Here is a 121,896-nt window from a genome sequence, read left to right as displayed (position 1 = left end):
CTGCTGGATCAGGCCCAAGGAAGCCCATCTAGTCCAGCATCCTGTTTTGCACAGTGGCCCACCAGATGCTGCTGGAAGCCACAAGCAGGAGTTGAGGGCATGCCCTCTCTCCTGCTGTTACTCCCCTGCAACTGGTACTCAGAGGCATCCTGCCTTTGAGGCTGGAGGTGGCCTATAGCCCTCTGACTAGTAGCTGATGATAGACCTCTCCTCCATGAAGTTATCCAAACCCTTCTTAAAGCCATCCAGGTTGTTGGTCCCTGAATAGCCACCAGATGAGCCGGTGGCAACTGCAGACGAACTTCCCCTGATGATGTCAAAGGGCGGTGTGGTTCATAGCGAAGAAGACATTATTTTAAATACCCAGGGCCTATGCTGTTCAGGGCTTTTTAGGTTATAACCAGCACCTTGTATTTTACCTGGAAACTTATTGGCCGCCAGCATAGCACTCTCAATACTGGAGCCATGGTATGAGTAATCATGGAGAGCCAGTGTGGTGTAGTGGTTAGAGTGCTGGACTAGGACTGGGGAGACCCGATTTCAAATCCCCATTCAGCCATGATACTAGCTGGGTGACTCTGGGCCAGTCACGTCTCTCTCAGCCTAACCTACTTCACAGGGTTGTTGTGAGGAGAAACTCAAGTATGTAGTACACCGCTCTGGGCTCCTTGGAGGAAAAGCGAGGTATAAATGTAATAATAATAATAATCTCTAGTTCATAAGCAATTGCCATAATAAGAGTGCATGTTTATACCGGCAATATTCATGAATCAGTATGTATATTACTTATTTATTACATTCATATCCCGCTCTTCCTCTGAGGAGCTCAGAGGTTATTTTTACCTTCACAACAGCCCTGTGAGGTAGGTTAGGCTGAGAGATACATGACTGGCCCAGTGTCACCCAGTGAGTTGAATAAGGATTTGAACTTGGGTCTTCCTGGTCCTAGTCCAACACTCTAACCACTATGCTACATGTCCTTTGTATTAAAGTGTTTATATAATGCACCACTGAGGGACTGTAAAGGCCAAGCTGAAGACAGATCACCCTGGAGAAGATCTATGTGGTCTCTAAGAGTTGATACCAACTTGATGGCACTTAATCAATCATACGTTATATGAAAGAATTACAATAGTGGATAAGTTTGTTTTAATATACTTTTTTGAGGGGGGGCTATTTTCCATACTCTGTTTGGAGATTAGACTTTCAGCAAGCTCCAGTTTTTACGAAGTTTTATACCATCATAATCTACATTGTTCCACTTGAGAAAGATCAGAATTCAGAATGGAGGTCACTGGAGTGGACAATACATGTGGACTTCCTATGGGTTTTGTAGCATATGTAGACAGTACTAATTAGATGATTTTGGTCAAGTTATTCATAAGAGTTATAACAATTATAATATTATTTAAATGTGTTTGGAGAATAGTTGGGATCTCCTGATTTTTGTATTCACCTCGTGTATAGATCTAAGTATGCATTGTGTTGTCTGATTTTCAACAGTGGAGTAGCCATTTTTGCAACACAAACACTGTATCTTGAATAAGGGTTTCTCAGTCAGGCCTGTAGCCTCTTGTGGAAATAATTGCAAACATCCTCACTCAGCAGGTTACCTAGGAAGCTGCCTTATACTGAGTCAGAGCCTTGGTCTGTCTAGCTCAGTATTGTCTTCACAGACTGGCAGCAGCTCTAGGATTTCAGGCAGGAGTCTTTCCCAGCCCTACCTGGAAATGCTGCTAGGGATTGAACCTGGGACCTTCTGCAGCCAAGCAGATTGCCAGGAAATTTAGGACCAGAAAACGGAGGTACTTTTTCACACAATGCATAATCTACTTGTGGAATTCTCTGCCACAAGATGTGGTGACAGCCAACAACTTGGATGGCTTTGAAATTATTCTTTGAAATATTAAAAACCAGCATTGGCTGCTGTAGACCTGCACACGTGCAATACAAACGGAGAGAGACTTCCTTTCAAGTGCAGCCAAAGAAAAGACGGTTTGAATTAAGGAGGCCACGCCCATCGCCGACAGCAGGCTTCGGAAGTTGTACATAGTTCGCCTCGGGACTAGGCATGCGCAATAGCCGTTCTTCAGCCCGCCTCCTAGGGAACGCTGCGCATGCGTCCGCCGGCCACCCCTCCGCTCTACGCACGCGTACTTCATCGGCTTGTCCCGGGTCTCCTCTCACGCAGCCGCCATTTTCTCTGTTGCGGTAGAGCTTCCGAGTAACCTTCGGGAAAAGAAACGAGCGAGTTTCTTATTATTATTATCCATGGCGGCGGAGAACCCGCCCGGGCTCGCTGGAGAGGCGGCAATTCCCCTCAGCGGCGGCGGCTCGGAGGGCCTTGGAAGCGGGGCGACGACGCGGCGCCTGAACGAACTGCGGGTGATTGACCTGCGAGCCGAGCTGAAACGCCGCAACTTGGACAGCAGCGGCAACAAGAGCGTCCTTCTCGAACGCCTCCGGAAGGTAGGGGGGGGAAAGAAAAGAAAAATAAGCTGTACTAAGGGGAAGAGAGGGAATTGAAAAGCAGCGGGAGAATACGGGGTTAATGCCGCACGCATGCGCTCTGCGTCGCCGCTGTCTGGCGGGGAAAAACGGCGCCCTGAGGGCCTGTTGGGTGCGTGACGACATCGCGCTCTTTACGCGCTGTTCCCATTGCCCTCTGGTGTGCTCTAGGGTGGGCGTGGCCACTTACGTTCTGTAGCCTGAACGTGGGGAGGGCGGAGCTTCTCGCCAGATAGCTAAAAGTGCCCCTGCTAACTGAACAATAAAGAGGCATCTTTTTAAGTGGTGATACTCTTTATTTATTAGGGCAGGAGCAACTGGCCCTATCCATCCCAGCATAGCATCTTTCCAGTTGCGGCTGTTGATATCTATCTTATGTTTCATTTTTAGATTGTGAGCCCTTTGGGGACAGGGAGCCATATATATATATATACATATATATATACATATACACATATATACATATATACATATATATATATATATACATATACACACACACACACACACACACGGAGCCATATATATACACACACACACATACACACACACACATATATACACACACACACACACATATATACACACACACACACACACACATATATATACACACACACACATATATACACACACACACACATACACACACACATACCCCGCTTTAGCAACACTTTGTTGAAAAGCAGTATATAAATACAGAATAAAAAATGGTATTCCTCCCTTTCTTTCCAGTTGGTTATTAAGCAGTAGTTTGTGGGGTTCACTTCTCTAATGTGTATAGCTCAGTGGTGTTGGTGGCTATGAAAAGGTGAGTCAGCTAGGCTTGATAACTTGATTGAGTCTTCATGTTCAGGGGAGAAGGTCCCAGATTAGGATGAAGGACAGTATTCATTTTAGGACAAAGGGCAGTATATAAATAAGTAAAGCCCCAGCATCTCCAGACAGGGTTGGGAAAGACTCCTGCCTGAAACCTTGGAGAGCTGCTGTGTAAGTGATCCTGAGCAAGGTATTTATTTCACTACATTTTTATACCGCCTTTCTGCCTTGACAAGGGCACCCAAAGCAGTTTACAATATTAAAAGAAGCAAATCACAGAATGTTAATAAAATATCATCTCAGACTCTTGGTCTTTTCAGGAGCTGAGGACAAGAGCTCCTTGGCCTGGGTGCATCTTGTCTTGCCTTCCTCTCGGGGCACACTGGTCTTTAAGTACTCCTGGGAAGGTGGGTGAGGGGCTTCCCCAACAGTCCTCACAGGCCAGAGCTGGTCTGTAATTAGTAAAAAGAAGCTGCATATAAGGAGGGACTACCCAGGTTTGTGGCAGAGCCCCTGCTTTGCATGTAGAAGGTCCCAGGTTCAATCCATGGCAGCATTTCTAGGTAGGGCTGGGATAGGGCCCTGTCTGAAGCCCTGGAGAGCTGTTGCCAATCTGGAGATTAGAGCAAGTTGGATCTGACAGAATAAAGCAGTTTCCTATGTTTCAGGGCTGGGAAAGACCCCATTCTGAAATGCTAAAATGGGCTGCTCAACTTTGGTCCCCTGTAGATGTTGGCTTATAACTCTCAGAATCACTGGCTATTGGCCACTATGGCTGAGAATCATGGGAGTTGTAGTCCAAAAACAACTGAGGGGCCTAAGCTGAGCAGGCCTGTGTTGAGCCAGATGGATCAAGGGTCGGGTTTGTTGGAAGGCAGCTACATATGTTTGAGGAGAAACTATAGATTTGTGGTAGAGTTCCTGCTTTGCATGCAGAAGTTCCCTGCTTTGCATGCAGAAGTTCCCAGGCGGAATCTCCAAATACGACTTGAAAGACATTTCTTTATTTGAAGCCCTGGAAACCTGCCGATTGGTTCAGTACTCGCCTAGATGTAGGGTGAAGTAGGTTGCCTTAGTTGTTGGTGTGAGAGGTGCTGGACCTCCACTACTGCAGGCACCACTTCATGGGCCTCCCTGCTGCTCTCTGTGACTGCCTGAGACGGTTTATTAATCTTCTGTAATTTACTTCTTTTAATATTGTAAACCGCTTTGCGTGCCTTTGTCAAGGCAGAAAGGCGGTACAAAAATGTAGCAAATAAATAAATAATTTCCCCCTTCCTGCCCCAATGGGGTGTATGCCTTCTTCCCACTTTCCTTGCTTTAGTAGAAGCTAGGAATGCTCCTACAGCCGCTGCCTGTCTTGGTGAGAGTACTTGTATATTGCTGTTGCTGTCTTGGCAGCATGCCCTGAGACTGCTGAGCACCCACCCGCAATATAGGAACATAGGAAACTGCCATATACTGAGTCAGACCATTGGTCTATCTAGCTCAGTATTGCCTTCACAGACTGGCAGCAGCTTCTCCAAGGTTGCAGGCAGGAATCTCTCTCAGCCCTATCTTGGAGATGCTGCCAGGGAGGGAACTTGAAACCTTCTGCTCTTCCCAGAGCAGCTTCATCCCCTGAGGGGAAGATCTTGCAGTGCTCACACATCAAGTCTCCCATTCAGATGCAACCAGGGCAGACCGACCAGGGAGAAGGCGACCTTGGACTTAATCCTGAGTGGCACCCAGGACCTGGTGTGGGATGTCAGTGTAATCGACCCTTTAGGGAACAGTGACCATAGTGTGATCAAATACATCATACATGTCAGGAGAGAATCACCAAGGAAGTCTAACTCAGACACTTTAAATTTCAGAAGAGGAAACTTCTCCAAAATGAGGAGTATGGTGAAAAGAAAGCTGAAAGGGAAAATTATGAGAGTCACTTTGCTCCTGAGTGCATGGAGTTTACTCAGAACCACAATTATTCAAACTAGAAGCCCAGTTAGATTGTATACCCAAAAAGAGGAAAGGTACCACTAAGTTCAGGAGGATGCCAGCATGGCTAACGGGTACCGTCAAGGAAGCCATAAAAGGGAAGAAGACTTCCTTCCGAAATTGGAAGGCCTGTCCAAATGTAGAGAACAGAAAGGAACACAGACTCCTGCAAAATAAATGCAAGGTGACAATAAGGAAGGCAAAAAGAGAGTTTGAGGAACATTTAGCTAAAAGTATCAAGGGGAATAACAAAAACTTCTTTAAATACATCAGAAGCAGGAAACCTGCCAGGGAGGCAGTTGGACCATTAGACAATGAGGGAGTGAAAGGGATTATTAAGGAGGATATGAAGGTTGCAGAGAAGCTCAATGAGTTCTTTGTGTCTGTATTCACGGCAGAGGATACTCAGTATATACCTGTTCCTGAAACAGGCTTTTGGGGGATGGAGGCTAAAGAACTAAGTCAAATAGAAGTGACAAGAGATGATGTTCTAAACTGTCCGGAAAATCTGAAAACTAGCAAATCGCCAGGGCTGGATGACATCCATCCAAGAGTCCTCAAAGAACTCAAATGTGAAATGGCCGACCTCCTTGCTAAAATATATAACTTATCCCTGCAATCGGGCTCTGTACCGAAGGACTGGAGCACTGATTTTCACATGCAACACCGATTTTCAAAAAGGGATCCGGGGGTGATCTGGGAAATTACAGGCCGGTTAGCTTAACGTCTGTTCCAGGCAAACTGATGGAAAGCATCCCCAAGGATAAAATTGTAAAGCACATAGAAGAGGCCCTTCTGGGAGAGAACCAGCAAGGCTTCCGCAAAGGTAAATCTTGCCTCACAAACATTTTGGAGTTCTTTGAGAGTGTCAACAAGTGTGTGGAACAAGGTGATCCAGTTGACATAGACTTCCAAATTTCTTTTGACAAAGTTCCTCATCAAAGACTCCTGAGGAAACTTAGCAGTCATGGGATAAGGGGACAAGTACATGTGTGGATTGGAAACTGGTTGAAGGACAGGAAACAGAGGGTAGGGATAAATGGAGAGTTTTCACAATGGAGGAAAGTAAGAAGTGAGGTCCCCCAGGGATCTGTATTGAGACCAGTGCTTTTTAATTTATTTATAAATGATCTAGAAGTAGGGGTAAGCAGTGAGGTGGCCAGATTTGCAGATGATACCAAACTCTTTTGGGTAGCGAAATCCAAAACAGATTGTGAGGAGCTCCAAAGGGTCCTCTCCAAACTGGGTGAATGGGTGACAAAATGGCAAATGAGCTTCAGTGTTGGCAAATGTAAAGTGATGCACATTGGGACAAAGAACCCCAACTTCAAGTATACGTTGATGGGATCTGAGCTGTCGGTGACTGACCAGGAGAGGGATCTTGGGGTTGTAGTGGACAGCTGGTTGAAAGTGTTGACTCAATGTGTGGCAGCTGTGAAAAAGGCCAATTCCATGCTAGGGATCATTAGGAAGGTGATTGAAAATAAAACTTCTAATATTATAATGCCCTTATACAAAACGATGGTGTGGACACACCTGGAGTAGTACGTACAATTCTGGTCTCCACATCTAAAAAAGGACATTGTAGAACTGGAAAAGGTGCAGAAGAGGGCAACCCAGATGATCTGGGGCCTAGAACAGCTTTCTTATGAGGCAAGGCTACAACACCTGGGGCTATTTAGTTTAGAAAAAAGATGACTGCGGAGAGACACAATAGAGGTCTATAAAATCATGCATGGTGTGGAGAAAGTGGATAGAGAGAAATTCTTCTCCCTCTCACATCACACTAAAACCAGAGGTCATTCCATGAAATTGATTGCTGGGAAATTTAGGACTAGCAAATGTAAGTATTTTTTCACAAAACACATAATCAGCTTGTGGAATTCTCTGCCACAGGATGTGGTGACGGCCAACAACCTGGATGGCTTTAAGAGGGGTTTGGATAACTTCATGGAGGAGAGGTCTATCATTGGCTACTAGTCAGAGGTCTGCTGTATAGGCCACCTCCAGCCTCAAAGGCAGGATGCTTCTGAGTACCAGTTGCATGGGAGTAACAGCAGGAGAGACGGCATGTCCTCAGCTCCTGCCTATAGGCTTCCAGTGGCATCTGGTGGGCCACTGTGTGAAACAGGATGCTGGACTAGATGGGCTTCCTTGGGCCTGATGCAGCAGGGCTGTTATGTTCTTATGGTGATGGGAATCATAGACCAACAACAGTTGAAGGGCCCAAGCTATGCAGCCCTGGATTAAACACTTGTAGCTGAGTTTTTCTTAAGGATGTTCCATGTAAAGCAAAGTGGTGCTCTGTTAATAAACAGTGACTTTGTCTCTCTTTACAGGTGATTGAGGAGGAAGGGGGAGACCCTGATGAAATTCCGGTAGTCTCAGAAATAACCCCTAAGAAAGTGCCCAAGAGAAGCAGCAAAGGTATGCACGATACTGTTGTTGAATATGGTGATGTTTTCTGTTTCATGTGTTTAACTGAGCAGCTTAACTTTGCTATGGAAGTCAAATTTCTGTGTCCTTCAAACTCTGAGATGTTTCTGGCTTAGGACCTGTATGATTACACTTTTTGTCTGAGAAATTGCAGCATAGCTTGACATAGTAGTTCACATATTAACTGAAAACTGTTTCTTGGGCACTCCTTACAACTTGGCATATTGGTGAAAAGCAATGTAGGTGTAAGAACAGCAGATGAGGTATTCAAACCTACATAGGAAGCTGCCTTTTACTGAGTCAGACTATCGGACATTCTAGTTCAGTATTGTCTACCCTGACTGGCAGGAGCTCTCCAGGGCTTCAGATGGGCATCTTGCCCAGGCCTACTTGGATATACTGGGAATTGAAGCTGGGACCTTTCACATGCCAAGCAGATGCTCTTCCACTTAGTTACAGTTGTTTGCCTGCTACACGACTGCTGCATTTCAGATTTCATTATGGAGTGTTGCATGATTCCTCTGTCAAAATGCATCTCAGGAAAAACCAGGATGTTGGGCAGAAGGGTTCTAGAATTAGGACTTGACAAATCCCAGGCACCAGGCAGCTGTGGCACCTAGAAATGTACCTGGTGCCTAGACTGGGATATTCAGAGGTAGAGTTATTTAATAAAATCTTTATTTGTCCCAGGCAGCTCTGATCCTGTTCCAAGAAAGTTACTTGTAAGGAGGATAAAGAGCAGCCCATTTACACTCACCCTTCACAATATCCATCACTAGGTTTGGTAATTTTGTCATGTGTCCATTGTCTGGCTCCTAAATTTTTGTGCTGGCCTCTCGTTAAGGCCTGTTCTAGACTAGCCTTTCCCCTACTTCTTGGCTTGACGTTCTTGTTTGTGGTGTGGAAGAACCATCATGTGGGACACCCCCCCCCCACAAGTATTACCGCCAAGAAAGATGTTACAATATCTGTTTAAGTTTCAGTGTGAGAACTGAGCCTGACCCTGTTCGTGCTTCTAATTTGCATCAATTTGTGTATTCATGCTTGTCTGGTTTTACCTACTGTCTTTGTCCTATTAGGGCGTAAACCAGAGGAAGATGGAGTTGAAGACAATGGTCTTGAGGAAGACTTTGGAGATGGGCAGGTATGGCTCACCAGGTCATGAAGCTGCCAGTTAACACTTCTGCCACTGAGCCCCAACTTCTATTACATATGCCTTTTCTCTCTCCGCAGGAGGATATTGAAGCAAGTTTGGATAATTTGCAGGATATTGACATGATGGATATTAGTGTGTTAGATGAAGCTGATGTAGATAACGGCAGTGTGGTAGGCTGCCGAGAGGAGGATGACAGTGCTGAGAGTAGACTTGACTTGCTCTCGGATAGTAACGGAAAGGCTGGTGCGGAAAGGAGAGGACTCCCAGAACAGCTTGCAGGATGTCCTGCAGGTCACATGGAGGCGCCTCCGCATTTGCCAGACATTACGGAAGAATCGAGAGAAATACCAGTAGCCATGGTATGCGTCTCTTAAAATGTGCGGCATCAGATTAACAATCACCATAACATTTGATTTGTTTTTATTCTCCTCACCCCCCCCAATTAAAAGAGCAGCAATAATTTGGGGGTCCAAAAGTAAACTCCAGTTGAACTCTCCCCCCTACACTTTTTTTTACTCCATAGTCATGACATTCGTGACTAAAACTTATAAGCATTACATGCATGCATCATAAATATTGCATTTAGTAGTAAGAACCGTGAGGGAATTTTTAATGGCTGAATGCTTTGTTTTTTCCCCTCCCATTTGCATTACCATTTGCTTATTTTTGTGGGTAGCTGTAGGCCAAGATTATTTGCAGCCCATCCCATAACTGAGGAGCTGAAATCTTTAATGCAAGCAAAATGTTGGTCTCATTTCTCATCGTCTTCTTTGATTTGAGCATCCTGATCCTATCAGGAACTCTGTGAGCATCTGCTTAGCTGTTATATGTTGTGTGATTAACAGATGATATGAAAGCCATTTTATAATCCTACTAAATAGAAGTACCTGGATTTAAGATAGTCTTGTGTGTGTTCCTCTTTTGTTGTGATCTGATTTCCCGGTGAAGTGTTGAGAAGTGGGGTGACAGTCTCATCAGATTCGGTGCTGTGATTCCCATTTCTAAAGTGACTTATGCTTACTGAGATCCTGGGAGAGGGAGGGGTGAGAGCCAGCCCCACCCAGTGGCTGATATCTAGACTAGGAGGCTCAGGGAGGGGTGATTTTCAGTAGTCTTCCCTTCCCTTTTCATTCACCTGTGACTCCTGAAAATATATCCCTGAGGATTGGGGGACCCTTGATAACATATTCTCAGGAGGCACAGGGAAGGAAAGTTCTCTGAAAATAGCCACTTCGTGTATGGGTGGAAGTGCTCCTCTTACACCATCTTAAGTCTGAATGTCGTCCACTGAATATAGAATTGGACTTGGATCTGGAAGAAATGTGCAAGTTATTTTTGTAATTAAAGGTGCTATAGAAATATCACTTGGAGCTGAATGGGAAGCTAAGGCTGTGCTCAGCTGCTCCATAATTGGAATTGTGTTATAAATAAAAAGGGATTGGTGGTTATGGCAAAATACACCACCTGGCTACTGGGTCAGTGTGTGGAGCAACAGTTTTCAGTCTGCATTCTGTGGCATCCACGGGTTCTTTGAAGAGAAGTGTGCAACTTAAATGTTGTGATGAAGTGTTTACTGGGTGAAGATAGGTCTTTAACAGCATAAAATAATATAATAAACAGACAAAACAGTTAGTTTAAAACAAGGTTTAGCAAACATTATAATAAAGCAATTATCTTGCTCTTTTGTAATACTTATACAGAAAACAAAGTTTGTGATTAGCCTCTATAAATATAATAGTTTGTAGTCCTTAATGATCTCCTTGACAACCAATATTTATTTATACATACATACATACATACATAACCTGCGCCTCTAGTACACTACTGCTCAGGGCAGCATACAGCAGTTGCAAAACTATAGGGAAGCTGTCACCTTGTTGATAATTGGCCATTATCTAAATTGAACAGGTCAGTTTTTGAGGCACATTTCCTCTCAAAAGGGGGTTAAATACCTAATACCTTTTGGTGATAAATTATACTAATCTTCAACAACCTAAGATACACTTATGGTTAGGAAAGAAAGCTCTTCCATCTGATTGACAGTGGCGCGAATATAGCAACATTAAACTTTTAACTTGGCATGCCAGAGTATCACGGAGTGTTCAAAGACAATTTCTTTTTCTTTTTCTCTAAATGTGTCTTCAACCCTTAAAGTCAGGTTTTTGCAGTATCTGCCAGGCAGCTTCTGAAATAGGCCAAAGAAAACCCAAATGGATTAATCAGCCAGAGAAACCATACCTATCCTTTTGCTCCTACATACTGATTTAACGAAAACTTAAAATGCCTGGAATGAGTAAACTTGCCTCCAGATTGTGTACCATTAGGTGTACATAAAATTGCTCTTAATGTTTTAGAGTGCACAGACTCCAAATCAGTGTATAATTGTGTCCCCATGTTTCAGCCATGTAATAATGGGGCGAGGGGGTGTACTTAAGCTTCTAATGATGTCTAGGTGGGAAATCCAATGGCTTCCACCTCCTCTCCAAAATTTCGGTATTCCCTGCAATATCCCATCTGTGTTCAGCTTCACTGAAGAAATGCAGTCTTTTCAGAAGAAGAAAGAGCCAGACCCAAATACCAAAAGGATTTGATTTGCTCGGAAGATTGTTCTTTAGTGCACCATTTTATGAAATTTGGTCTACACCAATGTTCGTTACTTTTATTTTGGTGTAATTAATCCAAGTGGTTCTGTTTGCATTAAAGGAATAGTGCCTTAAGCATCCTTAGAAATAGGACTCACGAGTCCTATTTCGGTCTGAGACATTAGAACCATATTATCTGTTGTAGAGTAAAATAGGAATTCTGTTTTCCATCCATTGATGGGGATGGGAAAATGCAATGGCAGAGGCCAACCTACATGTCACTTCCCCCAGCTTGTATAGAGAGGGCTTTTTAAAATTTTAATTGTTTTGGCGCAGACATGATGTGAACCATTTTTTTTGTTTAAGGGAGGGGATAAAAAGAAATGGAAGTTCAGACAAAGGAACTGCTTCTTAGAACCAACTCCTCTTTCAGGCTTTTGTTTTTTATTGGTTAATGGCATGTTGCATGCTCATGAGCCTCCTTTTCCTACCTAGCTAATGAAACACAGGTGAAAGGTGGGATAGAGAGAGGGAGTAGCAACCTTGGCTGCAAGTTAAGATGAACCCCTAGTCATAAAAGATATGAAGATAAACACTACCTTTTTGGGGCTGTAGCACAGGGTAGAACCCCTGCTTTGCTTGCAGAAGTTCCCACGTTCAGACCGTGGCAGCATCTCCAGGTAGGGCTGGGAAAGACTCCTGCCTGAAACCCTGGAGAGCCACTACCAGTCAGTGCAGACAATACTGAGCTAGAGAGACCAGCAGTCTGACTTGATAAGGCAGCTTCCTATGTTACTTAGGTTTCATTTGTAGCAACAATACTACTGAAGAACTACTGTCATCTTTCATCATTTCCCACCCCACCGCACAGACACCAGCTTGATTTTTTGCTGCTTTTTTGTGTTTGCAAGCGATATGTTTATTTCCAATTGTTTGCGGGGAAAGGGGACGAATAAAAGGGAATTAGTTTTGCCTTTCTTTCAGTTACTCATTCTGACTTCATTTTCAGTGACAACATTCTGCTTTTCTATAAGATTCAAGGTGTTTTTTCTTCTTTTAGATAGAAGGTGATGATGCCGGAAACACTTCGGAGGTGGCAGCCTCTGACTTTACGAATGTAAAGGTAAATAAAAATTCACAGAATAACTCTGAAGTTATGCTGTAAAATATGTAACAAAATATATAGGAAGAGGCTGTGTATTCTCCCTCAGAAGAGGATGGCATCCGAAAGGCATGATGGGTTGTCCAGTTCTGATCTCATTTAAAATAAAACAAGATCAGTCCTGACATCCAAACCCACCAACCTCGGTTTTATTCTAACCTTCAATTAAACCAAGATCTCTACCCAAGGAGGAGAGCTGCTCTTGTGGTAGCAAGCATGACTTGTCCCCTTAGCTAAGCAGGGTCCACCCTGGTTGCATATGAAAGGGAGACTAGAAGTGTGAGCACTGTAAGATATTCCCCTCAGGGGATGGAGCCACTCTGGGAAGAGCAAAAGGTTCCAGGTTCCCTCCCTGGCAGCATCTCCAAGATAGGGCTGAGAGAGATTCCTGCCTGCAACCTTGGAGAAGCCGCTACCAGTGTGAAGACAATACTGAGTGAGATAGACCGATGGTCTGACTCAGTATATGGCAGCTTCCTATGTTCCTGTGTAAGGACTGAAGTAAGTTTATCTCAGTTTATTTGAAGCAAGTCGACTGGAAGCTTGCGTAGACATGGGAGAAGGGAATGCATGCTCCTGGGGCTCAAAGATGCAGAGGTCTCATCATGCAGAGCCCGGCTTTAACTGAGGTTCTGCATGACTTCTGAACCAGCCCTATATGTTTAGAACTTCTTGCAGTTCACATCATCTCTTTTCTCCCGCCCCATCTGGAAAGCCGGTCACAGGCCATGGTAGACTTGCCAAAATGGCCTTGTTGTTAGCCAAGGGGGGTTGTGACCACACGGTGGCTACGCAGGAGCCATCAGAAGACCCTGGATTCTGTTCTTGGTAGAGCTGGGGATGTGTTGGAAGCTGTTTTCTACTGAGCCAGACCATTGGTCCACCTAGCTCAGTATAGGTGACACTGACTGGCAGCAGCTCTCCAGGGTTTTTCAGGCAGGAGTCTCTCCCAGGCCTACTTAGAATTGCTGTCTGGGATTGAATCTGGGACCTTCTGCATGCAAGGCAGATGCTCTGCCAATGAACTATGGCCCCATCCCCATGCGGGAGTTCCACAGTGCTCCAGAAGTATATTTGAAGTGGAACTTGATTGGCTGTTAGTGGCTTGTATGTCAGAAATGGAAGTTCAGCTGTAACTGAGCCTTGAAGAAGCTTTTGGAGGCATGATGGGTTAATCACCCAAATGAGTGATTTTGTGTAATTGCTGTGTAATTTTTGTAATTGCTGGGTCAGCTATCTATGTAGATGTATTTTGCTTTAAAGTGAACAGTAAAGAAAATTGCAGTCCGAACTGGGGAGAACTTCTGCCCGTATTTGATGAGTTGGCTGCTCTTCTTGGCTGCTGATAGAACACTGTGCTTCACCTAACTGCACGTAGGCGCTTGCAAGTACTTTGTACTCCCTGCCAGGGCCACTTTCTTCCAAACATTTAATGCAGGGATTCTCAACCTTGGGCTCCCCAGATGGTATTGGACTACAACTCCCACCGCAATGGTTCAAAGCCATTGTGGCAGGGGATGATGGGAGTTGTAGTCCTGTCTGCAGCCCTAGTCTGTAACTGCTGTTGGACAGTAGAACACTCGGCCTTGTGCAGTGCTGGGGCTCTCTTTCACTGGAGGAATAGAGGCTGGATGGCCACCTGTTAGGGATGCTGCAGCAGATTTCTGCACTGAGCAGAAATACAGGTTGGATACAGGTTCTTCTAGGTCCCTTCCTGGTCAAACAATTTAGAATTCTATAAGGGTATTCAGGATTGCAGCCGAAGTCTTCAAGAGGGTCATCTTGCCATTGTTATCTTTGACTTCATATTTGCGTCATATGATGGGGTTTCATGGCCATGTTGCTGTTTTCCCACTGCTCTTTTCTTTCTCTCTTAAATAGGAACTTGAAGAGTTTCCTTTGGACTCAGGTACTGTTCTTTAAAAACATGCTGCCTTCATTCCCAACCTTTCACATAAGTTTCACACACAAATCTTTTTAGTTACTCGGTATTTGGTTTTATTCCATTAGTATCTAATGGTACCTTATTCTAATGGGTGCACAGTCCAGATCTCACACACCCCCCCACAAGGAAAAAAAAAAAAGCCACAGAGATTGGAAATCTGGTCATATCACCAGATCTGCAGCAGCACCCTCTTTTGCATTTTGCAAGACCCATTTTTTTGAGAGCGATGAGTTGTTTGCTTAAAATTCTCTCGCTGCAAGCCAAAAGCCGGTCTGTGTGCAGAGCAGATCTTGTGATATTTCACCGTACCCTGATGCTTTAACTTTGACTAGAGAAGTACAGTTGAGTGTGAAGGAGAGAGGAGGGAACTAAAACTGGAGTGGAGACTGAAGACAGAAGATGGGCTGGTCATGGAAACTCCTTCTGCTTTGCATTAAGGACTACAAAATGTATTCCTATTCCATCCGAAGTGGTTCTGGTTTTCACAGTATGGACTAATCTCCTTAAAAGAATTTCAGTGAAATCTGGAAGCTGAACTATCAAAGAACTGACACGGTCTATATAAGCATCCTGGACTTTGGAAGCTAGTTTCTGGAAGAACGGGGGAAAAAACGTTGTGCAACTTTATGAAGAGAGCAAAGGACCACGCTGGGAATGTTGCGCTTAAAGGTTTCTAGGCCATTTCCTTCCTTCCTTTCTTTCAGGCAGTGCTCTGCTAGCCGTGTTAAGACTGCAGTTAGTTCAGGCATGTGAATGTGATAGGCGCAAGGGTTTTCCAATCTCTGTGTGGCGTTAGCCGTTCTCTCGGTGTTAGTCTGGCAGCCATGCCATTCCGCACTTGTCTTTGCTGTGTTTCCCTGGTGATTAAACCTTGTGCCATTCTATTCCTGTTAAATCCATAGAAAATGAGAAAGTGCTCGACATTTTGGGTGACACTTGTAAATCTGAGCCCCTTAAAGAAGACACTTCTGAAGCGGAGCAGGCACAGGAAGTGAATGACCCGTTGCCGGGCAAAAAGGCGGAAGAGGATGAGGAAGACGCGCTTGCCGATGCCGCTCGGGCGGAGGAAGACCTTTTAGATACGAACAGCCAATCAGGCCAGGCTGTGGCCAGGAAGCAAGAAGAGGAGGAGGAAGAGGAAGCGAAGCACTTAGTGGTAGCGAAAGGGGAGACGAGCGAGGAGACAGTAGAGGAAGCCAAACTGGACTGTGACTCTTTAGCGGTAGAGAGCAGGAATGGTGGAGGTGGTGAGAGTAGCAGAGCAGCCCAAACTCTGGAGGCCGGTAGTGAGGCAACTGCGGAGACGGACGCAGGTCCCCAGGTTGTTAGCCAAGATGCCGCGAAGACAGAAGAGAAGGCTAATGTTGAGGAAGACTCCTCTGCCACTAGAGAGGCCTCTGCCAAAGAGGGTGGTGATCAAAACATGAGGTTTGTTTTTTCTCCGTTTTAGACCAGATGCTCTTTTTTTCTTCCCCATTGGTCGTTTATGAATGCAAAATGCGTTGTGATTCCTCAGATGACCCTGTTGAGGGCCCTAACGGAATGATAGCTTGTTCTGAATAGAATTTCTTTTTAGTTCTCCTTACACAATTTTACTTTTGTAGAAGATGGCTTAATTTTTTTCCTTAAATGTTTCTTTTATTTCTCAATCTTCCATGGTGGTTATATTAACCTTTAATCCTATGTAAGCAGTTAGCTCTATTTTGGTCACCTCTGACCTCTTTGAGTTTTTAAAAGCTTTCCCCACCAAAGGGTTAATTCTCCTTTCCACAACTTGAGTTTTCTGGTAGGTATTTGATAATAGCACTTGCAGTCTTTCCTGCCCTTTTTCGTTCGCCTGTTTCTGGTTGGGTAACGTTCATGTTTCTTTTCCTGTCTTTAGCTCTAATGAGGATACAGAGGCTAAAAGTGCTTCCAAGGATGAGAAGGGTAAGCTGTAGAAATACGCTTTGTCCCAGGGACAGTAGCTTTAACCGCTTAACTTCATTGAACTTTGGGAGAAAATGACACACTCAGTCTTTGAGCTCAGGAATTCCCATGAAGCTGCTTTATATTGAGTCAGATCATTGGTCCATGTAGGTCAGTATTTACTCCCATTGGTCTTCAGTTGCTGTGTTCAGACCCACTTCATACCCCAGCCTAAAGTGGGTCACACCACTGGCATCACCCCTCACTTTTTTGGGGAAGGGGAGGGGGAAATTTTCAAACGAAGGAAGTCGGAGAGAAAGAGGCTAAGCCAATGGAAATTGTTCTTTTATTTTTAGTAGTGGTATAGAAAATTCCATCTTTTCCTCAGATTATTGTTTCTGTGTTCATTGAATGAGAGAAGCGGGCTGCACCAGCTGACCATGTTCCTCGACTGTGTGTTTGGCATTTTTGGGCAAGGGGCTGGACCCATGTTCACAGAAACAGTTTTCTTTGCAGAAGAACACTATTATAATGCTATTTACACACAGTCTACCAGATGTTATCGGCTGGATTTGGTACTTTAATTATTGGGCTCTTTCCAAGGATCTAGGATAACTAAAGAAAAATTAAAGATATCGTTGTAGTATTTTTGCTTTCCCGAGTAGTGTGGCCTTCTGTAGTTGATGGGTTGTAATTTTATTGATGCCCAAGGTGTCAAAATGGTGTTCAAGTTCTTTTGGTACTGCACCAACAACTATTGGCACCACTATAGTTTTCTTTTTCCAGAGCTGCTCAATTTCATTCTGAAGGTCCTTGTATTTTGTTATTTTCTCCAATTGTTTTTCATCGACTCGTCTATCCCCTGGGATTGCAATATCAGTTATCAGAACCCAGTTCTTCTCGATGACTGTCAGATAAGGCATATTGTGCGCTAAATGCCTATGAGTTTGTATTTGAAAATCCCAAAGGATTTTTGTCTCTTCATTTTGAGTGACCTTCTCATTCGGATGATTCCACCAATTCTTGCTTGCTGGCAATATGTAATTCTTGCAAAAGTTCCAGTGGATCATTGCGGCAACTTTATTGTGTGTCTTTCCTTATAATCAGTCTGTGTGCTGGTGATGATGACGATGATGATGATTACTATGCTTTTCAACAAAACATTTCTCAAAGTATCTTACTTAGCAAAAGAAATGGATTCCCAAACTGTGTATGCGAGGGGGCTTTCCTGCCCCAAAGGGGCTCCCAGTCTAAAAAGAGAGATTATGATGGTGATGAATATTTATATACTGCTGCTAGCAATAGCCACTGGAGGGATGCTATGCTGGGCTGATTAGAGACTATTGCTATTCCTCTGCTAAATATAAAAGAGCCACCATGTTTAAAAGTGCCCTTTGCCCAGTTACTATTAGAACACTTTAGTGTTTACTGTTCACTTTACTGTTAGAACACCAGTTACATTTAGAACACTTATATATGAAATTTCTATTCCCCCCCCCCCAAAGTCCCCAGATGAGTTTACAAGGTGCTTCTTTGCCCAGTTAACAGAAGTCATAGCCACTTGGCGGGGGGAGCTCTGGCATCAGGGTACTCCTCCCTCTCACTATGTTTAGTGAACACAAGGAGAATCACTTGAGAACTGAACTGATAACTTGCTCAGTGCATCATTTCTCAACCCTGCATGATAAGTGGAACCTGCAAAGATTCCTTCTTCTGTACAGCTATTAAAAAAACCTGAGCTGTACCGCCCTCTGTGGCACATGGTCACCCTAAAGAGGGGGAAGTTGTTGCTTCGAAGTAAGTCGCATATGTTGCAGTTTGAGAGTAATACTGGCTTCTCCGTTTGAAAGGGGGCCTGAACTGGCGGTGACTAGGTAGGCAGGAGATCCTGGGATCATAGTAGATGGCACAATGAAAATGTCAACTCAGTATGCAGAGCTGTAAAAAAAAAAAAGGGGGAGCAACTTCCATGTTAGGGACTGAAAAAAGATACTGATGGATTGATATTGCCATTATACAAATCTACGGGGCTCTGTTCCCTGTCATCTTTTCTCTTGGAGGTGCCAGGAATTGAACTTGCAGCCTTTTATATGCAACCTTTCCACTAAACTGTGTCCCCGAAAGAGCTCTGCAGAATTTACCTGCAAGGGAAGGACTGTTGCTCCGTGTTAGAGTGTCTGCCTTGATTGCAGAAGGTCCCAGGCTCAGTCCCCAAGATCTCCAGGCAGGCTGGGAAAGATGTCTCTTCCTCCCGCCCCCATATTTTTATACTGCTTGATATGTACATCTCTAGGCCTTGTACAAAGTTTAAGATACTAAAGAATCACAGATTAAAATACATGAAATACAAAACCATAGTATGAAACAGTTATTAAAACTAAGATTATATTAAAATTAAAATTCTAATTAAAATCTTGCGAGAACAACTCTGGAGAGCTGCTTGTCAGCAGAGATAATACTGAGCTACATGTACCAATGGTTTGACTCTGTGTAAGGCAGCTTCCTGTACTTGTATGTTCCTTTCTATAAAACAAGAATCTTAAACACTTCTTTAGGTTAGCATTAGAATAATATGCAGGGTTGGTTTGGAAATTTCCTTAGGAACCCACACATCCAGAAACGAATTCATTGCTGGTTGATTATTTGTAAACATTGGTGCAATAACAACTTTTGCACCATTCTGTTCTTTTTGGGTATAAACCTTTCTCTCCCCGCAACTCCCAAATACAGGTCGCACTGCTGCGAGTTCTGGCAGAAACCTGTGGGTTAGCGGACTTTCTTCTTCGACCAGAGCTACAGACCTGAAAAACCTCTTTAGCAAATATGGAAAGGTATGGATTTGGAAAAGAAACAGTTGCTGGTCAAAATGATTAAATGTGTCGATCTTTATTTTAGCTGCCCTTTATACATTTCAGGTGAAGTCTTCCCTTTATCTTGTCTTGAATTTATCCTTTTGCTGAGAGCCAGGTGTACTTTCCCCCTGCTACCATTAAGAGATTTCTCTCCTATAATCAGTTCGTCAAGTGCACTGTGTAGCTCAATAATTCACATATTAGCGTACTGTGAGAAATAAAGGCTTTTGGAGCCCAGAGTATCCACAGACAGAGGAATCATTTTGCTGTGTCTTTGTATGTATGAGTCACTGCTCTGGCCTTGCCTCTTCTGCATCGGGAACAGTAGCCAGCTCTCTTCCAGAGGGGTAGCCTTATTAGGTTGTAGCAGCAAAATCAGCAAGGCCTCTTGGGGCACTAGCACATTTTATAAATAATAAATGTTTTAATCTCTAAGGTGTCACAAGACTCTCTGTTATTTTTCCATCCAGATCAGGAGCTCATGCAGAAACGTGGTGGCTCCTCTTGAGAGTGGGTAGATCTCATGAATCAGGCTTTCTCATTTTAATTGAGACAACATGTGCCTTCTCTGTAAAGAGTTTGGGAGATATTGGCCTAGTCACTGAGTGCTGATTGACACTCGCCTGTAGTTTGAAATATATTTAAGCCCCCTGTTGGCAGCTCCTTTGGACTTTTGCAGACCATTGAACAATGCCAGAATGAGACACATTCCTTTTCTCTCTGCCCGTCTCCCACAGGTGGTGGGTGCAAAAGTGGTGACAAATGCCCGCAGCCCTGGCGCCCGCTGCTACGGCTTCGTCACCATGTCTTCGTCTGAAGAAGCGACAAAATGCATCAGCCACCTTCACAGAACGGAGCTGCACGGGAAAATGATCTCTGTGGAAAAAGTAAGTGATTCCCCTTTTTTCCAACAGCAGGCAGTTGTGATGGAGACCCAGGAATGGCTGACCAAAGTTAGGCCAAGGGCCTCGTCATCTAGTTGGCAGGATTTGGGTGGGGTCAAGCTTTTTTCCTGGGCTGTTCCACTGTGGGCTGCAGGTTGGTGATAAGGTGCACCGCAAGACTCTGGTAAATACAGTGCCTTGCACATCAGTCTACATCTGTCCTTAATGCACTGTGTGTGTTCTGCATTCAGCGCGCTTTCTTTTCATGGGGGGAACATTCAGACATGGAACCTGAAGTGGTGTAGTCCAAGACAAGCTCTACCAGAGGGCTGCACAACTTTGGTCCTCTAGTGGTTGTTGGACTGCAACTCCCATAATCCCAAGCTGTTGGCTGCTGTGGCTGGGGATGCTGGGAGTTGTAGTCCAGCAGTGGCTGGGGGGGCTGAAGTTGTGCAGCTCTGCTCTTCCCCTTGATTCTGCTGATTGCATAACCTGGCCCCAACTGAGCATCTCCTCAATGTAATTCCAGGCCAAAAATGAACCTGCTGGGAAAAAGGCATCTCTGGAAAAGAAAGAGAGTGAGGCGAATAAAGAGAAGGACAGGCACCACTCTACGGATTCCAGATCGGAAAAGTAAAGCTATTCTAATACTCTCTTGCATGCCTCGTGTGAAGGCAGAAATGATGGGAAATGCAAATAATTTCATTTCAGGCCTCTTCTTTTTTTAAACGCCTGCTCTATGCTTGTCTTGCAAAGGGTACTTCTGTTGTCACAAGCTCCTTGGCATTCCATGATCTAAATGGATTGTGGGTCTTGCCTGTTTGGGGTGTTAATAGTTGTGTTCTCTGGCTGCAGAGCTGCACTCGTGTGAGTGAGGAATAGGACTATGTGACCTATTAGATCTGATGTGATGCAGAATTTTTCACCAGAACAGGATACTGGTAGAAATTTTATCTGATAAATTATACAGTTTGCTAAACTCGCGTTGTACCAAGCTTCTTTGGAAGGAGTTGGACTGATTCGGATAGTGATGATTAGCTTTGTGCAGAGCCCTAGTGACGAATCCTTTGTCTTGCTGGGGTGGATAGGACTCCATCTAGCAATTCTGCTCTTCCTCTCCCACACCCTCATCCTGGTCTCTGCCTGCAATGGACTTGTCCAAAGGGCTTGCTGTGTTGGTGCCCCTGGCCTGGTAAAAGTTGCATTAGCCTAACCAATTCAGCCTAGTGCAGTGTCTTGATTGCGATGTGCCTCCCCTGTGATTAGGGGTGTGCACGAATCAGTTCGCAGGCCATGTTGGAGGCCCGTGAACCGGTTCGCTGGTCCGATGGACCATCGCCTGGGTGTGTGTGTTTGCTTTAAGGGTGGGGGAGTTGTACTTACCCCTCCCGCCGCTTTTCCCCTGCCGGCGCTCCAGTTTTAAGCAAAATCTTCAGGGCGGCAGCGGTCCTGCACGTCACTGATGTGCACACAATGGTGGCGGGTGCATGCGCGGGAGTTACTTCCGCATTTGGCAAACAACAAGGGGGCAGGGGCGGCAGGGAGGACCACTGCCACCCCGAAGATTTTGCTTAAAACTGGCGCGCCGGAGGGGGAAAAGCGGCGGGAGGTGCAAGTACAACACACACACACACCCCGGTGTCGGACCGCACCTCCGCGGTCCGTGCACATCCCTACCTGTGATTAGGAACATAGGGGGCTGTCTTTTACCGAATCAGACTGGCAGCATCTTTTCCAAGGTTGCAGGCAGGAGACTTGGAGATGCCAGGGAAGGAACTTGGAACTTTCATCATGCAGGTGCTCTTCCCAGAGCAGCCCCATCCCCTCAGGGGAATATCTTGAAGTGCTCACACATGTAGTCTCCCATTCAAATGGAAGCCAGGGTGGACCCTGCTTAGCAAACAGGACAATACATGCTTGCTACCAGAAGATGATTCTGCAGGAGTGCCGAGGTCTGTGCCTCTGATCAAAACGTTGCCAGTAGACTGTAGGACTGGATTGTTCTGGATTTTCTGTTGATAGTTGCATTAACACCTGAGAGGGGAAGGTTCTGTGGCTTTGCATGCTGCCGCTGCAAGGCAGGGCATGGGGACCAAGTCCATTTGAAGCCTTGCCAAAGCCCAGCTAGCTAATGCTGCTATGTTATCCTGCTGTACTCGGAGCACTGAGTGGGGTTGCAGTCTGGCAGTGTGCACATCCTCCAGTGGGTTCTGTGTTGGTTGGCGAAGCTGTATTGGGGGCTGTGGGAAGGAGGTACGTTGCTTTGCATGCAAACCAGATGCTTTGCCCTTGAGCCAGATGCCCAAGAGAGAAGAGATCAGGGCCTTTATGTATACAGGCAAGGCATTTGTGCTTTGTCTGTCCTGAGCCACGCAGTGTTTCTGAAGTTTGCAAACTTTTGAAAGAGTGGCAGGCACACTTCCCCAGAATCCCCCAACTGGATTCTGTGGATTTGACATTGCCATGTCTTTAGATTTCAGTGACATTGAGTTGAGTGAAGTGTGTGTAAGCGTAATCTGGCCATTTGGGGTCATGCTAAACCCATCCTGCTTGTAGGGGTCTTAGCCTTAAAAGAGAAGAAAAGGCAGACAAGAAGGATGACCCCAAGAAGCCAGAAGAAACAGATGACGGAGAAAAGAAAGAAGGAAAAGAAACGGATGAGCCCAGGACGGAACCCTCAGACTGTGCACCGTCTGATAAATCAGGTAACGAGATACTGTTTCAGCGGCATGTGGGTTGGACAGACATCCAACTGTGTAACAGAGGCCTTTCAAATACTGCTACACTACCCTGGGTTAAAAGTGTAGGTGTGATCTTTCAGCCTATATTGGAAAACAGTTTGTGTGCTTTTCATAGAGGATGAGCAGGAGAGCTCTCCTGATGGTTAAGCATATAATTCCCAAACTGTGTGCTGTGAAAAATAAATCAAATCATCAAAAACTTGTGGGAGCCCAGAGAAGTCTCCCTGCTGCTTCTCTGCATGATACGCTGTTCTGGCTGTGCCTCTTTCTGGTTGACCTCTGCCATGGACGATAATTCTGTCATGTCTGTATTACGTGCAGTTGGATCATTCAGTCACTCCTGATGCAACAGAATGCTTTGTCCTTGGAGGAGGCTGCCTGTTGTGTCCTGAAGAGACATGTTCAGTGCAGACACGCTTTAGGGGCGGGCCATTCTTGCACTGTATAAAATATAACTTTTCCACTATAAGAGTGTGTTCAATCTTTAAATCAGAAAGAAAAGTGGCTATTGCAACTTTGGGAAGCACTGTGCTACACATTTGAATCTTTCAGGGTGTCCTTAAAGTGCATTTTTTAAACAGATCCAGTGTGGTGTAGTGGCTAGAGTGCTGGACTAGGACTGGGGAGACCTGAGTTCAAATCTCCATTCAGCCTTGATACTTGCTGGGTGACTCTGGGCCAGTCACTTCTTTCTCAGCCCAACCTACTTCACAGGGTTGTTGTGAGGAGAAACCTAAGTATGTAGTACACTGCTCTGGGCTCCTTGGAGGAAAAGCAGGCTATAAAATGCTGCTGCTAACAACAACAACAACAATAATAATAATGGACACTGCAAGGTTACTGGAAGAAACGTCGCTTAACCGAAAAAAATATATGAAAAATGCCAAAAAGGAAATAATGATCTGCTATTACAAGTCTAGTCCAACTAGAAGAGGTTATTTAAAAAGAATGTACCAAATTTGGAAAGAGAAGCATCCAGATACAGAAATAACAGAACAAAGGCTAGCAGACCAGAGAAGATTCATAATAAGAAATAAAGTATTCACAGGAGTTGAGCTGGAAGAACTGCAGAGAGCAACACAGGCTCAAGATATGGAAGAAGAATTACCACCAACTGAAGAAGTTGCTCAGGCGCAGGTGGAAGAGGTGTTGGAAATAGAGGATGCCACTGTTGCTGAACTGTTTCAAAATCAAAACCAGGCAACCTCCCCTTTGCCTTCACCTCAAAAACCCGAATGCCCTTTAACAGAAAAGCAACAAGAACTAAAGCAAAAAATAACTGAGCACATGAACCAAACAACCACCAGGGTTAGACTTCCAGCTCTAAAAACAGTTGCCAAAAAACAACTTGCTCAGGCATTAAAAGATACAAATGCTGCACTTGCAGAAATAACAACCAAGAATTTGCAAGAAACAAACCAACTAATGTACAGTGCAGCAACAATAACAACACAAGAGCTCGGATATAAGATCAATGGACCTGTAAAAAAAGAAAGTAATACATCACCTAAATGGAAGATTATATTAGAAAATAAAATTGCCAGACTTAGATCAGATGCTAGTAAATTGAAAGATATGAAAGACAAGAAGCTGAAGAATGAAAACACCAAACAGTATCTGATCCAAAAATACCACCTAGATTCAAGGAAAATTAGAGAAGGCCTAGAAATAATAAAGCAGCAAATAACAGCAGTGTCAAAGATGATTAGCAGATACAAAGCCAGAATTGCACAACACAGGCAGAACCTCCAATTCCAGTCAAATCAGAGACGTTTCTACCAAAGCATAGAATGAGAAACTGCAAGAAACCTAGAAACACCAAATAAAGAAGAAACAGTGCAATTCTGGGGGAAATTATGAGACAATCCAATAGATTATAATAAAAAAGCAAGCTGGATGAAAGAGGTCGAAAAATGTAACCAACAAATGCAAGATCTAATAACACCAGAATTAATAAGTGAAAGAGCAAAGAAAATTAAAAATTGGACTGCGCCAGGCGACAATGAACTGCATGGCTTTTGGCTTAAACACCTAACAGGCCTTCATAAACAACTATCAAAAGAGTTCAATCACATTTTGCAAGGAGGTGATATTGAACAATGGCTAACAACTGGGAAAACTCATCTCATCATGAAAGACTCAGCAAAAGGTGCAGTTGCAAGTAATTATAGACCGATAACCTGCCTTCCAACCATGTTCAAATTATTAACTGGAATAATAGCAGATGAAGTGATGCAACACTTATTAACTAACAAACAGCTTCCAGTTGAACAGAAAGGAAATTGCCTGAACACCAGAGGCACAAAAGACCAGCTACTGATTGACAAAATGACTTTAGAAAATTGCAAGAAAAGAAAAACAAATCTAAGTGTTGCATGGATTGACTACAAGAAAGCCTTTGATTCATTGCCTTACACATGGATACTCAAATGTTTAGAAACAACTGTTGTCAGCAAAAACATTCAGATATTTATTAAAAAAGCAATGAGCATGTGGAGTGCACAGTTAACAATCAATGGCGAGACACTTGGACAGGTTAGCATTAGAAGAGGCATTTTCCAAGGGGACTCACTATCCCCTCTGTTGTTTGTAATTGCCATGACCCCACTTTCACAAATACTAAACAAAACAGGCCTCGGATACCAAACATCTAAAACATCAAGTAAAATCAACCATCTGCTGTACATGCAAGATCTGAAGTTGTATGGAAAGTCCCAGTCAGAAATCGAATCACTGCTAAACACTGCCCGTATATTCAGTAGCAATATAGCAATGGAGTTTGGACTAGAAAAGTGTGCTGCATTAATAATGAACAGAGGAAAACTAAGAAAAACAGGAGGAATAGAACTGCCCAATGGAAGCAACATTAAGAACCTGGAAGAGAAAGAACATTACAAATACTTGGGCATTCTCCAGGCTGATAACATTGCACATGCTGAAGTTAAAAGAAAAATTGGAAGTGAATACATCAGGAGAGTTAGAAAAATCCTCAAGTCCAAACTCAATAGCAGGAACACCATACACGCCATAAACACCTGGGCTATACCTGTTATCAGATACACTGCAGGGATAATAGACTGGACCCAGGCAGAGCTAGAGATGCTAGATCGTAAGACCAGGAAAATCATGACCATCAATCATGCTCTGCACCCCCGCAGTGATGTAGATAGGCTATACCTCCCTCGCAGCTCAGGTGGAAGAGGAATGCTGCAAATCCATCAAACAGTAGAGGAGGAGAAAAGAGGCCTTGCAGAATATATAAAGGACAGTGAAGAAGATGCACTTCAAATGGTCAATAACGAGAAACTATTCAACACCAATCAAACAAAGCAGGCCTACAAGAAAGAACAAGTCAAGAACCGAGCAGAAAAATTGAGAAATAAGTCCCTGCATGGTCAATTTTTGCACAATATAAGTGGAAAATCAGACATCACCAAGACCTGGCAATGGCTTAAGAATGGCAACTTGAAGAAAGAAACAGAGGGTTTAATACTGGCTGCACAAGAACAGGCACTAAGAACAAATGCAATAAGAGCAAAGTCGAAAAGTCAACAACAAACAGCAAGTGCCGCCTTTGTCAAGAAGCAGATGAAACAGTGGACCACCTAATCAGCTGTTGTAAAAAGATCGCACAGACTGACTACAAACAAAGGCATGACAAGGTAGCAGGGATGATACACTGGAACATCTGCAAAAAATACAAGCTACCTTTAGCCAAAAATTGGTGGGACCATAAAATTGAAAAAGTGGTAGAAAACGAAGATGTAAAAATATTATGGGACTTCCGACTACAAACAGACAAACATCTGCCACACAATACACGAGATATAACTGTAGTCGAGAAGAAAGAAAAACAAGTCAAAATAATCGACATAGCAATACTAGGGGATAGCAAAATAGAAGAAAAAGAAATAGAAAAAATCACAAAATACAAAGATCTACAAATTGAAATGGAAAGGCTGTGGCAGAAAAAGACCAAAATAATCCCAGTGGTAATTGGCACCCTAGGTGCCATTCCAAAACAACTTGAAGAGCACCTCAGCACGATAGGGGCCACAGAAATCACCACCAGCGACGATATCTATAACAACAGCAACAACATTGACAATAAAATTCAGCCATCCCAGGTCCTTGGGAAGGACTCGATGTCTGGATAAAACAAACCAGTCAATAACACCTGTCTGACTGTGCAAATAAATTAATAAATAAATAACAACAATAACAACAAGAAATAACAACCTATTTTGCATGCAAAAAACTATTGTTTGTCTTCAGATTCTTACCTAGCACAAGATAAAGGGGTGTGCATTCTCTTTTGGTACTCCCTCCCCCCTTTTTGTTGCTTCAAATATCATCTTGTTTGAGTTGTCTCCTTCCCACTACCCCTGGCCATCTCCGGACACACATTAGCACTGGTTAATGTGTGTCGCTTGTGTTGTGTCAGGGTGGTCAGTCTAAAATATTTAAAGGAATTTGGGCTTGAAAGCTTAATTGATCTTCTGTATTTGAAGAGAGGCTCTTACCTGATCCCTGCATTTGTGCTGAGAACGTTGTTTTTGTGCTGATGCAGCAAGTCAAGGAGCAGAGCGGACAGTTGTCATGGATAAGTCCAAAGGAGAGCCGGTCATTAGTGTGAAAACCACAACCACATCAAAAGAAAGAGTATGTATTTGTTTTAACTTCTATTTATTTAATTTATATTCCGCCTGACTCCAAAGGCTCTAGGCAGTTCACAAAACATCAGGGGTTTGAATGTGGCAAAAACTGGGGAAGCGCCCCGCCCCCCATTTGTGTGGCTCCAATGAATCCACAAGTTCCCCTTCCCTTTCTGAGCATGCCCAGAATCCACATGAATTTGTGCAGCAGAATGCTGTTGGGGAAATGTGTGAGATAACTGTGGAGATGGATCCCTGTGCTTGTCCTCACATTGGGAAAAGGGGACAGGATGGAACCATTTTTGCCTCTGCATGGAAACATATTTCCAGCCATTACTGGCATGTGGCTCATTTTCTTTTCTTCTGGCTAATCTCAGAGCACAAAGAGCCCTGACCGCAAGTCGGAGAGCAAAGAGAAACAAGACATTCTGTCATTTGATAAAATCAAAGAGCAACGTGAACGGGAGCGGCAGAGGCAGCGAGAGCGAGAAATCCGGGAGACGGAACGCCGGAGGTAGGCTGATCATCTTCTCTTTCCTCTTCACTGCTTTCCTGCAGAATTCTGTTCCTCCAAAATGGCAACTGGAATGGAGTCTTTCAGGAATAGTGACATTTTAAAAATGGCCTTGGCCCTTGAAGTACGATTCTTTTCTGGTCATCTGTTGTTAGCTTAGTAGAACTGGTGGCCTTGTGCTTGATCATAGCGATCTAGGAAGTTGTGGAGCTTGGAGGCAAGTTTAGGAAGGGCATACCATGCTTTCCTTGCTTGGTGGGGCTTTTAAAAGACAGATTCTGTTCCTAAAAGTATAGAATCCTAGGGTTGGGAAGAACCCAGTGGGCATCTCATCCCTCCTGCTGATGCTGCCCAGGAAGTATATGTCTCTGAACACTGAGGGAAACAACACCACCAATGCTGCACTCTTAAATCCAAGGATCACTGGGAAGGTTTGCAGTTGGGCCAACTGCCAGTAGGATGGCAACTAACAGGGATAGAGATAATTGGAGACACACATTCCCTGGTTGTTAACTTGTGGAAGGCTCGGCCCAGGCCTCATGGTAGTCCACTGGCAGACTCAATTCCTGTAGCTGTTGTGCCCTCCAAGCCCCATTGCCTCTGGACTAGGAAACTGGGAAGTGGAGGAGTGCGGTGCATCCCTTGAGGGACTGGATTTGGCTAGGGTGCGGGGGCATCCAGTCGTGGATCTCTACACAGGTTCTTCACTGTTCCTTTCTGGAAAGTGGATATAGAGAAATTCTTTTCCCTCTCCCATAACACTAGAACCAGGGGTCATCCCATGAAATTGATTGCCGGGAAATTTAGGACCAACAAACAAAAGTACTTTTGCACACAACACATAATCAACTTGTGGAATTCTCTCCCACAAGATGTGGTGACAGCTAACAACCTGGATGGCTTTAAGAGGGGTTTGGATAACTTCATGGAGGAGAGGTCTATCAATGGCTACTAGTCAGAGGGCTGTAGGCCACCTCCAGCCTCAAAGGCAGGATGCCTCTGAGTAGCAGTTGTGGGGGAGTAACAGCAGGAGAGAGGGCATGCCCTCAACTCCTGCCTGTGGCTTCCAGCAGCATCTGGTGGGCCACTGTGCGAAACAGGATGCTGGACTAGATGGGGCTTGGGCCTGATCCAGCAGGGCTGTTCTTATGTTCTTATGAACACCATGGAGGGCATTGGCTCTGCTCTTTTGTAGCAGGGATTTGAACTGTGGATTTCGGATGTCCTTGGACTACAACGCCCATTGTCCCCAGCCACAATGGCCTTGGCCATTGGGATAATGGAAGTTGTAATTCTCAGCTGCTGGGTGAGGACATCTCTGTGGGTTATCCTTCCCAGCATGCTCCAGGGCAGGACGTACTCAAAGTAGTAACAGCCTTTAAAAGGCTCAGGAGGATAACCCCTCCCAGTTTAGTTCGTCCTGCTCTGCTCCAGCGCGGTCAACTCAGCTGAGCTTCTCTCTCTCTCTCTCTCTCTCTCTCTCTCTCTCTCTCTCTCTCTCTCTCTCTCATTTTTTACTCTGATACTGGCCACTGGACTCTTCTCACCTCTCCTTTCTCCTGCTCCGTCCTCTCTCCAACTCTAATTGGGGGGGACCAACTCCTTTTTTCCTGCTTGCTCTCCTTCCCACCCGTTCTCTCTGCCTCCTACTCTGCCTCCCTCTCTCCGGTGGAGCCTCTCGGAGCCGGCCCGCTCCAAATGCTGCTCCCGCGGAGCAGGAGAACAGCAGACTCCGCAAAGACGGTCAGGCCCCAGCTCTGCTGCGGACCACTGTGGCAGTGTTGGGAGTGGCGGTAGTGGGCCGGAAGGCCCAGGATGGGGACAACAGGCCAAGACTACCCGGAGAGCTCTGAAGACCTGAAAAGAAAGGTGGCCGAACCCGGCCTGCCACAACTTTCCCCGCCTGCCCAGATGGCCGCCTGGGCTACGGCAGAGGCCGTGCAGTGCGTGGTTCAACAAAGAAGGCCTCAGGCCCCGAAAACATCGGGCACTACCTCGGAGGGGTTGGAGGGGGCGTTGGAGTCTCCAGGAGCGAGCAGCTCCAGCACAGGGAGGACAACATGAAGGCTGGTGTTTCCCACTGAGGCCCAGCACCAGTCGCCTCTAGCCCAGCCGACCACCATCTCTGCTGTGGAACCAGTGAGTCCAGGTCCTCTAGGACCTTCATGCCCTGACGGTCCACCATGTCCCTCCCCCGTGGGTCCCGCCAATCCTGCCCACCCCTCTACGGGAGAAATGCCAGAGGCATGGTGCCAGTGGTTCACTCCCCTAATCAATAATACCCTGGATAGACATCTTCCAGACCAGCCCCAGGGGAAACCTACTAGATGCAGGAGGCAGGCGGCATCCCCTTCCTCATCCCAGGGGTCAGATCCCTCATCCAGCTCTTCTGAACACCCTGCAAGGAAGAGAAGGAAGAGTCATAAGAGTAGGCACTCCCACAAATCCAAGGGCAAGCACCATAGCAAACCTAGCAAGAGGCAGGAACCCTTATACTCAGACCATTCACCCCAAATTTCGGATTATGACTCACAGCACCCCCTCCCAGGTGGGCCTGTGGAGCCACTACCTCCCCAGGGACCCCCGACTCCCCAGGTCAGGTTCCAGGCAGTACCCTAATGATCCCGACCCTGGGTGTGAGTTTAAGGAAGAAGGGAGATGGTCAGATGGCCAGCAGGTGGAGCACTTTTCCAACTCCCGCAGGCTATTCCCAGCAGAGGACTTCTCAGCTCTGTTCATTAAAGCCCTGCAGACCCTAGGTCTTATCATTGAAGGCCTTCAGGAGATGACTACCCCTTCCAGGGAGTCCCTAGTACTACCCACTACTTCTTCTCCAGACTTCTTGTTCCCTCTGCCTGAAATCTTTCCAGAGGTGCTGCACCGGGAATGGCAGGCCCCTGCTGCGCCGAAGAAAACCACCATGCTAGTGAAGCACTATGCCTTCACTTCCTCTGCTGCAGCATTACTACAAGTCCCTCCAGTGGCCGCTCATGTGGCCGCTCTCACATCAGGAGCCATATTGCCCAAAGACAGAGAATAGGTCCTTAAGGATCCCACCGAAAAGAAGCTGGAGTTCCAGCCGAAGAAAAATAATGAGTGCATCTCCGTCTCCATAAGGGCCTCCGTTGCAGCGTCCATCTTCTCCAGGGCTGCACTGTTTCCCCGAAAGTAAGACCTACCCTGAAAGTAAGACCTAGCAGTAATTTCTGATGTACCACTAATTGCCCTAGTGCATTTTTTGGGGCTAAAATTAATATAAGACACTGTCTTATTTTCAGGGAAACACGGTACTGTGGACAGGTGAGCTACTACAGTCTCTGCCTCCTGAGCCAGCTAGGCAAAGACAAATTCTCTTAAAAATTCAAAGAGCACATACGTACATAGCCGACACAGCCCTCGATGCAGTACACTTTGGGGCCCGCACCACAGCCAACAATGTCGTGGCCAGGCGCACCTTATGGCTGAGGCACTGGCAGGTGGACGCATAATCTCGCTCCAATCTCACAGTGGTTGCCTTTTCTGCCACCAAGTTGTTTGAGGATGAGGCGCTAAAGAACATTCCGGTAGAGACCAAAGATAAAAAGAAGGTGCTCCCGTCAGCTACTCGCAGGCGATTCATTCGGCCCTTTTGGGGAGGCTTCCACCCCAGGGACAGAGACATGAGACAACAGCGCATGGGTTGGAACAGACAACGCTTCTACCCCTGATCCAACCCCTCGAAGCAACAATTTGGCCAGCAGCCCAAGCCACGCCAGTCCTCCTGACTCGATGGGGGTAGGGGGCTGCCTAGCCCACTACTTTCACGCATGGGAGGCCTCCGTATCTGACAAATGGGTCCTCGAGACAATCTTGAACGGGTGCATGACGTCACATCCCAGGGACCGCTTCCTGCCCACCCCACGATCCTGCCCACCTGCCCAAATCCCTGCTGAAGCATTCTGCACTACAACAAGCAATAAACCGTCTCCTCTGCATTTCAGCAATAGAGCCGGTTCGATCCCAGCAGCACCATCAAGGCATCTACTCTGTCTTGTTCACTGTGCCCAAAAAAGACGGATCATTTCGGGCAGTCTTGGGCCTCAGATACCTAAACAAATGGGTCAAGCACAGAAAATTCAGGATGGAAACACTTTGATCCATTGCAGAGAACCTCCATCACGACAACCTTCTGGCCTCTGTTGATCTCACAGAGGCCTGCCTGCATGTACCAATACACCCACGCTCCCGACATATGCTGTGCTTTTGCTACCAAGGACACCACTACCAATAGAAGGAGCTACCGTTTTGGCTATCCTCGGCGCCAAGGATATTCACCAAGGTGATGGCTACGCTGGTGGTGCAACTCAGACTCCAGGGAGTCAGGCTGTTCGCTTACATAGACAACTTCCTCATGCAGCCCAGATGGTCTGCCACACGAGATGGGACTGCCACACTCACGACACTGGCCGCACACAGCTTCATAGTGAATGAGACCAAGAGCCAGTTGACACCCTCCACACAAATCAACACCTGGGGGTGCTCATCAACACTGTGTGCGACAAGCTGCTTCTCCCCAACGACAGGAGAGCCAAAATCCTGGGCCTCATCCACTCCATACTGGCCTCCCAGAAGGTGCACATTATGACACTAGTGAAACTGCTGGGCCTAATGGTGTCCACTCTGGAAGTGCTTCTCTGGGCCTCACCTCAGACCCTTGCAGTAGTTTCTCCTACCACACCAGTTGGAGATTGCCCAGAGGCGCCGCACATGCGTTCCCCTGCCACCCCCTGCCTGGGACTCTCTTCACTGGTGGAAGAGCGACACATGCCTCAGCCAGGGCAAACCCTTCCTGGACCCTCCAAGGATAATAGTCACAACCAATGCCAGCCTTCATGGATGGGGGGGGGGATCACTGCCTCTCTCACTCAGCCCAAGGCATGTGGACTCCACAGGAGGAGCGCCACTGCATGAATTTCATGCTTCCAAACTGAGGGCACTCTTAGCCAACAAAAGAGTGCATTTTCTCATCGGATTCCGTGACCCTGATCCCAGACCCCTCATTTGTACCCAAGGTAGCCTCAGTTTTTCACAGATTGCAGAACCTGGTGCTACCTTCCTTCTGCCCAAAATCCACTCATCCACGTGAAAAGGAATGGCATAAGCTTGATGTTCGATGCCTAAAGTCTTACCTGTCCAGAACGTTCTCCTTCAGGACCACGGAAGTGTTGTTTGTCTCCTTTCTGCCATCTACAATGGGTCAGGCGGTGTCATCTTCCGTCTTATCCAGATGGATAAAGGCGTGCATCACCTTGGCCTACGAGGTGCAACATCTGCCTATGCCGCTGAAGATCACGGCTCACTCTGCCCAAGCAGCAGCCGCATCAGCAGCATTCTCTACGAATGCCCCTTTGGAAGACATCTGCAGAGCAGCAACCTGGTCTGCTCCATCTACCTTTACCAGACACGACAAGCTTGGTCTCTGGCAATCAGCCAAGGCTTCCTTCGGCAGACGCGTTCTGCAACATGTGCTTCCTCCCCAGTAGCCGGGATTGCCCACCCTTCCGGGGTCTAATAAGCTATGGCAAGTCCCATGGAGATGCCCTCACCCAGCAGCTGAGAAAGGAGCATTGGTCACTTACCGTGAAGGCTTCTTCTTGCTGCTGGTATTGAGGCCATCTCGACCCACCTGGGGTGTCCGTGGCTACTAGTCTACTTTCACTATTTTTACTATTCCTCTTTGTCTACTTTCATTTTCTTACTACTGTGGTTATAGTTTTCTTACCTTTCAGAAGCTTGGCTGTACTACCTAAACTGGGAGGGGTTATCCTTCTGGGCCTTTTAAAGGTTCTTACTACTTTGAGTATGTCCTGCTCTGGAGCATGCTGGGAAGGATAACCCACGGAGATGTCCTCAACACCAGCAGCAAGAAGAAGCCTTCACGGTAAGTGACCAGTGCTCCTTTCTACAACTTCTAGTGACTCCAGCTGTAGAGGATGGGTACTCTCCAGTTCTTCCAAAGCTAGTCTGAGAAAGCAGCTGTCAGCCCATACACTGTGCAAATGGTGTGGGGAATGTATCCACAGTCACATCCATGCAAGCCTCCCAACTTTAACGCAGAGGTGGAACTGAACTTGCTCCTTGCGCTAGCAGGGTAGAACTGGAATGGTTCTGAAAAGCCACCTCACTCCCTTGTTGTCATGCACAGAACGAACTCCGGCAGGCTGAGCTGCTCCTTTCCTCCCCCCCATGTGAAATATCTCTGTGCTCCTCAGCAGTCGGAGATCATTATCCCATGATGACTTTGTGCTCTGTTGACATTAGCTATTACACCGCTGTCACTTTCCTCGGCATCTGTGCTATCTGCTCAGGCTTAATGGGGATTGTTCCATTTCGGAGTGGAGCCTCTTGCATGTTTCCCCCCCTCATTGTTCCAAGCAGATATTTTAAAGTGTTCTCTATTTTGTAAGAGCGTGACACATTTTCCTCTTAGTCGCGCACAGGCTGCCTCGCTGAGCGCTTCCTTTCACGTTTAACTGATTAAATGTTGCCAGAGTATCCGTTTGTCTTCTAGTTTGTGTGACATGTAATTATTGCATTCTCCTCTGTATTGAAGTCTTTGTCTCCCCACCTCTTTCCCCCACCCCCATATTCGCTTCTATGTGACTCTGTACCACTTTTCTCCCATTTGTTTTCCCCCCTTAATTAGTCCTGCAAGCTCTAGATTGGAGTCTCTTAAGCAGCAAACTGTAATTCCACAAGATGAGACCCACTCATTTCTATCTTGGAGGAAAGTGAGAATCGCTCCTCAGAGTTGTACTGAGCTTTGGAGGGTGCTGCCCAGCTATGGGGAAATATCCTCACCCCCTTCTGCACCTCCAAATTGGAGCTGGCTGTTTGGGCAGCTCTCTGAGTATCTTGGCCATCCCATTCTAGAATGAGCTCCATCTCCCAGTTGTGGGGAGGAGATCATCCCTGTGGTTTTTAGAAGCCCGCCCAATACAACTTGAGGGACCTGCTTGTCCCCGCCTCCAGCTGCCGACTTGGTTTTTGGGAAGGGAGCAGAGGATTGTCCCTGATCTAAAGTTCTTATCTGTTGCGTGCCTACTTGATAGTCTCCCGCGCATGTATATTTAAATAGGGAGCGGGAGCGGCGGGAGCGAGAGCAGCGCATCCAGGCCGACCGCGAATGGGACGTGAGGCAGAAGCTCCAGCGAGAGCGGGATCGGCTGGAGTTGCAGCGACAGCGCCTGGAGCGGGAGCGGATGGAGCGGGAGCGGCTGGAGCAGGAGCGCATTCACATTGAGCAAGAGAGGAGGCGTGAGCAAGAGCGCATCCATCGGGAGCGGGAAGAGCTCCGGCGGCAGCAGGAGCAGCTGCGCTATGAGCAGGAGCGCCGCTCTACCCTGAAGCGGCCGTATGACTCAGATGGGAGGTGAGTGGGATTGGGCCATGGGCCCAGATACAAAGATGGCCTCTTATGTGTAGTGGAGGGTGGTGTGGCTCTTTGGGTGTTTTTCCTTGTCACGTTTACCTCTTCTAGTCAGTCACCTACAGCTTAGACCCCATCAGTGTGTATATGAAGTTGGGGGTTTTGGTTTTTTTGCCCAGTATGCATCACCCTACACTTACAATGAACTGCATTTTGGAGCTCCTCACAATCTGTTTTGGATTTCACTTCCCTAAATAGTTGTTTGTTGTCATCTGCAAATTTGGCCACCTCGCTGCTTACCTCAACGTCTAGTTCATTTATGGATAAATTTAAAAGCACGGATCCCAATACAAATCCTTGGGGGACCCCACTTCTTACTTCCCTCCATTTAGAGAACTGTCCATTTATTCCTACCATTTCCTGTCCTTTAACCAGTTACCAATCCACACATGAACCTGTCCTCTTATCCCATGACTGCTAAGCTTGCTCAAGATCCTTTCATGAGGAATTTTGTTGAAAGCTTTTTGAAAGTCCAAGTATACTATGTCAACTGGATCACCTTTATCCGCATGCTTGTTGACATTCTCTCAAAGAACTCCAGAAGGTTGTTGAGGCATGATTTACCTTTGCAGAAGTCATGCTGGTTCTCCTTCAGCAAGGCCTGATCTTCTATATGTTTAACAATTTTATCCTTAAGTATGCTTTCCATCAGTGTACCTGGAATAGACATTAAGCTAATCGGCTGTAACTTACCAGATCCCCCCGGATATCTTTTTGACGATGGCTGTTACATTGGCTACTTTCTGGCCCTCTGGTGCAGAGCCTAATTTTAGGGGCAAGTTACATATTTTTGCTAGAGGAGCAGCATTTGAGTTGTTTAATTCTCGGGTGGATGCCATCAGTTGTCCCTCATCAACCGCATGTTTGCCAACCACAGATTTGAGTATCTACGACTGGCAAAATGTCACCCCCCTCTCCAACCGTGACTTGAGTATTTGTGGTTGCCACCACCTTAAAAAAAAAATCTCTTGACCACTTTTTCGACTGATTTCAGAGGTCACAGGGTCAATCCTAGAAGAGGATTTACAAAACAAACATTTACAAAAAGGGGGTTGGGGTGATTTGGGGGGGGTTCAGGGCCAATGGGGGGCGTTTGTGGGGTCATTTCCGGGGGTTGGGGATTTCCCCCCCTCTTTTTTAGGGTGGATTTTAGGCACTTAAGCACTCGCGATTCCCCTCACCCCATTTACAATGTAATCCTATGCCTCGCCAACCGCGAGGGTTTCCAGGAACGGGACTCTCGCAGTTGTCGAAGGGCAACTGTACTCAAAAAATCGGGATGACAAAAAATGTTATGCCGCTTTACACGGGTCACATGAAGCTACTGGCCTCTCAATTCGCACCTCTATGTCCACTTCCATATTTGTCAGGGCGTCAATTCTATGGGTCAAGGAATTGCTACCGCTTGTCCCTCCTGAACTGCCCTGGCTGCACCAAGGGCTCAATAAGCTGGGCAAGATAGATTCCTCAGTTGACTGTACTCGGCTGTCGGCCAGGGCCCCGGCATCAGATGTTATGGTTCGCCGTATGCTCTGGCTCAAGCATTGAAAGGTGGACCAGAAATCCAGGAGCAACTTGGGTAATTCGGCCTTTAAGGGTGGCAAGTTGTTCGAGGTTCTAGAACTCATACTGGTTGAGATGAAAGATAAGAAGAAGGACATGCCTTCTAGTAGTCAGAAGGGAGAGCACAAGTCCTTTCCATCCACATCATCTAATGCTAGGATTTACAAGGCAGGGTTTTGATCCTGCCAGAAGAGGCAGTATAGGTTTGCCTAGTCTTAAGCCAAAATTTCCCTTTTGGGACAACGTGCCCTGATTTCGAAAGCCATTTGTCATCTGGGTCAGATACAGGCTATCGAACCTATCCCATTGGGGCAGGGGGTGCAGGGAGTCTATTCCATCTTGTTCCTAGATTCGAAAAAGAGTGGGGAATGCAGGGCCTCAAATTTGAGGTCTGTCTTGGACCTCAAATTCGTCAGCTGGTTCCTGAGGAAGAAGGGGTTCCGCATGGAGACCCTCTGTTCGATTCTGATGGCTATCCAGCAGGCAGACTTCTTGCCATTGGTGGATCTCAAGGAGGCTTACCTACACGTCCCCATTCATGTCCAGGACAGGCACTTCTTCCGCTTTTCATACGGCAACTCCCATTTCCAGGATCTGGCGCTCCTCTTCAGTCTCTCGACTGCACAAGTGTTTACCAAGATCATGGTTGCACTTGAGGACCAAGGGTGTCCATGTGTACCCTTTTCTAACGATCTTTTGATCAGGTCCCAATCAGTCCAGAGAAGCCTGGGGGATGTCCAAGCCACCCTCTCAGTACTGGGAACTCATGGCTTCATTGTCAATTACCAAAAGAGTACCTTCAGACCCCAGAACAGGATCCTGCACTTGGGGGCATTCAACCATAGAGATAGTCTCGTTGGGTCGCTTCCATTTGCGGCCTCTCCATTGGTTTCTCTTGCCTTGGCAGGACCGGGTAATGGAAAGGTCAAGGTGCAAGATTAACTTACCGGAACTTGTACGGCTGTCCCTGAGTTGGGTGTCCCTCGCCACGTTGAAAGGGGTTATGTTTCTCCCAGTAAATGGGGTCCAAGTGACACCAGTCTTCAGGGCTGGGGCACTGTCAGCAACTTCTGGCACAGGGTCTTCGGTCTGAAATGGAAAAGACAAATAGTATAAAACTGGCTTGAACTCCAGGTTGTAAGATACATCCTCATGGGGTTCTTGCCTGTCCTCCAAAACCACCATGTCCTGATTCGAACTGACAGTGCAACGGCCAAGGCCCACATCAACCACCAGAGTGGCACGAGGTCCCGGGTCCTGATGAGGGAGGTGGAAAGACTGCTAGCCTGGGTGGAGACCAGTCTGCCATCCCTGGAGGCAGACCACGAGGTGTTAAACATCATGGCGGATTGGTTAAGCTGCTCTCAGAAATTAGGCAGAGTGGTCACTGAGCAATCAAGCATTTCATTAGATTGTGCAGGGGTTCAGCCGGTTGGTAATGGACCTGTTCACCACTCCAGCAAATGCCAAGCTGTCCCGGTTCATGTCCAGGTACCTAACCCTGGGGGCCAAGGGGGTGGATGCCTTGACAGCACGCTGCCCAGAGGGTCTGCTCTATGCTCCCCTTCCATCCCATGGCAGTAATCTCACAGGCAGTAAGATGGAAATGTCAGATGGGGGAGGAAGTCATTCTGGTAGTTCCGCATTGGCCACGCCAGCCCTGGTTTTCAGACCTGGTGGAGCTGTCTAGTGAAGCTCTAATGGCCCTGGAGTTTCAGAGTCAACAGCTTAGGAAGGGCCCAATTTTCCATCCGAAGCTGGAATGACTCAATCTGTTCTCATGGAAATTGAGCAGGACTTCTTAGTGGCCTGCGGGTACTTTCAGTCAGTCCTAGGCACAATCATGGCCTCCCGTCGTCCTTCCATGGTTAGGATATACCAGTTGACCTGGAAGGCATTCTCCCAATGGTGTGACACACAGGGAATCACACCATTGTCTTCCTCAATAGCTCAGGTTTTGGGGTTTCTACAGAGGGTTCTTGATAAAGGGCTTCGGCCCAACACTCTTCATTTCCCCCCCTTTCAGCTTTCTTTTCACCACATTCTTCCTTTTTTGAGGAGTTTCTTCTTCTGAAGTCAAAAGCGCCCGTCTTAGACTTGCTTGCCAATTGTCCACTTCTAGATATGCTGACTCCCTAATGGTTCTGCAACCGTGACATCTGACACCAAGTCCTGAGCACCACTCAGGATTAAATCCAAGGTTGCCTTCTTTCTGGTTGGTTCCATGGCCAACTGTTCTAAGACACAGTCATTTAGTGCATCTAGAAATTTGACCTCTTTGTCATTACCTGAATGTGATTTTACCCAACCTATGTGAGGGTAATTGAAACCACCCACTATTGGTGACTTTATTTTGGTGTTGTTATTGATGCCTCCCTGATTTTTCTCTTAACTCCAGGCCACCCTCTGTCCTTTGATCAGGAGGGTCATAGCCCTACCTGGAGATGCTGCCAGGGATTGAACCTAGGACCTTCTGCATGCAAAGCAGATGCTCTGCCACTGAGCCATAAACCCTCCCCTTTTCTATTCATGTCTCTTAATGGAGAAGCTGTGGCACCTCCTCAGACTACAGTTCCAATGATTCATTGTGGGGAAGCCGTAAGCAGTATAAAACCACTCCCAGTTTCTGCATTGCTAATATGCCCAGTTGTTTCTAGCCCTCTTAAGGGCAAGAGGAATAAAAAGCATCACCCAACGCTGAGTCTGTTTTCCTTGCAGGCGTGATGATTCGTACTGGCCCGAGGCGAAGCGGATGGCCATGAATGACCGATACCATTCAGACTTCAGCCGTCAAGACCGCTTCCACAGCTTTGACCACAGAGATCGCGGCCGGTACCAGGATCACGCGGTGGACAGGTTAGCAGCATCTTCCCTTTCACCTCCTGCGTCATTAGATGCCAAGAAAATTCAGTGAGTATTTTTAACCTCAGATTGGTGCCTCAGATCGGAATGGACACATTGAAATCCCAACAGCCTCTTCCTGAATAGTGAATAGGCAGCTTCGTAGTGCCAGCCAGCAGTTTCCCTCATTTGCCTTTGGCTCTCAGGCTAAAGAACTCTTTTGCATGTCACTTTTTAAAGGTCTTAATGTTTAAGTGTGGATCTGACAATTGGGTATTAATATGTGTCCCTTGCAGCTACTCCGGTCAGAGAACCAGGAATAGCACCCCACCTACCCCCACCCCCATAGTATAACGTGTGGTGGCCTTGAGTCAACTCATCCACGGTGCAATAAGCCCTTATGGCAGGGTCCCTCAAGTTTGGGTCTCCCAGATGATGATGGACTACAACTCCCATCACCCCCCCAGTTTTGCCTGGATGATGATGGGAGTTGTAGTCCAGAAACTTCTGGGGGACCCAAGCTTGAGAATCCTTGCTTCATGTAGCACATGGGCTTAGCCTTCCAATAAAACCACAGAGAACTGCCAAAGTCAGTCTATTCCCGGGCTGCACAACTCAAATGCCCTAGTGGGCGGAACCATCCACAACTTGGCGTGTAGGGGCCAAAGTCAATTTTTAGCACATTACATTAAAATTACAAATATTATGCGTTACTTGTGGATCTATTCCCCCTGTCAATGGGCCCATAGTTTCAACCAAGGATAGTGGCCAGAGAATAGGTCCTGTCCCTGCTCAATCAGTGGGGGGGTCCCTGGAGTGCATGCCAGCCTCAGACAAATGCCAAGTCCTCTCCTCTTGTCATTGTTTTCAGGCTGCAATCCTAGGCATGCATACATGGGAGTAAGCCTTGCTGGGAACACTATGGAACATATTTATGAGAAAACATGCATAGTATGGTGCTATAAGGTAGTTTCCAGCTCCTGTATTGCTGCAGGATTTACTGACCTGGGGGCCAGTAAAATAGCCCCTGCGGGCCGAATCTGGCCCCCGGGCCTTACGTTGTGCAGGCCTGGCCTATTCTATTAATGACCAGCCAGATCCCTTGAAGACTGTCAAGCTTGGCATGATGGCAATCTGACAAATATGTATATACCACTTTCCAGCAAAAGTTCTCAAAGTGGTTTACATAGAGAAATGATGGTTCCCTGTCACCAAAGGGCTTGCAGTCTAGAAAGAAACATAAGGAAGACACTAGCAACAGCCACTGGAGGGATGCTGTGCTGAGGCTGGATAGGACCAGTTGCTTTCCCTCTGCTAAACTTAAGAGAATCACCACTCTAAAAGGTGCCTCTTGGCTCAGTTAGCAGGGGTTGACAGTAGCAAGTTCCTGTTAGTTTGCAGGGATTCTCAATGTGTAGGTCCCCAGATGTAATTGGACTTCAGCTCCCATAATTCCCAACCAAAGACCAGTGGGGCTGGGGATTATGGGAGTTGAAGTCCAATAACACCTGGGGACCCACACATTGAGAAACCCTGTTCCTGGGTATCCACACAGAACAATCTAACTTGTTTTCCAGGTCAGAAAAAGAATAAGGCAGCACCTTCTAGACCAACTATTATTTTTAATGCATGAAATTTTGTAGGTTATAACCCACTTCCTCTGTGCAGGGTGAAAGGAAGTATGGTCAGTTATAGGCAGGTAGCGAACAAAGATGACTAACCTGGCATATCACATTTGTTTTCAAGGCTTTTCCTCCAGGGTGTAAAGTTCTTTTTTTCTCCCCCACAGGAGAGAAAGTTCAAGGACAGTCTCAGATCGAAATGGGCAGGTATGTTTGTCTTGGGCAGTTGCATGGTCACAGGTGCTTTTGGTCCTGCCCAGAATGGCTCCCACAGAGGTTGGCAGTCTTGGGATGTAGGCCAGCCATCTCGAAACTGCGTGCCTCAGGGTGCGGTATGGTACAAGACTAGAATGAATCAAAGAACTGAGGGTTCCTGCAACTCCAGGTTACCTGCTCGCAGAGGGGGTTGCCTGCTGCACCCCTGCGTGAGTTGCGCTTGCCTTTCCTCCTTCTCATGAGTGGAATATAGAAAGCTGTCTTCTACTGAGTCAGACTATTGGTCCATCTAGATTAGGATTGCCAGCTCTGGCTGGCAGTGGCTCTCCAGGGTTTCAGACAGGGGGTCTTTCGTACCCCCACTTGGATGTCTCCAAGGGTTGGATGTGGACCATCGGCCTCCAAAGCAGGGGCCCTCCCATTGAGCTAAGGCCCTTCTCTCCAAGTGGAAATAACTAATTCAGCCACCGCTTTGCACTGGGTGGTCATTCAGGTGTTTCTGGTGCTGCAGAATTACCTGCCCAGGCATGCCCAAATCAGTGACCTACAGAAACATGGTGGGGTGGCGGGGAAGGATACGGTTCTGGTGGCAGATCTGTTCTTGACACTCTACAAATAATCCCATTCAAGTTTAAGAATGAGGTGTGGCCTCTGTGTGTGTTACATTTGCTACCAGAATTTTAGGAAATGCTCTTCCTAGATAAAGTAGGTGATATGTGTCTTCCTCTGGGCTTCTTCTTTGAAGAAGATCAAACATTGTGAGGGCTTGGCCTCAGCTGGCCCTTAGACACCCGCTGTTACCAGTTTAGGATTTTTTTTACAGGTTCCACTCCCAGTTCCTGAAACCTCTGTCTCTCAAAAATAACACAAACTCAGTAGTGTGGTAAATCAATAGGGCAAGTAGGTGTGAGGCGGGAACAAAACAACAGACCAAGACAGTGGTAAACTAGTGAAAAACAAGAATAAGTTTACTGTAATAAATGCTTCAAAAATCCAAAACCCCTGCTAACTTGGCAAAGAGGCACCTTTTAACATGGTGATGCTCTTTATTGAGCAGGGGGAGAGTAACTGGCCCTATCCACCCCCAGCACAGTACTTCCAGGGACTGTTGCTGGTGTCTATCTTACATTTCTTTTTAGATTGTGAGCCCTTTGGGGACAGGGATCCATCTTATTTATTTATTATTTCTCTGTGTAAACCGCCCTGAGCCATTTTTGGAAGGGCGGTATAGAAATCAAATAAACAACAAACAAAACAAACAAAAAACAGTATAGGTGCAAACAGAAAATTATAAGCAAGAGTGCAATTTAAAACTGTAGAACAAACAAGTTTGCTAGCCTTCTAAACGTAAGGCCTAGCAGGTTCCAGTAGGCCCAACTCGCTCACTACCAAAACTTCTCCAGCAGCATCAGCCGGTCTCTACTCAGCTGGTCTTCCAGCCTTCCAGCTTCTCGGCTCTTTCAGCAGTCTGCTCTCTCTTCTACTCTCATTTTATTCACCTCTCCCCTCCCCTCCCCTCCCACCAAAAAGGTATATACCAACCAGTAAGGGTAATTCCTACTTCAGAACCTTCTGTTTCTGCCTGGAGACAATGAACCAGATCACTGAGATACATTCTCTCCAAAACACAGCAGCAACACAACTCTTTACCTCCGACTGGGCTGTCAATCAGAGGCCGCCACCCCTGCGGACCTTTACAGAACCAGAGGGAGCATAGAACAAAGTATTCCTAGAAAATGACTTATGAAACATAAAGGCTCTCATGTTCAACAGTTTCTCAAGCGCTGAGAAATAGATTGTATGTCTATTGTATGGCTGTGTGAACCTGCCGTGAGAGAAAAGGGCTTGGAAAAGTCCTTCTGCCTTGGAAAAATATCCGATGCCAAAGTTCCAGGGTGGGATATAGCCAGCCCACCTTTCACCATTGCTTTCTTCCCTGATGTATCTTGGGATTCCCAGAGGTGCTGCACAAGGGGATACACCTTAAGAACACAAGAACGGCCCTGCTGGATCGGGCCCAAGACCCATCTAGTCCAGCATCCTGTTTTCACACAGTAGCCCACCAGATGCTGCTGGAAGCCACAGGTAGGAGTTGAGGGCATGCCCTCTCTCCTGCTGTTACTCCCCTGCAACTGGTACTCAGAGGCATCCTGCCTTTGAGGGTGGAGGTGGCCTATAGCCCTCCGACTAGTAGCCTTTCATAGACCTTTCCTCCGTGAAGTTATTCAAGCCCCTCTTAAAGTCATCCAGGATGTTGGCTGTCATAAACATCTTGTGGCAGAGAATTCCACAAGTGGATTATGCATTGTGTGAACAAATACTTCGGTTTGATGGTCCTAAATTTCCCGGCAATCAATTTCATGGGATGACCTCTGGTTCTAGTGTGATGTGAGAGGGAGAAGAATTTTTATCTATCCACTTTCGCCACTCCATGCATGATTTTGTAGACCTCTTATTTTGTCTCCCCACAGTCGTCTTTTTTCTAAACTAAATAGCCCCAGCTGTTGTAGCCTTGTCTCATAAGAAAGGTGGTTTCAGTTTTGTCTATGAGCAACTTCATTCTCTTTTCTTTCCCCCCCTTGGCTCTTCAGCACTACGACACGCGGCACGGAGGGCCTGAGCGCCACTCCCGGGACTCCAGGGACGGCTGGGGCAGCTACGGGTCCAACAGGAGGCTAAGTGAAGGGCGGGGTTTGCCTCCGCAGTCCCGGTGAGTATGCCAAGGAGAGCAGCCTTGCGCTGGGGTGACAACACTTTCCAGTGTATGTCTTTGTGGTGTGTTTCTGAGGAAAGCTTGTTTCTTTGCTTGGGTTGCGGCGTTCCTCAATCCCCTTTTGGGCCTCTTTCCCTGCAGAGATGGCCGCGACTGGGGAGATCATGGGCGCAAGCTCGAGGGACACCAAGATCGCTCCTGGCAGGACAGTGTGGATGGAGGGATCGTGGGACGGAACCACGAGCGGTGGCAAGGTGCCCCCACTTCTCTTTTTTCCTGTAGGCGGGGGGGGGGCACTTGCTTTAGAGGGGGCCCCAAGGGGGCCACAAGTGTAGGTCACCAAGGCAGCATCAGGAGATGGCGGTGGCAGTTCCTTCGACTAGAAAGGATCTCGTTTCTCCTGCACACTCTCACACAGCCATACCCTGCCGTGCTGCTTCGGGTCTGCAGACAAAGTCATAAATACACATCCTGCTGAGTAAATCCGACCTATTGGAATACAGCATCCTTTAATAGCAATAGCAATAGCACTTACATTTATATACCGCTCTGTAGCTGGAGCTCTCTAAGCGGTTTACAATGATTTAGCATATTGCCCCCAACATTCTGGGTACTCAACATTCTGGGTTTGCCCCCAGCAGTCTGGGTTTCTTATTGCTCCCAACATTCTGGGTTTCTTATCTGGCAGCTCAGGTGGGTGGGACGGCGGCCCCTTTGAGGTGGTAGGAGGTTGAGTACACTACAGGGGGTGGTACAGGGGTTCCAAACCAGCGCCTTGCTCCTCGGGACCAGAACTCATGGGTTGAAATGACAAGGGTGGCGGTTTAGTTTAGATATTAGGAAGAATTCCTTCACTTTGAGAGCTGTTCAACTGTGGAACAGCCTGCCTCGTGCAGTGGTGGGCCCTCTTTAGCTGGGGGCTTTCAAGCGGAAGCTGGGCAGCCACCTGTGAGGGATGCTAGCGCCAATTCCTGCACTGAGTAGGGGGTTGGACTAGAGGACCTCCAAGGTCCCTTTCAACTTCAAGTCTATGAATCGTGCTCAGAAGACTTCAGGAAGCCAGTGTAGACCTTGTAGCAGCTGTGCAGTATGTTTTTGTGGCTTCCCATTCCTATCAGATAAGTGTTGTTTTTTTTAAAATAAATAAATTAAAAAATGAATACTTTCTCTCTCTCCCCCCCCCCCCCCCAATTTTCTTCCTTTTTTAGGCGGTGAGAGGAGTGTTGCTGGCCAGTCAGGGACCAGTCATGTGATGAGCAGAGGAGGAATGACAGGGTAAGAGCGAGCGAATGGTCCCGCCCGCCCCCTCCACCCCGGCTTCCTTTTGAAGTTCTCTGTGATTATCTGCATGCAAAAAGATTCAAAACTGAATGGGTGCGGTAGTTGCATTTGGTCCCAGGGGGCATACACTTGCCTTACAGGCGTTGGTGCTTGAGCCAGCATCAGGTCTTGAACTGGTGACCTGAGGAACATCAGGCAGGAGTTCAACCTGTCTGCCACCACCTGGCTCTGGTCAAATGCAGAAACTTCAGAGAAAACTCTCTTTGCACAAGTGGACCAAAATGAGTCCAGTGCTTCTCCCTGACATTTTTAATATTTTTGTTTTGTTATTATTTCAGCTTTAGTTGTCTGTTACTGTATTTACCTGAATCTAAGACTAGGTCCCCCCGCCCAAGTTCTTTGGTGTTAGAAATGGGGTGTGTGTGTGTCTTAAATTTAGGGTCCTCTTCCTTTTGGATAAATAGTATAACCTATATTTAACCCATATTTTAAAAGGGGGTTGTCTCAAATTCAGGGGGATCTTCTATTTGGGTAAGTAAAGATACTTCAGATCGAAAATGTTGATTTAGTAAAGTTATTTGGCCTCCATATGGCCACCTTATACTGCTCAGAGATGTGAGTTTGGGGTGGTATAGAGGTTAAATAATTAAAAAAAAAAAAAAATCACTGTTGCTTGTTATGCATTTTAAACCAGCTTTTAACACACTAAATTGATTTTTTGAAAATGAAAGCTCCCCATTATCAAAGGCTGTCATGGCTAATAATTCTAGGGTCAAAAGGCCATCCATTTTATTCACTCAAATTGTACTGATCAATCCATTTCTAGACCTCTGGCCCTTAGACTATGGCTTTTGTCTTCTTTCCTTGCTCTGCTTGATGCGATCCAGGTCATCCCCTGCACCGTGTGCATGATGCAAGAAATGGCCTGGAACATTCTTGGGATCGGGCCCAGTTTGTTTTCATGATAGTGGCCAAATTAGTACACACAGTTGTTCAGAAAGTATAAGGTAAAGTAAAGTGCTACCCTCGAGTTGGTGTTGGCTCCTGGCGCCCACAGAGCCCTGTGGTTTTCTTTGGTAGAATACAGGAGAGGTTTACTATTGCCATCTCCCGGGCAGGATGAGATGATGCCTTTCAGCATCCTCCTGTATCGCCCAACATAGGAGTTTGCCATATTATGGGAAACACACCAGCGGGGATTCGAACCGGCAGCTTCTTGCTCCCTAGTCAAGTTATTTCCCTGCTGTGCCATTAGGTGGTTATACAGAAAGTATAAGAGAATTAAAAAGATGGAAACAAAGGCTCTTTCCAGCTTTCTGATTCACGTGGCTGCATTCATACTATTACAGCTGAAAAGGAGAATCTTAAAAGAAAGTTAAGTCTTGTTTTTGTCTGCAGGCGTGGAGGTTTTGTCCAAAGCAGTACCCAGAACACGGCGGTGCAAGGAGCCGGCGTGCAAGGCAGCTTTGCAGGCCAGGATCGAACGAACCGGTCCAGCAACCCTCGTTTCACCCGGCGCTATTGAAGATTTTTCTTCTTCTCAACATAAGGTGGCATCGCCCTCAATTCTGTTGCCTGGTCACCTTCTTGGACTTTGGCCACTGAACAAAAATCCACAGCACCCAGTTGTAGCTTGCATATGATGTGAACTCAGTGGTTTCTTTTCCCTTTTCTTTTTTCCTCAGTATGTTCTTATCTGGACAATTTGTTTCTGAGGAAGCATTCCATTTTACATTAAAAAATAAATCTGTATTGTATCGTGTTTTGCCGTGGTGAAGCCTGCAGCACCAATTCAGAATCTGTAGTTTGAGGTGTGAGATGGTTTGCAGTCCATCAGCGGCAGGGATCTGCCCGGCCCTCAGGGGGATGGGAGCCAAGAGTTAAACATCTTTTAACGTTTTAAAATAGAGTGTTCTAACTGAGGGGTGGGAGGAGAAACATTAAAACCTTCACACAGCAGAGTATGCCTTGGTGGCAAAGATGTTTAGCCCAAGAGATTAGCTGGAGACAGTAAGTTGAGTTCAAGAAACAAAAGTTTGGTAGGCAACTAAAACATCACATACTGAGAGAGAGAGACATTAAGCAACATACCCAAACAGGCACTAGCCTTTAACAACTGGAACAGTTCTAACTGACCAAGAGAGACCTGTTAACAAAACAAAAGAGGTTGACCACTGTGATGCCAAGAGTCAATGTTGCTGAATTCTCACTTCTAACACTAAAGGTAAAGTGTGCCGTCTCGACTCCTGGTGCCCACAGAGTCCTGTGGTTGTCTTTGGTGGAATACAGGAGGGGTTGACCATTGCCTCCTCCCACGCAGTATGAGATGATGCCTTTCAGCATCTTCCTATATCGCTGCTGCCCAATATAGGTGTTTCCCATACCAGCGGGGATTCGAACCGGCAACCTCTGGCTTGCTAATCAAGTCATTTCCTTGCCTGGCGGTAACCAGGTCATCTTCCTTGAGAAAACTGCAGAGAGGCCACTCCACAACTGAGAAGATCCCGTCGCCATTCATACAAACGGTGACAATGGCCTGGTCGGCTCTTTGGTGTCTGACGCTGCATGCGAGAGGATGCCCCCGATCCAAGTCGGTTGAGTTAGGACAAGAACTTGGAATTGGTCCTGGAAACAAGCTTGCCATCCCTGCAACTCCTTGAGGAGAGGTGCTCCTTTTTCGGCTAGCCCTGGAAAGGGATTTAGTTGCTATGTTCATGTTCTTAGTTTCTGAAGCTTAAGTCATGTGGGAAGCTTCCCCGGCTTGCCTCACAGTGGCCAAGTTGCTGTGCCCGGGGAGAGGGTGTTCTGGGTAGCTCTAAAGGTGCTGGAATAGGACTACAAACACAGATATTGGCCACCCCGCTGTTCCCAACCTTGAGTCCCCAGATAATCTTGGACTGCAACTCCCATCACCCCCACTCACAATGGCCTTGCCCACAGATGATGGGAGTTGTAGTCCAGTTTTGGGGGGACTCCTGAGAACCACTACTCTAGATCAGGGATTCTCAACGTTGGGTCCCCAGATGTTATTGGACTTCAACTCCCATAATCCCCAAACAAAAGCCACTGGAGCTGGGGATTATGGGAGTTGAAGTCCAGTAACATCGGGGTACCCAATGCTGAGAATCTCTGCTCTAGATAGCAAATACTAGGTGGAGCAAGGATTTAATATATTCTGCTTCTGATGCTTTCAATCAAAATGTGCTCAGTTCTTTCACCTCTTCTAAACCATATATCTGAGAGGGTGTGTGTGTGTGGGGAGAGCTGGCCTAGTGGCAGCAAGCATGACCTGTCTCCTTAGCTAAGCAGGATCTACCCTGGTTTGCATTTGAATGGGAGACTGTGTGTGAGCACCTTAAGATATTTCTCTTAGGGGAGGGGGCCGCTCTAGGAAGAGCCCCAGCCTGCTTGCATGCAGAAGGTTCCAAGTTCCTTCCCTGTTGCTGAGAGAGACTCAGTCCTGAATTTGGAGGAGCCGCTGCCAGTCGGTGTAGACAATACTGAGCTAGCTGGACCAATGGCCTGACTCAGTAGAAGACAGCTTCCTATGCTCTAGGACAGCCAGTTCTTATCTCCTGTCTGCCCTTGTGGTATAGTGCATGCTCATATCTTGCTGGACAGAGGCAGAACAGTTTATGGGGTTTTGCCTTTCTGAGAGAGGAGACTGCTACACATCCATTTTGGAGTCGGCTCTGAGCATATGCCTCTGCTGAGGCCATCCAAGGGATCTGAGGGGACTGCTGCCCCCCCACCCCAAGTGAAGTAGTTGGACTCAGTACTACACTGACTGGCAGCAGCTCAGTATTGTCTACACTGACTGGCAGCAGCTCAGTATTGTCTACACTGACTGGCAGCAGCTCTCTGATGGTTTCAGGCACGAGTCTTTCTTGGCCTTACCTGACAATGCCAGGGCTTGAGCCGGGGGCCTTCTGCAGGCAAAGCGCCCTTTCCCCTGTCCCTCCTCCTGTGTCGCGTCTCCTCTTCGACTTGCAAACGTGAGGACTGTCCCTTCTTAATCTCCCTTAAGGCGCCTAGTCTCCCTTTAAGCACTTAATATATCTTAAACCCAGAATTACCTGTGCTGTCGGATTACCTCTTCACTTGATTATGTCTTGCCTTTTTGAGATTAAAAAGCCACCCTCAAATCCTCAATCCCTTTATGCTCCAATTCTCCACAGAAGCGGGAGGTGGGGCTTGAGATGTCGCCAGGTGGCCCAACTGGGCAGCAGGAAGGAGGCGGCCAGGGCCTGGCAACTTGCAGCCAGCTTTCTGTCCTTTGCAAAGAAGGTGGTGTTGAAGTGGGGAAGGGTATGCTGCAGGATATGGTAAGGATGTGCACAAAACTGGCTGGCCCGGTTTGGTTCAAGGCCGAATCGGCCTCGATCTCAGCCGGGCCAGTTTGGCCTGGCACCCCCTTGAACCCGCGCCCCCCGGCTTGGTTTGGGTTGGGGGGGGGGTTCATGGACTGAAAATTGTTTAAAAATAGTTTTTTAAAAACCTAACTCCCAGTTCCTGGAGGCGGGGGAGGGGTCCATGGAGGTTCCCCCCCTCACCTCATTCATGGAGGTTCCCCTCCATGGAGGTTCCCCCCCTCACCTCGTTCAGCCACTCTTCGGCCTGTTTTCGGCCTTCACCCGGTGGCCTGGCGGCCATGTTGGGGGACTGGGTGCCCGTGTGCATGGCCTCTGCGTGGCCCAGGCCAAGAATTCCCTACAATTGGCACCCTCTTGAAATCAACCCTGGAGATTTAAATGCCTTGCTATGGTGAAAAAGACTGAGAAAGATCTGCGGGGGTTAGAGGTGTGCACGAACCAAAAATGGCGGTTTGGCTCAAATCCGAATCGTGTGCTGCCAAATCCGTTTGGTCGAACCGGCCGGACCGGTCCGTCTGGCTGAGCTGGTTCGGTGGCTAATACATGTAAAGAGGATCCTCCGGTGAGGATTCCCCTTTACAAGTAAAGGGGTGGGGGTACCTGTGACGGGGCAGGTGCTACCATGAGGCAAACTAGGCAGCCGCCTAGGGCGCAGAGCTCAGAGGGGCGCAGAGTGTCAATGTGTTTGCCTATGGTGCAAAATAGTCTTGCACCGGTCCTGGCTGGGGTGTGTGTGTGTGGCAGTTGCAGCGAGAGGGGTAAAGAGTCTCCTTACCCACCAAGCCTGCTGTCCGTGCTGCCACTCCCCGCACCCCCCCCAGCACAACAACAACAACAAAAATATTTATAGACCACTTTTCAACAGAAGTTTCCAAAGCAGTTTACAGATGGATCCCTGTCCCCTGTGACAATCTAAAAAGAAATGTAAGATAGACACCAGCAACAGTCACTGGAGGTACTGTGCTGGGGTTGGAAAGAGCCAGCGTGGTGTAGTGGTTAGAGTGCTGGACTAGGAGCGGGGAGACCCGAGTTCAAATCCCCATCCAGCCATGAGACTTGCTGGGTGACTCTGGGCCAGTCACTTCTCTCTCAGCCTAACCTACTTCACAGGGTTGTTGTGAAAGAGAAACTCAAGTATGTAGTACACCGCTCTGGGCTCCTGGGAGGAAGAGCAGGATATAAATGTAAAAATAATAATAATAATTACTCTCCCCCTGCTAAATAAAGAGAACCACCACATTAAAAAGGTGCCTCTTTGCCCAGTTAGCAGGGGTTGCAGCCCATAGCCTAAGCATGTGCAATCCTCCCTCCTTTATGAAGCTGCCCGCATAGCAGTGGCGTGGTTCAGGCCTCAACCGCTTGGTAAAGGAGGTAAGATCACACATGCTTAGGCTATGGGCTGCACTGAGCAGGGCATGGACAGTGTGCTTGGTGGGTAAGCAGACTCGATCTCTCTTGCTGCACATCACACACACACACACACACACGGCTGCCCATTCTGCGCCTAACCGGCCTGCCCGAACCGGGTTTGGTTTGGTTTGATCATGGTCCGAACCACCTGCAGTTCAGTCTGCGATCAAGCTGCCAACCTGCCCCAGTTCAAGGCGAACTGGTTCGGTGCTGAACCATTTGTGCAGGGATAGCGTCAGTCAGAATGGACAACCCTAAAAGGTGGGAAGAATATAAGAAGTGGACTTGCAAAGTTCCATCCACTTTTGCAAGTGAAGTAACAGGCTTGCAGCCAGGCAAATTCTATGCTGGCTCAGCCTTCATAAAATCATAGCATTTAGAATCCAAAGGTACCCTGGAGATCTTCTAGTCCAACGGCCACAGTATCACTGACAAATGGCTGTTGGGTGGAGTTGGAAGGCACATAAGAACAGCCCTGCTGGATCAGGCCCAAGAAGGCCCATCTAGTCCAGCATCCTGTTTCACACAGAGGCCCACCAGATGCCCCCAGGGAGCCTACATCCAAGCTGGTGGCCATCACCACATCCCATGGCAAGGAGTTCCATAGATTAATTATGTGCTGTGTGACAAAATACTTCTGGCACCTTGGAGGTCTTAGTCCAGTCCTCTACTCAATGAGGGTTCTGCTTCGGCATTCCTTACTAATAGCAGTCAGGAAGCCTCCGTTAGAAAATCTCCAGTGAAGGTTTTCAAACCATTGTGTGAGATAAGTCATTCCATTGTCTATCAGCTCTCTGGCTGCTTTGTTCCTTAAAAAAACCCAAACAAAAACATAGGTTAATATCTTTTTCTGTTCATGTGTCATTTTATTTTTTAAAAATAGACTTAAAAGAACCTATTTCACTGAGGAGATGGTGGTGGTTGATGGCATAGGCACCAGCCAATCTGTGCTGTGCATAGTTGGCTTTGCTGTAAACTTGCAGAACTTTATTTTCAGAGCTGGACTTTGGAAACGAAAGGGATGTTTAGACTGAACGTAACGAAGGGGCTTCCCGCTGATATAAAAATGCTATGTCTTTTGTCCCCTTTCCTTTTTATCGCTTCCCAAGAGGCTTTGTAACAGCCCCGTGTGCTGTAATTTACTTCCATAAAGATTTGTAATGCTGTTGGCTCCTAGAGAAAACCAATTGTGTGGGTTTGCCCCCCCAGTCATGGCCAGCCCTCCAGAGTACACAGAATCTCAAGGTGACTCTTTTGTGCAGTTTGCTTGCGACTGAGAGTGGGTGAAAGTGTGGAAAAAATAAGGCCGTTCCTATCAAAGCTGATGGAGTATTAGGGTCCATTAAGACCTGTGTTAGGATATAAATTGTTAGAGCAACAGAAGGAATCTTCCAAGGACGAAAACAAGAAGCAGCAAGTGTGGCGTTTAGACATGCAATTAAACGTCTTGAGTGTCAGCTTTCATTTTTGAACACCTCAACCGTGTTAACACTTTGTTTGTGATCCAGGTAAAAGGTAGCTTGAAGCAGGGATTCTCAAACTTAGGCCCTCAGGTGTTGGACTACAACCCCCATCACCCCCTTCAGTTCTTGTAGCTGGGGTGATGGGTGCTGTAGGCGAACATCTGCAGACCCAGAGTTGAGAATTTGACTCAGAGTTTGACGTTCTGACTTAGACCTTGGGTTTTTTTGCACCTGGTTTCTTTAACCAACCAATCTGGGATATGGGTGTGATGTTTTGGAGGAGAAAATGGCCAAAATGTAGAAGAGACCTTTATAACCAGGATACCGTCTTGACATAGCAGCGACAAAAGGCAGGATGAATCCAGATGGAAGAAGAGTCCTGTGGAACTTGAAAGTTTGCTCATGACTTAGGGTCATTTTGATTTGACCCAAGGAAGTATTATCCTACTGGGGTGTTGTGATGAACTAACAATGAACCCCACAATGAACTAACACAGCTATCTACGTTTAATAAAATGTGTTCGTCCGAGTGCCAATGTGCTGAAGTTAGTGTGTCAGATTAGGACAGAGTAGAGAAAGACCCAAGTTCAGATCTCTGCTCAGTTATGAAACTCACTGGTTGACCATTAGGTTTGCTATTATAAGAATAATAGAACGTTAGAGCTGGAAGGGACCTTGGAGGTCATCTAGCCCAACCCCCTGCTCAGTGTAGGAATCTTCTACTACATCCCTGACTCTGTCTGAAAGCCTCCAGAGACGAAGAGCCCACAACCCCATGAGGCAGGCTGTTCCTCTGCCAGGAAATTTCTCTTACAGCCAGGAAATTCTTCCTAATGTCTAGCCTGGATCTGTTTCCCTGCAATTCATAGAATTTTAGAGTTGGAAGTGACCTCCTAATCCTAACCCCCTTACAGTGCAGTAATTTCCTGCTGCATCTCTGACTGTGGTTGTCCAGCCTCTGTCTGGAACCCTTTAGTGCAACTGAGCCCACCACTGCATGAGGCAGGCTGTTCCACTGTCCAACAGTGGGAAATTCCTCCTAATGTCTAGCCTGAATCTGCTTCCTGGCAATTTCAGTCTATCCACTCTAGTCAGCAACAGAGAACAAGCCCTTTAGCTATTGGAAGATGACTCATATCTTCTTTTACTCCTCTCTAGACTAGGCTGTGTATATCCAGCTTTGCTACACAGGAGAACGTTGAAATTTTCTCTTCTTGGCTTTGCAATAGAGTTGTGTGTTTCACCTGCAAAGATCTTAGGGAGATTCTTTCCTGAACTGTTTCTTGATATTTCAGGTGGAGATGGCAGGCATGAAACCTGAAATCCTCTGCACATAGCAGTACTCTCTGTCTGAGCTATGGTTACTCCTGGTGACCAGATGACGCTGCCTTACAGAGTTTGATAACTGCTCCATCTTCTCCAGTATCGACTACTCTGTCTGGCAGCATCTCTCCAGCAGAAGACTTTCTCATCACCATATCGGGATAAAATGAAGATGTTGAGGATTGAATCTTGGATCGTCAGCAAGCAAAGAGTGTGCTTTACATTACATAGCCCCTTCCTCTCTGACAAGTGCACAAGGGTGTTTTTTGTGAAATGTTGGCGAGCATGGCACACAATTGCAGGGAATTGGAATGACCTCTTGGCATCTGGATTTCTCCAATTGGTTGGATTCCCCCCCAAGATTTCCTGATCAACCACCAGATGGCAGTGTGCAATAATAAATCTTCCTTTTTCTATTTTGCAAAGTATAAAAGCTATTCTCTCCCCTTATCTCCTTCATAAATCCTGCAGCTGCTACTCAATGCAACAGTTGTTTTGAATATTCTCAAATCCTTGGCTACAGGTTCATTTAAAAAATAGTTGGGCTCCAAAACTCCAGACACTCTTAATCCTGTTTCCCTTGCCTATCTAAATTTGTGTTCATAGGAACATAGGAAGCTGCCATATTCTGAGTCAGACCATTGGTCCATCTAGCTCATTATTGTCTTCACAGACTGGCAGCGGCTTCTCCAAGGTTGCAGGCCGGAGTCTCTCCCAGCCCTGTCTTGGAGATGCTGCCAGGGAGGGAACTTGGAACCTTCTGCAGTCAGGTGCTCTTCCCAGAACGACCCCATCCCCTAAGGGGAAGCTCTTATAGTTCTCATACATGTAGTCTCCCATTCAAATGCAAACCAAGGTGGACCCTGCTTAGCAAATGAGAAGAGAGCTGGCCTTGTGGTAGTAAGCATGATTTGCCCCCTTTGCTAAGCAGAGTCTGCCTGCAGACGAGAAGTCTATTAGTTCGTGGTAGGAGGAGGACTTAGAATTTGGGACGCTTTATTTCCCGGGAACGGCTTTTTCTTGTATCGTTTTTTAACAAAAGGCGTGGTCATAATTTGACAGGGCAGAGGACCTGGGTGAGGAAGTCCTTTGGGGTCGGAGAGACCGGTTGAATTCCAAACTAGTGGAAGAGGAGCGGCTCATTGATGTCTCTGTATTTCATAACTTTTAGACTCACTCTATTGTCTTGTCTGTCCTAGTGCTGAATGGGGCGACATCGTCAAATGGTGGGACCTCTATTCGTGACTTTATTATTATTATTATTATTATTATTATTATTTATTACATTTATATCCCGCTCTTCCTCCAAGGAGCCCAGAGCGGTGTACTACATACTTAGGTTTCTCCTCACAACAACCCTGTGAAGTAGGTTAGGCTGAGAGAGAAGTGACTGGCCCAGAGTCTCATGGCTGAATGGGGATTTGAACCCAGGTCTCCCCGGTCCTAGTCCAGCACTCTAACCACCACACCACGCTGGCTCTCGCTGACTTGGCCTCTGGGGTCACGAGCATAGCCACACATGCCGTCTTAAAACGATGGAACCGGCCAAGGCTCTTGAAGCACCGCCTGTGGAATGTCTGGATGTATGCAAGTGTTGCAATTTGTGATTGTTTTGCAAAGCACCCAGAGGAAGCTGCCCACTCCAGTGACAAAGTAGTGCAGAGCCCAATTGTTGCAGTTGCTCAAGAACAAGCATGGAGATTGTAGTGCAGTATAAAGTAGACGATGGATGCGAAAGCTGGACTTTGAAGAAGCAAGATAGAAGAAGCATGGACGCTTTTGAACTTGATTGATTGATTGATTGATTGTTAAATGTATATACTGCCTTTCATTCCCAAGGCGGTTTATAGCAAAATTTAAAAACAAGATTGTACAAAAGACACAATTAAAATATTAAGCTAAAAATATAAAACAAATCTGATTAAAATCTAACTTAACTTTGGTGCTGGAGAAGACTCTTGCGGAGACCATGGACAGCCAGGAAAACAAACAAATGGATCATAGAACAAATCAATCCAAATTTTCACTCAAGGCACAAATGACCCGGCTCAAACTATCATACTTGGGACACATTCTGCGAAGATCCAGCTCCCTTGAGAAGTCCATAATGCTGGGGAAAGTTGAAGGACAGAGAAGAAGAGGATGACCAGCAGCAAGGTGGATGGACTCGATGACGACAACAATGAATGCACCTCGGAGAGACCTTAAAGGTCAAGCTGAAGACAGATCCTCCTGGAGAGAGTCTATCTATGTGGTTGCTTAGAGTCTTGGTTTTTGTTTTTAGAATGTGAGCCCTTTGGGGACAGGGAGCGATCAGGCCTTGGGCCTGATCCAGCAGGGCTGTTCTTATCTTCTTATGCAGGGGGCATGGCCAGAGCTTTAAAATATGCTCCCTACTGAAATAAGAGCATCTCCTTCTCTGTTTGTTTTCAGGAAGAACCTCAAGACTCTCCTGTTTTCACAGGCTTTTAATTAGAATTAACTTTTAATAATTTTAAAAACTTTTAAAATAACTTTTATTCTGTTGTTTTTATTGTCATGTATTTTAATCTGGGACTTTTAAGTATTTTAAATTTTGTACGCTGCCTAGAGATGTACATATCAGGCGGTACAGAAATATGATAAATAAATAAATACATTTCCTCATGGATAGTAAAGCAAAAGGAAAGGTTGTGCCGTTGAGTCGGTGTCGACTTGTAGCAACCACAGAGCCATGTGGTTTTCTCAGTAGAATACAGGAGGGGTTTACCATTGCCTCCTCCTGTGCAGTGTGAGATGTTGCCTTTCGGCACCTTCCTATAATTTCTGCTGCCTGATATAGAAGTTTCCCATAGTCTGGGAAACACACCAGTGGGGATTCGAACCATCAGCCTCCTGCTCTCTAGGCAGGGTTCCTTCCCTGCTGCACCATTACAGACTATCGAATGGGCTTATCAAGTAGCAGGCCTAGACACCCCGCCCCCTAATAATGGTCACGGCTCACTCAACCAGGGTGGTCGCAGACAGTATCTAAGGCCTTTGATTGAGGACGACCTCTGGAGCTGATTTGTCAGGCTACAATGTGGGCTACTCCAATGCCGCTATGCTTTGTTTGGAGGTCAGAGCATGGAAGGAGGTCCATCTTGCAGTTCCCGTTCTGTGGATGGGCTATGGCTGTAGACCTGCCTCTCTGGGGTTCCGGGTTCTGCTTCCCTCCTCCTGTGACGAGAAGAGTTTGAGATGTGCCCATCTGTGTGATGGACAGAGACCACTCAGAAGAACACCAGGTTGCTTTACCTGTAACTGGGGTTCTTCTGGTGGCCACATGGCCATTCAAACACCTGCCCATCGTCCCCGCAGCAGAGCTATAGAGCAGTGGACTCTAGAACGGAGGAGGAGGGTGCAGAGCATGGTGACCTCAGAGTCATAGCCGTACATGCTTGCTCACACAGACACACGTACAGGTGTGCAGAGACCTGTACACACATTCAGGGTAATGTCTGGACAGGGCCGGGGGGGCCTTGCAATTGAAATTGGCTGGCGCTGTGACCAGGAGAGGCAAAAGGAAATACTTCTTCATGCAAAGCATTGTCAGCTTATGGAACTCTCTGCCACGAGATGTGACAGTGGCCACTGTCTGGCATGATAAATTCGTTCAAAGAGAGAGGTCTGTTCGCATTGATATTACAGTAGCATCATTATGGCAACGGGGTGCTTGGCGGTGACCTAGGTAAAAACCAACAGGACTCTGCTCTCAACTTATGCCATGAGGCAGGATAGCAAAATGGAACCTCCGTCGACAAAGGCAGTCTACCTTTGAGCAGCAGATGCTGAGGAGAAATGACAAGGGGGAGGGCATTGACTTCATGCCCTGCTTGTGAATATTCCAGGGATCTGACAGGCCACTGTAGAAAGCAGAAGGCTGGACTTTTTAGTGGTGTGTTTGTGTGTGTGTGTATTATGGCAAGAGTCTCTTCTCTTTGCCAGAGCTTTGTGGTGGGGAATGAGGAATGTGCAAGCTACCGAGGCTTCCTTTTCTGAATATTGATGTCTCGCTTCCCCCTTCTATATACATCTACACGTTATCTCCTAGGCTGCCTGCTTTGTAAATGGCTTTTCTTGTTTCTCTAATGCATGTTTCTCCTCTGATTCTGGCCCCCTCCTCTTGTTTGTCTTCGAGATGGGAAAAGTGTTCAGTCAATACGGTCGGATTTGGTTTGTAAATAACTCTGGGGTGGGAGGGGGGAGGAGGAGAAGTTCTATTCCACAAGCTTTAAAGGCTCGCCTTCCCACTCTCGAATGCACCAAATGTGTAAGATGTCCCAGAGCAATGCAGAGAAACCAAAAAGGGAGCCCAAAATACATGACGTGGGAGCCAAATGGATCATCTGTTGCGAGGGGCAGTCTACCCCAGAGTATTGGATGTTTCATGAAATCACGGCATTGGAAGGGAGCCTCTGTATTGAGGGGCAGTCTATCTCAGAATGCTGGAGGTTTCAAGAAGGCACAATGTTGGGGGGGCCTTGGAGGCCATCTAGCCCAACCTCCTGTTTGATGCAGGGTATCCGGGGTTAAGGCATTTGGATGGGGCCATAGCTTAGAGGTAGAGCATCTGCTTTGCATGCAGTGGGTCCCAGTTTCAATCTCTGGCAACATCTCCAGGTAGGGCTAGCGAAGACCCCTACCTTAAGCCATGGAAAGCCACTGCCAGTCAGAGCAGACAATACTGAGCTGGATGCACCAAGGGTCTGACTCAGCCGGTGGCAGCTTCCTGTGTTCCTGTGAGGGGAAACCTCTCTGTTGAGGGTGGTCTACTACAGAGTGTGAGATGTTTCAAGAAACCCTAGAGTTGGAGATACCTTTCGAGGCCATCTAATCTAACCCTCTGCTCAATGTGGGACACACTGCGCTCGAGGATCATCACCAGATGGCTGCCTAGATTCTACTTGAAGATATCCAGCAAGGGAAAGATGGCCACCACCCTGCAGGGCATCAGTTTCATTTTGGCATTGCACTTAGTACTGAAATGTTTCTCCAAATGTCCACCCAAAACCTACCCTCCTGCAAACTCCATGAGATCTCACCCTGCCTGCTGGGATAACAGCGGACAAGGGTTTGCCCTCCACGCGCTGGCAGCCTTTCAAGACCTTGAAGTTGCTATAATGTTCCTCAGTCTTCGCTTTCTCAGGGTTAACAGACAACGTTCCTTCAACCTTGCCTCATAGGACCCCTGCCTGTTTTCTGTCTGTTTCTTGTAACATACAATGAAGACCCTGCGATCATACCTAATCTTAGGAGCCTAGAGTCAGAAGGACCCTATGAGGCCATCTAGTCCAACCCCCCGCCCTGCTCGATGAAGGATACCCAGAGCAACCCCAACCAGTGTTCCTTGTAACAGGGATTCCCAGATGTTGCTGGCTACAATTCAATTAACAATTCAATTGAACAATTACAATTAACCCCGGCTAACTGGGCAAAGAGGCACCTTTTAAAATGATGATTCTCTTTATTTAGCAGGGGGAGAGTAACTGGCCCTATCCACGCCCAGCACAGGACCTCCAGTGACTGTTGCTGGTGTCTACCTTATGTTTCTTTTTAGACTGTGAGCCCTTTGGGGACAGGGAGCCATCTTATTTATTTGTTATTTCTCTGGGTAAACTGCTCTGAGCCATTTTTGGAAGGGCAGTATAGAAATCTAAATAAATAAATAAATAAATAAATAATTTCCAAGAATCCTTGGCCAAAGTCCGCTGCAGCTGGGGATTCTGGGAGCTGTAGTCAACAACATCTGGGAATCCCTGTTACAGGGAACACTGTCCCCAACAGATGCTGCCTGGCCTCTGGAACATAGGAAACTGCCATATACTGAGTCAGACCCTTGGTCTATCTAGCTCAGTATTGTCTTCACAGACTGGCAGCGGCTTCTCCAAGGTTGCAGGCAGGAATCTCTCTCAGCCCTATCTTGGAGAAGCCAGGGAGGGAACTTAGATGCTCTTCCAAGAGTGGCTCCATCCCCTGAGGGGAATTTCTTCCAGTGCTCACACATCAAGTCTCCCATTCATATGCAACCAGGGCAGACCCTGCTTAGCTATGGGAACAAGTCATGCTTGCTACCACAAGACCAGCTCTCCTCTCTGCTTGAAGACTTCCAACGCGGGAGAGCCCGCCCAACACCTCCCTAAGAAATCAGTTCTGCTGCTGAGCTGCTTTTACCATGATGAAATTTCTCCTGACGTTCAATTCACATCAGACCTCCTGTTCTTTCAATCCCTGAGCTCTAAGCTTACCCCCCACCCCGGGAGCTGAGGAAAAGTCCTCTCTTCCTTCTCTGCAACAGCCCTTCAGAGATTTCAGCCTTCTGTTCTCCAGGAGAAACACACCCAGGTTCTTCCACCATCCTGCAGGGCTTGTTTTCCCACCTTTCTGGCCCTCCCCAGAGCCCACTGCAATTTTTCAGCATCAGTGTTCCCTCGAACAGGGATTCCCAGATGTTGTGGATTACCACTCCCAGAACCCCCTGCTGGAATGGCTTTTGCTGGGGGATTTTGGGAGTTGTAGTCCACAACATCTGGGAATCCCCGTTAGAAGGAAAACTGGTCAGCATCCAGGTAAAGTGGTGGCTCCCAGCACTGGACACTGTACTCCGGATCCTCCATATTAGGGATTCTCAACGTTGGGTCCCCAGATGGTATTGGACTTCAACTCCCATAATCCTCAGCCCCAGTGACCTTTGGTTGGGGATTACACAGGAACATAGGAGACTGCCATATACTGAGTCAGACCATTGGTCTATCTAGCTCAGTATTGTCTTCACAGACTGGCAGTGGCTTCTCCAAGGTTGCAGGCAGGAATCTCTCTCAGCCCTATCTTGGAGAAGCCAGGGAGCGAACTTGAAACCTTCTGCTCTTCCCAGAGCGGCTTCATCCCCTGAGGGGAATATCTTGCAGTGCTCACACATCAAGTCTCCCATTCAGATGCAACCAGGGCAGACCCTGCTTAGCTATGGGGACAAGTCATGCTTGCTACCACAAGACCAGCTCTCCTCTCCTGGGGGCTCCCTTATGGGAGCTGAAGTCTAATAACATCTGGGGACCCAACGTTGAGAATCCCTGCTCCAAACGGATGCGTAAAAACCATCAGAAAGACTGAGATTTCTCCCTGAGAGAATGAGAAGAACAGATTTCCTGCTTTGGGGGTTTGTGTGTGTGTGTGCCTCTGTACTTCTCATGTAGACAAAGGCAGAGGTTCTTAACTTGTGCTATCTATCTATCTATCTATCTATCTATCTATCTATCTATCTATCTATCTATATCCTGCTCTTTCTTCAAGGAGCCCAGAGTGGGGTACATGGTTATGTTGATCCTCACAACAACCCTGTGAGGTAGGTTAGGCTGAGAGATACGTGACTGGCCCAGAGTCACCCAGTGAGTTTCAGGGCTGAATGGGGATGTGAACTCAGGTCTCCTAGTCCGACTCTCTAACCACTACACCGTACTGGAAAGTCCCCTTTTCAGAAGCCCTAGAGATGCTGCCCGTTCGAGCAGATGGAGCAGGGCCCTGACTCAGTTCATCAGACACAGCCCTAGCTCAGTGGGGAAGCACCTACTCTGCATTCAGAAGGCCCCAGGTTCAATCTGGCAGCATCTCCAGGTAGGGCTGGGAAAGACCCCTGCCTGGAGCCTTGGAGAGCTGCTGCCAGTCAGTGTAGACAATACTGTGCTAGATGGATCAAGGGTCAGACTCAGTATGAGGCAGCTTCCTATGTTCCTGTGTGAGTTGCGGGAAGCGACATGGGCTGTTCTCCTGCGCCGCCTGTCCCCTGGGGCCCCAGCCATAGAAGAGGAGGCCACAGGCCACCCTCAGCACAGTCATACTGTGTGCTTGCCCGGCACAGCGTGGGCCGGCAGTGGCATGGTGCAGCCCCCCTTGCCCCCTGGGACATTCTTGAGGGAATTTGGGGGCCCCCAGGAAGTGGGGGGGGACTTGACTTTCACCCAGACATCTGGAGGTAAGGGCACCTCTGAGCACTGCTGCCAGTCAGAGCAGACAATACTAAGCTAAATGGACCAATGGTCAGACTCAGTAGGCAGCAGCTTCCTAAGGTCATATGGCATTCCTGTTTTGCAAAGGATTCTGGGGAATGCTCTATGCTGCATGTGCGGTTCACAAGGAAATTGGGGCAGGATTTCTGAGTTTTGCTACTGCTCCACATATGCATTCTAGGGAGAAAACTATAGTGGGTGAACAAGCTGTCTATCATGGAGTCTGTCCTCCATTGAAGAATCCACGATAAGCTCCCGAAAAACCCCAGGGCTCCCCATTACAGACTTTGGATCACGTGCACAGACGCCGCCACGTCCCTCCCGTTAACCTGCACAAGCATCAGGATCCCCTGACATAATTGCTTTGGACAGATAATACAAAGTCCTCAGGCAAAACGAAGGTAGTTAATATATCGCCTGAGTCAAATTCTCCTCTTTCGGCTGTCCTCTTGCTTTTAATAACGGTTTAATGAAAAATTCAAAATTAATTGGAACTGGCGGTCGACAGTTGCGTGGAAATCCAAGGGGCTTTTGGGCACCGGAATATTGCAAGACTCTTCTTGCCTGAAATAAGCAGAGCCTGCTTCTGGAACTTGGAGAATAGGGGGGCAGGATAGGGGAGAACTGATCCAAGCCCTCTCAAAGCAAGAATCATAGAATGGTAGAGTTAGAGGTCACCTGGTACACCCCCCTGCTCTGTGCAGGAATCTGCTTCAGCATCCCTGACACGGGAGATATTGGTTAGGATGTACTTGAACCTTGGACTTAAGGCCTCTTAAGAGCAGTATTCTGTGGCAGCCCCCAGCACCGATGTGGACCCTAGCACCTCAGTAGCCCCTGAAGGCCATCCAGAGGCCACCAACTTTTAGGGTTGTGCACAGAACTAAAAAGTGCAATTCGGTTCGAATGCGAATTAATTCGAACCGAACCATGTTGATCCGAACTGGTTCAGTTGAACTTACCAGCCAGTCCAGTCCATTTGAACTGAACTGGTTTAGCAGTTCGGGTGGCCATTACACTTGTAAAGGGGAATCTGGTGAGGATTCCCTTTTACAAGTACAGGGGTAGGGGACTCTTTCAAATGTAATGGACACCCGGGCAGGGGTGGCAAGAGAGGTAATAAGCTTCTTACCTGGCCGGCACGGTTGTGGGTGCCACCACTCACCCTCCTAGTGTGGCCCCAAGTGCGCTCCAAGCCACTGGGTTTGGTCTGCAGTTGAACTTCCGGACCAGGTCCGGTTCGAGATGAATCGTCCATGCATACCCCTACCAACTTGGATAACGCCCCACTCAAAGGGGCTCCAATAATAGGAACATAGGAAGCTGCCTTCTACTGAGTCAGTCCAAGGGTTCCCAACTGGTGGTATGCCAGATGTTGCTAAACTACAACTCCGGATGATGGGAGTTGTAGTTCAGCAACATCTGGAGTACCACTCATTGGGAACCCCTGCCTTAGTCCATCTTCCTCAGTCTGCAATGACTAACAGCATCTTTCTGGCATAATTCCCTCCGTCATCACTGACTGGTAGCATTTCTCTGACATCATTCCCGCTGGCATCACTACTGGCAGCATCTCTCCAGCAGCGTTCCTGCTGGCATCACTGATACCCAAGATCCTAAAAGCGGAAATGCCAGAGACTGACCCCGGGGTTTACGCCTGCAAAAGCATACGCTCTAGCTTTGGTATTCCTCCTGAAAGGCAACCCGTGATTGTGAGAGAAGGCGAGTTCTTCCTTGGAATGAGAAGCATGCGACTCAACTTGGCAGCTGCTCAGAACTGGTTCGTCCAGCCCCACAGGGTGGTGTTTCCTTCCAAGACATTTCTGGGAGTTGCTTCTCTCTGCCGAAATTCATGCTCCCGTCTGCTGCCGTATCAGCTGCTGACCTGAAGCCTGACAGGATGGATACTCTACGGAGAAGCCTCTCCCGGTGGAAGAAATACCACATCAAGGTCCATATTTCAGAGGAGGATTTGCTGCTCCCCCTAACCGTACGGCCCACGGACACCATGATGGACCTCCGGGCTCATTTGGTGCGGGAAGGAATCACTTCCTGGAAAAGGACCTTTTATTACAACGCCCGGCAACTTGAGGAGCATGAGACGGTGAAGGAGGCCAAAATCCAAAATGGGTCTGTGCTGCTGCTCATCAATGACAAAAGGTAAGGCTTTTTTGTTTATCCAGCTGGAAAAGTTGGAGGTATCAAAGTTCAGTGGAAACCACGATAAAACCTTGCATTGTGGTAAGAAAAACCAGTGCCCAAGCACAGGATCGGGGAGACCGGGCTGGGCAGCAGGACATGTAGAAGGGACCTAGGGGCCTTCGTGGACCACAAATTGAACATGAGCCAGCAGGGTGATGCAGCAGCTAAAAGAGAGAATGCAATCTCAGGCTGCATTGACAGAAGTGTGATTTCCAGCTCACGGGAAGGAATTGCCCCATTGGATTCTGCTCTGATCAGACCTCACTTGGAATACTCTAACCAAGTCTGGGCCCCAAACTGCAGATGTTGGTAAACTGAAATGGGTTCAGCCACGATGCTTTGGACCTGAAAACCAAGTCCTATGAGGAACAGTGGAAGGAGCGCGGTACACTTAACCCTGAAATAAGAAGATTAAGCAGCGAGATCAGAGTCGTCTTCAAATATCTGAAGGACTGCCACATAAAAAGGAGGAGTGGGCTAGTTCTCGGTTGTTCTAGAGCAGGGATTCTCGTTGTTGGGTCTCCAGATGTTATTGGACTTCAACTCCCATAATCCCCAACCAAAGACCACTGGGGCTGGGGATTATGGGAGCTGAAGTCCAATGCCATCTGTGGACCCAACGTTGAGAGTCCCTGTTCTAGAGGGCTGGGCTAGAATCCAGGGGATGAAATCACAAGGAAGCGGATTTAAGCTAGACGTTAGGGGGGAAAATTCCTAACTGGAAGATCTCTTGGACAGTGGAACAGCCTGCCTCATGGAGATTGGGCTCTCCTTCTCTAGACTTTGTCAGACAGAGGCTGGATGGCCACCTGTCAGGGCTGCTGTAGCAGATTCCTGCACTGAGCAGGGGGTGGACTAGAAGATCTCTTAGTTCCCTCCCAACCCCAACATTCTATGCTTCCATGAAACTGGACATTGGGACACTGTTCCAGTCAAGCAGGCCTGGCAGGGGGTGCCTGACTACTCTTAACTACACAATGATGGAACCGTTTTGTCCACGACAGATGGTGAATTCCATGTTGGAGCACGTTTCGAAGGAGCATAAAGAACTGCCTGTTGGGGCCAGCCTTGGAAATTGGGATTAAGTCGAGAAAGGCTGAGCAAAGGGTTAGGGAACAGCACACACTGTTCATTCCATTCTGCTGGGGCCCCACGGCCTTTATTTTCCTGCTTTAGTTTCCTACCCCAAACCTTTGTGATGGGACCAGGCGAAGGCTGTTAATAACAGCCAAATGTGAGTCGTTTTGACTCCAATAGTCACTTTGCTAAAAGGAAGATGAAGCCAGTGCTGGCTCAGTGCTTCGGTGCAAAATTTGCTGACTGGTCCGTGCTCACGAGGTTGTGATTTCTGAGCTTGACTGACATTATAATTTTCTTTTTTTTTTAAGTGTGTTCTACGATCAGCTGAAATGACTGGGGGGAGAGCTGGTCTTGCGTAGTGAGCATGAACGGTTGCCTTTACTAAGCAGGGCCTGCCTTGGTATGCATTTGAATGGGAGACTACATGCGTGAGCACTGTAAGATATTCCCCTTCGAGGATGGAGCTGCTCTGGGAAGAGCATCTAGGTTTCAAGTTCCCTCCCTGGCAGCATCTCCAAGATACTGGGAAAGACTTTTGCCTGCAGTCTCAGAGAAGCCGCTGCCAGTCTGTGTAGACAGTACTGAGCTAGATGGACCAAGGGTCTAACTCGGTATAAGGCAGCTGCCTCTGATCCTATGCTCCTAACTAGTAAGAAAGTTGTACCAGCAGGGGTGTAGCTATAATTGAGTGGATGGGTTCAAAACACCCGGGGTCCCCAGCTCCCGAGGGATCCCCAGCTCCACCCTTCTCTATTTTCTTCATGATCTCCCTTGTTCTGAAGGGCAGCCAGGGAGAGGGGCAAACACGGGCCCCCTCTCCCCTAGCTACGCCCCTGTGTACCTGGGCTGGACATCCAACCCTATCGTGGGACTTGAATAGGTAACTGGAAAGAGACTAGATACTGGTTCAAGGTGCAAAAAGCAAAGCCATGTCAAAAGTGTTTAACATAAGCACAGCCCTGCTGGATCAGGCCCAAGGCCCATCTAGTCCAGCATCCTGTTTCATGCAGTGGCCCACCAGATGCTGCTGGAAGCCACAGGCAGGAGTTGAAAGGGGCATGCCCTCCCTCCTGCTGTTGCTCCCTTGCAACTGGTACTCAGAGGCATCCTGCCTCTGAGGTTGGAGGTGGCCTATAGCCCTCTGACTAGCAGCATGAATGTGCATCTGAAGCTGCCATCTGCTGAGTCAGGCCCTTGGTACATCTAGTTGAGTATTGTCTTCTCTGGCTGGCAGCAGCTCTCCATGGTTTCAAACAGGGGTCTTCCCTTGCTCTACCTAGCGATGCTGCCAGGGGTTGAACCCGGGACCTTTGGCATGCCCAGCCGATGATCGGCCACCAAGTTCTGGCACAACCCCCCGATATAATTATAATGGTGATAGTGCTGCTGTTACTGCAATTGCTGTCGTTATTGTTTGGTTTATTGGGTTTATTATTTGAACAAAAGAAAAGTTCTCAAAACAGTTTACACGGCAAAAACGGATAAGAAAACTGCCTCTTTCCCCAAAGGACCTGACAGTAAAAATGATGATAATAAAAAGACACCACGGAGATGCCAGCGATAGCTGCTCTGTTGGACGGGGGATTCATAGTGATAGCTGCTCTGTTGGACGGGGGAACTGTCTGCCTCATGCAGCGGTGGGCTCTCCTTCAGCTGGAGGCAGAGGCGTTCTTACCCCTGGACTTCGGGGCTGAAGTCCAGGGCCTCCACACCCCCTGCCCACCCAATCCTTTTTAGTCTGTCCTGAGTGGAGTGGCTTGTGCCTTCAAGAACTTGCGTGTTAAAAAATGATGCTTAACTTTCAGCGGTGGGGTGTGTGTGGCTCCAAAGGTCTTTAGGTCCAGGCTCCAAAATTACCTACATGCACCTCTGGCTGGAGGTTTTAAAACAGAGGCTGGGTAGGCATCTGTCAGAGACGCTGTAGCCAGAGGCGGGCAAACTTGCCCCTCCAGATGTTGCTGAATGACAACTCCCATCTTCTCCAGTGGCTGGGGATGATGGGAGTTGTAGTTCAACAGCAGCTGGAGGGCCAGGTTTGCCAACCTCTCAAGTGGCTGGGGATGATGGGAGTTGTAGTTCAACAGCAGCTGGAGGGCCAGATTTGCCCACCCCTGCTAGTCAATTCCTGCACTGAGCTGGGGGTTGGACTAGAAGACCTCCAAGGTCCCTCCCCAACATTCTATGAGTGTCCTTTCCTCTTGAAGTGTTGGAAAAAACATGGATCTGAAGCTGTACTACCTGAGGCTGCAAAGGCATCTTTCTAGAAAGGTAGCAAAAGCCGCCTGCCTTGAAGAAGTCTGACATGAGCCCTTCTCCCTGCGTCCAGAAAGCCGGGGAGGCACCCCAGCTTTTATCTCTGCTCTCCCCCGGATGTTGGAGCAGGATCATCATGCGGTGTTTGGATAAACAGTCATTGCCCTTCTCAGCTGAAGATTCCTTGCTTCTTGCACTGTCTCTCTCCTGACTCAGCACTTAGGAACGTTCTGCATAAAAACCCAGCCAGTTTTTCCAGGCTTGCAGGTTCTTCGTTGGTTTGCAGCGGGAAGATCTTGTATCTGTTGCCGGATTTGAAAGAACTCGAGGCTGGTGTTTTTGTTCTGTGGGAGTGAGTTCAGGTGTTGATGCTGTTTGCAGTTGGACAAGAGCTGGCCAGGAGGATAGGGAGCTGTGCCTTTTGAGAAGGACTCGAATCCAGGACTGTAGGCATGCAAAGCAGGTGTTCAGCCATTGAGCTGCAGTTCAGGGGTCCAGCTCGTGCTTTGCAGGCCGAACATCTTGGATTCAGTCGCTGGCACAACCACTACAAAGAATTATGTAGCAGTTGAGGGGAAGGACGTCCCTCTGACTGAGACGTCTCTGGAGAGCCACTGCCAGCCAGAGTAGTCAGTCCTGAGCTAGACAGACCAAGTGCCTGACTCAGTCGAAGGCAGCTTCTTATGTTCATCTGGAGCATCCACATTTTAGTGGCAGAGCTGCTGCTTTGCCTGAAGAAGTTCCTAGCTTCTGACCCTGGCAACACCTTCAGGTATGTCTGGGAAAGATTCCTGTCTGAACCCTTGGAGAGCTGCTGCCACTGTGGGCAGACAATACTGAACTAGGTGGGCCAAGTGTTTGACTCAGTTGGCAGCAGCTTCACAGAGGCCACTGTGGCCTTCTTGTGGCTACCAAATAACCGCAACCAGTAGCCGGCCTTGCAGGTCCAAGGGTATGCAATCTGGAAACACAGGAGCAAAACGGAACTGTAGATCTGTTCTAAACCTGGTAGCGTTTTTTTCCTGGCAAAGTTGGGGAGCCTGTGAATGGGCCATGCATATTCATAGCGACATTTGGTGCGGGGGCATCTTTCCTAGTGTCTTGTGGGACTCTCCCCTTCGAATCCAAGCAAAAGCTGATAAATGTGATAAATAAAACAGCAGGACGACCCCATCTTTCATCCTCAGCCCCCTATTAATGAGTTTGCAGATAATTGGTAGTGATTGGAAGGTCAAATCTGTGCTTCCCATCTCCACGCCGCTTTCCTGGGGCTGGATAATGTTGGCCATAAAAACTCACTTAAGACCAAGGCCTTAACGGGTGTGTGTGTGGGGGGGGGGAGGGACTGTTTAACGCTCTCACTAATATTTAAAATGTATTTGAACTTTACCACTGGAGGAGGGTTCCAAGCAAGGCGCTTCGGAGGTGCACCAATATGAACACGCAAAATGCACCAACGGGAACCCACGGAAACTTGGGGGTCATTTATAAAGCTGGAGTTTAAAGTTTCTGCAACTGGTGGGGGAGAATATGTCAAAAAGATCCGTGTGTGTGTGTGTGTGTATACACACATTTTATTTTCTGTTGTGTGTATTTGTATGTTGTAGACTGTGAGCCCTTTTGGAACAGGAAACCATGTTTTTCCTTGTTTCTCTGTTAACTGCTTTGAAATTTATTTATTTTTTTAATTGAAAAGGGGTATGTAAGCTTTCTCTTTCTTTCTTTCTTTCTTTCTTTCTTTCTTTCTTTCTTTCTTTCTTTCTTTCTTTCTTTCTTTCTGCTTTAGCAGTTTTCTGCACTGAGCTGGGGTTGGACTAGATGACCTCCAATTTGCCTCCCAGTTCTAAAGTTCTAGGATTCTATGCCCCCTTCCCCACTGCACCTTCTCCCATCTCTATAGGAACATAGGGAGCTGCCTTCTGCTGAGTCCGACCCTTGCTTCACCTAGCTGAGCATGGCCTGCACTGACTGGCAGCAGCTCTCCAAGGTTTCTGGCAGGGCTTTCCCCCACCTATACCTGGAGGTGCTGCGAGGGATTGCACACGGGACCTTCTGTGTGCAAAGCAGATGCTCTACCACTGAGCTATGGTCCAATCCAAAAGCACCGTGCGTCCTGCAGCCTGATGCTTCAGACATAGCAGCTGCTGGGGCATATTTTGCCCAAATAAAGGATAAAATAAGAACAGGGGCTGACATCCAGATTAACACTGCACTTGTGTAGAGAACAAAGGTGGCGCCACACAAAAAGGCACGAGTGGTGCTTACACAACAGTAGCAGATAGCTTTGTATTATTCCCTGTCATATGCATGGACTGAGAAGGACCTATGGAGCAAGCAAGATAGCAGCCTTGCAAAGCTTCCTAACTAATTGCAGCAGGGAAGCAGAAGTTTTTGTGTTGTGTTTTGCCAGTTGAAAATGTGTCCCTGAGGGTTGCACAGCCATCAAGGACATATTTTAGGCTGGCACAGAGGGCTTCCTGGGGAAGGGGGGGCATCAAAAGGTTTTTGTGTTGTGTTGTGCCAATTGAAAATGTGTCCCTGAGAGCTGCACAGCCCTCGGGGACATATTTTAGGATGGCACAGAGGGCTTCCTGGGCAAGGGGAGGGAGTAAAAAATGGCTGCTTCTCCACTGCACTACTGCAATCACTTGGGAAGTTCTGTTAGGTTGCTCTCCCGCTGCACTCGTGCGTCCTTGCTCTGTATGCCAGTCAACGACAACAACCGTGACAAATAAGTAATAATTAGAATATCAATGTAGCATTCGTATCTCCTTTTCATGTGTTCACCGTGGGGACATATTGGAAGGTAATTGTGTCGAGCTCTTTAGCAAAAAACAAAAGCTTTCCAGGCTTTTAAGCTGGTGGGAAACGGGTGACTACAGGAAGAACGGCATCTTGCCTGGAAAAATGTGGAATCGCTGCAGGAAGGGAGTCCCCAGGCTACCTCTGATATCTTGGATGTAAGAGTCGGGGTGTTCCGAGGACGTGCCTATTTTTGTCTGGGAAGTGTTGTTGGAGCATCTGCAATCACTAAAATATCAGTGTTCTTGAAATGCTCGTGTGCTGTACGGCTTCTTCCACTCTCGGGAACAAGTGCTGTGCCAAGAGGCCCTGGAACGGGTTTGTGACACATTGTTCCCAATAAACCAAATCTGTATTTTTACTGAAAGCAAAGCTTTACTGAATTTGCTTTGCAGAACTGGGGTTTTAAAAAGCTGGCACAGTGTAGCGGTCTCGCAACATCTCATGAAGCCCATGGCTCGAACCTTAGTGGGTGTCTGAGCTCTTGGACTCAGCCTGCCCCGCTGCGCTATGGGGCAATAATATCCTGCTTTGTGGCTAACAGGTGCGTTGGCAGCATCCAAGACTGGAAATAAATGTCCTGCACAGAACGGAGTTAGGCGATACGGCGACCATTTCATGCTGCATCGGCAAAGCTGACGGTTTGATGATGTCGTTATTAGTCGTGTGTTTTATCCTGCAAATTTTATAGCTGGTTTTATGCTTTAATTGATGGGTTCTACATTATTCACTGCCTTGCAAGCAGTGTTGTTTTCCTGTTTTCCTGCTGTCATAACCAAATTCATGGCACGCCTTGACCCATCTTATAGGCTACTGATGGCAATGCCTTTATTGGGACCCTCTAAAATGTCACATGATCACCAGGAAACTTGGTTTAGGGGTGTGCACAAAAAATGTTCTTTTGTGGTTCTGTTCGAATTCGAACCCAATTTCAACTGAACTGCCAGTCCGTGAACCGTTTCAGTCGAACCGGCCTGCGACCTCTGTTCAATCGAACCGAGTCAACCCGGTTCGAGGGGCTATGATTGTAAAAGAGAATACTTTAAAAGGCTTCTAAGGGCGGCTGTGGGTGGTGGTGAGAGTGCACCTTACCAGTGCCGATGACTCGTCTAAACCCTGGCGCTCCCCCCAGAAGTGCGGGCCACATGGTGGCAGCGTGGTATTGGCCTTTGTGCATGCATCGAGGTTGGAACCGTGCCCCTGCCACACAGACCACACTGCTGGGGGGAGCGCCGGCACCAGAAGAGCCACCGACAGCAGTGCTGGTAAAGTGCCCTTTAGTTGCTCCTCTGATTGCCCTTAGAAGTCTTTTAAAGACAGGATTCTCCTTTGCTTGTAAAGGGGAATCCTCAACAGAATCCTTGAACCATAAAACAGGATAAAACCGGTCAGTAACAGACTGGGCCTAGTTTGGTTCAAGCTTGGAAATATTTTGGTGGCCAGTTCAGATTGGTGTCATATGGTCTCTAGGTTATCCTAGAGAGCAGTCTGGATACTGCATTCTGGACCCACTCTAGTTTCCAGACTACATACAAAGGCAGCCCCATGTAGAATGCATTACAGTAGTCAAGCCTGGAGGTTAACAGCACATGTACCACTGTTTTAAGGTCATTTTCCTCCAGAAATGGGCATAGCTGACATATCAGCCTAAGCTGATAAAAAGCGCCTCTGGCCACTTCCTTAACCTGAGAGACCAGAGAGAGTTTGGGATCCAGGAGTATTGCCAAGCTATGTACTTGTTTTAGATTGTGAGCCCTTTGGGGACAGGGGGCCGTCTTATTTATATATTATTTATCTATGTAAACTACTTTGAGAATTTTGTTGAAGAGCGGTATATGAATATTTGTAGTAGTAGTAGAAGAAGAAGAAGAAGAAAGAGGGAATGCCTCTTCTAATCCCATTTTAAGAGAGGTAATCGCTTTGCCCCAGAAGGGAATACCTCTTCTAATTCAATTTCAGGAGAGGTAGTCGCTTTGACCCAGAAGGACATGCTGCTTTTAATTCAGTTTTAGGAGAGGTAGTTGCTTTGGTGCAGAAGGGAATGACTCTTCTAATCCCATTTTGGGAGTGGTAGTCATTTTGACCCAGAAGGGAATGCCTCTTCTAAGAATATGTCTCCTGCAGTGCATGTGTGTGTCCACTAAAAACCAACAAATCTGCTTTCCCCCCTTCAGAACTAATTTTTATTCCTATGCAGATTTATGCAGATTGAATCAATTGGCTAATCAACTAAAACTAAGACTAATCAACTAAAAAGCCACTTAATTGGTTCAGCTTTCTTTAATTGGCTGGAAGCCCCGATGGGAAACCCTGACTTGGGCTGTCTTTAGATGTGTGTATTTACTCGGCATCCTGAGAACACAACGTTTCTTCTTCAGATAATTCTCTCACGACTGGAGCTGAGGACATGAGGAACGAGGGAATGTGATGGAGACCGAGAGGAAGCAGATGGGAAGAGAAGTTGGCACCCGCATCTTTGCTCAGTGCCCATTTCTCAGCATGTTCCTCGCCGCGTGCAAATTTGGGGGGAGAGAGAGAGACGCGCTGGGTGAGTACCTCTGCCATATTTGAGAGCAGTTGGGATGAACACGGAACAAAACAGAAAACAAGGACTGGATTCTCCCTTCTCCTCCTGCTGTGGATTGAGCACAGAGCTGTCATGCCATTCTCAAATTTGGGTCCCCAGATGTGGCTGGACTTCAACTCCCATAATGGCCTTTGGCCATTATCTATCTATCTATCTATCTATCTATCTATCTATCTATCTATCTATCTATCTATTAGATTTATATACCACCCTTCCAAAATGGCTCAGGGTGGTTCACAGAAATGGCTCAGGGCGGTCCAATGCCTGGGGATTATGGGAGTTGGTCCATCAACATCTGGGGACCCAAGTGTGAGAACTCAGGTGTGTCCCAGGTGTGTGCCAGGTTGGGATGGGATTCTCCAAACCTACAACCAGGGGCTCAGGATGCAGAGTGGAGCCACAGCCAGAAACACATAGGGAAGGAGACCTCTTCTCAGTTGATTGGGCAAAGGCATAAAGTCGATTTCCAAGAATTTATTGGCCAATCCAGAGCTTTCATACTACCTGCCAATCATACTGGCTAGTGTTGTAAACCTCTGTTCCCTTATGTGCCTGAAGAGGGCGCCGAGATCTGAGTTTGCACACAGTCCTGGGCAGCCCACCGGGGCTCATGAAATGTCCATACTCGGCTCTTGTAGGATAGAGGTCTCCTCTGGCCTTAAAGGACAGAAGAACAGCCCTGCTGGGTCAGGCCCATGGCCCATCTAGTCCAGCCTCCTGATTCACACAGTGGCCCACCACATGCCTCTGAGAAGCCCACAGGCAAGAAGTGAGGGCACGCCCTCTCTCCTGCTTTTGCTCCCCTGCAACTGGTATTCGGAGGCATTCTGCCCAGTGATGTTGCTGCAAATTCAGAAATGCAGGTGCTCTCCATGGCAGCCCCCCACCCTGAAAGCCACACCCCATATTCACCCCCAACCCATGGCCATGCCCCTCACTTAGATAGACGCAATAATTAGCAGGGTCTGTTACATGATCATGTAAACTGTAGCGAATGTACATAAGAACATAAGGACAGCCTTGCTGGATCAGGCCCAAGAAAGCCCATCTAGTCCAGCATCCTGTTTCGCACAGTGGCTCACCAGATGCCACTGGAAGCCACAGGCAGGAGTTGAGGGCATACCCTCTCTCCTGCTGCTACTCCCCTGCAACTGGTACTCAGAGGCATCCTGCCTTTGAGGCTGGAGGTGGCCTGTAACCCTCCAACTAGTAGCCATTGATAGACCTCTCCTCCATGAAGTTATCCAAACCCCTCTTAAAGCCACCCAGGTTGTTGGTTATCACCACATCTCATGGCAGAGAATTCCACAAGTGGATTATGCGTTGTGTGAAAAAGTACTTCCGTTTGTTGGTCCTAGATTTCCCGGCAATCAATTTTATGGAGTGACCCCTGGTTCTAGTGTGATGGGAGAGGGAGAAGAATTGCTCTCTATCCACTTTATCCACACCATGCATGATTCTATAGACCTCTATCATGTCTCCCCGCAGACATCTTTTAACTAAGTAGCCCCAGATGTTGTAGCCTTGCCTCATAAGAAAGGTGCTCCAGGCCCCTGATCATCTTGGTTGCCCTCTTCTGCACCTTTCCCAGTTCTACAATGTCCTTTTTTAGATGTGGCGACCAGAATTGTACACAGTACTCCAGGTGTGGCCGCACCATCGTTTTGTATAAGGGCATTAGAATATTAGCCGTTTTATTTTCAACCCCCTTCCTAACGATCCCCAACATGGAATACTAGAATGAATGACAGGGAATGCCCACTGAAATGTTCAGATTCTTTCCAAATGGCCATAGGAATTCCAGGCATTCCTATGGCTCTTTGGAAAGAATTTGTATATGTCAGTGGACATCCCCTGTCATTCATTCTAGGGTGTACTGACACTAGCCCACTGTAGGACGTGCATGCTGATGGTCTCAGGTTCAGTCCCTGGTGACATCTCCAGGTAGGGCTGGGAAAAACCCCTGCCTGAAACCATGGGGAGTTGCTGCCGGTCAGTGTAGACAGTACTGAGCTAAATGGACTAATGGTCTGTCTCAGTATAAGGCAGCTTCCTATGTTCCCATGACAGCAAGAATGGTAATAAATGGTCAAAAAATCAAGATCAGCACATTATTTCCATATAGAAAGCCAAGTCCTTTGTCTCTCTGCTGAGATCCTGAAGGGAAAAAAGTACCTGGACTGCATTGCTGACCGCCCCTACATCACTGAATCCCTGCCTCTGAGCCTGGAGTTACCCTCTAGTCATCAAGACTAGTAGCCATGGATAGACCTGTCCTCCATGAATTTGTCTAAGCCCCTTTTAAAGCCATTCAAGCCATCTGGTGACCATCGCCACATCTTGTGGCAGAGAATTCCACAGATGCACTGTGTGAAAAAAATACTTCCTTTTGTCGCTCCTAAATTTCCTGGCCTTCAGCTTTATGGGATGGCTCCTGGTTCTAGTGCTGTGAGAGAGGGAGAAAATTTTCTCTCTGTCCCCCCTCTCTACTCCATGCATAATTTTATACGCCTCTACCATCCCTCCCTGTAGTTGCCTCTTTGTGCCTTCCAGAAACCATGCAATCTTCCCCTCCCAGGGGAAATCCTGACCCGGAAGACCCAAGCTGAGTTCTGTCAATGGCATGTCTGTGGACGATGCTTGTGTTCACACGTGCAAATCCACCTTCAGCTGGGTGCTTCGGCATCTAAAGCGGCATTTTGGGGAGGCTGAAAATGACAGAGGAATCTGCAGTGAGCTCTTCTGCCCTGTACAGTCAGGGCGGCCCTCCCATGAGGCAAGGTGAGGCGGGCGGTTCAGGCAGCAGATCTTTGGGGCACCAGTGAGGCAGTAAGACGCCCCCCCCGCCCCCTGATTTAACAGGGGAGAAGGGAGTGAATTGGGGAATGGAGGCGCTTGAAGGAGGAGGTCTTGAATGGAGGTCTTGAATGGCCACAGCTGTGCAGAGTTGGCATCTGACCCAAACGATTGGCAGGGTGGTGTCGAGACCAGGCCAATCACCACTGCAGGGTGAAAGAGCAGTTGGCAGTGCCCACAGGGCCATGCGGTTTGAAGCGGGTGCGGTGTGGCTGTAATGGCGAGAGGTGGGCCTTCCCTTGTGGCAGCGAAACTGGGCACGGCAAGGATCGGCAACTCCGTGGCCGGCAAGGGAGGAGGGGCAGGTGGCAAATAGTAGCCAGGTTGCCATGGGGACGCTTTCCTACATCACTGCGAAACCAGGTGGCCTCACAAGATTTACGGGGTGTTTTTTTGCGGAGGGGGGGAACCGAGTGTGAATGCAGCTAGGAGAGTGTGCTTTGAGAATGGGCGAGAAGGGGATGCTGGGAAGGGAGCCCTGAGTTTTCAAGAGGGAGCCCAGGATGGAGCAGAAGGCAGCAGGGGTCTGACAACCCCCGGAGGAAACGTCAGATGAGGCCATTTTTCTGCTGGGGCTAAGGTGTGAGACACACACACACACACACACACACACACACACACACACACACACACACACTCCCCAGCTGCTGTAAACTGCAGGTATCTGGAGAATGTATGACGGGATTCTTGCGAGTCTATTAGAGACCGTGCCAGAGGAGTGCATTGCACCAACTTTCCTTTATTTCCATAGGAAGCTGCCTTCTGCGGAGTCAGATGGCTGGGCCGTCTAACTCCCTATTGGCTGCTCTGACTGACAAGCCGCTCTCCAGGGTTTACACAGGAGCAGGGGCATGGCTAGGTCCATATAGGGCCCCGGGCCCACAGCCCCCCTTGATAATTAAACTCAGCCAATCATATCCCCCCTGCTGCCAAGAATAATCATGCATGTTTTTTTACATCCTTTAAAATAATACAGCACCCAGAGGCGCTCTTGGCCACGGACCTTGGGGATCTGGTCCGTGGCCTCCTGCCTCCGGGTGGGGGGGCTCCAAATGTTGTGGGGAGGGGATCCCCAGAGCCCTGCAGCTGCTCTGGGGCAGCAATGGGGTATTTAAAAATGGGGGGGGGTTTCCTCGCAGTGGGTGGTGGGTGGGCTCTGGAGCCCTTCAGGTCCAGGCTGATTTTGGACCGAGGTGTGCCACTGACAGCACCCATGAAGCAGCAGAGAGCTAGATGAAGCTGGGACTAGGAGGTCTCTCCCATGCTCTATGCCTTCACTTTTTTTCCTGGAAGAGGTCATGGAAGAGGGAAGGAGGAAGCTGATGAAATCTGGGGCTCTGAGCAGTTCATTGGGGGCCTGTGCCCCATGGACCGCCCCCTAATGACAACTCCTTGGCAGGGGTCTCTCTCAGCACGCACTCTGTCACTCTGGATGCTGCTGCTGATCATATGAAGCGGCCTCCTGTAGAGTCTGGCCCTTGGTCCACCCAACTCAGTACTGAATGCTCTGACTGGCAACATCTCTCCGGGGATGCAAGGAGTTTCCCCCAGCCTTTATGTATTTATCATTGCATTTACCAGCATACTTTATCAGTGAGCTCTCGGTGATCCTGATGAATAGATAAAGTCGTCTTCTGTTGAGTCCGGTATTAGTAGTTAGCCCACCCAGCCTGGTATTTCCCACACTGACTGGCAGCAGATCTTCAGAATTCCAGGCAGAGAGGGGTATTTCCCAGTCCTTCCTAGCCAGGGGTTGGCTCTCAAAAGTTCTGCTGGCAGAGCAGATGCTTGGATACCGGCCTGGGACCCTCTCTTCTAATTTTTTTGTTTAGTCATTTAAAAAGAGCACCAACATCAAGATCTTAGGAAAGAGGGTTCAAGATCCATGCCTGTGGGTCTGAAACAGCCCTCGAAAACCCCACAGGGTTGAGAAATCTGCTGCTCTTTTTTCTCTGTCGCAAAGGTGTAAAAGGGTGGCCTCTCTGTGCGTGGCAAATGGTGTAAAACCACACACAACTGTGGGTCCAAATACATGTTCTTTATGGTCCAGTCTCACCCTTCCTGCCCATCTCTGCTGTTAGAATGTTTGTGAGCATTCTATAACATCATAGGGTTTTTCAGCCAATGGGATTTGCTCATAGGTGCTAGCTTATTTTTGAGTCAGAGAGGTGGCTTTTATTCTCCGTAGCTCTGGAGCTTGCTTGCTCCTTATTTTCTTGATTTATCTCTTCACAGAGGGAGAGAAATAACAGACAGGAGTGATTTCTCTCTAGTGGCTTGGGAGAACGGCCTGATAGTCTCTTCCCCTGCCTCTTGACGATCGCTTTTGATGGACGTTTGTGTGCCACCTGACAATCTTTTCCTCCAAATGTAGGTGATGCGTTCTTTGGGAGCCTGAGGAACTGCCTGGTATGGGGCCATCATTCAAAACGAAGATTTTATCTCTCCCTCAGAGAGGGGGCAGGTGGAAGTGAGAATTCTCCAATACCCCAAAGCCGCTAGAAAATATCCAAAGGTAAGGCATAGAAAAGTGATGCAAGGCATGTGGGAACGGTGAGGAAGGCTATTTTTTGGCATCTAGCAGACCAAACCTGAGTAGAACCTCCATGCTCAGAGGCAGTCTACCCCTGAACAACATAATATGGAGTGGGAGAGGGAGAATAAGGGAGGTATTGATTTCATATCCTCAGAGTCACCACCAGCTTGATGGCATTTAATCAATCAATCATTCAATCAATCAATCTTCTTCATCGGCATTCTGGAGGCATTGACTAACTACATGACATTGATCAACTGGAAGGGGCTCAGGGGAGGGCAACCAAGATGGGGAGGGGCCTAGAAACCAAGTCATAAGAAGAGCTCTGTTGGGTCAGGCCCAAAGCCCCTCTAGTCCAGCATCCTGTTTCCCACAGTGGTCTACCAGATGCCTCTGAGAAGCCCACAGGCAAGAGGTGAGGGCATGCTCTTTCTCTTGCTATTGCTCCCCCGCAACTGGTATTGAGAGGCATCCTGTCTCTGAGGCTGGAGGTGGCCATCAGCCATCAGCCATGGATAGACCTGTCTTCCATGAATTTGTCTAAGCCCCTTTTAAAGCCATCCAAGCTAGTGGCCACCACCACATCCTGTAGCAGGGAATCCCACAGATCAATTATGCACAGTGTGAAAAAGTACTTCTTTTTATGGTTCCTAAATTTACCAATATTCATTTTCATGGGATGTCCCCTGTTTCTAGTGTTGTGAGAGAGGGAGGAAAAATTCTCTCTGTCCACTCTAATCCATGCATAATTTTATAAACCTTTATCATGTATCTCCATAGTCACCTATTTTCCAAATAACCGCCCCCACCCCAGAAGCTGTAGCCTTGCTTCATGTGCGCCAGGCCCCTGATCTTCTTGGTTGCCATCTTCTGAACCTTTTCCAGTGACCAGAACTGAACATAGTACTCCAAGTGTGGCCACACCATAGATTTTATTTTCAATCCCCTTCTTAATGATCCCTAGAATGGAATTTGCCTTTTTCACAGCTGCCACACATGACCCAAAGATCTCTTTCCTGGTCAGTCACTGACAGCTCAGATCCCATTAGTGTATATTTGAAGTTGGGGTTCTTTGCCCCAATATGCATCACTATACACTTACTTACATTGAACTGCGTCTGCTATTTGATCTCCCACTCCCCCAGTTTGGAGAGATCTTTTGGAGCTCTCCATTAAAAAATAAATAAATCCCTTTTGGATTTCACTGTCCTAAATAGTTTAGCGTCATCTGCAAATCTGGCCACCTCGCTGCTTACCCCTGCTTCTAGATCATTTATGAATAAATTAAAAAGCACTGGTCCCAGTACCGATCCCTGGGGGACCCCACTTCCTACTTCCCTCCATTGTGAAAACTTTCCATTGAGGAAGAGCAGGCTTGTAATCTTATAATCCTAAAGACTATAGGAGGCAGATTCATGCTAGATATCTGGAGGAATTTCTGGACTGTAAGGGCTAGAACCGTGGGACTGTCTGTCTCCTACAGTGCTGAGATCCACTTTGCTAGAGGTCCTCAGACTGACTGGATGGCCATCTCTCAGTGATGCTGAAGCATATTCCCTCATAAGGACATAGGAACAGCACTGCTGGATCAGGCCCAAGGTCCATCTAGTCCAGCATCCCGTTTCGCACAGTGGCCCACCAGATGCCACTGGACACCTACAGGCAGGAGTTGAAAGGGGCGTGCCCTCTCTCCTGCTGTGACTCCCCTGCAACTGCAACTCCCCTCCAACTTGCAGTTTTATTATTCTACTGGGGAAAGAGGGTGATCTAGGAAGCTGCCATATACTGAGTCAGACCATTGGTCCATCTAGCTCAGTATTGTCTTCCCAGACTGGCAGCAGCTTCTCCAAGGTTGCAGGCAGGAATCTTGCTCAGCTCTATCTTGGAGATGCCAGGAAGGGAACTTGGAACTTCCTGCACGCAAGCAGGCAGGTGCTCTTCCCAGAGCATCCCCGTCCCCTAAAGGGAATAACTTAGGAGCTGCCATATACTGTCAGACCTTTGGTCTATGTAGCTCAATATTGTCTTCACAGACTGGCAGCGGCTTCTCCAAGGTTGCAGGCAGGAGTCTCTCTCAGCCCTATCTTGGAGATGCTGCCAGGGAGGGAACTTGAAACCTTCTGCTCTTCCCAGAGCGACTCCATCCCCTGAGGGGAATATCTTCCAGTGCTCACACTTCTAGTCTCCCATTCAAATGCAACCAGGGTGGACCCTGCTTAGCTAAGGGGACAAGTCATCCTTGCTACCACAAGACTGGCTCTCCTCTCTTACAGTGCTCACACATGTAGTCTCCCATTCAAATGCACACCAGGGCAGACCCTGCTTGGAAAAGGGGGCATTTTATGCTTGCTACCACAAGACCAGCTGTCCTGCCCTCACCAACAGCACACAACCACTTCTGCCCCAGGACAGGCCTGCACCACACCACTTGTGAGCTGCCGGGCCAAATTGCAGCTTCCCAGGTACTCAAATCACCTCCGTTTTCACAGCTTCAAACAGGCAGCAGAAGCCGTTTCTGGGATTTCTGGTAGCCTGTTTAGCTGTGTCTGGTGTGTGGCATATTTCCCCACCCAGCTGCTGCTCTTAATCACAGCTCTCGGATTGATTGATTGTCTGCATCCTGTGACTGGTCCTTCCTCCTCAGCTGCTGGAATGTTCACAAACATTCTGTGACATCACAGCAGCTTGGCGGAGAATTGAGATTGCTGATTGGTAGCAGTTTTGGGTTGTTGGGTTTTTCTTTTGCTCTTCTGGCTTTCTGAATAATTGCCATCTGCTCATTTGGGCCATGAGTTCATTGTGAACATTTTGCAGATGAGTTAGAGTAAGAGAGGTCTTCAAGTCCGGCCCCTTGCTCAGTTCAGGATTCTGCTCCAGCATCCCTGATGGATGCTGTCCAGCCTCTGTCTGAAAACCTCAGTGAAAGAGAGCCCACCACTTCATGAGGCAGACTGTTCTACTGTCCAACAGCTCTTACGGCCAGGAAATTCTTCCTATCATCTAGCCTGAATCTGCCTCCTTGTAATTTCAGCACACTGGTTCTCATCCTGCCCTCAGGAGCAAGCGCCAAGGGTTAACTAAGCCCGAGATCATGCCCAAACCACACAGTGCTGGCAAACTGAGCCCATGCTTTCTGTCCCCAAGAGACGATGCCTGCTCTTTCCAGGAATCTTTCTTTGCTATCTCCCTTTCTATGGACATTCAGGGTCCACCAGTGAAGATGATTAGCAGTAGCTTCAGGACCGAGAAAAGGAAGGACTTCTTCACACAGTACAGCATTAACCTGTGGAACCTCCTGCCACAAGATGGGGTGACACCTTTGATGGCTTCGGCTTTCTCAAAGAATTAAGTCAGTTACAGATGGTGTTGCCTCTACTGAGTCAGACCCTTGGCCTGTCTTGCTCAGTATCATCTACTCTGACTAGCCACACTTCTCTGGGGTTTCAGACAGAGTCTTTCCCAACCCTACCTCGAGCTGCCAGAGGCCAAACATGGGATCTTCTGTATGTGTGCGCAAAGCAGATGCTTGGTCACTGAGTTATGGTCTCATCTACGGAAGGAGGTGGGGATCAATCTAGCCTTGATTTACTAAATGGAGCCAGAGGTGCATTTAGCCATGGACCTTGGGGATTGGGTCCATGGCCTCCTGTCTCCTGGGGGGGGCAGGCTCCAGACATTCTGGAGGGTCTCCCCAGAGCTCTGCCGCTGCCCCACGCCTGCCAGGCAAGTCAAATCTTAAAAAAATTTTTTTTTTTTCTAAAGTGCCGCTGCATGGTGGGGATGTCCAGCACTTGGGGAGGGAGGCAGTGGCAAGAGCTCCTTTTCTGACCCCGCCTACCTCCCAAATGACAGATCGGGCCGTTTTCGGCCCATTTTGGGTAGGGTTGCCATATTCAAGCTCCCCAAATCTGGCCTAATTTGCATATTGAATTTTATTTATTTATTTGAGAGATTTGTATAGTTTGCCCTCCTTCTCTGCCCTCTGCCATGTGATCGGATCCAGAGTTAAATCCGGGCAATCTGGGCAGCGCATTTGAAATCCATGTAAATATGGGTGGAATTTAGCAGCCAGGTGGAGGAACCCAAATCTGGGGGCTACCCTAAATTCTGGGGGGGCATGGCAAGGCTAATTTTGGGCCTCAGTGCATGTATGTTATCATAGCTCCATCCCCCTGAAGCCCTTCAGGTCTGGGCTCCAAAATTACCTAGGATTACCTGAATGGAGCCTCCATGTCCAGACGCAGTCTAGCCATGAATACCAGGTGCAGTAGATGAATGAAAGGGCAGGTCTCAAATCTTCATGCCCAGCTTATGAGCATTTCTTAAAGAATGGTGGGCTAATTCTGCCTCTGTTTGTCTTACTGAAATGCTTTAGAAAGGGGAATAGGCAATTTCACAGAAAAGAAGACTCTCACTAGCAGCTATCTATCAATAACAGCAGCTATGTGAAACATCCATGTTTAGAGGCAGTATATCTGAAGACCAGTCGCTGGGGGAGGATGCACCACAGAGGAGGGCTGTGGCTTTCATACCCTCCCTCCGGGCTACCCAGAGGCATCTGTTTGGCCACAGTCGTGCTGAAGGATGTAGGGATGTTTAGTCTGGAAAAGAGAAGACAAAGGAGAGATGTGAAATTGGACATGGGAGGAGAGCTGGTCTTGTGGTAGCAAGTGTGACTTGTCCCCTTAGCTAAGCAGGGTCTGCCCTGGTTGCATATGAATGGGAGACTTGATGTGTGAGCACTGGAAGATCTTCCCCTTCTTAGGGGATGGAGCCGCTCTGGGAAGAGCAGAAGGTTTCAAGTTCCCTCCCTGGCAGCATCTCCAAGATAGGGCTGAGAGAGATTCCTGCCTGCCACCTTGGAGAAGCCGCTGCCAGTCTGTGAAGACAATACTGAGCTAGATAGACCAATGGTCTGACTCAGTATATGGCAGCTTCCTATGTTCCTAAATTGTCTTCATGTATCTGAAGGGCTGTAATGGAGAAGAAGGTTCTCTGTTGCTCCTGAGGGCAGGGCTAGGAGAGGTCCGTCTGCAGTTGCTCGTCTGGTGACTACGCAGGGAGGGGCCTTCTCTGTTGCTGCCCTGAGACACTGGAATGCACTCCCTGCTGAAATGAGAGCCTCCCCATCTCTGACAACTTTTAAAAAGTCCCCGAAGACTCATTTTTTCACGCAAGCTTTTCAACTTGACGGTGGTTTTAAATTGTTTTAAGGTTCCTGTTTTTGTCTTAATTTGTTTTATGTTGTTGTCAACCGCCCAGAGATGGAAGCTTGGGGGCAGTCGACACATTTACAAGAAGAATACATAAAATAAATGACTAGTGGGTTGTGATGACAAGGAAGCAGATTCAGGCTAGACATTGGGAAGAATTCCCTGACTGTAAGAACGGTTCAGCGTCATCCCCATGAAGTGGTGGCCGGTTCTCCTTTGATGGAGATTTTCAATCAGAAGCTGGATGGTCACTAGGGGTGCTGTAGCAGTTTCCTCCACCTCCAGCCTCAGAGGCAGGATGCCTCTCAATACCAGTTGCAGGGGAGCAGCAGCAGGGGAGAGAAGGCATGCCCTCACCTCTTGCCTGTGGGCTTCCCCGGAGGCATCTGGTGGGCCACTCTGGGAAACAGGATGCTGGACTAGAGGGACCTTGGGCTTGATCCAGCAGGGCTTTTCATATGTGTCTTTGCCACCACAAAAGGATCCTCCTGCCTCCAAAGCAGGTGCTCTACTACTGAGCTGTAGATACGCCTGATGAATACCTTATGCTGCCTCCTACTGAGTCTGGGCTTTGGTCTCCCTAGCTCAGTATTCTCTGCACGGGTTGGCAGCAGCTCTCCAGGACCACAGGGACAGGTTTTTCCCAGCCCTACCAGGAGATGCTGCCAGGGTTTGAACTTGGGCCCTTCTGTGTGCAAAGCGGTGTGTGTGTGTGTGTGTGTGTGTGTCTGTCTGTCTGTCTGCCACTCACTAACAAAAGATGTGTACACCTCCAACTTCAGTGACAAGATGCCTCTAAATACCAGTTGCAGGGGAGCAACAGCAGGAGAGAGGGTATGCCCTCATCTTTTGTCTGTGGGCTTCCCGGAGGCATCTGGTGGGTCACTCTGTGAAACAGGATGCTGGACTAGTTAGGTCTTGGGCCTGATCCAGCAGGGCTGTTCTTAGGTTCACTAAGCAGGGCTTGGACTAAATGACCTCAAATCACCCTTCCCACTATGACCTCCTTTGATTCTATGATCTGGCGGGCCATTTTGGGGGGAAAGGTTGGTAGATTCTTTCTGGTCCTTTAGTCTGTTCCAAGGAGACTCTTCTGGTGTTTTTATCCTGCATGACTAAATAGCTCTCAAGTGACTGTCACTGTTTCTCCCTGCTAAATTACAGATCTTGAGCAAGGTGGAGGCAAGGAAGACGGCTGGGTGTGCACGCCTCCACTCCTCATTCCGTTCCAGCACCTTCCCCGGAATGGGGTGTTGGTAACCCCAATGCTACGTTTCGGATGTTGCACTTGAGTCTGAGTCTCGGGGAGGATGGGCCCTGCTGGTGCTGAGCCTCCTCCAATTGGCTCTCGGGAGTTTTGCTGCTCACACACCCTCCGAAGCCGGTCTTTGGAGAACGCCTCCTTGCTGGAGGACCAAAACAAGTTTAGGCAGGGCGGTTTCGCCCAGCCGCTGCTGGGAAAAGTGGAATTTCAGGCTCATGGGGTGTGAGTGAGAGGGGCGGAGTGGAGGGTTTCAGTCTCCCACACAGAGAAGGAAGCTGGCTTGAGAGTGGGAGAGAGAGGGCATATCCCAGAGGAAATAGAATAACAGAAACTCATTTCAAAATTAAGATGCCATTCCTTTGGCCTCGACCTTGAATCCAATCCAAGAAAGAACAATCCGATTCAATGAAATCCGATTCAGCAATCCGATTCAATGACGTGGTACACCTCCAGTGAGCAGCAATCTTTCATTGGGATGAATTGGTAGCGTCAAGGTGGTACAAGCTTCTGGGTTCCACCATACTCCTTGCCATTTTTTTCATGTTTCCTTGTTAAACAGTAATAATCAAAATAATCTCTGCCTAACCTACCTCAAAGGGCTGTTGTGAAGATACAGTGACAGGGCAGGGGAGAGAACCTGGTAGGCCACCTGGTGCTCCTGGGGGAAGTGTGTCATAAAAAGAAACAATTGATATTTATTTGTCTGTTAAGTGTTACCTTCTTTATTTATATGTTAAATCTGTATCTTGCTCTGCCCCATAGTATTGAAGTGCCTTGTAGCATTCAAAGAAAAATCGCGTATTATCTCAGGAATCTTTAGAAAAGTGTTGTCAATAAATATTCATTCATTCATTCATTCATTCATTCATTTATTTATTTATTTATTTATTTATTTATTTCCTTGATCTCTTATCTTTCTTCCACTTTGGATCTCACAGCAGTGTTCATCATGGAGTTCCCAGGCAGTATCCCATCCAGTCACTGACCAGACCTAAACCTGCATAGCTCAGGTCTCAGGAAACATTTCTCAGGAAACATTTATGTCCACACTGCAGATTGGAGATGGAGAAGCCCCCTAGCTAGCAGATTTGTGGCTGAACGGGCCACTTTTAAATACTGAAGGCAACTTTTAATAGATGGTTCTGCATCAAAGCCCCACTCTGTACTGCAAAAGACCCATTCTGACACTATTTTAATTCTGGTGCCTATCAGGGAACAAGATAAGGAGCAGTGAGAGATGGCCTTTCTTCCCAGCAATGAACAGTAGCTGCTGTTTCGAGATCTACCTTCTCCAACGGCAACTGTATTCAGGTCTTGTAACTTGCAAAGTAGTTAAAAGTCACTGATGGATTAAAGAAAAAGTAATATGAAATTATTTCCTTGGTGCATAGCCTCACCTTGATTTTCCTGACTGTCACAGCTGACTGTCAGAGCCCATCTTGTGCAGTAGGTGGGCTCCCCTTTGCTGGAGGTTTTGAAGGAGAGGCTGGGTGGCCACTTGTCAAGGAGGTTGTAACAAATTCCTGCACTGAGTAGGGGGTGGGACTAGATGACCTCCAAGGACCCTTCCAGCTCTATGGTTCCTCTGGCTATAGGTTTCGGCCTGGTGATGGATGTTGGCAGCAAGGCCCAAACATGGGATGAGGAAGGGTATACTTCAACTGCAACTGGAGGTTCAAGGCCATTAACCCAAGGAACAAAAACTGAGGTGACGCTGTAGGTCCTGTTTGAAGATTCTTATGAAAACTATTTCTCTGTATTCACAAGAAGATAACTTTATAGCAGGTGTTCTCAAGCCTGCAACCCCTGATAACCATGGAATGATGGGAGTTGTAGTCCAACAATATCTGGGAACCCAAGCTTGGGAATCCCTGTACCCTATCCGGCCTTTAAAGACCTAGGAGTACCACCTGACTCGCTCTGGCCTATCACAGTGCAGAGGCCTGGTTGCCTGCTTTCCCTGCAGTTCCCTTCTTTGGCCAGCGTCAGCTGGTGGCGCCCAAGAGACTGACTGCCCTCAGCTTGCTGGTTCGAGGTGAGACATAAGCTGTATTTCGGCAGGATCTCAGCATGCACAGAACTTGCTTGGAGACAGATGCAGCAGAACTTGCTTCCTATATCCCCAGCTTCCAACTGAAAGGGAAAACCACCCTAAGGAGCTGTGTCAAGCTCCTGTTTAAACTGAACACTCCTGATCTCATTTGTCACGGACAAATGCAAGTCACACAGCCTGATCTGGGGGAGGCTTGGTCAATTCCTTGTTGCCTTCCCAAGGATGCTGTCCCCTTTTTTTGGAGCAGTGCCAAGTTTTCCCCATTCCGAACACAGCAGAGAGACAGGAAACACGTGGGCGGCCCAACTAATGAAGCTGGGTGAGACGGCTGCCTCAGGCAGCAAATTGGCAGAGGCGGCATATTGCTGAGCTGCCTCTTCCAGTTGTTCCAGTTGGCTCACTGATCGTCAGAACCTCACTCAACAGTGGTATGGGCATGCCAGGGGAGATCTGGTGGGAGGCAGAAAGAGGGCAGAGATAGGGGGAATTAGGTGGTGGGGAAGGTGATTGGTGTAAAAACAAAGTTTCCTCTGGCATCACCCACTCATGAAGGCAGTTTGCACAGTGAGTGGAGGGGTAGGAGAAGCATCCTACCCGAGTTTGGGAGCAGTACACTCCCCCTCCCCGCCCTGTTTTCTGCTTGTGTGTGAGTAAAAAACAAGGTTGGAGGCTCAGACAGTGATAACCTCTTCAGCATCAGCTGGCTAGGGCAGGAGAGCTGGTCTTGTGGTAGCAAGCATGAATTGTCCCCTCTGCTAAGCAGGGTCTGCCCTGGTTTGCATTTGAATGGGAGACTACGTGGGAGCACTCTAAGATATTCCCTTTAGGGCATGGGGCCGCTCTGGGAGGAACACCTGCCTGCTTGCATGCAGGAAGTTCCAAGTTCCTTTCCTGGCATCTCTAGATAGGGCTGAGAGAGAATCCTGCCTGTAACCTTGGAGAAGCCGCTGCCAGTCTCTGTTGACAATATTGAGCTAGATGGACCAATGGCCTGACTCAGTATTTGGCTGCTTCCTCGGTTCCTATATCCCGCCTACCTCATTCAGCAGTTGGGTACTGATGCTGGGTAGGACAAAGCCCTCTTGCCGAGCTTACGCTTAATAGTCTATTGCTGCCTGAGCCTCTGACCTTGCATTTTTTATTCACACAGGAGCAGAAAACAGAAGCACACTTGGCTTCTAATTTGGGGTGGGATGCTTCTCCTACTCTTTTAATCCTTGTGTGAACTGCCTTACGGTCTACTAGGGTCAGTTGTGTTGGTCTGACAGGCAGGTTGGGTCCAATATCCCCTCTGTCAGTCATTACCGGAAGGAGTTCTGCTATGACAAAAGAGATCTGGGCAGCCAGTATTCCGACTAAAATCCCTCCGCCCATGGCAGAATTTTGTCGTCAAGTTCCGACATGCCTGTCAGACCCAGGTCAAGTAGCCAGCATACTGACTCTCCACTGAGAGGTGCTGGGCTGGTCATCTAACTTGGGTCTGACAGGAATGTTGGGAAATGTCCGATTTCTGATCCAATCATTTTGAGGTGTATAGGAACATAGGAAGCTGCCATATACTGAGTCAGACCATTGGTCTATCTAGCTCAGTATTGTCTTCACAGACTGGCAGCGGCTTCTTCAAGGTTGCAGGCAGGAATCTCTCTCAGCCCTATCTTGGAGAATCCAGCTAGGGAACTTGAAGCCTTCTGCTTTTCCCAGAGCGGCTCCATCCCCTGAGGGGAATATCTCATAGTGCTCACACATCCAGTCTCCCTTTCATATACAACCAGGGTGGAACCTGCTTAGCTAAGGGGACAAGTCATGCTTGCTACCACAAGACCAGCTCTCCTCTAAGTATGTCAACTGTCCTGACAATTTCTCTGTTGAGGTGGGTTGGATCCAACTCTTTTTTTTTTTTAAGTGCATGACCAGGGGTGGATTAAGCTTTTTGCCACCCATAGGCAAAAAGTCTTTTGCCGCCCTTTTACCTTAAACAAAGAAGGTTTGCCTTTCTTTTTTTTTAAAGGTAAAAAGGGAGGATTTTCTCCTCGCCCACTCCACCCTTGCTGCAGCTGCCACTGCCCACAGAGAGGGGCAGCAACACTTGAGGAGGGGCAGAATTTGCTGTTCCTCAAATTTTGCCGCCATAGGCAAATGCCTACTCTGCCTCTCCGTTAATCCACCACTGTGCATAACCTACCACTTTAGCTCTAGTTTCACCCACCCACTTTTCAAGCATACTCTTTCCATCTTAAGGACTAGCATCTTGGAAAAGCAGAGATTCAGAGGAAGCTGAATGTGGCATGCTCTGCTGTATTCTGCATTGTTTTCTGGGCATAATGGCAGCCTGTGGCAGCGTCTTGTGAGGAGCTGGGTATGCTTCTCCAGTCTATGCAATATTGGCTTGCTGTCTGACTGAACGTTGCTCTCTTGATAATTAGCAAAAGACTGTTTTTACTTAAAAAGAGCAAGCAATCAAGAGAGAACCCAAGGAGGAGGGCATTCTGGGAGGACACAAAGTACTTTCTTCAACACAAAGACTAAAGATAATTAGCAAGTGCAGCAATAATAATAGCTACAGAGAACACTTGAAGGGTAAAAAAAAATAAAAATCAACAAGGTATTTTGTTGAGCCTGAAAGGCTGTCTCTGTTTTAAAGATAAAATTCAGCATACACTTCAAGCGGAATTAGTTTTTGTGGCTGCAAGTTGTCCATCATTATTTACTAGCAGGTTAAGTTATGGATTCCAAGAATTCATGGTCCAAATGGAAAGCAGGTATTGTCCTCGGGGTACGTGTTCCTTTTCAAACCATATGGAAATCAAATGGAAAGGGGTCCCTTCCATTTGGCTTCCATTGGTTCCAAAATGACTGTGACACTGAACAAGGGCTGAAAAGGGGCTAGTTTTTGATTTTTGATTTTTTGTTTGCTCTAAATTTTAAAATTCAAATTCATACCTCTACCGTATACTTGGACCCCCTAGGTAGCATTCTCAGAAATGCTACTTGTTCAATGTGCAGGGCCAACGAGACAGGCAGAGCGGAGGCGTCTCAATGCGTGGATGAGACGGTGGTGCTGGAGGAAGGGGTTTAGATTTGTTAGGCACTGGGATGCATTTTGGGACAAGCAAAGCCTGTACAAAAGGGACGGGCTGCACCTGAACCAAGATGGCACCAGACTGCTGGCGCTCAAAATCAAAAGGTTCACAGAACAGCTTTTGAAATGATGCCTGGGGTATAGCTAACAGGAGCTGGGCAGTATCCAGTTTCCCTTAAGGTGCGAGAGTGTAAATGTGTCAGATAAACCAGAAAGGGACAGAGCAGAACCAGGTAAAGGATGTGCTAACTGGTCAAAGAGATCAAATAGCCAAAAGAAAGATAGCACACACCAGGCAAGAGGTTCAGCATATAAGTGTATATATGCCAAGGCTAGAAGCCTCTGAGCCAAGATGGGTGAGCTGGAGTGCTTGGTTGCTAATGGAAACATAGATATATTGGGCATAATGGAAACATGGCGGAACAGTGAGAAGTAGCGGGACACTCTTATTCCTGGATATAAACAGGGCTGGACTGGGGGGTACTGAGAGGGCCGTGGAATGTATGTGGGGAGGGCGCCAGGTTTTGACCAGAATGCGTAATTAAGGGTGGAAGTTGGGGTGACCCGAGTTCAAATCCCCATGCAGCCCTGAGACTTGCTGGGTGACTCTGGGCCAGTCACTTCTCTCTCAGCCTAGCCTACTTCACAGGGTTGTTGTGAAAGAGAAACTCAAGTATTTAGTACACCGCTCTGGGCTCCTTGGAGGAAGAGCGGGATATAAAATGTAGATAATAGATAATAACTAGCCAACCCCACACAGATCATCTGTGTGCTATTTGGATCGGGGCCCCTGCATGCCGGCATGCCTGGCTTTGTGGCTGGCTCGGCAGCCGGCGGGGCCATGGCCTCCCCCCTCCACTGCCCAGTTTGCCCCCCCCATGCGCCTCTGGTGTCCTCCTCCGCTTTGCCCCCTGGAGCTCTTCAGGAGCCTGCTGCCTCGCCACTGCGGCTGGGCCACAAACTCCCGCCGCCTCACCACTGGAGCTGAACGCGCCGCCTCCCTGCCTGTTCCCTCCTGCCACCGCCTACTGACTCCTTGGCGTGGTCGGGCCTGCCGCTGCCTACTCCTCACCGCCGCCATTTCCCTCAGCAGCAGCCAATGGCCTCCTGTGTGCCTCTGCTACCCAGCCAATCAGCTGAGTGCCAGGACGCATCCCCACGGGCATGTCTACGAGGATTAAATATATAGATATAAAATGTAGACAAGAGGTAATAATATGCCCTGTTGCCCTGTGGGCTAGTCCGAGCCTGGATATAAACTCTATGGAAAGGACAGGGAGGGGCGAATTGGGGGGTGGAGTAGCACAGTATATTACAGAAAGGATGGAGTCTCACAAGCTAGAAAACCTGAGAAGATTGGAGTCTTCCACAGAAACTCCGTGGATGGGGGACAGTACAAGGCCTGAAAGGAAATGTCTGCTAAGGACATGCGATCAACCTCCTGATAGAAATGCTGACAGTGAGTGAGAGTTGCAGAAGGAAATCAGGGGGGTGTCAAAGAGAGACAGAGCTATACTGTAATAATGGGTGACTTCAATTACCATTGAACCAAAAAAGAACCCACCACAATAATATAGTGGCCTAAAAAATTATGCTGTAAAAGTATGCATGGATCTTAAAAGACTATAAAGCCTGTAAGTGATAGGAATATAAAATGCCTCTGAGCATCAACAGAAAGTTCATATAAAGAAAACATTTAATAAAGAATCTCAGTTAAAATAGCAGTATAAACAATGTATGTATAAGAGATAGTAAGCATCCATATCGTTAAGTTCAGAACAAATATTAATTCGATGAACATTCAAAATCAGCACCCCTAATGAAGTAACCAAAGTGAGTACATGGGAAATACTACAACTTCAGGGGCGTAACTATAATAGGGCAAGGGGAGACAGTTGTCTGGGGGCCCACTGCCTTGGGGGGCCCCCCAGAGGCAAGTCACATGACTGACTCCCCCAGCTGCGCACCCACCCAGGCTTCCATCAGTTGTATTCATCCTCCAAAATTGATGTGAGTGTTAAGACCAAGAGCTACCAGAACAGCGTGTCTTTCTCTAGTACCATTAAATGACTTGCATCGTCCACAGTTTACAAAACTTTAAAAAAAACAATTTAGGATGATGTTCTATTGTGGCACATAGGGGGGAGATTATACATACATACATATATATACACACACAAACGTGTGTGTGTATAAATTTTACTCTGCTTTTTGTTACCACTATTCAGCCTCATTTAAGATTTCTTTACTTCATGAGCTGAGCTTCCGTGAGGGGGGGCCCATTTTAAAATCTTGTCTCTGGGCCCACTCCAACCTTGCTACGCCCCTGTACAACTTGCAATCCAGTCCTCTATAGGATGTCCCTCTGGATGTCCCATATGGATAGATGAAAAGTCCAGTCAACTTTAAATGAGGTAAAGATGCAAGCTTCAAATCTTATAGAAGACTGAAACCAACTATAGGTCACACAAGAAAAATGTTCTTCTAAATCCAGTATAGCCCTATGCATTTTGGCCTCCACTGGACCTTCATCAGTGATTAGATATAAATGAAAAGTTCTCTAAATGGAAGTAAGTAAGAAATTGAATCCCCAGGGGTCTGTACTGCGACCAGTGCTTTTTAATTAATTAATCTTATCTTATCTTATCTTATTTATTTATTTATTTTATTTTATTTATCAAATTTGTACACCGCCCCAAACTTTCATCTCTGGGCATAAAACCAGTTAAAAACATATACAAAAAAAACTTAAAACAATTTAACGACTTGAAAATGAACCAGAGATTAAAATCTCTGGTTTAAATTAAAATCTCTGGTCTATGACTAATCATAAAAGTTCTAGAAGTTGGGGTAAGCAATAAGGTGGCTAAATTTGCAGATGACAGATGATTTGCAGATTCAGGGTAGCGAAATCCAAAAGAGATTGTGAGGTGCTTCAAAAGGATCTCTCCAAATTGGGGGAGTGGGCAACAAAATGTCCAATACAGTTCAATATAAGCAAGTGCAAAGTGATGCATATTGGGGCAAAAAAACCCAACTTCACATATACGCTGATGGGGTCTGAGCTGTTGGTGGCTGACCAGGAGAGAGATCTTGGGGTCGCGGTGGACAGCTCATTGAAAGTGTCTACACAATGTGCGGCAGCTGTGAAAAGGGCCAATTCCATGCTGGGGATCATTCGGAAGGGGACTGAAAACAAGACTGCGAATTAGGGATGTGCTCCCTTCCTGGAGTGCCGAACCTGTTCGAATGCTGACGTTCAAGCCAGCTTGACAGGCGAGGAGGGGTACATTGAAAGAACAGGTAAGGTGCTCCTTACCTGTTTGCCCCTCTCCTCTGCTCCATCCCCTGCCAGTGCTCAAAAGGGAGCCTCAGGACACGTGGAGCTTCAGCGTTTCTTCCTGCAGCCCTGATCAGTGCATGTGCCCTGGCCATGTGTGTGCCGACACGATCGGGGCTGCACGAAATCTGGGTATTTAAAAAAAAACAAACATTTGAAAAACCTTTTTTTAACCCAAGCTTTCTCAGGTTTTGAATAAAAAATACTGTTTGTTTAATTTTATGGTTTTTAAATTATTGTAATGTTTTAACTTTATATGGGTTATATGTTGAACTGTTTTAACTTTTACATGTGTTTTAATTGTGGTTGGCTGCCCAGAGACGTAAGTTTGGGCGGAGTATAAATTTGATTAAAATAGAAATAACTAACTAACTAAATAAATAAATATCATAATGCCCATATACAAATCTATGGTGCAGCCACATTTGGAGTAGCAAGTACAGTTCTGGTCATCATACTTCAAAAAGGACACTATAGAACTGGAGAAGGTGCAGAAGAGGGCAACCAAGATGATCAGGGGCCTAGAGCACCTTTCTTATGAGGCAAGGCTACAACACCTGGGGCTTTTTAGTTTAGAAAAAAGACGACTGCGGGGAGAAATGATAGAGGTCTATAAAATCATGCATGGTGTGGAGAAAGTGGATAGAGAGAAATTCTTCTCCCTCTCACATCACACTAGAACTAGGGGTCATCCCATGAAACTGATTGCCAGGAAATTTAGGACCAACAAACGGAGGTACTTTTTCACACAATGCATAATCCACTTGTGGAATTCTCTGCCACAAGATGTGGTGACAGCCAACAACCTGGATGGCCTTAACCTGGATGGCATGGAGGAGAGGTCTATAACTGGCTACTAGTCAGAGGGCTACAGGCCACCTCCAGCCTCAAATGCAGGATGCCTCTAAGTACCAGTTGCAGGGGAGTCACAGCAGGAGAGAGGGCATGCCCTCAACTCCTGCCTGTGGCTTCCATTGGTATTGGGTGGGTCACTGTGCAAAACAGGATGCTGGACTAGATGGGCTTCCTTGGGCCTGATCCAGCAGGGCTGTTCTTATGTTCTTAAGGCCCCCTCCCATGTGTTGTGAATTTGGTTTGCATCCTACTATCAATACATGAGCTACAAAGGGATGTTGCCTATACGTGGGCTGCCATCTTGAAACAAGATGGAGGACTTACCAAAAAACACCTCTGGGGTCCCCTAGATTCCTGCCCATGTGCTATGAATTTGGTTTGTATTTGACTGTGAGCACAGGTTTTTAGAGGGGAACCCACAGATACGCACATGGACAATATGCTCTCGTAATCCTTCATTCCTTCTGAAAAAGGGGAGGAAAAAAAATGAAACAATGGATAATTCCCCATTAATCAGTTCCACTCCAGAAACAAGACCACCAGCTGATCTGGAATGCCACAATCTGGGAAGGAATGGAAGAGGATGGAAGCACCTTCAACAGAATAGCTACCAGGTGGAAGTAGTTCATGGGACCAACCTCTTGTATGTCAACCCTGTAAGGTAGGCCAATATAGGGGAGGCTTAAACTCAGATATGCCAATCAGTAAGACTGCCTGGCACATCTCTGACTGCCTGGCGCATCTATGAGCTCTAAACCGGGAGCTTAGAGCTCATTGCTTATGCTCCTCACCAGCTGCCAATTTGGGTGGTAATTTCCCAGACCCTGACAGGGATGGATCTCAGCCATTTGATTCCATGCTAAAGGAGATGGGGTGTGCTGTGCGTGTGTGAGAAAGAGAGAGTGTGTGGAATAGCACCATTGTATATAAAACCTTCAGCTGGGAAGGCAGCCGTCGCAAGCAGCAAGCTATTTGCTCAAAAATTGATTCTTCAAAAGATCAGCCCCATCCATTTGGGTGATAAACGGCTGAAGCACTCGGTTCGGTGACCTGCTGCAGCGTTCTCAAGCATCGCTTTTCAACTGATAACTAGATTGACACTCGAGCCACTTGCTCTCTTTGAGCCGATTTGTGCAAGCCCTTCGGCGCGTTGACTCACTTGGGATTAAGCCCCATAGAGTTCAGTGGGACCTGTTCCCAAGTAAACAGACAAATTATTCTGGTGGGCCACTGTGTGAAACAGGATGCTGGATTAGATGGGCCTTGAGCCTCATCCAGCAGGGCTGTTCTTATGTTTTTATTATTAAGATTATCAATCAATTTCCAGAAGAATGGGGAATGGTATGATATTTATTTGGAGCACCTGTGGGTGAGTGGGAGGTACTGGCAGACACGGGGTTAACCTGTGGAATCACAAAAATCTGAAGAGAAAAGAAACCTAAGGGGGCAAGCCCCAAACTGTTCCAGTGTAACTCCAGGGAATGGAATGTTCGTGGGCTTAGAGGGCAGTTGCCAGACAAGCAGGCAGGCACGGTGAATGGAAAATGGCAAGGAGTGCTGGGGGTGGGAAGGAGGGCTCAAACAAAAGGAGTTAGGAATTGCTCAGCTTGAAGAATACTCTGTCAAGAGAGTCACAAGTCACAATCTCTTCTGCTTCTGAATGGACAGGTACCTAGAACTTGCATCATCCTCAGACACAGACTCAAGCCACACATGCACACTAGGGCTATACAACAACATTTTGTTGCGGGTCCAGAGTTCTTGTAGTTATTACGAATGGAACCGGTGCTGAAAATGTTGCCTTAGATTTGAAATCGCCTTCAGATTTGAGGCCCTGGCAAATGTGAAATGTCCTCCCTCATCCCTTTTTCCTAATACTTTCTCCCATCCTCACCATGACAAACTTCCAGTGTTATTGGCTGGCCCTGTTGATTACCAGGTGGAGAAGAACCTCCCTTCCGGAACCTTCTAGAACCTCTCTTTTTCGTTGTTGTCATTGTTGTTGTTGTTGTCCTCCTCAAGCCACTTTGAGAATGTTTTTGCTGAAAAGAAGTATATAAATTTAAAACAACAACAACAACAACAACAACTTTTCTGGATAAAACAAACCAGTCAATAACACCTGTCTGACTGTGTAAACAAGAAATAATAATAATAAATCTATTACTAATATATAGAATAAATATAACTAGAGTTATATCTGGTGTATTGTGTGACAAACAGACAAACATCTGCCACACAATACACCAGATATAACTGTAGTCGAGAAGAAAGAAAAACAAGTTAAAATAATCGACATAGCAATACCAGGGGATAGCAGAATAGGAGAAAAAGAAATAGAAAATTAAAAATAACAAAAAACAAAGCTCTACTAATTGAAACTGAAAGGCTGTGGTAAATGACACCCTAGGTGCAATTCCAAAACAATTTGAAGAGCACCTCAGCACCATAGGGGCCACAGAAATCACCATCAGCCAATGACAAAAAGCAACTTTACTGGGAGCAGCCTATATTCTGCGATGATATCCATAACAGCAACAACATTGATAATAAAATTCAGCCATCCCTTGGGAAAGACTCGATGTCTGGATAAAACAAACCAGTCAATAACACCTGTCTGACTGTGTAAACAACAACATAATAATTCGTTATTGTTATTGTTATTTGCATTCAATATTTTTGCAAGTGACTTCCAACCAGGAGCCTTCCCAGCTTATTTCAGCACCACTTTGCTTTCAAAGCTCTCCCTGCTTCTCCCTAAAGAGGAGATTCCGCCCGCCCCACCACACTTTGATTTCTTTTTCGTTCTTTCCTTACTACATTACGTGTGACATGGTTGATTGCTTTCTACAGCATCTCGAGAGTATATCCCAAAGTGATTGGCTTGGCAGAGGGGAAAATTGTAGGACCTCTTTGGCCTCTCTGCTCAGCATCCCGTTGGGAAATGTCTCCATTAGGGTACTGCCAAAGACCAGCTCTCTCATTTGGTGGTAATAGTTGTTTGCTGTGCTTGGCTTTGTTCAATCGGAGGCTCTCTCGCCCCTCCTGGGAAGGCTTCGTGTCCAATTCTGACCTCGTTTAGCCCTCTGCAGCCAGGAGTGACCTGCTCTCGAGAATAACAATTGGACTGGATGGGACGTAGAAACTGCTTTGAGCCCTGGCCTTAGAAATTTGGTTCCAGGGCTGAAAGCCTAGTGGTCTATGTTCTACATCACTGACTGGGATTACCAACCCTCCAGGGTGGGCCTGGAGCCTCCAGAAATTGGCACTCATATTCCAGGGGCCCTTGAAAGCAATGCTGGCAATTTAATGGATTGATATTATGAACAATAGTGGGGGCAGGGGATTATAAGAATTACTCCAGGCCTCCTGAACTTTGCTCCCCCCCCCGCTGTTTTTGGACTACATCTCCTATAATACCCAGCCACAGTGGCCAATAGCCAGTTATGGGAGGTATAGGCCAACATCTGCAGGAAGGCCAAAGTTGAGCAGCTTTGCTCTAGTTAGTTAGAAATAGGGTTACCAAGCCTCCAGGGTTGGCCTGGAATCTGCCAGCTAGGAGAACCCAGAATCACAAAAACCCGGAACTTTGAGTCTCAGCCCTTCCATGAACTGGCCTCTTCCACACCATATACCTCATGCTCTCCAAAGCATCTATAACAGCAACAGGGCAGAACGGACTTGATGGAATGGAGAAGTGCTAGATTCCAAACCAGAAGGCTGCTCCTTTCAGTCTCTTAGCTCTCCTAGCAGGGAGGTGGAGTCTGGGAGGGGTGGGTGGAGCCTAGAGGTATTTAAGGCCTCATTCCAGCTCTGACCCTTGTTGGAGCAACAAGTTGCTCACTGGGAGCTTTCCAGGGTGCTGAAACTGTTGCTTGCTGGGAGTTCTCCAGGGTGCTGAAACTGTTGCTTGCTGGGAGTTCTCCAGGGTGCTGAAACTTAACTTGCCTTGCCTTGCTTTGCCTTGCCTTGCCTGTGGGACAGACCTCAGCTAAAATGGATCTCAGGTAGGAGTGTTGGGAAAGACTCCACAGAGTTGCTGCCAATCAGAGTAAGGATCTCTGGGTTAGATGGTCCAATGGTCTGACTAGGTAGAATATGGTTTCCTTTGTGTGTATGTTCGTTCATACATGTGGGGAAGGGTGATTCCTCAGTCCTCAATAGATGTGACTGTTTTGTTTGTTGTTCTCTCTCTGTGTCTCCCCCCATCCCATGTTAAACTGCAGTTGCAGGGGGCCCAGATCTAGACCAAGACTGCAGCATAGAGGGACAGAGTAATAGATTGCCTGAGGATGTTTCTCTGTGACACCAGCCCTGAGAGCAGTGTTCCCTCTAACAGGGATTCCCAGAAGTTGTTGAGTACAGCTCCCAGCATCCCCTGCTGCAATAGCCTTTGCTTGGGGATTATGGGAGTTGTAGTCAACAGCATCTGGGAATCCCTGTTAGAGGGAACACTGCCTGAGCGATAAGCTCAGAATGGAGACTCTCACAGGAACTCAGCCCACAATTTCCTCTGAGAGCAGCTTATGATGTTATGTGTCTGAAGGGGAACATGATAGCACAATTCCCTCTCACCTCCTGCAGAGAGACAGGGCAGAATGATCCACCTTCAGTGACTCATACAGAGATGCATCAAGCAACCTCCATGGCAGGTGAGGATTTGGGGCTCACAGGGGCCTTTAATGCTTAATTCATTTCTCAATGGCATGTCAACGGTTCTCTCACCAGTCGTCCCGGGCACTCCATTTCGGAATGACTGCTCTAGGCTGTTTGTGCAGCTTCATGCGCTCCGCCAGAAAGCGCATGAAAGCACACGGAGAAAGAAAGAGGAAGATAGAGTGAGCTTTCCCCTCCGGAAGACTGAATGGTTGCCTGTACATTACAGATACTGAATTATGAAACCATGGGTTTGGTTCTGCTAATTCTTCCTCACAAGGGCCAATTAGAACTCACTGTGCATGAGAGAGGCACCGATCCTCCCCTCCCTCCCCTCTAGTGTTTCTTCCTTTTTAACATCAGAACCCAAGTGGACCAGAATCCTTGAAGTTCCTGGGCTGTGCCCTGCCTCTGGCCATGAACAAGTTGTAATAAATACCAGCCTAATGATTTTCCCTTCTAAGCAAACTCTCCACTGCCTGCTCGGCTCCAAGCATGCCAGGGTTTTCTTGCAGCCGCTTCCTTTGCACTACACCTTCCTCCCCTCCTAACTCCATCTCCCTGTTGTTTGTTTTAATCTGTCTCAAGAATTTAATGGAGATCTTGTAGGAGGTCGGAAGCAACGCTGCCCTTCCCCTGGGAAACCATGCAGCAAGGGGGATGGATCTCCAGAGGGCTTGGATCTACATGTATGACTGGCCACCAGGGCTGCGCCTGGGGTTTAAGAACATAAGGACAGCCCGCTGGATCAGGCCCAAGGAAGCCCATCTAGTCCAGCATCCCGTTTCGCACAGTGGCCCACGAGATGCCGCTGGAAGCCACAGGCAGGAGTTGAGGGCATGCCCTCTCTCCTGCTGTTGCTCCCCTGCAACTGGTAATCAGAGGCATCCTGCCCCTGAGGCTGGAGGTGGCCTATAGTCACCAGACTAGTAGCCACTGGTAGACCTCTCCTCCATGAATTGGTCTAAGCCCCTTTTAAAGCCACCCAAGCTAGTAGAATCTAAGGGGGAAAGTTGTGGTATGCAAGGACACAACAGTGGAGTGGAATCAGGAATATTAATAGTTTAATGAAATAGATATTGTGTACAGAGAGGCAGATGCAGTCTGCCTTCAGTGCTCTTAGGAACATAGGGAGCTGCCATTTACTGAGTCAGACCCTTGGTCCATCTAGCTCAGTATTGTCTACACAGCCTGGCAGTGGCTTCTCTAAGGTTGCAGGCAGGCAGGGGAGTAACTATGATAGGGCAAGGGGAGACAGTTGTCTAGGGGCCCACTGCCTTGGGGGACCCCCAGAGGCAAGTCACATGACTGACTCTCCCAGCCGCGCACCCGCCCGGGCTTCCTTCAGTTGTGTTCACCCTCCTAAACTGATGTGAGTGTTAAGACCTGGAGCTACCAGAACAGCCTGTCTTTCTCTGGTACCATTCAATGACTTGCATCGTCCACAATTTACAAAACCTTAAAAAAATTAATTTAGGATGATGTTCTCTCTCTCTCTCTCTCTCTCTCTCTCTCTCTCTCTCTCTATATATATATATATATATAAAACTATTCAGCCTCATTTAAGATTTCTTTACTTCATGAGCTGAGCTTCATTGGGGGTGCATTTTAAAATATTGTCTCTGGGCCCACTCCAACCTTGCTATGCCCCTGCAGGCAGGAGTCTCTTTCAGCCCTATCTTGGAGAAGCCTGGGAGGGAACTTGGAACCTTCCGCTCTTCCTAGATTGGCTCCATCCTCTGAGGGGAATATCTTGCAGTGCTCACCCTTCAAGTCTCCCATTCAAATGCAACCAGGGCAGACCCTGCTTAGCTTCGGGGACAAGTCATGCTTGCTACCACGAGACCAGCTCTCGGGGACTGGAACACAACCATAACTAAAGCCCCATCCAAAAGCTGGCCTGGATCAAGGAGGGGATTAACCAAAAGCACCACAGCCATCAGGAGGGTTTTGGGCACCCTCGGCAAAGTTAGACTCTGGCGACCCCTAGCCAAGCATTGCAAAGCCCCAGCTTTAACTTGTGCTGCACGGGCTGCTAATTGGCTGGGTTGAATGGCCAACCTGTGTGGATTACCTGCAACTGACTGGCCTATGGGAAGCCTTGGGGATACTTGGGGACAGGGCTGCTCAACTTTGGCCCTCCTGCAGATGTTGGCCTACAACTCCCATAATCCTAGGCTATTGGCCACTGTGGCTGGGGATTATGGGAGTTGTAGTCCAAAAACAGCTGGGGGGGGCCTAAGTTGAGCAGGCCTGCTTTGGGAGAAAGAAATGCGCTGAGGAGCTTAGAGCCAGCCTGTTGCCCGCCCCCATCTCTAGTGCCGTTGCCTCCCTCCCCTCACCACTGCAGGGCCTGCAATCTGCAAGGTCAACCGTAGCTCTTGCCCCCCCCCCCGAGGAGCAGCTTTTAATGGTGCGGTGAGGAGCTCCCCTCTGCCAGCAGCCAGGCCCAACCTCCCAATCAAGCCAACCACTGGGCATACCACTTACTGCCTGCTTTGAGTCTGGGCACTTGAGATACCAGGAGGGAGGCTCCTACCTAAGAAGCCGCAGCAGGAACAGACAGAGGCAGGCTGTCTCGGGCGCTCTGGGGGTGGGGGGAGGAAGAGGGAAGCAAGTCAGAGGCCAGCTTGGAGGCAGGCTCTGCCCACCCCCCAAGCACTGGTGCTCTAGGTCTGTCTAGTGCAGGGGTTCTCAACCTTGGACTTCAACTCCCAGAATCCCCAACCAAAGGCCAATGGGGCTGGGCATTATGGGAGTTGAAGTCCAATAACGTCTGGAGACCCAAGTTTGAGAATTCCTGGTTGAGTGGACGGGCTGGCTGTGCTGGCAACTTGATTTAGGAGGTGCATCTGGGCTCTAGCCCCAAATAAGAACATAAGAACACAACAACAGCCCTGCTGGATCAGGCCCAAGGAAGCCTGTGTAGTCCAGCTTCCTGTTTCACACAGTGGCCCACCAGATGCCGCTGGAAGCCACAGGCAGGAGTTGAAAGGGGCATGCCCTCTCTCCTGCTGTTACTCCCCCGTAACTGGGACTCAGAGGCATCCTGCCTTTGAGGCTGGAGGTGGCCCACAGCCCTCCGACTAGTAGCCCTTGATAGACCTCTCCTCCATGAAGTGATCTAAACCCCTCTTAAACCCATCCAGGTTGTTGGCTGTCACCACATCTTGTGGCAGAGAATTCTACAAGTTGATTATTTATTTATTTATTTATTATTTATTTATTAAAACATTTTTATACCACCCAAAACTTATGTCTCTGGGCTGTTTACATTATGCATTGTGTGAAAAAAATACTTCCGTTTGCTGGTCCTAAACTTCCCGGCAATCAATTTCATGGGATGACCCCTGGTTCTAGTGTTGTGAGAGAGGGAGAAGAATTTCTCTCTATCCACTTTCTCCATACCATGCATGAATTTATAGACCTCTATCATGTCTCCCCACAGTCGTCTTTTTTCTTAACTAAATAGCCCCAGGTATTGTCGCCTTGTCTCATATGGAAGGTGGTCCATGTCCCTGATCATTTTGGTTGCCTTCTTCTGCACCTTTCTCAGTTCTACAATGTCCTTTTTAAGATGTGGTGACCAGAGGTAGATCAGATTTTTTAGATATAGTGACCCATCCAGGGCAGAATCCGGGGAGTGTTTTCTCCCCGTGGTTGTAAATTCTGACAGGCCTCTCAAATGGCGAACAGAGGAGGAGCAGATGGTAGGGGTGCACATCGGCAAAGGGGGTGATGGACAATGAAGCATTCCCATCCTCCCTCTTCCTACATTCAGAGGAGATCGTGCCTGAATGGGGCCATTAAGATTGGCTGGGGTGGGCAATCCATGTGTCCCACCACTGTCAGCGGTTTGATTGGCGGTGGTGGACCTTCTCCATGGTGGCCCCGGGATGTGGAACTCCCTGCCACAAGAAATGTGTGTGGCTCCCAACTGGCCTGCTTACTGGCATCTATTCAAGACATAGCTGTTTGATCAGTGGTTATGGAGTCTGTTGTTTCGTTGCGGGCTTCTTGTATGTTGTGGATTATCGGCTGCTTTTTGTCATGTAATATTTTTACCGTATTGCATCGGATCGCAGTGCGATCTTCTGAGCTGCCCCAGGCTTTCTTCTGACTGGAAAGGCAGGACGTCAATTCCTTGTTTTTTTATTTTTACTTTTATTTATTTTAACTTTTATCAAGTCCCTTTTAAATAAATGATATTTTAATATTAAGCACATATTAACAATAAAACTGAAGAGTGGGCTGAAGGCAGCTCACCTCTATCTGCTTACCAGACTACCTTGATGGTCTGCAGATACCTCAACTTTCCCCCACAGAGTGGCACACATTTTATTACAACCCCTTGAGGGGACAGGGTCTTAGATCAATGGCAGAGTGCCTGTTTTTCATGCAGAAGCTCCCAGGTCTCACCCCTGGTACCTCCATGTAGATCCACCTGAAACCTTAGAGAGCTGCTGCCAGTCAGTGAAGACAGTCCTGAGCTAGATGCACCCAAGGTCTGACTGCTTCCCATGGTCCTATATTTGTTTTTTGGGGGGTGGGGGCATAGCTTACAGGCAGAGCATCTGCTTTGCACACAGAAGGTCCCAGGTTCAATCCCTGGCAGTGTCTCCAGGTAGGGCTGAGAAAGACCACTGTCTGGAACCTTGGAAAGCTGCTGCCAGTCAGTGTAGACAATGCAGACTCCCTGCCATCTAGTGCTCTCTCCACAACTCCACGCCGGCCAGGGATTCTCAACGTTGGGTCCTCAGATGTTTTTGGACTTCAACTCCCATAATCCCCAACCAAGGCCACTGAGACTGGGGATTATGGGATTTGAAGTCCAATAACATCTGGGGACTCAACGTTGAGAATCCCTGCTCTAGAGCAGAAGATGGCACTTTGCCCAAGCACAGAGGAGGAGAGCTAGTCTTGTGGTAGCCAGCATGCATGGTCCTCTTTGCTAAGCAGGGTCTACCCTGGTTACATTTGAATGGGAGACTACATGTGTGAGCACTGGAAGATATTCCCCTTAAGGGATGGGGCCGCTCTGGGAAGAGCACCTGCATGCTTGCATGCAGAAGGGTCCAAGTTCCCTCTCTGGCAGCCTCTCCAAGATAGGGCAGAGAGAGACTCCTGCGTGCAGCCTTGGGGGAGCTGCTGCCGGTCTGTGTAGACAATCCTGAGCGAGATGGACCAATGGTCTGACTCCTGTGTTCCTATGTTCCACAGGAGACGGTGTGGGTTTGCCTGCCTCCGCTCTGAAAAACGTGGAAATTCTTCCAGCGAGAATTCATATTCCCAGCTGTAGCGGTGTATTGTAAACACGGCCCATTAATTATTGACTTGCTTGAGGCGCTGATCCTTGAATCTTGACAGATAAAGAGTTTTTAGTGGTTTTTTTCCGTAACATTCCTTTACGGTTTACGAGATGGCTCGGAGGCAGAATGACGGCTGGAGGGGGGAGAGGGGGAAAGAGAGAGAAGGAGGGAGGGAGGGAGAGGCGAGGGCTGTGATAACAGCAAGCATTTGTGTTCTGTGCTTTTCCAGCGAGTTGATTCTCCATCTCCATCTCATTTGGTGCCGGCTGATTAGAAGTGAATTATCAAAGCCAAGTGGCTCCAGCCGAATGTGCAAGGAAAAGGCTGGGCTGAAGGAAAGCCCAGCTGCTCTGAGCTCTGCCGGCCTTCTTAATGTGTTAACCACAGGCGTACGTCACGGTGAAGTTTTAGAAGGCATGGGGGTATTTTGGGGCTGTACACCGGAACCTAGGAAGCTGCCTTATACCGAGTCAGACCCTTGGCCCATCTAGCTCAATATGCTCTGCTCTGACTGGTAGCGGCTGTCTGAGGTTCCAGGCAGGAGTTATTCCCAGCCCTACCTGGAGTTACTGCTAGGGATTGAACCTGGGACCTTCTACAAGCAAAGAGATGCTCATCCCCTGAGCTTTGGCCCTTTCCTGCTGTCGGGTTGTGTCTTCCAAAATCCAGGCCGTGGTGCTGATCCACAACGAAGGCTGCATTCAGGATCTCCTTTTAAGTGAATTATTTAGACACCAGCAATGGATCATAGAATCATCGTTGGAAGGGACCCTGGAGATCTTCTAGACCTCCCCCCTGCTCAGTGCAGGAAACGCCTATAGCAGGGCTGCTCAACTTTGGCCTTCCTGCAGACGTGGGCCTACAATAACCCCTGGCTATGGGCCACTGTGGCTGGGAGTTATGGGGGCTGTAGTCCAAAAACTGATGGAGGGCTGAAGGTGAGTATCCCTGACAGATGGCTGCCCAGGCTCTGTTTGGAAAGTGAAGGAGATCTCATCACTTCATGAGGCAGACTGTTCCTCTGTCTAACGGCCCCTGCAGCATGGATTTACTTCCTTGTAATTTCAATCCATTGTTTCTAGTCCTGTCCTCAGGAGCAACCGAGGAAATGTCCACTCCTCCTTCTATGCGACGGCCTTTCAGATATTTGAAGATGGCCATCATATCTCCTCTTGGTCTTCTCCTCTCCAGGATAAATATCCTCACCCCCTTCGCCTGTTCCTCATAGGACTTGGTTTCTAGAACCCGCACCAATGTTCCCAAGTGAATGGAACCTGAGAGCAATATTCCCTGTAACAGGGATTCCCAGATGCTGCTGATCACAACTCTCATCATCCCCAGCCCAAAGTCGTTGCATTAGGGGATGATGGAATTGTAGTCAACAACATCAGGGAATCCCTGCTCCTGGGAACACTGACTAAGACCTGGGTTTGAGTTTCAGCTCTGACTTGAAACTCCACCAAAGGAGAACTGGATCCCCCCCAAGTTCTCCCCACACCCCAATTCATTGGTGTTATAGCTTCCCACAGCATTTCCCAGTCATTCTGCTTGAACGGAAACACTTTTGTTAGCCAACACGATGGACTCCTAAGAAGAACTTGGATATCTCAGTATGGCTTTCCTAGTGAATGGGTCTTGAGTGCTCTTCTCAGAACCCCACTCATGCACTCCGCTCTGGGAACTGGTCCCCATGCACCCCAATTCAGTGAAGTCTCTTGGGATTCTGCTCCGCCAACATATTCTATTCAGCTGTTGCTTCCAAGCGAGACTTGTGGACTGTGTGCCAACCCAACAGATGTGTTCATACCCCATATTTTTTCTTTTCTTTGGGGAAAAAAAAGCACTGCTTCGCTTGATATCTTTATGGAAAAGATATACTGTTCTCTGCAGATGCTGTGTTGGGGAGGTGAGGGTGGAAAGGGAGTGTGAGGAAGAATCCCTCCCACTTCTGTATAAAAATCCTTTTCTTTGATTATTCCCATAAAACCTTTATAGGTTTTTTTGCCTGTTGATCCGACCCTATCCAAAGCACTTATTCTGCGCAGGGTGACCGAGTAAAACGGTTTTACTAGACTGGGGAGGCTGGGGGCAGCAAGGGCATAAAAAAAATTAGCATCAGTGCAGGCAAATAGTTAGTAAATTTGCAAGCCCAGCATGGCCGTAAATAAATAATGGGGCAGGATTTGGAAGCTTGTGCAAAAACACAGCACGTTTATGGGCTTGATTCATGTATCGCCAGATCCAAAGACCTTTACACGGCTTATAAATGGTATACAATGCAGATCAAATTACCTGCATACAGGGCACGAAACGCGGCACCAAAAGTCCACTGCTTCGGATTGCCTCTGCAGAGATACGGGCTATATATTTCAAATGGTGGTTGTGCATGATCAAACAGTGATATTTTGGGGGGTTGGGCAAAGCAGTCTCGCTTTGGGTACCAGTTTGGAGCTTCCGAAGGGTCTCCTATCCGCCGCCTCCCCCATTGGGCCCGCTTCAAGGAGACCCGCTTCTCTTCCAGTCCAACTCTTCAGCGACTCGAAGCTTTGGGGAGCAAAGAGCAAATCTAGATGCTTTCCTCCAGGACCTGGTGGTCTTGGTGAGTATTTTCAGGGGTGGTGCCGAAGCAACGCTTCGAGGGGCCAGAGGGTTCAGCCTACTTTCAGCCTCCCCAGATGATTTTTTTCACTTTGGGCCAAAGTAGGCTGATCTGGAATAAGGCCTAGGAAAATAGGAACATAGGGAGCTGCCTTCTACTGAGTCAGACCATTGGTCTATCCAGCTCAGTATTGTCTACCCAGACGGGCAGCAACTTCTCCAAGGTTGCAGACAGGAGTCTCAGCCCTAACTTGGAGATGCCGGGGAGAGAATCTGGGACCTTCTGCAAGAAAGCAGATGTTCTGTCACTTAGCTACAGGGCCCTATCCCATAAGGGGAATCCCTTACAGTGCTTACACATGTAGTCTCCCATACAAATACAAGCCAGGGCAGACCCTGCTTAGCAAAGGGGACAATTCATGCTTGCTACCACAAGACCAGTTCTCCTCCTAGAAGCTTTTCACATCCTTGATAATCTTCTGTGATCTTTAAATGGAATGCCATCCATCCTCTTGTTTATAACAGAGCTACTTCAGAGTCAATGACCAGAGCAGACAGAATTCAGCAATGTTTAATGGGGGAGAGGGGAAGACTCGGTCAGTATTTCTCATCATGATAAGTGGGACAAGGTTTCTGTTTTCATCAGTGAAATGAAATGTGGGAGGATATGGGGTAACTGGCTGCTGTTCTCCAGGCCTTCCAACACAAATCTTTGTTCCTCCCTAGGCCTGGATCTGAAATTTCTCTAAAGCAAAATTCAGAAGAGAATTACAATATTCCTCCAAGAAGCAGCTGAAATTTGGAGATAAATTTCCAGGAGAAACACTGGAGAATTTTCTCAGATGGTATTGTCTGCCTACCTAGGGGGGCTGTGGGCTGAACTATGAGGAGGGCTGGTCTGGTGGTAGCAAGCATGAATTGTCCCCTTTGCTAAGCAGGCGTGTAGCGGATTAAAGCCTTTGTCTCAGAGCAAGCTCATGTGAGGGAAAGAAATGCTGGATCAACCCCGCTGAGCTGCTTGAATAGGCTTCTCCTAATACGCTTCTGTATTTTTGCTAGGTTCAAAAAATGGCACTCCCTCCCCCCGCTTTATTAGAGAGTTTGATCTTCCCTGGGCTTGGGGTGGAATCCCAGGGAAAACTCTCTTTATTTTGCTACTAGACAAGTACAAAAAACTTCCACATGCAAGCCTACATGTGGTGAGAAAACCGATAGCTGCTGAATGCCCGAATAGATGTGTTTGCACCAGAGAAACCCCCCTTTAGCCCCCACCTTTCCTGAGTTAATAACCAACTCAGAGAGGCTTGTAAAAGAAAAGAACCAAAAATAAAAAGAGTTTTATTCAGGTACTGCAGACTGTTTCCATTTGAGGCTTACTCAGCTTTTAGTTACAGATAAAAATACTCAGTAGGTTTATTTTATTTTTATTTATTCGATATCTATACCGCCTTTCCAAAAATAGCTTGGGGCGGTTTACACAGAGAAATAATAAATAAATAAGATGGCTCCCTGTCCCCAAAGGGCTCACGATATAAAAAGAACCATAAGATAGACACCAGCAACAGTCACTGGAGGTACTGTGCTGGGGATGGATAGGGCCAGTTACTCTCCCCCTGCTCAATATAGAGAATCACCACATTAAAAGGTGCTTCTTTGCCAAGTTAGCAAGGTTACAAGAATATTTCAAAAGCACCCCAAATGATGTTGGGGCACCACACTTTAAAAATATTGGTTACCCAGTTGCAGGTATGTAGGAAAATGCAAAAGCATGCTTAAATGCATACAAAGCATTTTTGTTGCACTTTTTGTTGCACTTTTGCTACACCCTAGGTGTATGGAGCGTAGGCTAGTGTTTCTTATTTCAGTTACATTGTAGGTAAACTATAATAGGACAGGAATATGCAAAACACACACAAACAAGAAATATAACTTCTAATGCAACGTCTGACTAAACAAACTTTCCCCTAGACTAAACTTCTCAAAGCCAAAGCCCAGGCTTCCTTTTCTTGAACTCACCAAACTCCAGAGGAGAATTCAAGCTTCCTGTCCTCCTATCTTTCAAGGATCTGCAGAGTCATTTTCCTGCAGCCATCCTTCCTGGCCACATGTCTTTCTCTAACAAAGAACTGTTTTCTGCCTCCCAACAGTTCTCTAGGTCCCACCTACCTGGTGTGCTGATTGGCTGAACCCTGGAGTTCTCCAGTCTGTCAGTCACGATGGGGTTCACTTCCAGTTAACTCTTTATCGGGAGAGGTGGCTGATCACTACTGGTTTGCATTTGAATGGGTGACTACATGTGAGCATTGTCAGATATTCTCCTGAGGGGAGGGGCCATAGAACCTCCGCTTGCATGTAGAAGGTTCCAGGTTCCCTCCCTGGCATCTCCAAGATAGGCCTGCCTGTAACCTTGGAGAGGCTTCTGCCAGTCAGTGCAAAACTGAGCTAGATGGACCAGTGGTCTGACTCAGTAGAAGGCAGCTTCCTATGTTCTAAACTTGGGACCTTTGGCATGTAAAACGTGCACACCAGTGCCAAATGATGGTGACCCTGTAGGTCTGGGAGCAGCCCAAACTCTTGGAAGTTAGAGTCGCAGCAGTGAATGGAACAGATCCATGCCGCTCCTAGAAAACTCTGACTTGGGGAATATCTGACAATGCTCACATGTAGTCACCCATTCAAATGCAAACCAGCCTGGACCTAAAGGCCTTTGGAGGCCCCCATACCCACCAGCAAGTTAAGCATCATCCCCCTCTATATGTATATGTATATGTATATGTATATGTATATGTATATGTATATCTACACACCCACACAGAGACACAGACACACATACACAGTGTCACACGCAGCATTTTTAAGATGTGGGTTCTTAAGGGCACAAACAGTAACTGAACTCAGAAGAATTGCAAGAATATAAAACAGGTATATTTATGCAAATATGCATTGAGAAACATTTCAACACATAACATATTCCCATCCCACATATTTCTTTCCCCATTCCCTGCTCTGTCTCTAATGCCAAAGTCACGCCTGGTGCAGGTCACGGTCACGCTGGACTGTCCAGCACCATGCAGGCTGCTGGCGTGGCGACCACACCACCTGGGACAAACTAAAGGGGATTTGGGGCCCCCCAGGGGGTGTGGAGGCCCTGGACTTCGGCCCCGAAGTCCAGGGGGTATGAACATCTCCGGTTCTACCCCTGGTTCCATTCCATGATGCGACATTCGGGTCTCATGGGAATGAGGTCTATTGATTATCTATATTTTTATTTATTTACCATATTGGTATACCACCTGATATGTAAATCTCTAGGTGGTGTACAGATGCCAGCATTAAAACTACGGGTTAAAATACATAAAACACAATAAAAACAATATAAAACAAATTATTAAAATTATTAATTTTAATAACCAAGGTCAGCTGTGCAAGGCCTGATGTCGCAAAATCAAAGTGATTTGTACTACAAACCCCTTGAGAGACAAGAAGAAACAACCAGTATTATAAAATTTAGATACAAGGTAATATGAAATACAGCATCATAAAAGAGATGTATAGTCAACAGACAAGGAGAACCAAGATAATGGTGAAAAAGAATGCAACGAATGATAACTAGAGAACAAATTTAACTGAGTCCCAAAATACTGAGAAGTTATACGTGCAGCACTCAAACTATGTTTCGAAATCTTCCTCAGTCCAGATAAGTACAAGTCGTCATTCAATAACGGAGTTCACTCTTAAAGATACCAAACAGAAGTCTGAGAAAGCAGCAGGACACAACCTTTCATCCAGGATGGATTTTCTTGATCTCCTGGTCAAGAGCTAGGTATAACAGCATGAGATGGATGTTGCTCCAGCAGATGCTTGAAGCTGAATGCTGGTCTTTGTAGCTGCTGTCCTGGCAGAATGGATTGGTCCCAACCCTTTCTCTGGGGAAGGCTCTGTTTAAAGGGGCCTTGCCTACTTTGCTGGCTCCTGCAGTGCTGGGGGACCTTTAATTGGGCTGGTCCTCAAGAAACCCGTCCCAAGATAATGGTGAGGCTCTGTCCTTGGGCTGTGGTGGAAGTGTTGGCTCTGGTTAACCTGGTGTGAGGAGCCCCAGTTGTGATGCCTCACCTGCTCCACAGCTCTGTACACCGCTGCCCCTTTGGTAACTATCCTCATTGCACACAGGCCCTTGGGCTCTGTAGGCAGGGCCCACCCCAGCCTCCTGCTCATTGGCCAGCTCACTAGAGCAAGAAGTATAAAGACACTTTCTGGCTGAGGCATCCTCACCTCATTATCAAGATTTACCTGGTCTGATGTACGTTTCCTACTTAAGTCTCCCGACTACTCAGTGTGATCCTTGGCCTGCTACAACTCTTGCCTCTTCTCTGACTCCTGATTCCTGATCCGGCATTGACCTTTGGCATAGCTCCTGACTTCTTCTCCCATCTTGACCCTCTGATTGGACTGTCATTCCGGCTTGACCATCCTGCCCGCTCGTGGACCTCATTTCCTGCTTTTGCCCTTGTTCTGCCTTCTGATGGATTCCCCCCTTGACTTTCTTGCACATGCCGAACTCTGCATTACTGTCTCACCCTGCCACCCCAGCTCCTTGGCCTCTCCAGTATCCCACTCCTGGCTGGCGCTCCCATTCCTGGTTCCCGGAACAACGTCCTCAGGTCTTGCCGCCCATGACCTGACTGCCCTGGCACCAGTGATGCAGACAGTGTCACCTGCAATCTGGATAGTGTTGGGAATTCTCTCTGGTAAGAGAATCCCTTTTTTCATTATAGCAGAGTGCACAGAGGCACAACACAGTGGAATTTAGTTAGGCATGCGTGTATGCTGAGAGTAAAGTAACTTGGAGCCAGTTCATAGTTTCGAATCAATATAAATGGTATTTATTAGAGAACTCCATTCTGGATAGGAAAGTGAGGAGTTAGGATCTCTAATCTATCTATCTAGCTGGATGCAGATGGATTCTGCATCTCTGCACACATGGTGGAGGGAGAGGAGCTTGCATCTTGCAAGGTAGAAGGAACAGGAAGAGAAGCGAGAGAGGAAGGAGGAAGTTTCCCTGAGAGTAGCAATCTACATTCCAAAGGGATAGTGTCAGAGCAGTAGAGAAGGGATGACCAATGTCTTGACCCTCAGCCCTCTGACTCACTAGTCTGTCCTTCACTGCCATTGAGACAAGAGACAGCGCAAAGTCCTTAACTTCCAACAGATAGCAGGTCTTCCTCTTTGTCTCATCTCCTGAATTGGGGTGTCATGACTAAGGATCATGACATCTTGCAGATTACGAGCTGTTAGAATGGAGCAGAATCGCTCTATATAATTCTCTTAAACGTACCTGCCCTGAATCCCATGTGTGGCAGCTCTCGTGAGAGTTCACGAGCAAGCTGCGGGCGGCGGTGGGGGGGGAGTGAGTGAACAGGCAAGCTAATGGACAGCTGGAAGTGGTGCTGGGGAAAGTGGTGGCTGGAGAGGCAGGAAGGTGGCAGCGGGAGGAGGTGGGAAAGCAGCGGCTGAAATGGGCCAAGAACGGGGGAAGAGCTGTGGGGGAGGGAAAGGGAGAGGAGGGGGAGGGCTGAGGAAGGGGCCTGAGAAGGGGGGAGAGCCCAGAGGGACGCGGGAGGGCTGAGAACAAGGGGGGATAAGGAGAGGGGATAACTAGGGGTGCAGATGCTCTGTGCCCAGGCCAGCTAGTTCTTTTTAAGGCTCCTCCTGAGCACATTAAATCACAACCTTCCAGAAAAGCTTGGCTTGAAAATTTTGTAAGCTGTGACAGCCGCTATTGACTTTCCCTCTCCCCACTTCCCTGTTTTCCCCCCCTGTGCCCTACTGTCTCGTCATGACCTGGCTTGACACCACCTCTGCCACTTCTGGTGGGATGTGGAAAACGTTTCCGGTGCCGTTTGACTCATCCATCATTGAGATAATCGGAGGAAGCAGTTTTCAGTTGGAAGCGTTCTAAAAAACCCTTAGTCACCTTGAACTCCAATGTGTGTCACTCTGACTACTTTGGCATCCCAACAACTTGGGGAAAAAAAATCTTCTGCAGCAATGCTCTCAGGATGTGTGCGGATTCTGTTGAATTGTTTTGTTCCGATATCGTCCCCCTCCAAGAAAGAAGGGACATGAGGGCCAGCGGATAGGAACATAGGAAGCCACCTTATACTGAGTCAGCCCATTGATCCATTTCATTGGTACTGTCTACACCAGGCCTGCACAACATAAGGCCTGGGGGCTGGATTTGGCCCGCAGGGATTATTTACTGGCCCCCAGGTATCCTGCAGCAACACAGGAGCTGGAAACTGCGTTATAGCACCATCCTGTGAATGCTTTCTCAGAAACATGCTCCATGGTGTGCCCAGTGAGGCTTACTCTCATGTAAGCATGCCTGGCATTGCAGCCTGAAAGCAACAACAATGTAGGGAGAAGAGAGGACTTGGTCTTTGTTTGGGACTGGCATGTGCTCTAGGGGTCCCACTGATTGAGCAGGGACAGGACTGATTCTCTGGCCATTATCCTTGGTTGAAACTATGGGTCCATTGACTGGGGGAATAGATCCACAAGTAACTAATAATATTTTTAATTTTAATGTAATGATGTGCTAAAAATTTGACCTCAGCCCCTGCGTGCCAAGTTGTGGATGGTTCCGGCCCACCAGGGCATTTGAGTTGTGCAGCCCTGGTCTACAGACTGGCATCAGCTTATCCAAGGTTGCAGGTGGGAATTTCTCTCAGTCCAATCTGGAGAAGATGCCAGGGAGGGAACTTGGAACCATCTGCACACTTGAAAACCTCCAGCAAGGGATTGCCTGCCACTGCAGGAGGCAGACTGTTCCACTGTCCAACCACTCTTATGGCTAGGAAATCCCTCCTTGTATCTAGCCTGAATCTGCTTCCTTGCAGTTTCAACCTACTTCTCCTATCTATCTATCTATCTATCTATCTATCTATCTATCTATCTATCTATCTATCTATCTTAGGTGTATCTGTTGCTAATCCCATGCGTGGCAGCTCTTGCGAGAGTTTGCAAGTGAGCTGCTGAGGGGGAAAGCGAATGGGCAAAAATGGATGGACAGGCAGGAGAGTGGCGCTGGGCAAAGCGAGAAGGGTGTATGTGAAGCAAGTGGCACTGGGGAAAGCGGCGGCTAGGGTGTGTGAAGAAAGTAGCAGAGGGTTGAAGAAAGCAGCACTGGGGAAGGCGGCGGGGTGTGGGGAGAGAAAGTGGTGGCTGGGGGTGTGTGAAGAAAGCAGCAGAGGCGGGGTGAAGAAAGTAGCACCAGGGAAAGTGGTGGGGGAGGGCTTTTTTGAAGAAAGCAGCGGTGGGGGAAGAAACTGTTAGGGGGCGGTGGGGTGGTAGGCGGCTGGAAAAAGCACTTGGCCAGGCGGCCGGACAGAGGGGGAAAAAAACCCATGGGAGTGGGGAGGACAAGAGGCGCAGATGTTCTGCGCCCGGCCCAGCTAGTTTTATTTAAAACACTTACATCCACCTTTAATCAGGAAAGATATTATTTCTAACTGTCAACATGTTTATAAACCACACTTTAAAAAAAAAAGGTTCTCAGTGATTTACCTAAAAGAAATGAATGTGAATGCCTGTGGAACAGGGAATTGTTTAGGAGGGACGCTGGGCTGGGCTGAACAGGGACAATTGCTCTCTCCCTCCTGAATATCAGGCAACCCCCGCTTGAAAAGGTGCTCTTGGCCCAGAGACATTGGTGATTCCATTGGTGATTCCAAAATGGTGATTTTGTTGGTGATTCCCAAATAAAAGAGGACTGGAAGATGTTTCCCAGTCTTCAATCTAAACAGACTAAGAAGACGTCCGTTGAGAGCGATGCTATGCTGGCCTGCAGAGGGACAGTTGCTCTCCCTTTGCTAGAAGAGAGTCCCCACTTTGAAAGGGGCTGGACCTTGGCCCAGGTAGTATGGGGAACAACCATCCACTGCAGCTCTGACTTGTCTTTTTTTGAGATGTGTTCCTGATAGCCACTACAAGTGCAACTAAACAGGGGGGTGGGCTACATGACCTCCAAGGTCCCACCCAGATCGAAAACTTTAGGATAAATCCTTCTCCCCTAGTCTCAGGCTGGGGGCGACTGCTGCATCCCCCACCATGGCTTTATCTGGGCTCTGCAGGTGTGCTGCTTGTTTTGTGTGGGAAGTCAATACTACTTCTTACGGATCTGCTGAGCATTTGGTGTGCCTTGGACTAAACACACGTCCAGTTCCTGCTTTCCAACTGTTGCAAGAAAGAAAGAAAAAGATGACGGATTGACACTGCCAGCTTTAAACTACATTGTATGGCTTAGCTGGAGTATCTTTGCAGCTTTCTTGATGAAACCCCAAACCTGGCAGAAGCAGAATCCATATTTCTCAGGGGACAACCCATATTAGTCTTGGACATTGATCACAGGGGCATAGGAGCAACGGGGACAGGGAGTGCCCAGCCCACACTCAGGGTTGCCGCTGCCTGACGTTGCCTACAGAGCACCAGTCCGCCCTCCGCCACCCCGATGCTCTGACAGCGGCTAATACTGCTGCACCATGCGGTGACCCCAGTGGGGAAAAATATATATGCATCATCAGGCTGTGCCAGGATGGCTGCTGTGAAGGGGTTTGGGTGGCTGTGGCAAAGACTGCCAGTGGTGAAGAAGGGGGGGGGCAGCAGCGGAGAGCTGGTCTTGTGGTAGCAAGCATTAATTGTTCCATTTGCTAAGCAGGGTCCACCCTGGTTTGAATTTGAATGGGAAACTACTACTACTACTACTATAATATTTATATATTGCTCGTCAACCAAAGTTCTCAAAGCGGTTTACATAGAACAATGAATAATACATCAAGAAGATGGTCCCCTGTCCCCGAAGGGCTCACAATCTAAAAAGAAACATAAGGCAGATACCAGCAACAGCCACTGGAGGGATGCTGTGGTGGGGTTGGAGAGGGCCAGTTGCTCTCCCCCTGCTAAATATCAGAGAATCACCATTTTGAAAGATGTCTCTCTGCTTAGTTAGCAGGGGTGTGAGAGCAGTGTAAGATCTACATGTGTGAGCAGTGTAAGATCCAGATGCGTGAGCAGTGTAAGATCTTCCCCATAAGGGATTGGGGCCCCTCTGGGAAGAGCCCCTGCCTGCTTGCGAGCAGAAGGTTTCAGGTTCCCTCCCTGGCAGCATCTCCAGAGAGGACTGAGAAAGACTCCTGCCTGCAACCTTGGAGAAGCTGCTGCCAGTCAGTGCAGACAATACTGAGCTAGATGGTCTGACTCGGTATGAGGCAGCTTCGTATGTAAGGGAGGCCGGTTCTCACTGGTGTTTGGAGCCACACTGGCTTAGTGACATCATCAGGCTGCAGCGGCATGGCTGGTCAGGTGGCGGCAGTGAAGGCTGCCACTGGTGAAGAAAGTGGGCGGGGGTGGCGGCAGCGGGGATAGGGGGTCGTCAGTGCGGCTGGCAGCAGTGATGAGGATGAAAGAAGGAAGGCAGGTGAGTGGCGGGTGGGACTGTTACTGCCTCATGCTTTCCTGTGCCCCTGATCAGCCAAACATGGAATTCTCAGCTGCGCCATTGCAGGGAAAAGAACAATGCTTTCCATTTTAGATGCCCACTCTTGTGTGTGTGGCTCTGGGGAGGGGTTTTCTTGTGTCTGCACCTCCTTGTTTGCAGCTGACCTTGGCTATTTTCTTTCTCTTCCTCCAGCGACAAAACAGTTTCTGCTGTGGACTGTATATTCCAAAAGAACAGCTTTCCTGGATCAGGCCCAAGGAGGCCCATCTAGTCCAGCATCCCGCTTCACACCGTGGCCCACCAGATGCCTCTGGGGAGCCCACAGGCAAGAGGGGAGGGCAGGCCCCCTCTCCAGCTGTTGCTCCCCTGCAACTGGGATTCAAGGCATCCTGCTCTGAGGCTTTAGATTGCCTTTGAGTCAGGGGTTCCTTTCTGGCCTAGCAAATCAATGAGAGGAGAAAAGATAACCCCTTCATCCAATTTATGCTTCCTTTAAAAAACTACTGCAAGAGAGAGAGAGAGAGAGAGAGAGAGAGAGAAAAGCAACAGCCCGAGCTCTCTTCAATCTCAGGTCAGGCCAAAGACTTTCCAGCCCAGGAGAAGGCATATTGAAAAATCACTAAATTCATGAACACGCAGTTATTACTTAGCAGACAAATTACTTTTCTTCCGAAATGTTCCAAAATGCATTCATTTTTCCGAGTACATTACTTTCATAACACTGGTGAGGTGCATTCGATGAGAATTTTCCCTGAGCTGGCTGCAGCTGGAGTATTTTCTCTCTCTCTCTCTCGTTTTTTCATTCCTTGCTTTCTTTCTGTTTTCATATTTCACCACCTGACACAGAGCCCTGGGTAAGTAATGAAATTCTTTTTGGAAACTGACAATCTCTCCGAACGAGCCGGCTCTGTCGAAGAGATTGCAACATAAAACAGATGAGTGCCCTCCCTGACAGCTAATTGTGTCTGCCTTAATTACAACAAGAGGAATTTAATCGGCTGTGCAGAACGGGGGTTTTAGGATGGGAGAACCATCTGGAAGCTACCTTGGCTGATGGGGGGAGGAAGGCGCAGAAGGGCGAGGAGGGAGCTCAGTGTGGATTGAAATGCAAGGGAGAAATTGCTACACATCCTTGATAAACTCGAGGCATTCAGCTGGGGCTTGGCTTGCTTCTTCAAATCAATGTGTAAACTTCAGACTTTCACACGTCTCCTTGACATGAACAGGGCTCATTCTCATGACTATATGGGAGTGGGATGGAGGGAAGGCACACTCCTGCCTTGTGCCTCCTTTTGGTTCTGCAAATGACCAGAGATTCTTTTTGGCTTGTGCTCCCACACAAACACTGCGGCAGCGTTCTCCATTTCTGATATTGGGATCTGGGGCCTCTAGCCATCCCACAATGCATTACGCCCACAGCTGAGAGGCAACCCTCAGTATTGCAGAAGCTCTGCTCTACCTGGCCCCACTTTCCACAGAACTCTATGGTAAATATGGCTGCCGGCAGCCTGGGAACAGTTTAAAATGTCTGCAGTGCTGCCAATGCTGCAGATGACCCAAACAGAAAGGTAGGACGGCTGTCTGTCTCCTACATGGATCACCTGAGAGATTTGGGGACAGAAGGTACTGTTTTACAGTGGTTCTACTCCTATGTCTCGGATATTTCAGATGGTGGCACTTGGTGACAGTTGCTCTTCAAATGGGAGCTACTATATGGAGTCCCTCAGGGCTCCATTCTGTCACCAATGCTTTTAACATCTACATGAAGCCACTGGGTATCATATAGATTTGGTACTGGGTTTCATCAGCGGATTTGGTGGTTTCATCAGCGGATTTTGGTTATCAATATGCTGATGACACCCAAATCTATTTCTCCTTGTCATTAATATCAGGAAATGGTGTTAGCCCCTTAATGCCTGCCTACAGGCAGTAATGGGCTGGATGAGGGATAATAAACTGAAGCTGAATCCAAGCAAGAGGGAGGTGCTCATTGTTGGTGGTTGTACTCTGCTAGACAGGATAGAACGTCCTGTTGTGGATGAACTTACACTCTCCCAGAAAGAACAGGTCCATAGCTTGAGAGTGCTCTTGGACCTGGGTCTCACCCTGGAGCTTCAGATTGAGGCTGTGGCCAGGACAGGAGCACTTTTTACTAGCTGCTACTGATTCGACAACTCCGCCTGTTCCTTGAGATGAATGACCTGAAAACAGTGGTACACCAGCTGGTAACCTCCAGATTGGACTACTGAAATGCACTCTGTATAAGTCTGCCTTTGTACAAATATTTGGGAATGTCAGTTGTTTCAAAATGTGGCGGCAAGATTAGTCTAGGGGTATCCTGTGGAGACCACATGATGCCTGCTCTTAAACAGTTGCACTGGCTGCTGATATGTTTCCGGGCAAAGTACACAATGCTGGCTATTACCTTTAAAGCCCTGAATGGCTTACATCCAGGTTACCTCAGAAAGTGCCTTTCCCTGCAAGTTCCCCACTGGTCATTAAAATTATCAGCAGAGGTGCACTTAGGTATTTTTGGAGCCTGGACCTAAAGGCCTTTGGGGCACTCCTCCCCTGCAAATTAAGCATCGTTATGCTCTGCCTGGCGTCTACATCACCCAGGACAGACTAAAGAGGATTAGGGGGGCCCCAGGGCTTGTGGAGGCCCTGGACTTCGTCCCCAAAGTCCAGGAATAAGAGCGCCTCTGATTATCAGGAGGGGTCCATCTTTGGGTGCCACAGGTTCATCTGGTGGCAACCTGGGATCGGGCTTTCTCAGTTGTCACCCCGGGGTTGTGTAATGTGTAACCCATGGATGTAAGAGGATTATCTTCCTTGGAGGCCTTCAGGAGAGCCTCAAAGACCCATCTTTTTAGTCTGGCTTTTAATGATATTGATTTTTAATTTTAATCTAGTTTGAATGTTTTTTAATATATATATATAATTGTTTTATTATGTGTTTTTGATTTTAATGTAAACCACCTTGAGCCATTTAGGAAGGGTGGTATATAAATTGAATACATACATAATTTTTTAAAGAGGCATTCTGCGTTGAAATGGAGGCCCTTCTGGTGACTGCCTTTTTTTTTTTTTTGTGGCAGTCACCATTTTCTTCACATAATATTTTTGTCATTTTCTTAACAGCATTCTGGGGGGAAATGGAGGCCCTTCTGGTGACTGCCATTTTTTTTTTTTTTTTTGGTAGCAGTCACCATTTTCTTCACAGATATTCTTCGCCATTTTCTTCACAGCATTCTGGGGGGAAATGGAGGCCCCCACTGATGGCCATTTCTTTTTGTGCCACTCACCATTTCCCCTACAGAATCTGGGGCATTATGAGGGAAAAAATGGAGGCCCCCATGTAGAGATGCCATTTTTTGTGGCAGTCACCATTTTCCTCACAGAAACTAGGTCCTTCATGCAGGGCATCCTGGGGCAAAATGGTGGTGGACGCTAAGTGAAAGCAGATGGGAGCAATACCAGTGACCTTGAACCCCCCCACCAATTGCAGCCTCACTTCAAAAATGCAAAAAGGATCAAACAATTCTCCTTCTCACCCCCTTGATCCATACCCAATTTGGCTGAATTTTCCAGAGACTGAAAGTTCAGACCCATCTGATACTTATTTAATTTGCCCAGCTTTTCAACTGAATGCTTGTTCTAGAGGTGGCCCGTGAGCCGTAGTTTAAAACGATATTGTCACCAGCACAGCATGATTGGAATAGGAATGGAAGCCAGAGGCGCCGTTCGGCAAAAAGCAAGAAGCCATAAGCACAGCAGGAGGCAGCACAAAGCCAGAGAACTCAATCGGACTCTGTTAAATGCCCCAGCAAAAGAGAACGGTTTTTACCTGTTGCATAAAGAATCGTGAAGTAGACATCTCCGTTACAGGTAAAAAAATGAATAGATAATGATAACAGAAGTGAAAGACAAGACAAGGAAAAAGTCATGAATCAAACATGAAAACAAATGAACACAGGGATGAAGAAAGCTTATTTTTGGACTGGTTGTCAAAGGGAAGACGACGTATGACAAGGCAGCAGAATTACGGCCTTCTAGCTGTTCCTGGACTCCCATAATGTCCTGCCACAGCGGCCAATAGTCAGGGATGATGGGAGCTGTAGTCTGACAACAGCCAAAGGGCCAAAGTTGTGCCACCCAGGCTTAAGCGATCACCATGTCTGTGGGTGTTGTTGTGTGTCCCTCCTCCAACAACATGTGTGATTAAATTGTTTGCTGATCTGCCATTTTGTTTCACAATGGCAGCCCCTCAAAGTGTAGACAACACCCCTTTATAACCCATATGCTGACTCTTGGATGCAGACCAAATTCACAGCTGATGGGAGGGGGTCACAGGAACACAGGAAGCTGCCATATACCGACCATTGGTCCATCTAGTTCAGCATTGCCTACACAGACTGGCAGCGGCTTCTCCAAGGATGCAGGGAGGAGTCTCTCTCAGCCCTATCTGAAGATGCCAGGGAGGGAACTTGGAACCTTCTGCTCTTCCCAGAGTGGCTCCATCCCCTGAGGGGAATATCTTACAGTGCTCACAGGTTTAGTCTCCCATTCATATGCAACCAGGGCAGACCCTGCTTAGCTAAGGGGACAAGTCGTGCTGGCTGCCACAAACCAGCTCTCCTCTCCTCCTTCTAGGGGACCCAAACACTTTTTTTGGGGGGGGTCTGATCTGCCATCGTGTTTCAAGACGACGTCCACTTGGAATGTATGCAATGCTCTTTTCTCACCCATGTGCTGACAGTGGGAAACAAACCAAGTTGATGGTGTATGGCCAAGGATCCTAAGGTAAAAGTCAGCATATTAAAAGAAGCGGAAAGTGGTGCCATGAATTCTACTTTAGTAGTCCCACAGCAAGTTGAAATACTGGTTTTAACGTCCAAAATTTGTACACAAAATACTGAGCGTGCTCAGTTTGTCACAGCTTTCCGTTCATTTTCTGTCTAGTCTGCTAGCCTTGACTGTTGCGGGATTCAGAACCTCCTCTCCATCTCCTTTTTAGGCTGTGAGCCCTTTTGGGACTGGGAGCCATCTTCAGGACCTATTGGGGGGCACAGATTGAGAATTGCCTCTGCTTGCTGGGCAAAGAGGCACCTTTTAAAAATGGCAGCAATCTCCTGTTGAGCAGGGGGAGAGCAACTGTCCTGATCCAAGCCCCGCACAGCTTCTCTCTGGTGGCTGTTACTGGTGTCTCCCTTCTATCTATGTATTTAATTTTCATAGGCGTACCTGTTGCTAACCTCAAGCGTGGCAGCTCTCGCGAGACAGC

The 121,896-nt window shown here is 47.6% G+C and overlaps 2 protein-coding genes and 1 long non-coding RNA gene across 4 annotated transcripts; 2 read left to right on the top strand and 1 right to left on the bottom strand.

Moving 5' to 3' along the window:
- Positions 1–2,125: 2,125 nt before the first annotated feature.
- On the top strand, positions 2,126–47,605 carry LOC128343473 (scaffold attachment factor B1-like). Of its 2 annotated transcripts, XM_053292600.1 has the most exons (21): positions 2,126–2,469; positions 7,644–7,731; positions 8,820–8,884; positions 8,974–9,255; positions 12,539–12,601; positions 14,522–14,549; positions 15,488–16,013; positions 16,468–16,514; positions 19,224–19,324; positions 20,083–20,232; positions 20,759–20,862; positions 22,786–22,934; positions 27,541–27,632; positions 28,003–28,139; positions 35,257–35,550; positions 39,889–40,026; positions 41,801–41,840; positions 44,441–44,559; positions 44,704–44,816; positions 45,771–45,837; positions 47,242–47,605. In XM_053292600.1, exons 1-21 carry the CDS (start codon positions 2,272–2,274, stop codon positions 47,366–47,368), a joined length of 2,928 nt encoding a protein of 975 aa, XP_053148575.1. In that variant the 5' UTR covers positions 2,126–2,271; the 3' UTR covers positions 47,369–47,605. The 2 variants fall into 2 exon arrangements, with proteins under 2 accessions (XP_053148575.1, XP_053148576.1); XM_053292601.1 differs by lacking the exon at positions 8,974–9,255.
- LOC128343479 (uncharacterized) lies at positions 38,129–50,042 on the bottom strand. Its single transcript, XR_008315557.1, has 3 exons — positions 49,920–50,042; positions 39,862–40,052; positions 38,129–38,259 (listed from the first exon to the last, which is right to left on the bottom strand). It is a non-coding gene; the product is annotated as an uncharacterized LOC128343479 (long non-coding RNA).
- Positions 50,043–64,333: 14,291 nt separating this feature from the next.
- On the top strand, positions 64,334–86,018 carry TINCR (TINCR ubiquitin domain containing). The gene is made up of 4 exons (XM_053300644.1): positions 64,334–64,593; positions 73,149–73,318; positions 78,588–78,728; positions 85,127–86,018. The coding sequence occupies exons 1-2, from the start codon at positions 64,334–64,336 to the stop codon at positions 73,150–73,152; spliced, it is 264 nt and encodes an 87-aa protein (XP_053156619.1). The 3' UTR covers positions 73,153–73,318; positions 78,588–78,728; positions 85,127–86,018.
- The last annotated feature ends 35,878 nt before the right edge of the window (positions 86,019–121,896 follow it).

Source organism: Hemicordylus capensis, chromosome 2, assembly GCF_027244095.1.
Source record: "Hemicordylus capensis ecotype Gifberg chromosome 2, rHemCap1.1.pri, whole genome shotgun sequence".
Lineage (NCBI taxonomy): Eukaryota > Metazoa > Chordata > Lepidosauria > Squamata > Cordylidae > Hemicordylus > Hemicordylus capensis.
This window is presented reverse-complemented; position numbering and strand designations above follow the sequence as displayed.

Bases quoted from the DNA above. Each gene is read 5' to 3' on its own strand.
- LOC128343473 (XM_053292600.1), top strand. From the start codon at position 2,272: ATGGCGGCGGAGAACCCGCCCGGGCTCGCTGGAGAGGCGGCAATTCCC. The intron at 7,732-8,819 runs GTATGCACGATA...TTGTCCTATTAG, and splicing joins GCCCAAGAGAAGCAGCAAAG to GGCGTAAACCAGAGGAAGAT. The intron at 27,633-28,002 runs GTATGTATTTGT...GGCTAATCTCAG, and splicing joins CAACCACATCAAAAGAAAGA to AGCACAAAGAGCCCTGACCG.
- TINCR (XM_053300644.1), top strand. From the start codon at position 64,334: ATGGATACTCTACGGAGAAGCCTCTCCCGGTGGAAGAAATACCACATC.